Source organism: Acomys russatus, chromosome 32, assembly GCF_903995435.1.
Source record: "Acomys russatus chromosome 32, mAcoRus1.1, whole genome shotgun sequence".
NCBI lineage: Eukaryota > Metazoa > Chordata > Mammalia > Rodentia > Muridae > Acomys > Acomys russatus.
This window is the reverse complement of record NC_067168.1, coordinates 30,734,515-30,870,795: the sequence shown is the minus strand read 5'-3', so window position 1 is coordinate 30,870,795 and position 136,281 is coordinate 30,734,515. Positions and strand designations below refer to the sequence as shown.

At 42.6% G+C, this 136,281-nt stretch overlaps 1 protein-coding gene across 3 annotated transcripts; it reads left to right on the top strand.

The window, feature by feature from the left end:
* Positions 1-22,443: 22,443 nt before the first annotated feature.
* On the top strand, positions 22,444-130,656 carry Dnajc13 (DnaJ heat shock protein family (Hsp40) member C13). Of its 3 annotated transcripts, none has more exons than XM_051140507.1 (57): positions 22,444-22,648; positions 38,853-38,933; positions 49,489-49,564; positions 50,462-50,611; positions 51,044-51,085; positions 54,664-54,864; positions 57,261-57,467; positions 57,562-57,657; positions 58,183-58,274; positions 59,245-59,411; positions 59,522-59,601; positions 59,689-59,858; positions 60,349-60,448; positions 62,484-62,591; positions 63,740-63,895; positions 64,662-64,718; positions 66,945-67,066; positions 68,422-68,497; positions 68,707-68,802; positions 70,192-70,335; positions 75,045-75,059; positions 75,581-75,663; positions 77,554-77,707; positions 79,608-79,711; positions 79,795-79,954; positions 81,197-81,259; positions 82,070-82,171; positions 83,763-83,867; positions 84,877-85,079; positions 86,032-86,116; positions 87,351-87,505; positions 88,181-88,226; positions 90,721-90,875; positions 91,941-92,142; positions 93,363-93,478; positions 94,355-94,433; positions 95,340-95,475; positions 97,510-97,694; positions 98,119-98,193; positions 99,131-99,250; positions 99,940-100,119; positions 101,019-101,186; positions 103,324-103,437; positions 104,458-104,574; positions 105,134-105,311; positions 107,146-107,237; positions 108,941-109,040; positions 111,083-111,157; positions 111,512-111,624; positions 112,628-112,797; positions 112,917-112,959; positions 113,484-113,657; positions 115,889-116,068; positions 116,296-116,436; positions 117,896-118,039; positions 124,436-124,535; positions 128,871-128,996. In XM_051140507.1, exons 2-57 carry the CDS (start codon positions 38,866-38,868, stop codon positions 128,927-128,929), a joined length of 6,699 nt encoding a protein of 2,232 aa, XP_050996464.1. In that variant the 5' UTR covers positions 22,444-22,648; positions 38,853-38,865; the 3' UTR covers positions 128,930-128,996. The 3 variants fall into 3 exon arrangements, with proteins under 3 accessions (XP_050996464.1, XP_050996462.1, XP_050996463.1); XM_051140505.1 differs by lacking the exon at positions 128,871-128,996 and adding an exon at positions 129,800-130,656 and having other exon boundaries at positions 22,445-22,648; XM_051140506.1 differs by lacking the exons at positions 75,045-75,059; positions 128,871-128,996 and adding an exon at positions 129,800-130,656 and having other exon boundaries at positions 22,446-22,648.
* Positions 130,657-136,281: the final 5,625 nt, after the last annotated feature.

The following is a 136,281-nucleotide window of genomic DNA, read 5'->3' as shown; positions in this document are numbered from 1 at the left end:
TCATTGGTTTTTTTACCTCTGGCCAAACTGATGAAAAGCGTTCTGAAATGTTTTATTTGTAAGCCTGTATTACATGTAAGAGCCAGACCTCTCCCAACTTGCACTGAATTGACTACTTTCCCTCTTGTATTAATGAGGAAACCAGACCAGAGGCCAAGGGGATGCTTTTTAAAAGGTAAAATGAATAGAAGGATCCAGAGGGTCCTAGAAACCTCCAAGAAGAACATTATGATGGGCAGATCTGGGCCCAGAGGTTCTGCTCAAACTATGGCACCAGCCAAGGACAATACATGCAGTAAACTTCGAACCCCTACCCAGATCTAGCCAATGGACAGGACATTCTCCACAGTTGAGTGGAAAGTGGGGTCTGACTTTCACAGGAACTCTGGTGCCCCATATTTGACCATGTCCCCTGGATGGGGAGCCCTGGTAGCACTCAGGGGAAGGATAGCAGGCTACCAAGAAGATACTTGATACCCTATGAGCATATACAGGGGGAGGAAGTCCCCCTCAGTCACAGTCATAGGGAAGGGGAGTAAGGGGAAAATGGGAGGGAGGGAGGAATAGGAGGATACAAGGGATGGGATAATCATTGGGATGTAATATGAATAAATCAATAAAATTAAAAAAAATAAATAAAAGGTAAAATGATTCTGAGAACAAAGAGCAATGACTTCTCAAGAAAGTCCATCACGTACAAGTCACAATTTCCCACATAATTTACTCTATAGCTAAATGAGAAGAAATATGCTTACCATGATGATTTCTGGGCCCAAATATATGATAAATACATTTATGATGTAATAAATTGTTTAAAACAATTTTTTTCCCTGAAAAATCTAAAGCAGGTACCAACTTTGGTATCCCACATAAAATCAAAAGCCAAATGTTAATATGTGGCTTTTTGTTCTTATATCTTCCAAACAGTTTGTTATTGCTGTTTCTTTCTAGCTTACATCTCTTACGAAAGATGTACAGAATAAATCTACAAAGCGAAGGGAAAAATCGAATCTGTGTATCTCCTGCCCTCTGTGAATTTAAAATATACTTATTGTCAAGTATTTCTACAGTTGTTCTTAGTGAAGTGACGGGTGGAGAACTGATGCCTATGGACTTCTTTTCCTCCTTTAGAAATTTGTGTGTGTGTGTGTGTGTGTATGTGTGCGTGCACACACATGTATGTGTGTGTGCATGTGAGTGTATGTGGGTGTGTATGTGTGTACATGTATATGTGTGTGTGTGCATGTGAGTGTATGTGGGTGTGTATGTGTGTACATGTATATGTGTGTGTGTACGCATGTGAGTGTATGTGGGTGTGTATGTGTGTACATGTATATGTGTGTGTATGCATGTGAGTGTATGTTTGTATATATGGGTGTGTATGTACATATGTGTGTGTTCTTGTGGTGTTTGAGTGTGTGTGTGCATGTATGTATGTGTATACACATGCAGGTACACACTGCCACAGCACACATGTGGAGTCCAAAGACAACTTTCTGGCTCTGCTTCTCCCCTTGCACCATGATGAGGTGGGGTCTTTTAAAAACATGGGTCCAGTCATCAGAGTTGTGCTTCCTTTCACCCACGGAGCCAGCTCATTGGCTCCTGAGAAGCCGCCCTTTTCAACACTTGGGCCTCTGTGTTGTAATGCATTAGTTATCTTTGCAGCTATGATTTGAGTGTAGTGTATCTCACTTAGGCTTGGATCAAAACTTGCCTGCCAGTGTAACCATGCTCACAGGAGCTGGATCCTGTCAGAGATGACTAAAAAGTGTGATGCTGCCACCTTGTCAGAATCTAGAATCATCTTGGTGATGGGTCCCTGGACATGTCCATAGAGGAGTACCTTGGTTATGTTAACTGATGTAGAGAGACCCATCTTAGCTGTGGTTGGGACCATTCCTTGGGCGGGGCATCCCAGACTGTGTGAAATGGAGAAAATGAGCTGAGCATTAGCAGGCATCGACTCATCTCCCCCAGCTTCCTGCCTGTGGATGTGGTGTGACCAGTTTCCTCAAGCTCTTTCAAAGTCCTTTGACTACCCTGCCATGGTGGGCTTTACCCTTGAGCTCTGAGCCACAACAAACCCTTTGTTACTCATATGACTTTTCTCCGAGCAACAGGGGAAAAAAATAAGACAAAGGGAATCAGTGTTTTTCCCTTGTGAGTTCTGGTTTTTGCAGGACTGGATTGGATGCCAAGCAGTGGTGGCTCATGCCATTAATCCCAGAATTTGAGAGGCAGAAGCAAGTGGATCTCTGTGAGTTCAGGGCCAGCATGGTCTACAGAGAGACTAAGACAGCCAAGGCTACATAGAAAGATCTTGTCTCAAAAAAAGAAAAAAAGAAAAGAAAAAGAAGAAAGTCTCTCTATGTCCGTGTCTGTCTCCCCTCTCTCTTCTCTCTCCTGTTGTTCTACACCTACATGCTGCCCCATCAGAGGCCCCCACTAGAGCAGATGCTGGCGCCTTGCTCTTGAACTTTCAGAACTGTGAGCTAAATAAACTCTTCATACTTTGCTATGCCTCTGGTGTTTTGTTATAGCATCACATAAACAAATCTGGAAAACAGAAGAGAAAAAGGTAGTTGACCCAAATGCATGGACTGACATCTCAGCTTGACCTCTTATTAGCCATATCACCCTAGGATAGTTACTTAAATTTTCTATCCAAGTCTCCTTGTCTATAAATTGTAGACAGTAGTAATTTCTATTCGAAGTATCATGAGAAATAAATAAGCCAGTACTTACAAATGCCAGGGATAGTTCTGGGCCCTAGTAAGCAATAAATTATTTTTTAAAGATTTATTTATTATGTGTATCGTTTTCTGCCTGCATGCATTCTGTATGCCAGAAGAGGGCATCAGATTTCATCATAGATAGTTATGAGCCACCATGTGCTTTCTGGGAATTGAACTCAGGACCTCTAGAAGAGCAGCCAGTGCTCTTAACCTCTGAGCCACTTCTCCATCCCAAGCAATTTATTATTATTATTACCATTATTAGTATTATAGTAATAATATTTTACTAAATATTCAGCAGAGGATGTCAGAAATTTATCACTGTCTGCCAAAAATATTGTCACTCTGAATTTTATTGTTAAACAAACATGAGGTGTGAGTTTTCATTAGCTCTCTATACACTAAAGAGTGGACTTCAATCTTACCCCATATTTTAAAAGTGACAGCAGCCATTATTAAAGTGATGGAGTTTCCCTCGGAAGGGCAGCAGGGATGCCAGACATCTCATTAAAGCCGTTGTTTTGATTGAGAATCTGTTTCTGAGAGAACATAACAATGCCTAAAAGAAAGAGTAAGTGGATTTCAGCAGAGCAGGAAGTCAACACTATCAGAAACTTCAAATAAGGTTCATTAGAGTGACAGAGTCTACAGAAGACAGCTCCACTTTAATGAGAGGGCAGGTGCAAGGAGAATGAAAAGCCATCGTTGGCTGTATAAAGACTTGGTGTCTTGCTGACAAAAAAAGGGAACGATTTCTAACAGAACAGTGAATGCTGGTGGTCGTCATCTTGTTTTACTTCCTGTAGTCATTTGACACACATCAGCTTCTTTCTTGTAATTATTGAAGTGAATTGTCACCTCCGGGCACAAATCTCATTGAATTTGAGGCTCACGTAGACATGTCTCCCAAATCAAACAGGATGCTATGACCTGGTGGCCTTCAAGTGGGGCCTGGGTATCCAATAAGGTGGAAGGCAAGCGGGTTTTTCCTGATGGAAGACAGGCATTGTCCCTCCCACCAGCCAGCAGGAAGACCACCAATGGCCTTCCCTCCCAGTCATGCGAGCTCATTAGTTCTTGTCCCTAGACAGACTCTCTTCCTAGCTTTTTAGGTGCAGGTCAAGGAGGTAAAATCCTTTCTCCTTCCCACTTGGATGACATGACACTTTTACTAAGTAAAGAGAATGTCAGGTTTACAGCATTTGGGGTCAGAATACTGACATTGTGGCATCTAGGGGTTCTACTGAGAAACTGACCCCCTTTCTCCTTTGTAAGATTATTATTTTTTTGCTTCCATTTGTGACAGAATACAAATAATAAGACATAGGCTGGAAAGCTGGCTCAAAGCTCATGGAAAACAGATCCATGTGGAGAAAAAAAAAAGTTAACTTCAGAATTATGGAAAATTACATATGAAAATTAGCATATGATAAAGGCAGCTCCCTTCAGCATGGCATGATACTGGGCTCCAAGGCTGCTACCCTTCTGTTAGGAGTAAAGAGTAAATTTATTTCCATCTAAATTTAAATTGAGACTAAGTCTTCGGCTTTCCCGATGGAATGGCCTGCCACAACATGTCACAGAGGAGGCAGCAGTTTTCCAAGGCAGCTGGCTTGGAGCACAGGAGGGATGAGGACCTTGTTTGTCACTAGTCAGTAGAGCTGGACTTTAGCTGTAGATTTCAAGTTCCCAGATGTGGTTTGAATGTAAAATGCATGCACGTGGGCATGGATGTGTGCCAGCATAGACGTGTGCCAACACACACACACACACACACACACATACACACACACATGCACACAGGCACACACACACACACACACATCTGCCTGTCTGCCCCCACCTGCCCATAATCTCATGTGTTTCAATATATGCCCAGCTGGTGGTGCTGAGGGAGAGCCTAGCATACTGTGAGTGGTGCCGCCTCTGGGCAGGTGGTCCAGGGATGTTTAAAACGCTATCTGACCTTGGCCCCGAGGAGCAAAGTCAGTAAGCAGCATCCTTCCATGCACTCTGCTCTAATCCTCTTACCTGCCTGAGTTCCTGCTTTGACTTCTCTTAGTGATGAACTGTTTGTGACCTATAAGAAAAAAAAAAAAAAAAAAAAGCCCTTTTTTCTCTCAAGTTGCTTTTGGTCATAGCATTTATCACAGCAACAGAAACCTAAGTAACACAGTCATAAAGATTTGAGGACATCAGGATCCTATCTGCCAACACCACCATCATGGGCTGTACCCTCCACTTGTTCGCCCAAACAACCCCGTCTATCCTTAAGCATTTCATCACAGTCCAGAAGGTAATATATACACTGCTAACACCTCTACTCATGACATCAATATCATAAGTGTATGTGGCAGTTCAGTAAGGTGACACCGGAAGAGGGCCCAATGCCCTGCTAGGTGAGATATACGTAGTATGATTCACCTTCCTGTATACTCCTGAGAACAAAGGAAAAAACGCACATAAGTAACCCCATCGCATTCTCATTTTCAAGATAAGGTCATAAAGAATAGACTAAGGGGCATGTTGAATTACGTCACTATTCCGAGATGGGTGGCCCTTCTAAAACTGGTTCCTCATTCTCAACACTGGATTTAGCTGGCTATGGGCAATAAAGCTGCACTGAAGGGGAAATAAAAACCCAACGACTCTCTAAATGCATATAGACAGCGGGAAATCTGTTTTCCTATTCACGTGGGCAACAGAAAAAAAAAATGTCTTAAATACAATGGGCAGAATAGGAGGGCTTGAGTAATGTCAGAGAAAGGTCACAGCTGCCAAAAGATAGAATGATCCAGGTGGAGTTTCACTGTCCAGCTTGGTCATCTTGATAAGCTCGGGAATTCAGCAGGGAAAGAACAAGTCACGTGAATTTTAGTGACCGTAGGTGAAATTTAGTTACAGGTTCAAGTTAGATAGATAAATAGGTTGGTGGAACACGGGGTGTGATGGCTACTCATTAGGTATCCATTAATTAAGTGGCTCATTGTTGAGTTCCTTTGTTAATTACCATTTTTTAAGAACTGCAATGGCAGCTTTTCAGTTTCCTCAGGACCAACTCAGGCCCCAGTTGTACGTGGTACAGAGGAACGCCAGTGCACAGCTCCAAGTCACAGGTTAGCTTTCAACAGAGGCTATACTTTCTGGCTGTGCCTCCTAGTTTTATGTTTATTTGTTTGTTTGTTTGTTTGTTTTTGTTTTCTTAAGATGGCTCTCTTTTGGGTGGAGACAGGGAGAGAACTGAGCAAAAGTCTATGATTCTGACTGTGAGGAAAGGCAGCGTGGCCCCACCCTCTCCACATCACTCAAGGCATTTAGAAAGGACATTGTCGTTAAGAAAATGACCTCAATTTTATTCTGATTTTGTTTTCAGGAAATTGGCTTTTCTTGCTTATTTGTGTGTCTTTGAATTGTAACAGACTCGTGAATGTACCAACGTAATAAGGCAGGTCTGTCAGCCATGAAAAGCCACCTTTCTGGTCCCCCTGTCTGTGGCTTCCAACAGCCACTCCCCTGTTTTCCATCTTTCCTTTTTATTTCCAAGAACGCCATCTAAATGGAATCATATAGAATGTAACCAATTATGGAGTTCATACCTGGAGAAGGCCATTTCGCCCGCTCTCAGCATTCCTTAGTTGCCTGGAGTTCTTTGTCTAGGGATGAGGCCATATAATATTAGGCTTGTTGAAAAAAGCCATATTCTTCTTCCCCCCCCCCCCCCCCCCCGAGACAGGCTTTCTTTGTGTAGCCTTGGCTGTCCTGGGCTCACTTTGTAGACCAGGCTGGCCTTGAACTCACAGTGATCCGCCTGTCTCTGCCTCCTGAGTGCTGGGATTAAAGGCGTGTGCCACCACCGCCCGCCCTGATTCTTATTTACCTAATATTATATATATGACACCTACAAGTGTATGTATGTTCACACATGTGTTTCAGTGAAGTCGTGTAACTTGGGTTGACAATGCTCTCCCTGTTGATAAATGTAGAGGCCACGCAACAGATCTTGTATGAAGAGATTTATTGAATGGAGGCAGAGAGAGACAGAGACAGAGAGACAGTGGGAGAACAACCAGGAGTACCCAGGAGAGAGAGGGGGGAGAGATAGATGGAGGAAAGAGGTGCCCCAGACACAGGGAGAGGGAGAGAAACGTAGACAGAGAGAAGGAAAGAGGGAGAGGGAAGGAGGGAGGGAAAGGAAGAGAGAGAGAGAGCTGCACAGTGATGGGTCAGTCCTTTATATCTGGTAAGCAGCTGAAGCATGTTTGGCTCACACCTGTCAGCAGCAGGTGATGATATCAGAGACTGCTAAGCAACCTAGAGGCTGGCTTGGGGGCTGCCTATATGCTAACACCCACCTTCCTCAAGAGCCATAGACTAACAAAACACTCAATGTCAGGCCTGACAAACTCTCTTTCAAGTTGGTCAGGAGAGTCCCAGAGACTCCTAAAACAACAAAGGATATTGCTGTTGCCCTGGATTGCCTCCCAAAGGTTGAAGGTAAGTCCTATTGCCAAATAGGCAATACACTTTGGACAGGTCTTGGAGGATCCAAGCTGGATCTAGCATGAACTGGAAGGTGCTATGCCAACTTGTAAGGGAGGGAAGCAGCCAATGGTCCTACCTGCTCTGAACCACACCAGTGGCCAGCATGGCATGATCTCCCTAAGAGTGTAACAGTGCCATAGCCAGCATCATGGGACAAGAATGAAGATGGGCGTGGTTAAAAGACCTGCCACACTGAAGAGAAAGAGGCTAATGAAAAGCCAAGGACAGCCTATATCAGATTTTTGAAAACCTTCTAATGAGCTGGATTGAAGGCCAGCTGCAGAACCGTGAGAGTCCAGTCCATGAGGTAAACAGTTTGCCGGGAAGAGCTTTTGAAACTGACCACCATGTTGAATTTTACTTCTTAGCTCTGGAGTTTAAATGATTCAAGAAACGCTGGTCACACACACACACACACACACACACACACACACACACACACACGCACGCACACACACACAGGAGAGAGACAGTGTGTGTGCAAGTACTGTGTGAAGGCAGTGGGGGGGAATTTATGAAAACCCCAGATCCAGCCAGGTGTGGTGGCAGATGCCTTTAATCCCAGCACTTCGGAGGCAGAGGCAGGTGGATCGCTGTGAGTTCGAGGCCAGCCTGGTCTACAAAGTGAGTCTAGGACAGCCAAGGCTACACAGAGAAACCCTGTCTTGAAAAACAAAAACAAACAAACAAAAAAACAAAAATGAAGAAGAAGGAGGAGGAGAAGAAGAAAAGAAGAAGAAGAAGAAGAAGAAGAAGAAGAAGAAGAAGAAGAAGAAGAAGAAGAAGAAGAAGAAGAAGAAGAAGAAGACCACAGATCCCCTGCTTGTGGGGGAAAGTTACTTTCTAAAGAAAACCGTCAAAATAGATGAAACCTCCCCAGTCTAGAAATAAAGTGCCTGAAAGCCCTGCCACGTTAGTAACAGACTTCAAGGCCTTTGTGACTGAAGTCGGGCTTGTGAGGCAATGGTGCAGGCTACACGCTGAGACCTTTGATCTGGTACAGTGAGGACAGCCAGCCTTCATGCATATCAATAAGCCACCGTGGCCAGAAACAGCAACGAGGCCCAGATCCTCCTCCTCCTCCAAGATGCTCTCTCAAAATGCTGTGCAAACAAAATAGAAGAAGGGCTTCTTGGAGAACAACACTCCCGTCCAGATTTTGTTTGCTATGGAATAACGTTCCCACACATCCTTTTGTTGGTGATCTTAGTCCCACATCCAAATGGCGCTTCTTTCTCCAAACACAGCTCCTTTGATTCAAGCAAAGGATCAAGAAATCAAAGCAGCTTTTAAGGCCTCCTACCCCCCCCCCCCAGGAGGTTTCTGCTGGGGCTGTTGCTACATCTGAGGATGACATGATAAATTCTAGCAGAGTTAGAACATCTCTGACCACATCAAGAACCTCGCATGGCCTTGGCATGATGTCATGCAGGACATTTGCCTTTTAGTTAATTTGGCTATTTATCTGGTTGATTTAAAAAAAAAAAAAAAGTTCTTGTTTTAGTTGATTCTTTGTATTATTCTCTGTTTCTAATTTATTGATTTCAGTCAGCCCTGAGTTTGATTATTTCATGCCATCTATTCCTCTTTGGTATGTTTTCTTCCTTTTTGCTCTAGAGCTATTAGGCATGATTTAAATTGCTAGCCCTGAGTATGGATGTCATCTGGAAAAGAACATTCAAGAACACTCAAGAAGTTTGTCTTTCCAGAGGTATGCCATAGATGAGGTGGCTGCAATTAAAAAGTAAGCTGTGTCGGCGACGACAAACTGTGCTCCAGACACATAGTGCGCTGTGGGGGACCAGTGTGTTCTTCTTCACACTGCTGCGATAAGACAGAAGAAAGGAAGGATTGACTTCCGGGGGTCTGAGAGGAAACATTCACCTGAGTTTATCCGAGTACAGCCTGGGCTACTCCCCCTAGGATGGAGTTACGTGATGATGCACTCCTCAGAGGGAAATTCAGCCATCAAGCTATGTATTACTGCGTCTGAGGGATTGCTGCTGGGTCAGACACTTGTTTGTGGGGTTCAGACACTAGTTTGTGGGTATGGTCTGCCACCTAGTGTTTGTAAGCAATCCTTTGCATGATTCAAAATGCAAATAGGTTTTGTTTTCTTTTTCCTTTAATACAGTTTTGGTTTTTTGTTGTTGTTGTTGTTGTTGTTGTTGTTAATTAGCCACATCCCTCCATCCACACCACAAACGCACAGTCCAACACCATGTGCTGGCAATTCTATGCTGCTGTGCCTCCTGTGGCCCCCACAGTATACCACAGAAACTTGCTTAACCTCTACCCTATATAAAGGGTCAATTCTTTCACAACCCACCCAAGCCCACCACTGTGGACTTTACATCTCATGTTGAACAAAACTGGAGTAGGCTACTACACAGTAATCAACTGACTACTGTTCTGTGTGGCATAGTATTTTAACCATCTGAGCAAAAACAGAAAGGATACTCTTTTTTTTTTTTCTTTAATGTGTGTTTTCTCCCAATTTTTACTAATATTTTTTAGTTAGATTTCTATTGCTGTGATGGAAACCCAATTTAGAAGAAAAGATTTATTTCAGCTTACAGCTTACAGGAATGGTGAGATGGCGCAGCCGTTTTTAAAGACTAGGCTCACAAGCAAACAACAACAACAAAACAACAGAACCATCATTTTACATCTTCCAGCCCACCACGAAGGGAAGGAAGTCAGCGCAGGAACCTGGAGGCAGGAACTGAAGCAGAGGCCACACTGTTCGCAGGCTTGCTCCTCAGACTTGCTCAGGACGCCCAGGGACAGCAGGACAGCGATGGACTACAGCCTTATCCCTTTCCCATGAATCACCAATCAAGGAAAAGACCCAGGGGCTTGCCCACAAGGCCATCTGATGAAGGCATTTACTCCAGAAACAGTCTTTCTTCTCAGAGGACAGCAGCTGTGTGAAGTTGACCAAAACCAAACTAAACCAAACCAAAACTTAAGTAGGATACCATGGCTTAAACTTATAGGGTTTTTCTGTTTGTTGTTTGTTTGTGTGAAGATGTATCTATTTATTATGTATACAATATTCTTTCTGCATGTGTGCCTGCAGGCCAGAGGAAGGCACCAGATAGGAAAGAAATTAAATTTGGTTCATATACAAAGTGGAGTAATACTCAACCTTCATAAATAAAGAAACAAACTATGTCCTCTAACACTGAAGATGGGGTGATGAAGATGGAAGATACAGAGCTATGGGTGCTGTTTGACGCTATTTGTACAAAAGTCATATAGACTCATATGTATGTAAGGACACTTACATTTATCCATTACAGCATTTTTCATAGTGTCAGTTTACAGTGTGTGTGTGTGTGTGTGTGTGTGTGTGTGTGTGTGTGTGTGTGTGTGTGTCTGAGTGTCTGTGTGTGGAGGCCAGAGGTTGGCATTAAGCCTCTTCCTCTATTGCTCTACCTCCAGCTCTGAGACAAGGTCTCTTGCTGGATCTGGATCTCTCTGGCTAGACTAGCTGGTCAGCATGCCTACAGGATACTCCATCTCTGCCCACACTGGCCAGCTCCGGGGTTACAGGCAGACACTGAATGCCTGGATTTTTATGTGGGTGCTGAGTATTGAACTCAGTGAGGATCTTGCACAGCAAGCCTGTTACCAACAGAGCCATCTTCCTAGCCCAAATTCTATCAGACTTTAAAAAAAAAAAGATTTCTTAATTTAAACTATGCTTCTGTGGTTATGTGAGGGTATGTGCACATGAGTGTCGGTGCATGAAGAGGCCGGAGGCATCGGGTCCCCCTGGAACTGGAGCTACGGGCAGTTGCAAGTTGTTAAGAAATTGAACCCAAGTCCTTTGCAAGAGCGACACTTACTCTTCACCACTGAACCTCCTCTCCAGCCCCAGGATCAGATTTTTAAACAGGTAGGTTCCCCACCCTCAAGGATCTGAGTTTAATTTTACTGCTTCTCCAATGAAACAAATTATAATTATAAAAATAACACTAGTAATAATCATAGCGTTTACTAAGCTCAAGCTATGTCTATTTAAAGATGTATTTTTGTGGGGCTGAAGAGATGGCTCAGAGGTTAAGAGCACTGGCTGCTCTTCCAGAGGACCCAAGTTCAGTTCCCAGCACCCACATGGCCGCTCACAACTGTCCGTAGCTCCAATTCCAGGGAATCTGTGTAACTTCACAGGCAAATGGTAATGCACATACAATAAAAATAAATTATCGATAAAAAAAATAGAGAAAAGATTTACTTTTGTGTTTTATTTATTTGCACGTATATCTGTATGAATGTCATGTTCGTGCAGGTGCCTGAAGATGCCAGAAGAGGGCACCATAGTTCATGGAGCTGGGGTCACAGGTTGGTTGTGAGCCTCTCAACATGGGCCTGGGAGCTGAACTCAGGTCCTCTGGAAGATCAGTGCACACCGAGCTACACGACCAGCCAGGCCCCAGGTCAAGCTATGTTTAAGGTATTTTCCCATGCACTTCTGATGTGTATAGAAATCCCCATTATAACTCCATCAGGTGTGTATTCTTTTATATTCATTTTCAGTTGATGAAATTAAGCGAAGAGAGATTGGGGAGAGGTGACATTCTTCCTCTTAAGTGAAGTGTGGACTACGTTCTTTGCTCACCAAAGGTGTCTGGAGCCAAGACCATAATCATCAAAGTTCTCAGCCCACATCCTACCAAGGTGAACTCTTTGGTCGTTCTGACTGAACACAGCACTTAAAATGCCTGCCTTTTCCTGTCTCAAAGCTCTAATATGTACTGAGAGGCAGGCACCTCAAAAAGCTCAATTCAAGCAACCTTGTAATTTACCTACAAAAAAGAAAAAGAAAAAAAAAATCCCTTTTCTCTTTGAATCTCAAGAATTCGGAGCAAAGCTACTTTCCTTTCCAAGTCATTTTAAAGAAATTCCTGCTAGAAGGAGAACGTGAGCGGGGATGTCTAACGGTGGCATGGAGGTGACGCGATGACAAGAACTGAAGAAAGAGAAAAGGGGTGTAAAAAAAAATGGACTTCCCATCCATCAGTTATAAAGCACAGTGCTGAGCCAGGAGGTAGTGGCACACGCCTTTAATCCCAGCACTCAGGAGGCAGAGACAGGCAGATCTCTGTGAGTTTGAGGCCAGCCTGGTCTACAGAGTGAGTTTCAAGGCAGCCAAGATGACACAGAGAAATCCTGCCTCGACAAGCTAAACCAAACCCAAACCCAACAACAACATGGTACCAGAGACACTGCGCCCTTTACATGATCAAAACAATTTACTTCAAGATGGTGCACTGACAACCCCCTGTTCTCTAAAGCAAGCCCTCCTGCCTAGAGCATCAGGCGCAAAGGCGCAGACAGATGTCAGCCCTTTGGTTTTGGACTCCAGCTCTCTCCTGAAGAAATCTAGCCATGTGGAAAATGTAGCGCTGGTAATCTAGCCTGGCACAAGCCACAAAACAGAAGGCTATGTCGTGAAAGAGCAGTGAGACTGACTTCTTGGAAGGCCTTTCCCCAGAAAAATCAGCTCTGATGTGTGAACTGGACAGCCACTGTCAGCAACATGAAGGCTACAAAGCAGCTGACTGTTTCCTTTTGTAAATAAGATGATTCATAAAGACACTAGTAATACTGAACAGATGGTGAGACGAAGGTGGGAAGAAAAGAGGAGAATAGGGTGGGAGCTGCCTACTTACATATCTACCCACTTTGTCTGTCTTACCCACTCCATCCATCCATCCATCCATCCATCTACCCACCCACCCACCCATCCAACATCTATTTGGATTTTTTGTTTTGTTGTTTTTCAAGACAGGGTTTCTCTGTATAGCCTTGGCTGTCCTGGACTCACTTTGTAGACCAGGCTGGCCTCGAACTCACAAAGATCCACTTGCCTCTGCCTCCCCAAGTGCTGGGACTACAGGCCTGTGCCCCCTCACCCAGCCTATTTGGGTTTTTATTTTATCTTTTTTTTCTATCACAGACATTGAAGCTTCTTATTCTAGCTGCTTAAGACTCCTTGATGACTGAAGTACATGGAAAAAAATAGAAAGCACACACCTACCATTAAAATCAGAGACTGAAATGTCAGCAAAAGTTTTTTTTTTTCAAAGCCTTTCTACCAGGAAAGCCATTGTGGCCTTATTGTTTGCTGGCCTAACAAAAATGAAACCAAGACTTTCACTGAGGAGCCTCTTGCTCTTCTGCCAAATGCTGAATTGACAGCCCCATTTCTGCAAGCGCTTGCTTAATGGCCACAGACAGCCTCTGTTTGAGTGACGAAGTGGGTCACATGGGAGAAGAGGCATAACAGAAAGCAGGAACAAGCAGAACCTAAATGAATACTTCAAAGGCTTGCTGGGCTGGCATCAGATTAGGTATCTCCACCAGGAGCTGTTAGCTTTCTGCAAAGGTGTTTGGTAGTTATTTCATGGCATGGGGAAAAAAATTAATGCTTCGTAAAATCTCCATTTCTCTTCTTCGACAGAGAACATCAGCCATTCCTAGCAAGTCCTTCTGTGATCTCTACTTCTCTAGGGATTATGACTTTTCCTTTAGTTTTATTTTTTTTGTGTGTGGGTGCTTTGCTTACGTGTATGCGCACCATGTGCATGTCACATCCACAGAGACAAGAAATGGTACTCATTGAATTTGCTGGTATTGCAGTTATGAGCCACCATTTGGGTGCTGGGAACTGTACCTGGGTCTTCTGGAAGAACAGCCAGTGCTCTTAACACCCCAGTGAATGTTTTTTAAGCCAAGGCTGGCCTTGAACCCATGGTGATCTGCTTGCCTCAGCCTCTTGAGTGCAGGGATTAAGGGCTAAGGGAGGGAGCTACCATCCCATGTAATTCATTGATTTACACTGTGACAGCCTTGCCTGAGAAACACTGCAAAATCCAATAAGCAGCCTCTGATCCCAGAGCTTGGGAAGTTTTAGGGGGCCACACAGTTCATTTGGGCCCCTCAAGAGGCAGGGCTGAAGGTTATCCCTCCATCAGAGATGCCGGGGTTATGGAGGGAGTAGTTTCACTGTGATGGCCTGTGATGATTGTCACAGGACACTCTGTATCAGTCACTTTCCCATTAGTTGCTTTCCTGTTGCTGTGATAAAATGCCATGACCAAGGCAACCAATGGAAGGAAGGGATTATTTGGGCTTATGGTTTCTGCTGGATGAGAGTCCATCACCATCACCAGGAAGGGACATGCACGGTAGCAGACATGGGACAGCAAGCTAGAGCTCCCATCTTGAACTGCAACTAAGAAGAAAGTGCATTGGGAATATCTCTAGCCCTCGAACCCTCAAAGTCTGCCCTCAATGAAATGCCTCGTCCAATGAGGCCACACCTCCTTAACCTACCCAAATAGTGCCATCAACTGGGGACCATATATTCAAACATCTGAGCCTATGGGGGACATTCTCATTCAAACCACCACAGACACTCATCTACAGAGCTGGGATTCCTTTTTGGATAGTAAGGTCAACGCTCCCTCCCATCTTGTTTGCGGCAATGGATGTGCCATCTTCCAGAAAAATCTGCAATGAAGGATGCACACAAGTGCATATGACTGAGGGCAGGCAGCAGAGGTCACTGGTTGCTGCTCTCAGTGGAAGCTACAACAATCTGATGCTGTGACAACACAAGGGCATTGGAACCAGTGGATCCTGAAGAACAGCAATGGATGGACATCAAGAGTGCCCTTCAATTCTCCTGGTGATTGAATGACTGCTAGTTGGGTTCTTTTGAGGATAGGGACTGTCCTAGTGTGCTTTTTTGTTGTTGTTGATGATGATGATGTGGTAAACATCGTGACCAAGAGTAACTTGGGGAGGAAACAGTTTATTTCCTCTTAGACTGTTCACAGAGGGAAGGAAAGACAGGAACTCAAGGCAGGAACCTAGAGGCAGGAACTGAATCAGTGACTATGGAGAACTGCTGCTCACTGGCTTGTTCAGCTATCTTTCTTATGCAGCCCAAGCCTAGCTGATCAGCTGTGACACCATTCACAGTGGGCTCTATCCTCCTACATCAATTGCCAAGCAAGGACACGCCTTGCAAACATGCCCACAGGCCAGCTGAGATTCCCTCTTCCAAGCTATGTCAGGTTTGTGTCAAGCTCACAAAGACTAACCAGAACACGGGTGACATATAAAATGAGGCTGAAAGAAAAAAAAAATTGAAGCTCGAAAGGAAAGAGATTTAAACATTTTTGAAGACAAACCCAGCAACCTCTGCCCATGTTTTGTGTAAGCCACCACCTCTATTAATAGCAAATGCGGCCACATCACACAGCCATCTGCTCCCTTCTTAAAATACCAGGAGACTGGGCCTGGTGTTGAGCTAAGTTCCATCTTTTCCTCAACGCACTCAGCAGAAGGAGAGGAGAGGCGAGCTAAAGGTGGAACTAAGGGAAACAAAGGAAAGTGGAAAGCTCCCATGGCTTCATCTGTTAATCTGCCTGCCACCACACAGCCTCGGAATCCAGCTTCACAACAGCTGTTACGATGAAAAATGAACTTTCACACTAAGACACAGCTGTTTAGGAAAGGAGAGGAAAAGCACAGAAACCTTTTTTCTCGGCCTGCCAACTTGGACCACACACACACAGCTCTGTCTTGTTCGGTTTTAGGTTAGTTTGCAGTTTCGCTTCCCCCTTGTCGCTGGTTTCCATTTCACTGGAAACAGGGCACTTTTTTTTTTTTTTTTTTTTTTTTTTTATCCTAGCTGAGGCTCCAGATGGGTTGAAATGAAGAAGACTATAGGTGTGGGAAGGCCATGTGTGGTTTTCTGTACTTGAACATGCTTGCTATTAAAATTCTGTATTCACAGGTGCTTGATAGCTTTGAAGAGTTGATTTAACTAACAGTCATTTTCAAGAAAAAGATCAAATGTTGGGGGTGGAGGGATGGCTCAGTGGATAAGAGTGCAGGCTGCTCTTCTAGAGGACCACGTTCAAGTCCCAGCACCCACGTATTGGCTTACAATTCCAGTTCCAGGAGATCCGATGCCTTTATTGGCTCTCCATGGGAACCACAGAACACAGATATACATGCAGGCAAAATACCCATACCCATACCTATACCCATAAAATGAAATATGTTTTAAATGATTAAATGTTGTATTATGAAGCTGAGCATAGTGGTACACACCTTTAATCCCAGCACTCAGGAGGCAGAGGCAAATGGATCTCTGTGAGGTCAAGGCCAGCCTGGTCTATAAAGCAAGTCTTGGACAGCCACGGCTGTTACACAGAGAAACTCTGTCTCAAAAAAAAAAAAAAAAAAAAAAAAAACCTTTTTAAAAATGTTGTATTATGAACCTGGTATTGATAAAAATGAAATTCAAACTGCAAGCCTCGCTCATCATTCTGGGAAGACACACTATGCGCGAGTGAGAGAGGCAGTGTTGCTTTTACTTTAAACTCTCTCGTGCAAGCTTTTCTGAAGATGATTCCCAGTGGCTATGCCTGATCAGCGGAGGGCAAGTCATGGCTGTTACAGTGTATGTTTACCTGAGCACAGTGACACAGAACATGGGTGTTGACATCCCAGAGTCCTGCTGAGAGACATTGCTGTTCTCCAGTGACCTGATGTTGGGAAAGCTGCACACCATCCTGTAAGTGTTGGGTTCCTAATCTGAAAAATGAGGGAAATGGCAGTGTCTTGTGTGTGTGTGTGTGTGTGTGTGTGTGTGTGTGTGTGTGTGTGTGTGTTATAAAAATTAAATCAGTAAAACAGCGAGGTGGCTCAGCTGTTAAGAGGACTTGTTGCTCTTGCAGAGGATTGGGTTTGGTTTCCATGGACCCACATGGTGGCTCGCGACCATCTGTAACTCTAGTTCCAGGTGACTGGATACTCTCTGACCTCATCAGGCACTGTGAATGCACATGGTACACATATAGACATGCAGGCAAAACACCCACACACATAAAATAAAAGTAAGTGTAAAGAAATTAAACTAAACCAGTCAATGAAGAGATAGCTTAATCACCAGCATATATAGTGCATGCATGAGGACATGAATTAAATCCGCAGCACACGCAGAAAAACCTGGGCTTTATGGCATGCATTAGGAATGCCAGGTAGACTAGCTTAAAAACAGCAAACTCTGGTCTCAGTGAGAGATGCTGCCAGGTGGATGGATGGCTCTTGGGAACACCACCTGAGGGTGGCCTCTGGCCTACACACATATGGGCATACATGTAGATCCCACCAGTTACAAGGAGAGCAGGAGGCAATACATTTCTTAGCACAGTGCATAGTACCTGCTCAGTCAATGGCAGGCTGAGACAAAAACTGAACTACTTTGCCCTTGACCGCCTGAGGCAGTACAGAAAACGAACAAGGTAATCACTTATTCAGAAGGTGCTCAACAACGAGGAGGCACCATATTTCACTTGTCTCCTAGTGAAAGCACCAGAGAGCTGCAGTCCACTTTGGTGCTGGCTATACTAGCTATCATCAGTCCACCCTGGAGGGAAAGCCAAGGCAACTGGTCACAGTCAACCCACAGTCAGGAAGCAGACACTGGAAACCGAGTCGCTCAGCTCGCAGCCTCCTTTTTATATAATCCAGGCAATGCTCTCAGTCACAGTGCACGAGTCTCCCACATCTATTATCCTAATCAAGATAATCCCTCACTGGAAAGTCCCTTTTAAAAATAGCAGAGACCAGATAACTTTTCCTGTGTTTGGAGAGGAGCCTAATCTCTCACTGTTCATAGATAATCCATTACATTGTTCCAGAGCAAAGAATGTTACCAGGCTTTAAGGAGTACAGGTAAGTGTCCTTGATCTGCAATGCTTTTGACAGAAGTCTTTCAGATTGCACTTTTTTTTTTTTTTTTGAGACAGGGTTTCTCTGTGTAGCCTTGCTATCCTGGACTTACTTTGTAGACCAAGCTGGCCTTGAACCCAAAAGAGATTTGCCTGTCTCTGCCTCCCCAAGTGCTGGGATTACATGCGTGCACCACCATTCCCAGCTCAGAATCATACTCTTAAAAGGGGTTAGAATGTGTGTGTAGCAGGTGGCCATCCATTGAAAACTCTGAAATACGAAGGGCACCAAAATCTGAAACTTCTTAGGTGCTGACATAAATGTCAAATTTTTTGAGTGTTTTGTGTGGAAGAATGTTAACTCAGAACATGGCTGTTGTGGTAAGAGATTGAATCCAAAGATCTTGTAGGTCTATGTAATCTGGCTGGAATACAAACATGCCTTTAATCCAGGAGACAGAGGCAAACAGATCTGAGTTCAAGGCCAGCCTGGTATAGAGCAAGTATCAGGTAAAGAAAAGTTTAGATCCAGGTGTGGTGATAACATGTCTTTGGGCCCAAATAAAAGTAAAGTTAGTTTGTAGAAGGAAGTACCCATGTTTGAAAGTAATGTCTAATTGAGTGACAGAAAAGGTGATGAATCAGAGGAGATTTGATAGAATAGGATACACAGTTTTTCAGAGAGAAGAGACAGTTTTTTTTTACCAGGACAGTAATAGTGACATGGGTTGCAGAGGGAGAGAACTCAGGTAAAGATGGAACAGGCCAGAAAATGAGAAGCCAGAAGATTTAGAGCAGTTTGCTGGGTTAGTTTGAGGTCAAGCAGGGCAATTCTGGGCCCAGAGAGAAGCCAGATTAAATAAGTCAGCTGGGAGAGGAGTCTGAGCCAGAACAGCTGAGCTGAACCAGCCAGCCCAGAGCTCAGAAAGAACAAGTAAGGGTGAGCCCATTAAGCAGTCTCAGAGGCTGAAAACATTCTAGGCCTAGGTTAGACTGCATGGAGGCTAGAAGCTTCCAGGACTGGGCCTAGGTCAGCAGAAGGAGGCAGTAAGCCTCCCAGACAACAATTAAGCCAGGAGAAGAAAAGTTACTTCTACAATTTTGGACTTCAGATTTCCTGGTGAGAGATGTTTAACTATGCTAATGAATGGTATTTTGTTAAATGTGCTGTATTGGTTATCTTTCTGTTGCCGTCCTAGAACACCATAACCGAGGGAACACATGGAACAAAAAGCTTGTTTGGGCTTATGGTTCTAAAGGAATCAAGGGCCGCCAGGGTGGGAGAGCACGGCAACATGCAGCGAGCAGCAGCGCTTGCAAGGTGCTGAGAGCTTACACCCTTTACCACGCGCAAGTAGCAGAGAGCAAACCAGAAGTGTGACTTTTCACTCTCCAAGCCTGCTGCCAGTGACACACTTCCTGTAGCAAGACCACACACCTCCTTAAACCTCCCCAAACACTGCCACCAACTGGGGACCAAATGTTCAAATGCTAAGACTATGGGGATACTTCTTATTCCATCACGCATATAACCAACGAAAAATTATTCATGTGCTACTTTGCATTTTTCAAATTAATTTTATTTCATGTTCAGTAGCTACATAGGGGTGGTGGTTAATGTATTTAAGAAAAAAAAAACATGTATCTGGGTGTGGTGACGAACGCCTATAACCTGTAAAGCATTCAAGGAGCTAGAGAGATGGCTTAGCAGTTTAAAGCAGTTGCTGTTCTTGCAAAGGGGCTGGACTCAATTCCTAGCACTCACACTGTGGCTCAAAACCACTCATCACTCTAGCTCCCAGGCACACCTCTGGCCTCTGCACACATGAGACACGCAAGTGGTGCAGATGCACATACCTGGGCAAATCACTCATACATCTAATACCATCGTTAATAAACTAAACCCACGCAACTCCGAACACTGCGAGAGGAGGATTGAAAACTCAAGGCTGGCCTGGATACAAAGCAAGGCCATGCCACAAACGGCAAAACGAAACAAAGCCAAGCAGTAGACAAACAACATATGGCTCAAAAGCCTGCTGCATGGTATAGAGTTCCTAGTGATTATTTCGGGGCTGGGCATTGATATAATTAGGAAGGTCATTTCAGCAGTGCCAGGGAATTCAATAAACAGGCCTTGCCACGTGGATCTTTTAAGATCTTGAACCTCTCCTGTGTTGAATGTCAACTTAGAGCACAGATAAAATTACTGCTGTCTAGAGGTGGTGAGGTGTATATTGTAAATGCTTTGAAATATTATATCACACCATTTGGACTGAATATTTGATAGGTGTGCACTATGAAAAAGTGTTCGCAATCTTGGGCTTTGAATTAAAAAAAAAAAAAAAGATAAATACAGAGAGAGAAGTTTGAAGGTCTACCTTGAATTTGACACCCCATTTCAAAAAGTTTAGGGAGTGGCGAACAAAGTAACTTAAAGAAGTCTAGGGAAAGACAAGCCAAGTCCTCCTACTTGCCCTAATTCTTGTCACTCGTTCTAGCATCTTAAGAAGAGTGACAAATTTATGTAAGGCTAATTAAGGGAAACTAGGAAGGTGAGCAAAGGCTGGGTGCATCTGTGAAAGATAGGTGAAAACACAGGTAAGGACAGGACAAGATGATACGGGCAGGTGTCCTGGCAGATATGGGAAGGCTGTGACACAGGCAAAAGAACAGCAAAGACAAACAAACAATCCCCTGAAACTATCTCTGCAAGAGAAAGCTTGTTGGAAGAACACAAAGTTTCTCAACTTCAAGCTGTCTTCAGAGACAGGGAATTTTCCATTCCAGGAGAGGGAGGCAGTTCATGTTACCTAAGCTCCTTTCAACTCTGAGAATCCGTTTAGTTGGTTCCAATTATTAAACAGAGAGGCACTGTCAAGGGTTTAGTAGTAGTTTGATGGCCTTCGTGTTACACTCTCTGTGGCCAAATCTTGGCTCAACCTTTTGGGTGAAGCTTACCTTGAATTAGTCAGCTGGTCACTCTGGGTCAGCTTCCTCTATCAAACAGAAATAGTACACCTCACATCTACTTCTGGCACTAGTCTAAGGCTCTGTAACATATAAAAAGCCAAGAAGCACACTTTTATTTCCATGAGATAAGCCAAGAGGGCCCCTTAACTCACCCTTCTTGTTTCTCTTTTCTTGTCCCTTCTCACTCTACTACAAATAGAAGTCTGCTCTTTCCAAACAGCCACTTCTGGTTGCTCATGCACCCTTTATTTTACTGGCCCAGTATGGGAAAGCCTACCTAATGAAAAATGCAATAGTCTCCGGTAACAGAATGGGTCAATCGGTCAAGACGCAAAGTCTATAAAAATCATTTTACATGTTTTTCATCCCATAACCGCCATCTATAAAACGAGCCAACTACAGATGGGGGTCCCTGAGAATTACAATTCCAAGGTTGCTACTACACAAAAGGAATATTGAGCTTGCCAGAAACCTTTAAACCTAGAACTGGGTGTCCACATAAGTCGTCTTCGTTTTAAAAGTTTTTTTCTTCCTCATAGAACCACTGACACTTTCTTAAATATATCCGAGACAATTGCGATCCGAATCCTCGTTTCGCTCTGATACAGTCTTGCTCTTGGGTCTCCCTCTTCATATAGTTTTAGTGAGCTGCTATCCTGAGAGCCTAAGTTCTTGAGTCAACATACTTGAGTTCAAACACTAAGTCTACTAGCTAGGAACACTACACCTTAATTTATGGGAAGATGGAGGCTAGTCCCTACATCAGACAGCTGAGGGTTAGGGAGCAGAGGACAACGATGGCAGCAGTGTTAACATGTCCAGCACTCTACCAGCGAAGGTCTTTGACCTCTGAGGCTTGGGTCTCCATCATCTCACAGATCACTCAAAAATTTAAACCCTTCCCCCTCCCCCGGCTCAGGTGTGGATCTGGGTGTGTCAATAGTAAGTAAAACCTTTAGGCTCCCAATACTGCTAAACCGAAGATGTGCACTGAGGTTTCCAATGGCTTCGTGGATGCGCCAGGACCCTGAAGTCTATAGGACTGAGCTGCAGGTACGCTCCGGTGGAGAATTACAGCAGCCAGTGCCTGCAAGTTACAGAATGAGGGGCGTGGCCCCACGCACGCGCACCCGGTCCAGGGGGGGCGTGGCCTCCCGGGACACGCCACGGAGTCGTGCCGCCTCGCCCCCCTGCTTGGCCTAGGGACCTCTTGGCCCAGCCTTTTCGCTCTGTGCACGCGTACTTCCGGAGAAGCCGCACGCGGGCGGCACGCACGCAGCATTTCCCGGAAGGGAGGGGAGGAGCAATGCGCGCCCGAGGGCGGGGCGCAAGGCGGAAGCGCCGGGGGTCAGCTGACTGGGTCTCGTGACAGCCGGGGCGGCGGTCACGCAGGCGCGTTGGTGTGCAGCGCTCGCAGCCTGGGCGAAGATGGCGGCGTCCAGAGCGAGCCTCTGAGAGGCGGAGGGAGGAGCGGAGGGGTGGGGGCCGCGGCGCAGGAACCCGCGGCGACTGGCCCAGGCGGGGAAAGGGAAAGCGAGAGGGGACGGGGGCCGGCGGCGCCTCATCCCGCTCAAGACGTGGAGCCGGCGGCGGGCGGAGCTCGGGCTGGAGCGCCTCCAGCCTCCTGCGAAGGTAAAGCCGTCTCCGGTTCTAGGTTTCTGCGATGCCGCTTTCCACCCGCGGGGACCCGGGGGGCTCCGGACAGGGAGCACTGGGCGAGCGCCGTTAAGCTGCTGCGGCCCGAAGCTGCTAAAGCAAGCGGCTGGGTGGTTCGCCTGCCCGGGGTTCCTGCTCTCGGACCCTCCCCTCCCCCGGCTCTGAGTGACATTTGCCCTGGGCACTGCCCTGGCAGCCCCACCCCTCTCCCTGCCCCGCAGTCTTCTCCTTTTCCCATTGCTGTCCTGTATACCCCACTTCTCTTTGGTAACTCTCCCTGACTTGACTCCACTCCTCCTTCCCCTGTGGGCTCCGCCCTCGGGATTCCCTCCTGGGATGCCGGCGCCTCCGGTTTCCTTGGGTCAGGGATCCTCTTTCCTTCCTCTGGGGTCCCGCGAAGACTCACTTGACTCCCCCCCGCCCCCCCGCGCGCCCCCTTTTCCTCTCAGCTCTATTTCGATTTGATGGGAAAAGGAGGAGCAGCTGCTCTTCTTCAGGCCTTTTATCAAACACCAAGTTTTCCCCCAAGGCTTTTCCTTCATGCACGTAGCCTGGCCCGGTCACTGTTGCCGGTGCTGGGCTGTGATTTCACCCTCTGAACGCGGCCTTTGGTGTACGTGAAGCAGGACTTGGACGCTCAGTGAAGTGGCTGTTGAGGGTACGCCTGCGTGCCATTTCTTGTAGGATGCTAAATTAACCACTCTTATCTCGAAACCGTTCTCCTCCTAATCATTTGGCGAAGGGATAATGTAAATAAAAATCGTCCCCTAACAGATGAGCTCACAAAGGAATGATGTCTCGCTTCCCCGATCTGCTTTTCCCTTTTATTCTAAGGTGTTTAGTTTTGTTTCTAGTGCTTCATTGTTTAACTTAACTTAAACGGCATATAACTCTTTTAATGTTCATATACAATGTGAAACAATGTTTAAGCCACTGTATCGAAAATGATGGCTCGGGCTATTACATTCAGAGACTGCAAGCCCTAGTTGAGAAAGCACTGTTTTTACATTTGTTTTAAAAAAGGAAGTACAACAAATTAAAGATGGAAAAGAGGAGTCAGAGTTAAGAAATAAGGATGTAAAGACCTTAAAACTAGAGTCCTGAACCAGTACCAGCATTTGTATTCCCCTGAGAAGCTATTATAGGTAGCAAGCCTGGTTGCAGACAACTCAAGTTTTCAAGATAAAAATGTACTAAAACATGAATGTCTTCAGTAAAAAAAAGTTATGCACTGTTGAAAAGCATGAATTATTTCCAAGAATTTGGTTACCCACGTAGACATAATAATCTGTTCTTGTTAAACTTAGAAGGAAGGTTAATAGTAGCATCTGGTTCCCAATAGCTACTGAATTGGAGTTGAAAAAGAAAGGGGGGGCGGACGTTATACCCAAGTTGGCCTCGTTCCTCTAAGCAGTTGTAATTACACATGTGAATTTGAGGTTTCGGTTGTGAATTTTTCTCTTGCTTCTCTGAGGTACTTAAAGCTAGGGAAGTATTAACAAGGTCTGAAGCTGAATGGCAGCCTAGTTTTATGTATTGCCAAGGCTTTGGTCAAATGTCTAATGTCTGGCGGTGGTTAGGTGCAGCTTTAGTTTGTTATGTTTTGTCTTTGTTTTCACCTATAAACATGATTTTCTTGCACTTAAATACTGTTTGTATTTATTTTGTGTTTGTGTGCCCATAGCATGTGTGGAGAGCAGGGGTCACTTGCAGGCATGTGTCTGTTCTTCATGAAGATTGAACTCAGGTAGTTAGTGGTTGTCTCCTTTGTCATGTGGGGCAGGAGGATTGAGTTCAGGTGGTTAGGCTTGTTGGGAGGCTTTTTAACCTTTTCCACAGTCCTTTTATATAAAATAATTGTTAACATACTCTTTGCTGCCCTGAAATTGTGTATACCACTTAGCTTTGATTCTAAGACAGAAAGCTTTGCTTGTGTTTTTACAGCAGGGGAAAAAAAACTAGACAAGTTGATCACTTCAAAGACCACTTTCGAGAACTGAGGACACAGAAAACCACTAGCTCAGACTTGAAGGAGGAGTTGGCGGGGGAGGAGTGAAAACTAGAGGAGGACTTTTCAGCATTGGTTAAGAGTTCAGCTAGAACAGTTGAAAAATGGATGAAAGCGAGTGTGCCAACTTAGAAGCTGTTTATACACAAATTCCACCGGGTGTGCTCCTAGGAAAGATGGGAAAAGGCCTTGCTGAGAGTCTTTTCCTCAGACTCGGGTGAGGGGAGTAGCAGCAGAACTTTTAAGAAGGCCAGGAAATTGCTCTAATTCTTTTGCTCCTCGGCTAACAAGATGTGGGGGCCACATTACCCACACTACTGATAATAAATATATTGAGCTTAGGGGAATATGGAGAAGGCAAGAATATCTAGGGGATGGGGTCCTGAACTCCACAGTGGAGTTGAGGCACAGTCATAAGACTCAAGAGGACATACTCCTGACCTGTGACATAACATATGATTCAGGCTGATATTTAATCTCCTGCACCGCACTAAGTTACCACGATCACAGAATACTGCAAGGAAAAACACAAGGTTACACAAAAGCACAATGCAAAGTCAGACAGACATTTCTCTAAATCACCTCCCACCACAGAGACACATTCTGCAAAAGAATGAAGCCAGTGGTGTCCGAAGGTTAACTGTTGCAAGGGCATGAACCAGCTCAACTCCTAAATAGGTTAATGTAGAGTCTGCACTCAGCCTGACAAAGAAAAGGGATACTCATTTCAGCCACAAAACCATTCACCTTTGTTTCCACTACTGCATATATGTCCAGCTTTCGTGAAACAAAAAGCAGATGAAAAACTAAAAGAAAAAAAGAATTCCTAAGAGAGCAGTTATAGCTACACGCAGATTGATGCAGGTCGATGAGGAATTTCAAGTGACCGTTAATTTCTGAAACAGAAAAATTGTCAAATGCTGGGTGAGATGAGAAATTTCAAAAACGTAGGAGCTGAAGGACTGGAGCGGAAGGACTGGAGCGGAAGTGCTGGAATTGAAAGCACAGCAGAGACGCAGCACGCCTCCCAGGCTCACCCGACTTGTCCCCACTGCGGAGAAAAGAGCAAACCTGTACGCATGTCCGTGCAGATTACCCATTCGCATCCGAAACATTGATGGGAACACATCCAAGATTTGGAAATAGGAGATGGAGAGACAGTTCGGTGGATAATAGAATTTGTTCTATTCTATCTTTGAGTTTCTTTGAGGATCTTTGAGTTTGAGGACAGGCTGGTCTATAGTGTGAGTTCCAGGACAGCTGGGGCTACACAGAGAAACCCTTTCTTAAAAGAAGAAGAAGAGGGGAGAAGGATTATTTGGAAATAACAGGGTTTTTTTTTCCACATTAATATGTGAAATGAGTCTCTACAGAGAGAAAAGTTTTTAAGTTGTTCTGTCAGATTTTGTAAGGGAAAACAGCAGTGTATTTCACTTATAGCATGTGAAATTAGAAGATTAGGCAGTAATACAAAGGAGGGGGAGATTCTGAAAATAGTAAACTATATATTATTTCAAGGCTGAGCGGTCAAAGCTCTTAGAGTTAATGCATATTTCAAGTATACACAGACACATACAATTGTATCTACACACACATATATTGTCTATAAGATATATACACAGAGATGTATAGTCTGCAAGAACTCCTCTCTAAAAGATAGCTTAAAAATAAAAGGATGGAGAAAAATATACCATGAAACCAAAAGATAACTGAATTAACTACAGTAATGAACAGCACTGACTTTATGGTATATTAATTATTACAGGCAAATTCTTCACAAAAATAGACCTATTTGTAAAAATTAAAACTAAAAAATTTCTGGAAATCATCTGTTAGAACTTTAGTTTTTAGATAGAAAACCAAAAATATTCATAAAAGAAAAATTATACATACATATGGCTAACAAGTGATACAACACGTTGCACATTAAGAAAATAAGCAGACATCTCTAGTGGTCTGTACAGCCAGAAAGCATTTATGCTAAAATATAATGCCGTGTGCTTTCCCAAAATCACTTTGCTATATAATACTGAATAAGAGCAGGACATTTGTGAAAAAGAGGTTAGGGCCAAAGAACTGGCGGGCTTTACAGGAACACTTCTAAAGCAGTGGGAACTTGGAAGCGGCACTGTTGGGCACACAGCAGTGCTCGAGCATTTTATTTTGTTAGTTGCTTGTGGATGGGGTCATGTTGTATGGAGTTGCTGTGATGCTCTGGAAGGAAATGGAAATGAGATGGGATGTAAAGTTGTATGGTGTGCTGTGCCCATGAACTGTAGTTTGTTGATTTGTGTGTGTGATGGTTTGAGAATTCCGAAGTAGCTCTGTTCAGCTGACTAGTTCTCTACGTCCACCATAGGTTTCCCAGTGGTTTCTGAAATAGCACATGAGCAGATGTGAAATTGGAATCAAACTTCTCCAAGTGTTCGAAATATGCTAGGCAGACACTCTACTTCTGAATCGTGCCAGCCATGTTAGGATAAGTTAATAAATTTGTAGCAGAACTGACTATATGCATTTCAGTATGCAAATAAGCATGGCCATACCACAGTAAGCAATGAAATTGTCAGAGATACGCCACGCACCTTTGCATAGAATCAGTTTGTGACAGAAACATGGATGGGTACAAATTTCTCATCTTGGTGACTCAAATATCACAAGTGGAATCACTGTTAGCATTGTTTTCCGAACTGAACAAGGTAAATATAATATCTCAATTTATAGTAGCTACAGTGCTGGGAAATTGATATACCTTAAGCCCTGTAGAATATATATTGTGTTTACATTTAAATTGAATTCATTTGTGGGGCTAGTTTATTATAAATAGGTTTTCCCCTATGCAAATGAGCACTTGGACATTGAGGACAGGTTTTCAATCTGTGTGTGTCTATGACTGTAGGTGCACTTGACTGGAAGCGCCCCTAGAGAGTATTAGAGACCCTGGATTTGGAGTTTAAGACAGTTGTGAGTGCCGTAATATGGGTGCAAGGGGTTTCAACCTGTGGGTCTCAACCCCTTTGAGAGTCAAACCCCTTTCACAGGGATCACCTAAGACCATCCAGAAAGCACAGATACTATGTCACGATTCATAACAGTAACAAAATTAGAGTTACAAGTAGTAACGAAATAAGTTTATAGTGGGGGGAATTGCTGTCCTAGATGATCATTCTCTTAACCACTAAGCTATTTCTCTTGCCCCTAGTTCAGTTTTTCCCCCTTTTTGGTTTTTTGAGACAAGGTTTCTCTGTTTAACAGATCCCTGCCTGTCTGGACTCATTTGTAGCCGAGGCTGGCCTCAAACTCACATAGATTCGCCTGCCCCTGCCTCCTGAGTGCTGTGATTAAAGGCATGTACCACCAACCCCAGCTTAGTTCAAATTTTTAACCAATATTTTCAACACATTTTTCCTCTGGAGCAATGTACTCCAGTCCATAATCCCTCTCATTATAGAAACTGATTCATAGTCATGGGAACTCTCCAGAGTCACTGATTCAGGGAATGTCCTTTTAGCAACCAGCTGAAACCAGGGTGTGTTTATGGTCATCTTAACTGATTTAAGACAGAATTACCTGTGAAAGTGCATTCAATGTGACATACTTCCTCACAGTTACTTCCATGTGCTCTTAACTTTATTCAGCAGCCCACATACCGTATGTGTCATGTATGTGTTATGAAGAAACGATTCATAAGACAGGGTCAGGAGCAACGGCCTTTGCCTTTGGTAGACCCGACCACCTGAGTAGGTGATATATTTAACCCACGTCCTGGGGGAGGACTGATTTGCACTTGATTAACAGGTAGGAAACAAAACACCTACAGCAGTTGGCAGTGAGCCTCTCATGCTCTCTGCCTTTAACTGTAGTTACCAGACCCTAAAGAACTGCTCAGGTTTGCATGGAACAGGCTTTCTTAATACCAGCTCTAATACTAACTGAAAGGTAGACTTTTACAGGCATTTCTGACTTGTGTTCCTTTGGTATTTTTGCTGTAGAATTAATTCCTCTCCCTCAAACTTGTAGTCAGGATTCAGAATGTGTTTTGAATATTTATCAAATCTTAGAGCAGATAAGTCACATTTCCCTCAGACCTTTAAGTCGCTGACTTTATTATTCCTCTTTAAAGACAATTTAGAGGTGTTGTGTAGTTATAAATTCCATGGCAGAAGTAGAAATGATAAAAGCATTTCAGAAAGAATGAACTTGAAAATTGTGTTTCTGTTGCTTATTAGGGTAAGAGAGAAATTTTTGCCACTTAAACTGCCTGCCACTTAAACTGCTTTAATAGTGTTTATTAGGTATGGGGTGCTAACTGTAAAATGTAACTCAAACTGTGTTTGCTGCAGGGTTAGGAAATTTAGCCTCTCTTGGTAAAGGGAACATAGCCAGGGGTTCGTTGCCCACTAGGGCCGCCTTAGCATAGTAGAGCTAAACTTTGAAGTACCTGCTATCCGAGCTAAAGAAGAGCTTGCCCATCTAAAGGGTGGTGGTCATGCAAAAGCAAGATTCTACCTTGAGATACAATGAAATAGAAATGATGAAAGTCTGAAAAATATATAGGAACTAGAATACATAAATGATTAGTAGCACAGATTTGAAAAGAATTGAACACACATTTGAAAAGATGAATATTCTTTCAGATGAAATACATTTTTCAGTTTTGGAAAGGGCAAAGTCACAATGCATCTTCCATGAAAAAATTAATTTTTAAAATAATAGATAAATCTATCTAGAAATGAAAAGTGTTCTCTTAGATAGAATCAACATGCATGATTAAAATAGAAGAGATAGATGCCCCTGTTGGAATCAACATATGCATGATTAAAATAGATCTCTCTCCGCTCATCATTTAATTTATATTGCTGAATAGGAAAGACAATAAAATTAACTACTGTGGTGAGATTCGGAGGTAGCTCAGCACAGCATGAGATCCCAAGTTCAAAACCCAGAGCCCATTTTAAAAAGCCAGGCATGCTAGCACCTATCATTTCAGCGCTGGCGAGGTGGAGACTAGTGGGCCCCTGCGATTACTCACAAACCAGCTTAGAGTACCCTGTGAGTTCCAGGCCACTGAGAAACCTTGTCTCATTTTTTAAAAGGCCAGTTCCTGACTAAGACAATAGTGATTGACCTTGGTCTCCACACATGCACTTGTGCACCTACACACACAATTAACTGCTCTGCCCAGTATCTCCCCCATTGAGATCAAACTTAGAGTGTGTCTTCAGATTTAGGGGTTGTATCTTAATCTGCCCTTTATCTCATGAAAAAATTCTAGTCACTTTGACTTATTAAGAAAGAGTGGGGCAGACCTACAGTTAATAGTATTGGTGTGGCAAATACTACTGTAGCATGCTGTAGCTTCTGGACAGTTGTTGGGGTAGGAGATTGTCAGTCAGACATTGCTTGCTTCCCTATTTTGTGACAACATTTTTCTCTAGGGATTCAAGCTCTTCAAGTTAAGGGGTGTTAGGTAGGGTATGCTGAAATCACTGTCATCTGTTTCTTGCTATTTTAAGGTTATTGTAGATGTACACGTTACACATACTGATTTGTTCTTTCTGAAGAAAGTACTTTAACTTGTACTTAGTCATACATTAAAATAAAAAAGAATTTTTTTAATGACCTAGGTGTAGGACTTTATGACCCAGCTATGGCGGTGGCTGAGGCTGGAAGATGGCATGATGCAGAGAGTTTGAAGGCAGCCTAGGTAACTTAATGAGACCCTGACTAAAAACAAAACAAACACCAACAGAAGAACTAAAGCCAGGGTTAAAGTTCAGGAGGCAGGTTTCCTCAGATACAGCACATTTTATCTAAAACAATTTAGATGTAGCTTTTTAATCTGGGTAAAAAATTAAAAAATTAATGTTCTGTAGTCACTTTTTAACCCTTTGTTTGAAACAGTTCTAAGATCATAATATGATTTATATAGATTTCAAATCCACTTGTGAAATTTAGATTTTTAAGAAGGCAGTGTCTGGGAGTCTCCCTTTAGTTAATTGCTCCCTGGGTGTTAGTAGAACCCTGCCATGCTCAGAGATAAACTCAAGTTTCACCTTCACAAACACACGTTAGTGCTGTGACTGTCTGCCATGTTAGATAGATGTGTGTCCCGGGCAATGGTGAACAGTGACTCCAGTGTAGGGAAACTTCCTCAATAAGTAAGGCAGACTCGCAGCTTTTCCTGAGCACACTGGAGACCTGTCATGGACGGCCAAACTGGACAAGCTGCATGTCAGACACTGTCATGCCTTTCTCCAGCATGTTGCAGGTAATAGCATACTGTCACTGTTGTATCACAGTTCTCTCTTTCCAGCCATCAGTCCATCTTAGTTCTCAGAACAAACCCATGTGCCTTTTTTTTTTCCCGAGTCAGGGTTTCTCTGTGTAGCCTTGGGTGTCCTAGACTCACTTTGTAGACCAGGCTGGCCTCAAACTTACAGCTATCTGCCTGCCTCTGCCTCCCGAGTGCTGGGATTAAAGCCGTGCGCCACCACTGCCTGGCACAAACCCGTGCTTTTAACTCATTACCTGAGAGTAAATTCTATACTTAGATTTCATAGATTCAAAATGAGAAAATTAATCTCTTCCCTGATCATTCCAAATTGTCTTGTTTATATAAGAATTATGTTCGATGGTTGTGCAAAATACATATTTTCAAGAGGTAAAAAACCTTTTTACTCCAACTCCTTCTTTCATTAATTATATTTTTAATGCACTCACTTATCCTTAGCTACTTAGTCCTTTGAGTTTATTTAACACAAGTCATGCACATGTGTTTAATTTTGCTGTGCATGCAGCCTTTTCCACTTACAGTCTGATTGCAGTCTGCTTCAGGCTATGCCTGCGTTGATCACTTCATCCTGCCTTTGTTCAGTGTCAGCTTGATGTAGGGTCTGCTCAGTGGACCCAGATATTCCCATATTTCTCTCTCTCTCTCTCTCTCTCTCTCTCTCTCTCTCTCTCTCTCTCTCTCTCTCTCGCTCTCTCTCTCGCTCTCCCTCGCTCTCCCTCGCTCTCCCCCGCTCTCCCCCGCTCTCCCCCGCTCTCCCCCCATGTGTTTGTGAAAGTCATGTATCTTCTCAAGACCATTATAATTTTATTCATAAATGATTGTAAATGGGTGCCAGCATTACTGCCAGTAATAAATTAAAGTGTAGGGCTGTGTTATTGGAAAGCACAAAGCATAGAATTCATTGAAAAGAGTGATTCCAGCCAAAACATGCGCATTGAACTTAGGGCATGAACTGTCCCAGAGGACAGCCCAACCCTTTTGATTTTGTTTTGTTTTGAGGCAGAGTCCTGCTATTTGATTCTTTCTTTCTTTCTTTCTTTCTTTCTTTCTTTCTTTTTTTTTTTTTTACTTAATTCAAACTCATTCTCCTGCCTCAGCTTCCCAAGTTCCAGAATTATAAACACACACTACCATGCCTGCCAAGCCTAAATTTGACCTTTTAACCTTTATTACATTTCTATGAAAAGAATAACCTGAGGTGTTATAAAAAGATTCTAATAGTGATATAATACCAGGGTATAGAGTGGATAACATTGGTGCTGACCTGTCGGGTCAGTGGAGTGCTGGCTGGCAGAGCCAGCGCAGTTTAGTTACAGGGGGCGTGCAATTAAGCTTTTCAACCTTACTGAAAAACAAGGGTAAGCCTTGGGATTTGAGATGGGGCATTCTTGCAGGAAGGAATTTAGCTGATAGTTTTAACAAGAGGCCGTAGGAGAAGGCTGCCAAGACAGGATCCCATTCTACTGTTTAATCATCTTTTTAGCTGGGCAGTTATTTATAGCATGTGCCTATAAATGACTCTTACTGGCATTACCTGCTTGATGCTTCAGCCTCTGTTCTGCAGTTTTCTTCATGAATAATAAAGAATAATGGCTGCTTAAGTGTTTTTACCATTAACAATTAGATTTAAACTTTTCAGAGCTTATTAAAAATAGAGAAGATATAATGCCTGGACATTAAAATTGTTCAAGAAATTTCTTTTTTCCCTCAGAAGTTCACAAATGGTTAAGCAAAACATACGAATGCTGATTAAATCCACAGAACATCATACTTTTGAAATCAGAAATTCTAGGTGATAGACACAGTTCCCTCGTCCACTGGGGATAGGTTCCTAGACACCTAGTGAGCCGTAAAGCGGTTCCGGCTGCTGTTTTCCTATACAGACACACACATGCACACAATACTTTTTTTTTTTTTTTTTATCACACCTAATCACTTATCAGTGTGACTGTGGCTTTTGAATTTGATATGGCAGCAAAACTCATGATGTTTCCTTCAGGGGCTTTGGGTGGAAGGTTTCAGCAGAGGCACTAGTATCCTTGGCGTATACTTTCCCTTTCCTTAATGAGAACATTACCCTCTCGCTGGAGGGAGGGAGCTGGTGCTTTTCCGAATGTCCACAACATTGTTAGCATCTCTGCTCCTGGGTGCCGGGTCCACTGTGAAGTAAAACGGGTTACCTAATAGCACACTGCCACACCGTAATAGGCCATCTGGGAAGCAGAGGCTGCCAGGACTCCTGTCCTCACTTAGCATGCCCAGCATGGATTAGCAGGACAGAGGGAGTTAGGAGATCTCATCACATGACCGAGATAGTGTGCAATTTAAAACTTGTGAATTGTTTGTTTCAGGGTTATTCTACCTAGTATTTTCAGACCATAGTTAACTAAGGTAACTGAGCCAGCAGGACAGGTTGAGTTGCTCTACATTGAATTGTAGAAGGGTTGGGATTAATAAAAGATAGAGGGAGAACCATGCAGTATCATCCCCCAGTGTCTTGATGCACACAGGTGCCAGTAGATACTTGGAAATATAGGAGAAAATAGAGTGCAGAAAAGAGTCGTCTCGTGCATCTGGAGTGGTGTATTTAAAGCACAATAGCTGCAGATAACTCATCTGACCACCGTGTCCCAAGCATCCCCAGACCTGCTGCCATGTGATTTCTGTGGTTGGCTTGAAGTCTTCCAGCTCTGCCCCTGGATAGTGTACCGTCAACACATCTCTGTACTTCTCTTCTCTTTCTTCAGGCCTGGCCTGGAACTAAATAGGGAGCCCAAGCTAGTGTCAAACTTATGCCGGTCATCCGGCCACAGCTTCCGCAGTGTTGGTAGTATCTGCATGCCACCATACCTGGCTGTGTTTGCTGCTTTTCGTGAATTGATATTACCATATTTTAATTTAATTTTATTTATTTAATTTGTTTGGAAACAGGATTTCTCTTTAGTCCTGGCTGTCCTGTACTCACTTTGTAAACCTGGCTGGCCTCGAACTCAAAGAGTCCGCCTGCCTCTGCCTCCCAAGTGCTGGGATTAAAGGCATGCACCACCATGCCTGACGATACTACTTTATTTTGTGAGTTTTCTGTTTAGAAGTATGCTCAGGGTCTGAAAGAGTTAATGCAGTTTTGAAGACACCTATTATTCATTGGATAAAATGTCTTTTTTAAAAATAGAAAATTTCCTGATAGCATAAATAAACTTGAAAATTTAGAAAGCTTAATGTCATCCTGCTGGGAAGTGGGTCCCAGCCTCAGACTAAGGGAGGTTAGTCTGGGTATTTTTTAAAGGCTCAAAGTTAGCTAAAGTACTCTTTCTGAACTCTCCTTGAAGAGTTCCTGAAGTCATGCTCTGATAGGTTGCTGTCACATGTTTGTTTGGAACCTTTGCAAAAAGTTCAAAGGGCAGCTGTAGGTGGAAGTGCTCCCTAGGCTTTACTCATAGGTAATGGAGTATTGCAGCTTTAGAGTTTTGACCTGCATGTACTGGGGTCGTTTGTTTCTCTGACTCTGTAGTTTCGAAAGTTATTTCAAACAGGGGTTTGATTCTTTTCAGGAAAATATAATAATTAAAAAAGTTTTCAATTATCCCAGGAATATGCTGCCAAGTGATACTTAATTACATGGTGGAAATGGATTTCCTGATGTTGAGGGGATCTAGGAAAGCTTGGATTAAGTATATGGAGTGAAGACGTAGGAGGGGCTGGATCAGAGCCTGATCCAGCCATTTAATTAGCTGTATGACCCTAGGATGTAATTGAATTTCCCCAACACTCAGTTTTCTTGTCAACAAAATGGGAGCCCTCAGGGCGACAGGCTTTGATCAATGTGTGTTAGATGCCTAGGCCAGTCACTAACAACTGAGTACGTGGTGGGAGTCGCTGTGCAGTCAGTTTTAGGACATGCCGTAGCACGATCTCCAGCTTTCAGATACCATTCAATGGCTAATATGATTTCCATTTTAAGGCTGTACAGCTACTGATACCAGCAGTGAATTATGTCATTTGTAAGGTGACTTGACTTTGTGGGTCCCTGTCTCCTGCCCCCCTTATCACTCAGACATACTTACCTGAGTGTAGCATGACCAAAGGGCAAGCCTTGCCTGTTAAGTAGCCGTTCTCTTCCATAAAGAGCACCTTTGCTATATTGGCTTTGAAGACAGGTCAGCAGCACAAGCACTTGCTACTTTTAATATACTGCCCAGAAAATGATGGGATACTGTGAAACTAGCTATCATATTTTTAACTTTTTAAAATAATTTATTTCAATGGTTTTCTCATTTTATTTATGTGTGTTGTACCTACGGAGGTCAGAAGAGGGCATTGGAAGCCTTGGGCCTAGAGTTACAGATATTGTGAGCTACCTTGGGTGCTAGGAATTGAACTATGTCCTCTGCAAGAACAGTGAGTGTTCTAAACCTCTGAGCCATCCATCTTTCTGGTCCAACAATAGGAATCTTGATGTGCAGAATTCTAGTACTTGCCTGTTGGTCTTTTCTGAAAGTATGCTAATCTGCATCAGGAATATAGCTTTACTTTAACAGACACTCCTGGTAGCTTTTGTTTTCTATTTTTCTTCCTTCCTTGCTTCTTTTCTTTTTTAATAGCATATATTAGACCCCTGTCTGTTCTTGTCTCAGAATCCTCTCGGCGTGTCCTCATCCTTCCTGAAATTTATACTTTTGCAAACAGTATGGACTAACTTGAGTCCAAGTGGTTCCTCCATGTCCTTGACACTCATAAATTCATTCTTTTGATGTTTTCTGTAGGAATTCATTAATAGCCATTGTCATTAATTGCAAAATTATTTTTGCCTTTGTTCCCTTATGGATTTATTAGGGAATCATGTCTTTTTAAAAATGACTCATGCTCTAAGTTCTATGTGGTTGATATTTTAAAATCGTTATTTCTTAATATTTAGTTTTGAGATGGAGCTGGGTATGTGCCACTGGCTTACCAGGGAACTATGCAGCCAGGCTGGTCTTGTTATCTTCCAACTTCAGCCACCCCAGTGCTGGGTTCCCAGTGTGTGCCTGCCATCAGGCCTTTAGAATATTTCTCCCATTTTTACTTTATGGTATTAGCTACTTTCTCCTCAAAAGCATTTTTCTTCCTTTTCAGTTTGCCCAAGATAGGGCTTTGGTACAGACTCAGTCATTCTGTTTCCAGCAGAGTGGACCAGAATCCAAACACCATTCTTCAGTGTCAGCTACTCACCTTTCCGCCCATCTTTCTTTTTATCATTCCAGTGTTTGTTTGCAGTATATATGAGGGAAACTACCATATGTGTAGTTTAGGGTGGTTTTTGTTTTTGAGTCTTTAGAGATAATATCTCAGTTTCTCTTCAGCAGTAACTGCCTCAGCTGATTCAGAAGGAGTGTTAGTGGGTTCAATAAATCTTGGCTGATTCTTTGAGCTATATCAAATGCAGACTACAATAATAAACAGTGCCTCACCCACTCACCCAGGTCACACCAACTCAAGCAAAGGCTCACCAGTTCAAACAGAGGGTCTCACCAACTCAACTCATCCAAGGCTCCTAGCAGCTGTCCAGACCTCATTTGCTGGCTCTGCACCAGTAAGAAAATGCCAGTTGACTGTAAGATAAATTTCTTCTTTCTGATAATAAAGGATTCAAAAATTAGTTTTGTGTTGCTGAATCAATGGTGCTTTTCCAGAAGATAAGACAAAATCTTGTTAGACTGCCCCTGCATCAGGCTTTAAGTGCTCATCAGAGATGCCCGTGGGATTGCCACATTACAGTCACTTAGGCAGATGCTTGTCCAGTGCAACTGTTTTGTGTCAGTCTCTTTGGTAGACTCCAGAGATATGTTAGTGAACTAATAGGATTAGAAAAATAAAAAACTGGCCTTTAGACTAAGAAGAGAACTAGGGAAAAGCTAGGAGGTGCAAGAAACTAGGAGGTGTAAGCCATAGACTGGCACGTTCTGTGCAGAGTGTGTTAGGTGGTGGTGTAAAAACAAAGAGGAAGAATGAAGACTCTCTTTGCTCCTCCAGTACTTACCACATAAATGAAAACATTCCCACAACAGCTCACAAACACATGTCAGAGCAGTGTTGTGAATAATAGCTAAAAAGTAGAAACAACACAAATGTCACTCAGTGGATGCGTGAACAAAACACATATGCATACGGTGAACATTATTTGGCAAAGTTCCTTACATAGGCAGAGACACAGAAGCAGCATCTGTTTCTCACGGCCAGGTTCTGGAGGTGAGGAGATCCAGGGTCTGACTGTCAGTGGGAATCTGTTTGGGTTTTTGCTTGTTTTTAAGACAAGTTCTCACTTTGTCGCCTTGGAACTCACTTCAGATTAGGCTGACCTCAAATTCAGAGGTCTTGAGTGTTGGGATGAAAGGCAGGCACCATCACACCCAGTACCAACTGGTTTCTTGTTGGGGTGATGAAAAGGTTTTTGAGGTGGTGATGGCTGTAGAAGGTTTATGAATAACAGAATCATATACTTAAGGTGGTGAATTTATGATTTATGAATTAATTTCCAAAAAGCCTGGCCATATGTAATGATGTAAAGCAAGTCTACGCAAGGTATAATTCCTACTTTTCCATTTGAATCTTTTACATTTTGGTAAGTATCCTACAGTAATTTTTAGCGTGCATTTCCAGTAAGGCCAGAGAGAAGGCTGCATCACAGCTGAGAAATCAGGCCCCACATACTTCCTTAGCTCTTGTATAGATAAATTATGTTGTGCCTTCAAAACATCACCAGACTTTGATGAGGAGTCACCTGGGTTTAAGTGTCATTCCCCCCACCTGTGAAATAAGTTGTTTCTGGGTTTTGTGCGCTCTTAGGTTACAATCAGAAAATACAGCACAATTTCGCCCTCAGCGCATGTACCGAGTCATCACAAATTCAGCAGCCCTTTGTTTTCTGCTCTGTGCAACCCGAGGAGTCCACTAATCAGACTGAGGATTCCACTAATCAGACTGCTCTCAGCTTCATTTTCTTCATTGCCTTGATACAGTCTGGTAATAGTGGATTACAGCTATGCTTTGGGTAGTGCTGTCCTCACATAGTCAGGAAATGGAACACCATGCAGCCTTAAGTATTTTCTCAGTGAATACTTAGTTCTACTGGGAAAGCGGTTATTATGTGGAGGTGCATGACAGTTTTGCAGTGGGTTGTTTGTTTTGAGACGGTCTCACTTTGAGGCTCTGGCTAGCTCGGAACTCACAGAGATCTGCCTGCTGTTACTTCCTGCATGCTGAGATCAAAGGTGTGTACCACCGTACCCAGCCTAGTTTTGTTTTGTTTTGCAAAAGATAGTTTTTCTAGATATGAGAGGCAGAGAGGCTACAGTGCATGTCTTTGGATTCTACGGTGAAAGATTCCTTATGAACATTTCCACTTTCTTCCGATGGACATGTATTGCTTTTCTAATTAGAGTCTTATTTGTAAATTCTTACTTAGGAAGTCCTGCTCCCTGAAGCTCCAGGGTCAGCAGTGTGGCCAGCCCTTAGCTGTGCAACAGAACCCTTGTGTAATTGATTAGACTCTCGGTCATTTATATTAGATGTTCACCATGTGCCAAGGTACTGTATGACAGGGTTGGATATAAAGATACATTATTTTCATCTGAAAACCTTTTCTAGATTCCATGTATTTGGATGTTGATCGAGGATAACTCTTGTCTTTGAGCAACCCAGTCCACTGGTTTCACGGAAAAAGAGTGGCTGAGAAGGCAGACATGATGCAGTGCTTAACACAGTATTGAGCAGTCCTGTCCTTAAACCTTGTAGCATTGCAGAGCTAAGGACTGTGAGATACTGTCCCTTGCTATGAGGAAGTCAGGAAAATTTAAGACTGTAACTGTGCTAAGGGAATCCATACCTTTGTTTTCCAGGTTTCAGCACAAAATGAACATAATTAGAGAAAATAAAGACCTGGCATGTTTCTACACAACCAAGCACTCATGGAGGGGAAAGTAAGTACTCTTTGCTTTTACTTTTCTGAACGTCCATAAAGTATCATTTAAGTCCAGTATTGGTATCTTTTAATAGTGAGGCACAACCAACAGTGTTCTTGGGCATGTCACAGTGCAAATGCATTGCTGTCCCTTTTTTCTTTTGATTTTTCGATATCTTTCTTTTTTAAAAAAATGAAAAGTAACAAGAGAAAGTAAAGCAGTTGTGGGCTTTGGTTGCTGGGACCTACCTTGTGCTACAGTGTTGGCAACCTCATTGCCATGGTCAAGCGTATGAGTCAACCATTGGCCTCTAGTGAGATTTAGAGCTTTTTTAAAGATGCATTTATTTATTTATTTGAATGAAATTTTTGATTAGCTTTTTTTTTTCCTTGACTGGAATTAAGGCATTTCATGTTTATATTTGTTTCAGTCAGACCAAGATGTCCTTGCATTACCTCCCTGTAGGATGGTGGTAAATTCTTCCCCACAGATTATTGTAGAGATTAAATGAGGTGATGCTGAATGAATGGAAGCTTTGCAGTTATGCTTTAAGTACATTGATAGTCAGTGGATGGAACTTCTTGACTGTCAGGAAAGCAGTTGGTATCTGCTCATTTTGAGAAGCATTGACTAATGAGCCTGAGTGTCTCACTTTGACAAGCAGGCAATGGCGGTGTTCTAAGGTGACCTGTGATAGAACACACGTGCGCATGGCGTTTGTTCTTCTTCTTCACTTTTCATGCTTTTGGTGGATGGTGTGGTGGCTCTGGGGTGGCCCACTGTTGGCACGCGAGTGTTTCTGGCTCACCTTGGCAAATTCACCAGTTTGAAGGATCAGGTTACTTGGACTTGTTCTGTTAGTGGCTTGCTTTATGAGCTTGCATGTTAGTGAGCATAATTTTACCCTTGTAGAATACTGTGTGTCCTCTCGTAGTTTCCTTGAGCAAAGCCCCAGCAAATTGATGTGCACAAGGCCGTGTGATTCTCTGGTACTTTGAATTCCACTTTAGATGGTCAGGTGTTTTAAGTAGTGGATTGCTCTGACCATCATGATGTAGCTCCTGTCCCTACTTTGCTTTCTGCATACTGGCTCACTGATGCTTGCTGCTTTGTGAGTTTGTCAGTAACGTGATCCTCTGGAACTTTCAGAAGACGATGGCTACTGCTTAAGAGAAGAATCCTTTCACTTCTTTTCTTGTAATAGTTTGAGTAAACTCATTTCTGTATTCTTTGCCCAGTTTCCTTCCCTTCATTGATACCTAGAAATACTTTGTTTTCCTAACAGCTATAGCATATTCTTATATACCATAAAACTCAACCATGCAAAGTATGCAAGTCATTGATTTTTTTTTTCAGTATACATAGAATTCTGATGTGTCACCGCTATTACTGGGACACACTTAAAAAAAAGTGCTTTGTTTAGAAACCACCGTCATCTTGCCAACATCTGCCAGGCACCTACTGTGTGTCTTTGGGTCTGCATGTTTGGAAAGTCTCATAAAAATGAAACAATGCAAAATATGCTCTTTTGTGGCTGTCTTCTTCCAATTAATATTTCAAGGTTCATCTCTGTGTTAATGGCGTGTATCAGTATTTCCTTGTGTTATCCACTCATAGTTGATTTCATGAAGTACTACATTTTGACTGTTTGTTCTTAAGTTAATGGGTATTTGTATTGTCTCCACTTTCTTTCTGTATGAATATTCTGTGAGAGGCTGGATGAGTCAATATTTTTGCTTCTCCTGGGTATTTCTGAGGAGTGGAATTGGTGAGGCTAATGATAACCCCATGTTTGACCTCTGAGAAACAGTGAAAGGTTTGAGTAATGTTTAGTATGCTTTCATGTGCTTGTTGGCCACTTGTAATCTGTGATGGAATGTCTGTTCAAATCATTCACCTGTTTTAATTAGGTTGTCTCTCTAATTGCTGAGCTGTAGAAATTCTTTACTTAAACACAGTTAAGCCATTGGCACAATACTGCTCCAGTTCTGAGGGATGCCTCCCAGCCGTCTTGATGCTGTACAGTACAGTTGTTAGTTTTGGTGAAATCCAGCGTCTCTCCTTTTGTGCTGCTCGCTGTGTTTCTGGTCATTTGTAAGAAGCTATTGCTTAAGCTAAGGTTGCAATGGTTTTCTCATATGTTTCCTTCTATGATTTGTATAACTTAAAATTTGAATTAATTTTATGTGGTGTACAGGGAAGATCCACATTCATTTCTCATTGCATGTGATCTACTTGTACCTTTATGACTGGTAGAAAGGACCTTTCTTCTTCCATTGAGTTGTTTGACACCCTTGCCAAAAGTCATTTGACCCTAAATGTGGATGCTCAGTTTGCTTCCATTGAATTGGATGCCCACTTGTGCTAACGTCAGAAGCATGTTGGCTTGATTTACTGTAGCTGTTCCCTTTGAGGTTCATACCTAATGAGGCTGCAATGCAACTTCAGTATTGTGTTGAATAGTCTGCATCTTGTACTGCTGTATTAATTTTTCAGCGAATTGTAATCTTACTCAGAAGTGGCTGGGGTTTTAGTGGTGTTGGGGTGAGTCTCTCTCAGTTGGAGGCATGCATTAACTCTGCTGATCCATAAACCTTCCACTGACTTGGATGTTTTATTTTCAATCCCTTTTCCTCAGGTGGTGGTTTCAGTTGGCCTTGTGCATTGTGCAGCACTGAAATCCATTATGCTTGTTTTCTGACCAGTTTGAACCTGGGTTTAAAGTATTCTCAACATTCTTACTATCAAAAATAAAAACATCAGTATTCAAAATTTTGCTTTTAGTTGCTAGTCGAACTTTCTAGAAATGTGTTTATACAACAGATTCTATGTGTAATTTTTCTTTTTCTTCTTTCTTTTTTTTCCCCTTTTTTTCTTTTTTTGAGAATTGGGGTTTGTTTTAAGAGATTCTAGGCCAATCCATGTTGCTGTCCCAACTCTACCATCTAGGGAAATTACCGAACATGGTGACCAAGTGGATGCATTCTCTCTTTTCGCATGCTTCACTTAAAGATAACCTCCAGATCATGCCTCAGAGGTTTTCATGTGACCCATTTCTGTACCTTTGTGGTGTTCCCAGCATGCCTCATTTTCAACTGATATCTACTTTGATTAATATAGATTTGTTGTTGTGATTATAGACCCCTGGGCTGGCAAAGGAGTTTTTCTTCTGTACTTGTTTTTTCCACTTGGGAAGTCCATACATAATTTAATTACACGTTTCTTCCAAGAGCAAGAAAAGGAGGTTACAGGGAGTAAAAGCACTTTTCTTCCATGAAAACAAGATTTCCTCTTTGGTTTAAGCAAGCCACTGCAGGCCGGAAGGAAGGTACAGATGTTCCGCTAAAGTGGAAGTGCAGAGTCACTGTGGAAAACTTCAAAGTAATAGGTTGTTTTCTCTAGATAAAGTTTACAAGCACAGACTACCTACGGATCACTCCAGGTTTTGTTAGTAGCGCAGATGCTTTAAATTTGAGTAGGATTTTAGTATACAACTAGGATTCTGGGCACAGTATGTTAGGAAAATTGGTCTGTGAAATTCAATGATAGAAGCTCCCGTTAGAGACAGTCTTGATGATTAGAGGCAAGAGAGGGAGAGAGGGGTTGAGGGTAGTGAAACTGGTAACTTTTTATGCTTATGTTGAGGAAAAGAATTGGACCAGGGAAGAGACGTCTTTTTCTTTGCTTCTTGGTGTCTATACACCTTGCAGTTCTAATGAGCAGAGGGCTCTGAGGGGCATGTTTCCCTTGTCTCCTAGCTTGGGTGCCACCAGGCTTGACCTTAGACCAGCCCCTCCTGAGCTCTCCACATGCTCTGTCTGTGTAACTCTCGGTAGCTGCAGCCAGACAGTTTGGAATTTGGAAGTATAAACTGGATCACTTCTTTATAACAATCTTATATTGTACTAAAATTTGCTCCATCTGATCTGAGAAAGACTATCGCCATTGATTATGCCTCAGAACCTAAAGCCTTTAAAATGCTACATTTCATCAGATGCACTTATAAGCCATGAAGGCATCTTGCTGAGTGGTTGGGATAGGACTGTAGAGTTTGTCTTACCTGTTGTTTCTCTTCTCTGGGGAGTATCGCTTCTCACGAGAATGAGCCCTCTTAGGTAGAGTGTGTTTTTCCCCCCCCAAAACTGAGTATCCTGATGGTATAACCAAATGAGTGACCGATTTGCCCACTCCTTTTAATTCTGTGTTTTAAGTATGAATGTACTGAAGCAGGCATGATCAGTAAAGGAATATTTAAAACATTGAATTATAATGTTTATTTTCCTGGAATTTAACCCTACCACCAGTTAATATTCATTCCTCTAGAAGAAAAACAGCAGTAGGAATAGCTAGCAGTGATTGCTTGCTTATGTGGCAGGCACATAGGTTCAAAGCGCCTCAAATGCACTATTTCTTCTAATTCTTATGTGATAGGTATATATATATATATATATGGTACCCACATCTTTCAAATGGAGAAACTGTCACGTAGAGAGTTATCAGAGGGTTCATAACTGATAGTATCCCAGGAAGTATTTGAATGCAGGCAGTGTGACTGCAGAGTGGTGGGCACAACTGTTATGCCGTGGTGTCCTGTAACAACAGAGCTCTGTAGGAAACAGGAAATCGTGTGTGCTGTTGGCAGGAGCTTGCCATGTCTAGGATCCTAGCTCAGATATATGGAAGAACAGTGAAGCCTTCGTTGGGAACTAAGTGTGAGTGTTGATAGCTTGGAGAAACTGTCCGCCATATCTTTCTACTCCCTGGATATTTACCGCCTGAAGAGTTCTCCCCTGCAGCTCCTTCCAAGAATATATAAACCCATCTCCTTGATTCAACTGTGTCCTGTAAGTCCTGCCTCTTGTCATCTGTGTGATAGACATTGCCTCCAGTGACCCCACCTCCCTTTTGAACTTTGTGTAATAAACACACTGAGCTTTCAGGGTACCAAGGCTTCTCCATCAGAGAGTCCAACCCCACCTGACTCCCAGCTTTCTGTGTGTCTGTGTCTTTTCTTTATCCCTTCATCACCCCCAGTCAGGTCCAAGTCCCTGGAGGCCGTGCAAGGACTGTGCAGTGCTCGCTACCAGTTTTCTGACTCTGGGCACCTCTCTAGCTCAGTTCCCCTTAATTTTATTATTTGGTGGACTGACAGTTCAAGCAACTGGAGTCTGTTTTTTACTGATGAAAAAGATCCTAGGTTTTGTGAAGATACTAAAGGTTTTGAGAAATTAGCAGCCCAGGCTGATCCTAAATTGGCTGGAGTGCTCAAGGTATAGCAGGAGGAGCTTGTATTGAAAGTCTCAGTGGGAGGAGAATTGGGCAGCTGTGATCTGTATGAAGCTGAAAGGTAGAACTTGGAGCAGAGGGTGAAAACTGGAGGGAATATATATTTGCTTTCTATAGAGCTGAGAACAGGTACTTTGAGGGAAGATGAGTTAAGTTCACTGCACAGTGGTAGGCAGTTTTCACTGCTACCTTTCCATAGCAGAATGAAAGGCTTTGCTTTATATTTTGGGCCCTACACTCACTGACATAAACTTCTTTATTCTAACTTTAACTCCATTTGGCTTTTTGAGGTCAATGAAAGAATTATTTCAAGCTTTACAAACAGTATACAGTGCTGGAGTGATGGCTCAGTGGGATAGAGCACGCACTGCTTGTCCCGAGGACCCAACTTGGATTCCCAGCATCCAAGTCAATAACTATTCATAAAGATTAGAAGATTTAAGGATATTATAGCATTTTTATTTACCGAAATTAAAACTATACAAAAATATTTTATGTAAGTGTATAAAGCTTTGCCTATTAAAAATCTGGGTGTAAGCTGCCATGTGGCACACACCTTTAATCTCAGCACTCGAGAGGTAGAGGCTGGCGGATCGGTGTGAGTTTGAGGCCAGCCTGGTCTACAAAGTGAATCCAGGACAGCCAAGGCTATACAGAGAAACCTTGTCTCAAAAAAAAAAAAAAAAAAAAAAAAAAAATCTGTGTGTGTTTTTAAAAAAACAAACTTTTATTTTTTGGCCATTAGTTTCCTGATAGTAAATAGCATAACTAATGGATAGTAGAAATTGTTTTAAAATAAGTTATCATGTTATATTAGTCTGTAAATTATGAAACTAAATGTCTGTTCCCTTTAGGCATATAGTAGTTATATGTGCCTTTATTTTTAGTTCCCAAATAAAAAGGAAACAGGTGTCATAGGTCAAGTCAGTAATGCTTATTAATTTTTCACTTGAGGAAAAAGGTACATATTTTTATATTCTTTTATATTATGTTTATGGCATCATTTGTCTTGAATTTCTCATGGATTCTGCTTTGCTTATTCTTTCTTTTGTAATTTAATTTCATATGATTATGTTTTTTCTAAACATAATTTGTTAGGTAAGTTTAAATTACACACACAATAAAGTTGCATTTTTTTGTTAAGTTCTCAGCAGCTTCCTGTGTCTCCTGCCCACTGAGCAGGCAGGGTGCTGATAGACAGACTGCTGCCATCACATCAGAGAGTGCTTTTAGACCACACTGATCTCAGTGACAGAGTGCTATGTGAGAACAGTGTCAACAAGGGAACAGCAGGCAAAGGGCTTAAAAACCACTGTCAATGCCTTGTATGGACACAGGGTGAAAGTATTTAACTAAGTATTAGCAAACCCTATCAACAGTTTATTAAAAGGAATTCTTTTTTTTTTAACAGTAAATGGGATACATCGTAAACGTGCATGGATAAGTTAGCGGTGCACCATGTCCTGAAACAAACTAACACACATGCCACATGATCTCCTCAGTAGATGCAAAACGGGCCCCTGACAACTCAAACATTCCTTCATAAGGAAAATGTTAACCAAATTAGGTACAGAAACAAAAAATTGTAATTTATAACAGCTACGATAAAATAAATAGGGATAATTTTAACCAAAGGAATCAAAGATCTCTGCAAATTAAACAGATGGAAGAAGTTGGAGAAATGAAAAGACAGCTGTGTACAGGGAACGGTACTACTCACTCCAAATGACCTACAGATTTAATGTGGTCTCTGTCAAAACGTCAGTGACCCAAACAAAACTAGAGCATTGCTAAAGCCGTCCAGAAGGAAAAGAAAGCTAGAGGCCTTATTACCTGACTTCAGATTCTACAAAGCTGGAGTATGAAGTGGCGTGATGCTGGCACAAAAGCAGAACAGTGGAACAGCACAGAGCCTAGGTGTAACCCTCGCATCTGTAGTGGTGGTAAGCGTGTACATTAAGTAGCGATGGCCTTTACGGTGCACGTTGCTGCCACAATTGGATGTACACAAAGAGAAAAATGAGACTACAGTCTCGTCTCCCACCAGTTAGAAAAGCTAAATCCAAGTGAATTAAAAAACTCAATGCAGGACCTAAAACAAAACTTTGAGAAGAAAGTACAGAAATACTTTAAGGTATTGGAATGACCAAGATTTGGAGGGATGGGCAGAATGGAGTAACAAGACCTCTAAAACACAGGGGAAAAAAGCCAAGCCAACACATGGCATCAACTGAAAACCTGCCACAAAACAAGTGGAAGTGGAGAGACAAACTACAGAATGAGGGAATATACCTGCCAGCTACACATCTGAACAGGGGCTAGTAATCAGAATAGGTAAGGAACTCCAGGGACTAAACATCCCAAAAGGAGGGACAAAGGCCCTAAGTAGGCTTTTTAAATACTGACATACAAATGGCCACACACGTACAAAAAAAAAATGTTTAGCATCACTATTGGGGAAATATGAAAATTGAAATCACAAGGTATCCTTTGACCTTAGTAAGAATGGCTGTCACCAGGAAAACTAAAGACAAGTGCTAGTGAGGACAGATGGAAAATGGCCCCTCAACAGTTGCTCAGATTGTAAATTAGTGTAGTTAAGAGAGGTCATTAAAAAAACATCAAAGCAGAACTGTTGTAGGATGCAGGTAGCCTACTGCAGGTCTATCCACAAAGGAGACAACTTGGTGAAAACAAATATCTTCACTCTCATGCTTATTTTTACAACTATTTACAGAAGCTCAGAAACAAGACAGTGGCTGACAGATGTGTAAAGTGTGGTGCATACACACAGTGGAAAATCACTCATCCCTTAAAAAGAATGAAATTGTCACTTGTGACATGAATGGAAGTGAAGATCAGAATGATCCAGGCATAGAAAGGCGCGGAGTTCACATAGGCAGACTCTTAAAAAGTTTACCTCCTAGAAGTTGTAAATAGATTGTTACCACAGGGGGTTTTTGTTTTTCACCAGGGTGTCTCTTTGTAGCCTTAGCTGTCCTGGGCTCCCTTAGTAGACCAGGCTGGCCTTGAACTTGCAGCAGTCCACCTGCCCTGCCTCCCGAGTGCTGGGATTAAAGGCAAGTGCCACCACACCTGCCATTACCACAGGTTTATGAGGAAAAGTAGGTTGGTCTGTAGCACACAAAAGGCTCTGGGCTTGCTCTCCTGGCTCCAGAGTTGTAGTGCATGGTGTCATGTCTTAGGATAACAGTAATGTATTTCAAAACCACCGGATGTTCAGTGTTTTCAGCCTAGAGCTATGACGAATGTTTGAGGAGGTGGATATGTGTACTGTGGTTTGAGCTTTATACAGTATGCATGTATTGAAGCATCACTTTCCATGCAGTATAGGCATAAGTCTAGCGTCAGTTAAAAAATAATGCAGATGTTAGCAGGGGCTTGGTGGGGTAGCAAAGATGAGAAAAAGAATATGTGGAAGTAAACATTATCTTAACTGATCCTCAAAAACAAACAAAAAAAAACCCCAAAAAACAGCACACAGTGGTTAACTCTTGGAATTTTTTTTTTTAGACCTATAATTGCTGTTCTTTTCACTCACAAAAGGAAATCAATTCTGTAGTCTTATTTTTTCATGTATGCCCCCACGTACATGTCCAAGGTTGATATTAAAAGCAGCCTCCAATGTTCTTTCACCTTACTCAGGCAGGGTCTGGTCTCCCAGTCAAGCACAGACCCAGCGGTTAGGACTTGTCTCCCTAGACAACTTGCTCTGCAGATCCTTCGCCTTCAAGTGAGGCTGGGCTTACAGGCATGTTGCCATCCCTACCCAGCACTTACCACGGTCAGAACTCCTCAGTGCTCACCAGGCAAGCACTTGGCCATGCCTATTCCACAGTGATTTCCAGGCTTGGGAGAAGGGAGTTTGATATAGACGTGCCATTTAGGGCTGAACATTCCACAATCTCCTATTCTCAGCATCATAACCAGTCGTGGGCCTGTGTTCATCACCATGTTCTTCAAATAGAAGCTTTTCTGGGGAGAGTTGAAAGAACCACTAATCTGTGGGTATAACATTTAGACATTAATAATCAGTTTAATATTGTGCCCATTTACTAGAATAGTAAAATGTACTTGTCCCCTAGAGCCTATGACTTGTCTAGTCACAGGTTCTTGGCCCAACAGTGGTGCTAGGTATGGGTTTCATGTTATCTTCAGTCCAGTCACAAAGTAGTTGGTAACTTCTGTGACAATTGTGCCAATCTTGGACCAGTTGGCATTTCTTGCCGGGTTAGTCATCACTGTAGCTCACACAGTTGACAGCTGGGTAAGACTGATGATTACTTTTCTCATCTGGTAGTGTGTGTGGTGCCTCTAAACACTATGAAAGCTAGCCAGTAGCAGTGAAGCTTCCGGGTCAGTACCAGCTCAATATTTTCGAGTTCTACTGCTCAAGTTTATGTTGTCTTCAGCAGCAGAGTATCACTGTCAGGTTGGAGGGTAGCCACTGAGTATTGTTCTTAACTTTGGGTTTATCTGTGTAGACTTATAGAGAATTTTTTTTATTAATTCTGTGTTTATAGCAGTGAATTTTTTGTTCCTAGTTTTTTCCTTACATTTCCCTATTCTAGATAATATTTCGCTCATTTTAATGTTTTAAATCTAAAGAGCTTTCTTTATTTTTAAATGTGTTTCTAATTAAATTTCAACTTTATCAGTATGAGCTCCTCTTCATCAGGGTTACTGGTAATTCAAGTAGGTTTTCTTGTTTGGGTATGTTACTTTCAGTAAAGTGAGAAGTGAAAATTGCTTCCTTGTAATGATGCAGGTTTCCTACGTGTTGCAGCACAGAGCGCAGCAGGTAGTTGCTTAAGTGGGAGTTAACGTCCCTTATGTGCTGTGCTGAGCAGATGCCGGACTCATACTTCCTTTCCTTCCCATTGAGCATTTGAAGAAAGGGTACTTTGAAAGAATTAGCCATTTGTAGTGTCTTGTTAACAAAAAAATATACTATTTAGAATTCTCTCAGCATCCTTGGCTGGTACCTTACCAACTTAATCCATGAGAGCATCACATTTGTGCAGAGGTCATATTTTCTATGTAGGAATATTAATAGTTCCCACTAAAATGAGTGTTTTTAATTCTGATAAAATTTAGGACAACAAATAGGAAAATATAAAAGTAAATTATATTTAATCACCATTGAGCCATTGGTCAGCCAGCATATTTCCATTTATTGAAATGCTCATTTTGTGTTACTATATGTATTTTCCTTAAAAAAAAAAAGTTTATTTAAAACTAAATGTAAGCATGTCTTTTGTTGTAGGTATAAGCGAGTCTTTTCAGTTGGAACCCATGCAGTTACTACATATAATCCCAATACCTTAGAAGTAACAAATCAGGTAACGGTGTTAGGTACTGTTGGGTTTATGTGAACCTTGAAAAGTCAACGTTACAGCCCATTTTACCTGCTGAAATCACCATTTCAAGAGAGAAATGTCAGTCTGAAGATGAATATGTGTGCATGATGCCTTGTGTGCAGGACTAGCAGTGGGGGGGGGGAGGGAGAGAGAGTGTGTGTGTGTGTGTGTGTGTGTGTGTTGTGCTCGCTTTCTAGGCTTTCAGGGCAATGACTTATATATTACTACTGTTACTAGCCACCTTCTCTATAAAATCAATCCCTTTCTAAAGTTACTATTAATTAAGCATATTAGTTCTATCACAAATGTAATTGTTCACAGTCTTGCAAAAAAACCTACAATTACTTGTTTGTAAAGACAAGACTAATTGAACATGGATAAGTAAACATGCTTAAAGCTGAGTGTGGTGGCACACACCTCTAATATTAGCACTCTGGGAAGCAGAAGCAGGAGGATCTCTGTGAGTTCGAGGCCAGCCTGGTCTACAGAGTGCGTCCAGGACAGCCAGGGCTATACAGAGAAACCCTGTCTTGAAAAACAAAACAACAAAAAAGATAACCCAGCTTCTTTTAATTCTAAATTAAGCATGTTTTCTAGGTTGTCTTTCTTAATGAGCACAATCATGATTATTCCCTAATACTCTTCGCTCACTTAAATTGCTTCATATTAATATTAAAGATGTTTTGTTATTATCTCTGGTAATTAAAAACCTTTAAGAGAACTTGAGTTGTGGAATTGCTAAAGGCGCTGCTCCTTAACTCTAAGCCTGCAGTGTCTGTAAATTGTTCCTGTACGCAGAGGATATAGAAGGAAAGAGAAGAACAAATGTTACACCTGCTTATCTCAGAGCAAAAGTTAAGGTTCCTTCCTGTTTGCCAGTGGCCTTATGGAGACATCTGCAGCATCAGCCCTGTTGGGAAAGGACAAGGAACAGAGTTCAACCTCACATTTCGTAAAGGCAGCGGGAAGAAGTCAGAGACGTTGAAGTTTTCTACAGAGCACAGAACAGAGCTGCTTACGGAAGCTTTGGTGAGCAGACCGTGCCACAAGTTAGGTCTCTCCTCTCTGAAAGTGAAGAGGCCACATTACATCCAGATTCTGAGTTCTGACCCTGTGCCCTCTCCCGCTCTCCGTTAGTCTTTAACTTGACACTGAAACATTTTCTTTCCTATTTAAGGGGGGAGGCGGGGTAGAGGAAGAGACTGGGAAATCCTTTACATTTAACAGTATATTAGTTTTTTGAAATGTATGTGCAGGATGAAGCATTATATGTTTAATCTGTTTTGCTCATCAGTAAAGTGCCACAATCTTTATTAAATATGGTTAACCTATAAATTTCATCCCAGTTTACTATCATTATTACTGATTGTGGCTTTTTACCATATTTGGGTGGAAAAGGCTGGCTTATGAGCCTTCCTTGCCAGTCTATTCTCACAAACTGTGGTGTGTTTTCTCTTTCAGAGATTCAGAACTGACTTTGCAGAGGGAAAAATCACAGGAAGGGTAAGATTTGACATTTATCAGTGTGTGTTCTTACATGATCAGATGCTACCTTCACTGTAGAAATCATACATTGCCTATGTTCCTGTTACAGTAAAGCCAAAAGGAAGTACAACCTTAATGCCTCTTAACAAAGAAAGAGACGAATGTACTTTAACAGGAAACTCAAATATCGAGAAACAGATTTCAGACTTATTTCTTGTTAGATAACAAACAAATCATCTGCCAAAATAACCAGCACATTAAAAGTAGTGTAGAGGCTGGAGAGCTCAGTCAGCAGTTGAGAGTGCCTGGGTTTGGTTCCTAGCACCTGCAGTGTACCTCACAGCCATCCAAAGCTCCGGTTCCACATTCCAAGGGATCCAGTAACCCATTTGTGACCTCCACTGGCACTAGGCCACACACAGTGCACAGGCTTTCATGCAGGCGTGATGCTCGTACACACAAATAAATAAAGAAATCTACAAGCAGTGCAGCCATTAATAATTCTCACCACACTTGCAGCAGTTTGCTTTATTGAAGGTTTAAGGTTTGGGAGGTTCAGCGCTATCTTTTTACGTGTCCCACATTGGGTCTGGCTTGTATGAAAGGCCAGCATGACACCAGCAGCTTTGGGAAGAGCCATGTTGCTTAGTGGAGTCCTGACTTTCCCAGCCAGGCCTTTCCAATAAACCAGAGACTTCCGGGAAGAAGAGATTGGGGGATTTTTCTCACGATATACTAAATTTTTTAACCATGAATGGGTTTTGCGTTTATTTGCACTTTTTCTCCCCTGGAGAAACCTCCTCTGGAGGTTAAACCTAAGGCCTTCTCCAGCACTGAGTTGTATCTGCAGTACTTGGGTTTTAAAGTTTGAGACAGGGTCTATTTAAGCTGCTCACAGATGGCCTTAAACTCCCTCAGTAGCCCAGGCAGACAGTCTCCTGCCTCAGCCTTCCAGGTCATGGGGATCACAGACCTGCACTATGTCCTGGCTGTTTTCTACTTTGTTTTGTTTTTTGTTTTTTGTTTTTGAGGCAAGGTTGTTTCGCTGTGTTTCTACTTTTATAGTGAAGAAAATAAAGCCTTAAGTTCTAGCATGGTGGAAGCCATTGTCTCTCCCTGAAGTCCTGAAGTGGGCTCTGATGCGCTGACAGAAGTCGCCCTCTCCTGTTAAACTCTTGTTCTTTCTATGGGCATTTTTCTGTTGGGTTTAAGCTCTCAGAGGCTTCTTCATTTCAGTGCTAGCCCTTGGCTGGTTGCCCAGGATCCATTTCAAATAGTTGCATGTCAGCTGACAAGCTGCTTGTTTGTTGTCACAGAGGAGCTTCTGCCAGTGTGCTTTTGAAATTATCTCAGGTGAATCTTCTGTGTCTCTGTTTGGATGACAACTACTTCCAAAACTCAGCAGTTTTGTCTGTAAGCTCCCTGTTGTAGCAGTTAACTCCAGTCCTTAATGTTTGTCAGCCTTGAGGTGGAAACATTGCTAGAAGATATGACATCTGCACCTCTGCAAAATGAGCTAGGGCCTCCACTTCAAATGCTGGGCTGAGCAGCTCCATCACATAAGTTGAATTTGGTTGTGAGTCCTGCTATCACCTTTGAAATATTCTAAATTACGGTCTTTCAGAGATTCTTAGGCGTGGCCTCAACAATAGTCCTTAGAGCTAATGATATATTTCCATCAGCCGCTGCTGTCAGGTGATAGAAATGGAACTGTCCTGTAGAGTGAGTTTGGCTGTGTTGGCAAGTCTAATTGAAAAGAGCCACTGTGCTGGGAAGATGGCTCAGTGGATAAAGTACTTGCTATGCAAGCCTGAGACCCTGGGTTCAGAACCCCACTACTACCACCACCACCACTACCAATAGCACCAATACCTGAAAAGCCAAGCCAGGTGCATGCTGTTATCCCAACACTGGGAGGTAAAGACAAGGGACTTCCTTGAGATTGCTGGCCAGCCAGTCTAGCCAGTCAGTAAGCTCCAGGTTCGTTTAGAGACCCTGTCACAAAAAGGTAGACAGAGATAAAGACACCCAATGTTGACCTCTGACCTCCACATGCATATACACAGGCATATGCACCCACACAGGAACACATCACGTATAGGAATGCATACACACAAGAAAAGAAAAACACTACCATGTTTGGTGTTCTCTCACTGCCCATCTTGCTGGAGAGGTATGGCATTGATCTGCCATTTTGTCAACCCTCATCAGGCCCCAACTGTCATCTTGAGTAATGCAGACACTTGTCTTTTCTGCAGAATTCTTTCTACAGAACTGTTCTGTGTGTGAAGCTATAGAACAGTGTGCTGAGGCCACAGGTGTGTGCTGGTCCTGTGAATGTCATTTTGAGATGTTAGATGTCAGTGGGAGTGTTCATGATTGCACCTGCAAGAGAATTCCTCTTGGGATCAGAAATAGTGTTCTTGAGCAACGTACCAGCCATGTATACTTTAAGAGGGATGCAGTGCAGTCCTCATCCAGATGGATAGAAGACCCTGACGGCGGAGTGCAGGGGAGGACACTCACTCCACAGTCCACAGACTTGCTACCCTTTTCTCTCCCTCCCAGTTCATGTAATTTACACATATTTTCTTCTGTGTCACATCATTTTGCTTAGTAACCTTCATTAAACTTTCTCTGAAGAATGAAACTAGAAGTAGGGGAGGGAGAACCACAGAAAAATGTTTTAGCATGTGTCTAAACACATTACATGCTGATTAAATAATAAAAACATAAAAATAAAAAAAAAACCTGGATGGTGAAAGGATGTTGATCATGCTGACCAACTGACACCAGGTACTCTGATTTGCAAAGGGTTCTCACCATCCCCAGGGCACTTTGCTTACTATTGTGATCAGAACCCAAAGATAACCATCCTGTACAATTAAGAAGTCATACCTCTGGTAAAAGTTTGGCTTCAGAATTTTTAGGGGTATAGATAAATTGTGTGTTAATGTACAAGGCCAACACAGTCTTTAATACTATGCCTCCCCTAGAAATTCAACTTAATCAGAAGTTGAAATCTTTGTCCTTAGAAAACTTACTCAGAATGCATTTCTCTTTCTGTTTGATGTCTCCTTCGGAGGTATGGCTGTGTATTATAGATGATTTTAGGGTCTCTTTTTGAGGGTGGGGCTTTATGCTATGTATGGTTTGTTGGTTGGTTTATTCTTTGTGTTCTTTTGTTTTTCTGCTTTGATTTTGAAACAGGATCTGGCTCTGATGATGCTGCCCTGGAACTCCTAGGCCTACGTGATCCCCCTGCCTCACCCTTTGAGTGACTGGGGCTGTAGACACAGGCTTTTTTTTTTTTTTTTTTTTGCCAGCTGGTTTCCCTCTGGCTTCCTCTTTTCATTTAGAGCTAAATAAGGGTAGTTTTAAATTCTTTCACAACACATTGTAAATCTAGGTCTTTGCTAATTAAGGAAGAATATAATGTCCTCAGTGTGAACATTCTTAATGAAATAAACACCTCTCTCCTTTCTCTCTCCCCCTGACAGTTTGTCTAGTAGCTCTTAAAACTACACAATCAGTATAACTTTATTTTATGACATGCTTAAATTTGAACCTGAAGGCAATGCTGTGCTTCTCTCTAGAGATATAACTGCTATAAGCATCACTGGAGTGATACAAGGAAACCTGTGATTTTGGAAGTAACTCCTGGAGGCTTTGACCAAATAAATCCTGTAACCAACAGAGTGCTGTGTTCCTATGACTATAGGAATATTGAAGGCTTCGTAGATCTTTCTGATTATCAAGGAGGATTTTGTATTCTTTATGGAGGATTTAGTAGATTGGTAAGTAGTGTTTGTAAAAAGACTTCTTCCAAGGAATATAACTAGAGTCTGAGGAGATAACTCAGTCAGTGAAGGACTTGAGAATATGAGGTAGATCTCCAGAGAACAGTTTAAAAATAATAGCAGGGCGTAGTGGCTCATCTGCCCAGCACTGGAGAGACAGAAGACTGGGGCCTGGAGCTCAGACAGTTCATAGTACTCGGTAAGTTCCCATCTGGGAACAAAAGAGGCGGACAGTGCTTGAGGAGGAGCACCTGAGGCTGTGCTCTGGCCTCCATGTGAATTGGACACACATGACTACATAAGTGTTTGAAGGAAGTACTGTTTTCCCCCTTCAGTGTAGCTTCTGGGAGGAGGTGTGGTGTTAGGAGTCTGGCAGGCTGCACTATACCTAAGGTTGAATCCCGTTTTCTCTCTCTAATATGAAGAGAATAGTATGCACATTGTGCAGAAGGCGTGTGCGTCCTTGCGCATATGTCTGGTGACTGGGGGAGGTAATTCATGGAAGAGGTTTCCCAGGTTCATGGTTTAGTAGCATTCCATAAATGATGCTGCCATTTTTAAACTGCATCATGTCATACCTGAAACTTTCTAAGCTTTCTTTGAAAAATATAATTTAGAAGTCTTAGCTATAGGGAGTTCTGTTCTCTGTTTATAATATGAAATATGAGTGTGCGTTGGCATTTCACGTCTGGGCCTGCAGCATGCTTTTGCCTTGTAATTTTGTGTTATAAGGAAACTGGGGGGCACCAGACACTGCTAAAGATACTCAAATCCTGTTTGTTAGTAATGGAAGCCATGCGGTATGGGTAGGGTCATCTTTGCAGAGTCTTGGTTATGTCGATAAAATTTAAGTTTACAACTTGACATGCAAGCACTGGTGTCTGTGACTGAAGAGGCCTAACTACATATTTCCTTGACAATCTTAGTTCCTGTAGTTATCTTAGTGTCCAGGAAACATGGTCACAAAATTTAGTGTTCTATGGATGAGACACCCTAGGTAGGAGAGCAGAGGCAGTGGCAGGCCACTTAGATGGATAAGAGGGTAGGTGGTAACAAAAGGAGAGCAAACAGAATAATGGACATGCCAGTGATCTGATGTATATGTGCAGTTTGCTGCCATCGCTTTCTGTGTTTGATGGATGCCACCCGCTTTCCCTCATCTAGGAACACACAGGGTGGATATTTGTGACAAAACATAAAAGGAAAAAGCTTGTTTCCCCTCATTAGAAAGTAACTTAAGGTCTCCTGCCCAAATGCTGCCTCCTCCCTGGACTGTAGGCATTTGCTATGACTGACCTCTTGGTGGGAAGTGTGCCTAATGTAGTCAGTCATTTGATAACCTAACTGCCACAGTTACTCACTGGCCTTACAGTGGAGCAATAAGGTAAACCGTTAGGACATTTCTTTTATTGCCAGCACTTTTTATTGCTTAATGGCAGGAAGGAGAGTTCGTGTTAATTGTCTCCTAAGTGCAGATAGCTCTCTATATCCATGGGCTCTCCATCCATGCATCTACCAACTGGGAATCACCAAACGCTGATAGAGTTTTTCAACACAATGTAGCATAACCTTTGTATGCAGTGGTGTTGTAAGGATTCTGAGATGGTTTAAAGTGTGCAGAGAAGCACACTGAAGGTAAAAGAGAGTTGTATACTTTTGTAAAAGCTGCTAGCCAAAACCAATCAGTTCACTACAAATGTACCGTAACAGATTCTCTTAGCTAATCTTGAAACCCTTTGTGTCTATGGTAATTGTTGGTAGGAATAAAGTCATGTTTACAAACATGATCTAACCATTGTTTCTCAGCAAAAGAACTGTTACTTTTCTGGCCAAAACAAAACCATAGACATTTCTACTCTACCCCTTGCAATGTATCTAATGTAATTCTGGTCTTCAGGCACCCACTACAAATCTTTTTCTTTAGCTGTGTAACACAGCCTTAACAGTTGGCTTGTAGCAACAGTGCCCAATGATGATAAACATTCAAATATTCTTTAACATAATTTTTCAAGTAAACCACTATCTAAAATAGTTCAACATGGAGCTGCCTTAATTGAAATGAAATGCTACCCTACAGTGCCCAACTACCCTCATAGGCTTAGGGCTCTTCCTTGGAAGAGGGAATGTTGTTTGGTACAAGTGATAATGACCAGACCCTGAGAAGTATGGGATAGTGTCTGTTTGACTGAGTTGGCTTAAGGCTCTGTATTGTAGATTATGTGCTTTTTAATTTAGTTTTGTCTTTTAACTACAATAAACGGCTTATTTACCCAATACGTTCTGTTGCCTTTTTTCTTAAAAGTGTTACCTTAATCTCGCTCATGTGTGTTGAGTAAGTACAGTCCTGTTTTAGTTGTTTGAATCCTGACTTAGAAATTTCAAAATCTGTGCAGCATTTATTTGCATCAGAGCAAAGAGAAGAGATCATCAAAAGTGCAATAGAACATGCTGGCAACTACATCGGTATCTCACTGCGGATCAGGAAAGAACCTTTAGAGTTTGAGCAGTATTTGAACCTTCGCTTTGGGAAATACAGCACTGATGAGTCTATCACATCTTTGGCAGAGTTTGTGGTCCAAAAAATATCTCCTAGACATTCGGTAAGAGCTGAGTGTTGAATATAAAAAACTTTTCTGGTGTTTTGACAGCTTTCTTTAATAAATTTTAAGTTTATTTCCACTTTACTGTTTGAAGGAACCTGTGAAAAGAGTTCTAGCAGTCACAGAGACATGCTTAGTAGAACGAGACCCAGCAACCTATAACATTGCAACGTTGAAGCCCTTGGGAGAAGTGAGTAAGCCTTGTTGGCTTCAATGAGCCAGCTTCCTACTGATAATCTTGATTATGTTTCTGTTTTAATATTTACTCATTTCTAAGGAAGAGAAACAGATCAGCATGGTGGCTCCCACTTGTGAGCTTAGCACTTGGGGTTGGTGCAGGGGATCTGGAGTTCAAGGCCAGCTTCAGCTACATACCAACTTCAAGGCTAGCCTGATCTACATGAGGCTACACAAGTATTGGGAAGCAGGAATAATCTGTATTTAATTATCAACCTTTGATTGATTAGTTTTAGGACAATGGAAATCATAACCATTACCTTCCTAATATGCAGAGAATGAAACTTCTATTTCCATAGTTGAATATGAAATTTGAATGAAAATTTTAAACAATTCTTAAATTCTGATATTATGAGCAGGTTTATTTATTTATTTTGAAATATTGACTTTATACGAAAAATGATGCCTAGTTTTTATAATAAAATACTAAACATTTAGGGGTTTGGGTAAAATGTTTGATTGAATTTGTTTTTCTTAGGTATTTGCATTGGTTTGTGACTCAGAAAATCCACAACTTTTTACCATAGAGTTTATAAAAGGGCAGGTTCGGAAATACTCTTCAACAGAAAGGTAGGGATTATGTGCCCGTCTGCCCCCCACATCTTCTCTCCCCCCCCCCTTTTAAATTTGTAATTTTGAGATCATAGTATGTGCAGGGCAAAGGAATTGGTCAATCGGGGATAAAAACAAAGACTGTAATCTAGAACTTTGGAATGTTTAATTTGGTAGAAGGCATTGCTGCATATTTTCAGTAACCTCAGTTAACCTGGTCTGTGTTCGCATGCATATCCAGAAGCTAACCTAGTCCAAATGAGGTTCGTCTCACTGGTGATTCTAGGTACTGGCAAGTTAACCATCTTAGCAGAAACATGGTACCATTTCAGAACTGGCAAAACCTAGAAGCACAGCATGTATCATGCATGAGCTTGAGTCAGTGCCCAGGATGTCCTGTATCCACACGGAGGGTGGCTCTTCAGCAGTGCAGACCCTGAACACTAGTACTTGCAGCAACGTGGGTGACCTTAAAAGCAGATGATGAGCAATATAAACAAGACATGTGAGACTACACATCGTATGGTTCTGCATTTTTTAAATTTTTAAAAAAAAATCAAAAGTAGATGTATCACTTCATTGATTTAGTATTTGCAGATAGATACAAAGGAACTTTTGTGGTGGGCAGGATTTATAAAAATTGGATTATGATAACTGTCCAACTGTTTTAACTTATACAGAATTGTGAAAGATTTTAATGGAGTGAGTTTTGTTACTTGTATGTTAGGCCCAAGGAAAGCTCTTAAAGATAAACTTCAGAAGCACAGAAGTCACAGTGCTATCTACCTCTACAGGTCATAGAGCAGCAGGAGGGTGAAGGACTGCTCTATGAGCCTGCCAGGCTGTTCTGGGCCTCCGCTGTGCATGCCGCCCACTGAACCTCAGGACATCCCCTAGCACGTTACCTGCAGAAAGGCCTGTGCCGCATCCACACCCAAAGTCCCCTTACGTATCAAACCTAAAGCTTTTTACTTTTGACTTTCCTTAGAGATTCCTTGTTAGCAAGTTTGCTGGATGGAGTAAGAGCCTCTGGTAACAGAGATGTTTGTGTTAAAATGACACCAACCCACAAAGGTCAGCGATGGGGGTTACTCAGCATGCCTATAGATGAAGAAGTTGAGAGCCTTCACCTCAGATTCCTAGCTGCACCTCCTAGTAAGTACTTGAGTTAATGTAATTTTATTTTCACCCGCCAGCATGACAGTAGTTTAAAAATGGACTGCAAAGCTTTAAATCTCCCCATGTACCTTTTTATCTCTTTGTAGATGGCAACTTTGCAGATGCTGTGTTCAGGTTCAATGCTAACATCTCCTACAGCGGAGTCCTGCATGCAGTAACACAGGATGTAAGATGAGCCGTGTTGTGCTGGGTTTGTTGTCACTGGCTTTTGCTATAGGAACTCTTCTCCAACATTTACTCTTTGTTTACCTAGGGTCTCTTCTCAGAAAACAAGGAAAAGCTAATCAATAATGCCATAACGGCATTGCTGTCTCAAGAAGGAGATGTCGTCGCTTCAAATGCAGAGCTTGAGAGCCAGTTCCAGGCTGTGAGGAGGCTTGTAGCCTCCAAAGCTGGTTTCCTGGCTTTCACTCAGCTTCCAAAGTAAGTTAGCCAGAGAGTGGGAGAGCACTTGCTGCTTCATGTCCAGGGCCCTGTGCTAGATTGCCATGACAAAAAAAAAAAAAAAAAAAATTCAAAACCAAAACCAATGCGTACTGTTTTTTGAACTTCACATAGAAAATTTGAACAACTTAAAATAAGTAGTTTATTTATGTCTGGCTAAGTGTCTTACATGTGATGGTTTGGTAGTTTCTGCTGTGGAGCAGTGAGAAAGGAGGGGAGATGGAGCTGATGGATTGGCTCCATATTCACTAATAATATCACTGGCTTCTGTGCTAATAGATTTCAGTAATTATGTGCCTTTTAATAACACTAAAAATTCCTGGTAAAATAAATAGAGTTAGGAAAGCGCATTCTAGAGGTGGGATTTAGAACATGTAACTGATGCCGTGCACTGCGGAAACTTAAGATGACTTGTCATTGTAACAATAATGTTCTGATAGTCTCTTCTGGACTTGGTGCTTGTTTTAAGGTTTCGGGAGCGCTTGGGCGTGAAGGTAGTGAAAGCCCTCAAGAGAAGCAACAACGGGGTCATCCATGCTGCTGTTGATATGCTCTGTGCCCTCATGTGTGTGAGTACTGCTACATCCATATTTTCATTATCAGAGGAGTCCATGGTTACACATTTCCTAAATTGCTCTCATGGCCATTTGTTTATTCAGTTAACACTTTTTAGCACATTCCATCTACTAACTGGTGTTTTGTGTGTTAGAAATAAGACTGTAGCAGTCTAGTTAGGTAGACTCACGGGTGCAACGTGAAGCGGAGCCTGTGCACCGCTGAGGAGCAGCAGTGACTTAATCTCTGGTGGTGAGGAGGGTTCTCGGTGTTTCTTGATGCTGCCTGTGACCTGCATTTCTTTCTTTCTTTCTTTTTTTTTTCCAGTGAGGTAACAATTTTAATTTGTACAGAGACAAAACAAAGGTCACAAATGACACTTTTCAAATACATTGGAAACACCAGATAGTCAGATCACAGAAAAATGGGGAAATCTTAGCTCTAGGCCTTAGTGTTATCTAGTAGCCTCCCCTGGGATTAAAGGCATGACTCACCAGTGCCCAGCCCTGGCCCCATATTTGACCATGTCCCTTGGATGGGGACGCCTGGTGGCACTCAGAGGAAGGATAATAGGTCACCAAGAAGAGACTCGATACCCTATGAGCATATACAGGGGGAGGAGTCACAGACATAGGGGAGGGGAGGGAAGCGGGAGGGAGGGAGGAATGGGAGGATACAAGGGATGGGCTAACAACTGAGATGTAATAGGAATAAATTAATAATAAAAAAAGAAAGAAAAAAAAAGAAATGTAGACATAGTGTAGCTCCCACCAACCAAAGGGCTAAGACAGAAATGTGACCTGCATTTCAAACTGGAATAGAGATCTTTCAGTTCTGGGCAGGCTTTGCCTAGCATAGAAGGTGGCATGTCCAAAGGCATGCATGAGAGGCAGCTAACTCTAACGTCATGGTTGGAGGTGTATGTGGGATGGCGAGGGTGGGTAATTAGGACTTGAAGCTAGAGGCATATGCAGAAATGGTCATTAAGAAGCCGCCTCTGTCAGAACAAAGAACTGTGGTTGTACATTTTAAGCCAGCAACTAAAAGAGTTTTCAACAAGGAAGCAACCGCGTGAACAGGTTTGACTTTCAGAAAACCCACACTTGGGGAACATGGAGGAGAGCTGGTTGGCCTAACCGTGTGTAGAGTGAGATGTTGAGCTAGGGTAATGACAGTGGCTGAAGAAGCAACACATCAAAGCTGAGTGATAAAGACGTAGCTCAGTGACATGTTTACTGTGTAGAGAGGTGCAGCTGCTCAGTACTTGCAAGTTTCTGGGTATCTCAGGGTTTTTCATATTCTGTGGATTTTTCTGTGTGTCTCAAGGCTTTGTAGGCAATCTTAGTGATAAAGGGCAGACATACATAATCACTTGTGTAACATCTCATATTTATTCCCCCAAATGAATTAAACTTTATTCCAAATAAATACTGTTAAAGAATTAAACTAGAACATAGAACTAGAACGTAAGTAGTGTGAAACAAGCTGAGTTCTCGATGGTGTTAGGTATTGGCTGTGTACACACGCTCAGTCCCCACAGTCCTGTTTACAGCTGAGGAAGGTGAGGCTCCAAGGACAAGCTCCCCGCCTTACCTGCCTCAGCCTCTGATTAGGTTAGGATCTGAGCTCTGCTCTGACCACCAAGCAGGCATCAGCACTGAAAGAACAGTCACCTTGGAGGGAAAGTACTTGCTGCTTTGACAGTTTTAGCACTTGCTTTTCAATTCTAAGTTTTATCATTTCAAATCTAAATTATACAATTCTTGGGATGGGTTGTTGTCCTTTTGGTGAGAAGGCCTGTGACTGTGAGGAAGAACGGTGCTTGTGCAGTGCGTGTATAGTAAGAATGGGTTTGGTTACTGGCCAGGGAGATTATCAAGTCTGAGCAGACACGAGAAGCTGTCAGCTCTGCTTCTCCTCACTCCCGGCTGTGGGATCTAAAGGCTAGGGTTTCTAATTGCTTCCACATGGAGCGAACATCTCTGTAGCTGCTGTTTCTGTGACGCCAACCCAGGACATTGCTTATGAACTTCACTCTTTAATCAACAGCCCATGCATGATGACTATGACTTAAGACAAGAGCAGCTAAACAAAGCTTCTCTTCTCTCTTCAAAGAAGTTTCTGGAAAACTTATTGGAGAAATTTAATTCCCATGTGGTAAGTTGTAAGTAAACTTTTCTTCATGGGAGATGCCATACAGAGATTTCCTAGAAGTGCAATGTGGATTTATTTTTGTCACAAAGCCCATCCTTTAAATGGTCAAATGGCCACAGTTCATCTTTGTCACTGTAACAAAACACTCATGTATTTTATTAGCTAATATAGCAACTGGAGATTTAGCTACTTGATATTAGCTAACCTAGCAAATGGAAAAGGGCACCAGCAATGCCTTCAGACTTTTATAATGATATTTCAGATTGTTTTTCTTCCTTAAAACAAACAAACAAAACAAGACAAAAGATGTCATGAAATAAATTATTCTAAGAATAAGTCTCACTGTAACCAACTACCAGTGTCCCAGGCACTAAACATCATAAAGTCTGTGAACACAAATTGCCCCCATTTTACAAATATTGTTAGATTGCTTTTCTTTTTTCCCCATTTTTATTTAATGTGTGTGGGTTTTGCCTGCCTGTATGTCTGTGCCACATGGGTGCACGTCCGTGAAGGCCAGAAGAGCTCATCAGATCCCCTGGGACTGGAATTATACACACTTGTGAGCTTAGCCATCATGTGGGTGCCTGGATTGAACTCAAGTTGCCTGGGAGCACAACAAATGTTGTTAACTGCTGAGCCAGGTCTCCAGCCCAGTGATTGATTGATTAATTGATTGATTGCTTCATTGCTTTCTTTCTTTTTCACTCATTTGCACATTAACTTTAGTTAGAATGCACATTTGAGAAATTTAGCTTATTCTCTTGAGGTTAGCCTGAATTTTGTTTGTTTGTTTTTTATTTTCCAAAACAGGGTTTTTCTGTGTATCCCTGGCTGTTCTGGACTCACTTTGTAGACCAGGCTGGCCTCGTACTCCTCCCCAAGTGCTAGGATTACAGGCATGCTCGTGCACTAGCATGCCTGACAGTTTGCCTGAATTTTAGTCATATTCTTTTGAAGATGATAAACAATGGGTTTAATATATTAGCTAATAAATAAATACTCAAGCACCATGAAAATTTGAATCTCTGTTGAGAATTGAGTCACTGTTTATGTCTGACACCCAGAATTAAGAGAAAGGAACGTGTGGTTGCTGTGTTGGAGCAGAAGCCCCTGTGTCTATTTCTAAGCAGTGTGCTGCTTTCTTTCAGGATCATGGGACTGGTGCCCTAGTAATTAGTTCACTCTTGGACTTCCTTACCTTTGCCCTCTGTGCTCCATACAGTGAGACAACCGAAGGGCAGCAGTTTGATATGCTCTTAGAGATGGTAGCCTCCAATGGAAGAACCCTTTTTAAACTTTTTCAGGTGAGCTTGAATGTCCCTTGTCTAATGACTATACTGTGTGAATGGCTACATTAAGAATGACTGCTTTCCCAACCCTTTTGCAGTGCAGGATCACTAATTTAGGGCGTTGCCTGTATATACCAGGCAAGCACTCGGCTGTGTGCTCCACCCACAGCTGGGTCAGAGTGTTTTACATTGTGTGGATGTGTGTGCTTGCATTCGCTTCCATTGTGACATTATGGCCTTGGAAATCACTTGTCAAGAGGTTTTTAACTTGCACGTTTCTTCGTGTTTCATGTAGTGCTCTCCTCATGCTCTTGACCATTGTTGTATATTCTTGGCCAGCCTAGATGTAGCGAAAAGCTTACTTCTTTCTTTGGTGGGCTTAGAGTTCCTTTTCTTTACAAATGTCCAAGTAATCGAGGTGAATTTTTGCCAGATTGTTTATAAGTACTGGAAAGCATTTGTTATTTCATATGACGCTGTAGTATCTATTGTGTTTATACATGTGTATACATAGTCTATGTAAATATCTGTGATTTTAGTGTTATTAGTGCTTGATGTAAGCCATTTACATTCAGGCAATTATACTCTATTTTGTTATTCATGCAAGTGCTGCCTGTTTCCTGAGATGTATCTTTTCTTAATTAGTTTTCCTAGTTATTTGCTGTCCCTAACTTTATGGCTTACAACCGTAACACATTGTGTTTGTTCCTCAGGCATAACAGCTAACGGTGTCAGATGAAATTCTCTTTTATTCACTGATGCTTTCCCCTTCTTTTTAAAGCATCCTTCCATGGCAATTGTAAAGGGAGCTGGATTGGTTATGAAGGCAATCATAGAGGTGAGAGAATAGTTTTGAAATCTTAAAGTCCCTGGACTGTTGATTGATTCTTTTAATTGAAGTTGACAACATTGCCCTTTGGTCTTTGATGAGAAGCTTTTTATTCTCAGGATAAGAAAAGTAGTTTTATAATTTATTCAGTTTGAAGGCAGAGCTCATACTAAGAATGAACTTAACACTGCTGTCTTCAGATACTGGGCTCACGCCTTGCTTATTTGTTGTGACATCAAGTCAGCTTTCTTTCCTGATGCTTTCGTTGATGTTGGCGAGTTCATTGAGCTTGACATACTGAGGCTGTGCAGGGATCTGCTGTGGGAGAGTTGATGAGGAAAGGACATCACTGGGTGGCAACAAAAACCCCTTCAGCTGGGAGCGTAAGGACTCATTGCAGCCATGAGATGCTGCCTCTGCAGGCTCAGTGCTTTAGCCTTCTGTTCTTTAAAAGATAAAGTTGTGGGCTGAAGAGATGCTTGTGTGGTTAAGAGCACTATTTGCTCTTACAGAGGAGTCTGGTTCAGTTCCCAGCACAGCAGTGTTTTGTTTCATTTTAGTTCCTGGGGACCTATTACCCTCTGCTGGCCTCTGTGGGCAGTGCATGCATGTGGTGCAAAGATAATGTACAGACAAAATACCCATTCACATAATATTCAATCTTTAAAAATTTTTTTTGAAAGGTAAAATCATAGTTACTAAATAGAAACTGCATTCTATGATGTTTATAGTGACTTCAGTCTAAATGGCTTTTGAATTCCTGTATTTTTCTGTCATACTAACAATTTGGATAAAATATAAGAGATTCTGTTGATCACAACACTTGACTAGTAATAAATGCACAAAAACAACTTGATAAAAAGCAAATAATTAGTTTGCTCCTAAGTATTTTATAGGTAGAATAAGTAAAGAAAGAAGGAAGGAAGGAGTAGATGTTGAACTGGCTGGAACATCAGAGTCGGCTCTTGTTGTGTTGTGGTGTTAGGGTGTATATACGTGATGGAGTCTAATGTCTCTTTAGCTAATAGGTTCTTGCTTAGTTTTCAGTTTTAGAAATGGAACCACATTCTTCACTCCTGCAGAGCTTCCGGCAAGCAGACACAGTTAGGACCCTGATTATCATTCCTATAATAGAACCATTCATCCTTCATAAACAAGGCGCTGACTTTGAGGTTTCACATACAAATTCACAGTAAATATATAGTCAGCGATTGGAGCTCATGTCTCTGAAAGATATAATTTATGTACACTCTTAGCAAGTAGGTCAAACATTGAAACTTGAAGAAATGTTGTGATATATAGGGGGAAAACACAAGTAACAAATAAAAACAACCTATTGTTATCACTGAGAAATGCATTAGCATCTTGGTGAATTTTACCTCCTTGCATACTAACCAAAATGATGCATGTAGTCTCGCACTCTGAAGACAGGAGCAAGTGGATCTCTGAGGTCAAGGTCAGTCTATTTGACACAGCAAGTTCTAAGTCACCCAGGGCTATATATGGAGACCCTTTCTTTACAACAACAAAATGATGTGCACGCACACAGTGCTGTGTGGGTTCCAGGCATTCACTCGTCTCGTGTGTTAGATAATTGTCCTTTTTCACTCACATGAACATCACATTGCTTTTTGGAGCCATGAGTCTTTGATTATCTTAATTATCTAGTAGTCCTGGTGTGCTGCTGTTGCCAAAATGAGTCTCTGTACGGCAGTAGAAGTGGAATAAAGTCACCCTACATCACACTGTCCTTAACCATGTTATTGACCTGTAAAAGACTGTGCGGTAACAGCAAAAGCAAGCTTGACTTGCATGTGCCTTTGTTATTTGTTATTTTTTATTTGTTATTGCTATTCTCCCTAAGCCACCCTTCCTTGTTATAAGCTGATAAATACTCTAGAATAGTCATCCTACTTTTAATCTTAAATTCAGCAAAGTATAATTCATAAGGTAAATTTAGCTGGAAATCAAACCTCATTTCAAAGACAGTATCTTTAAAATTAGCTGCAGCCCCTGCTATTTCTTTGGGGTATCTGGAAGGCCCCCTTCTCTTCCTCCCTCCCTCCCTCCCTCCCTTCCTTCCTTCCTTCCTTCCTTCCTTTCTTCCTTTCTTTCTTTAAAAATAAATTGTGTACTGCCTGAATCTTTGTGTAAAACTGCAAGGTTGGTTTTATAAAGTTCAAAGCATTTGTTCTAGATTGCTGTTTTAGGGACCATCTTGCCCTTTTCCCAAAGGAAGGTGACAGAGAGATTGCTACTAAGATGCAGGAGCTTGCCCTAAGTGAGGGCGCCTTACCTCGACACTTACACACTGCGATGTTTACAATCAGTTCAGATCAGCGCATGCTTACGAATAGGTAAGTTGCTTGATTCCCCATAAATTAACTTTCTGTTTAGATTAGATTTGAATGTTGTGTAAAACAAGAGCATTGGGTTTACAAGTTCCATTTTCTTTTGATCCACAGTTTCATGAAAGTTTATGCTGGAAAGATCATTGTCCTTGTTCATAGATAATTTGGGGTAGGGTTAGGCTAGGAAGAGCTGGGCCCTTCTTTCATTATCATATCAGAGTCTTGATTCACAGTTGTGGGATGAGAGTGTAGAAAAGACTGTCTGCAAGTGTGTAAGTCCTCACGACAGGTCCAGGCCATTTATTTCCTGTGACTGTTTGTATCACACAGCCTCACATGGGAAGCACTCAGTGTTGATTTTTAAGTAAATTTGGTCAGTTAAGCACTCTACTTTTTAAAGAAAGAAAAGAGAAAGAGGAAAAAAAATCTTAAATGTATTGCCACCAAACTAGGCTTATTCAAAATCTCTGATCAACCATCTTTCTTCTAATAGTTACTTAAGAGAAAGAAACATAAATTGCTTTGTTTACTGGACTTCCACCATTTTAACTTTATTCTGATATATGAGCCACTCAATTATCCAGAGCATACCTGATTCTGAAATTACAGTTTTGACTTTATAAAGAGCAGCATAATTACTCATGCATGTCTTGTCACTACTTGTTTTACAAATTAACTGTATTGGATCAAACTAATTGGTTTGTGAGCATGCACATATTTTAATTTTTGCTTTCTTTAAGTCAGTAAGAACCTGCGTCATGCTCATGCCATTAAAAACTCAAGACAGTCATATGGCTTACCTGGAAAAGTCACTGGCCACTAAGCCTACCAAGCTGAGTCCAGTCTCCTGGACCCATATAATGAAAAGTGAAAACCAACTCTACAGATTATCCTGACCGCTGTGACCCATGCACACACAAACACACACAAAATAAATCAGTGTGAAAAAAAAGAGTCATGCTTTAAAACAAATTAGTATGGCTAGCAGGGAAGCACTTTAATTTGGAGGAAACTCCAAAATATTAATAGTTAAAATAGTATCTGAGATTCTTCTTCAATTGCATGTCTATCTGTGAGAGGGGGCCAGAGCCCCTGGACCTGGAGTTACAGACAGGTGTGAGCTGCCATGTGTGTGCTGGGAATTGAACCCAGGTTCTCTGGAAGAGCAACTGGTGCTCTTAATTGCTGATCCATCTCTCCAACTCAAATTCTTCTTCATTGTATATTAATTTTTGATAGTTTTTAACATCTGAATTGTTTATCTGTAGCCATATTTATAATTATGAAACTTGTTCTGTAAAATCCCTTTCTGTTCTAGCTGAGCTAAAGCAGAAACCTTTCTCAACATCTGCTTTTTTCAGACAGCTAAGCAGACATCTAGTGGGACTATGGACAGCTGACAACACAACGGCCACAAGCTTGTTGAAACGCATTTTGGTGAGTTCACTGGAAAAATGAAAAGCTTCTATGCTTGTCAGACTGACAGACGCTAATGATGTTATCTACAGCCTAACTGAGAAAGCATGCACTCTAGGACATCCACACAGAGTTGCCCCAGTGGCCAAACCGTATTAGTAACAAGTATGGGCTTTGAAGGCTGAATTTTCTTTTATTTTGAAGAATGAACTTCTTATTTCTTTTGTTAGCCACCAGGCTTGTTGGCATACCTGGACAGCTCAGATACAGTTCCAGAGAAGGATGCTGACCGCATGCATGTCAGAGACAATGTGAAAATCGCAATGGCAAGTACACACTGCAGCCTCCAGAGCGCCCTTGAGTGTGGGCGTTACATCTCATAAATACAGCTGTTGCAAGTTGTGCAGCTAATTAAATTAATGTACTCACAGACTTATGTACATGTCACCACGATCTAATTGCATTAACGATGGTATGTTTTTCCCTAAGCCAACATAAGATAGTACATTCAGGAAATGCTTTCTTTAGAAATTTCAAGTGTATAAGGTATTTTATAAAGAATATGGAATTGAGCACTACTGGTAAAAGGGATAAATATGGAAAAAAGGTACTTATAACTTTTCCTCTTTCAATGTCACTGTTAATTATTAATGTCTTGAGCTGGGTGTGGTGGCACACACCTTTAATCCCAGCACTTGGGAGGCAGAGGCAGGTAGATCTCTGTGAGTCTGAGGTCATCCTGGTCTACAGAGTGAGTTCCAAGACTACAGAGTGGGTGGGACCCTGACTCAGATAGATAGATAGATAGATAGATAGATAGATAGATAGATAGATAGATAGATAGCTTGCTTAGTGTGTTATCCCTGAGTAAATCACAGTAGCATTTCTCATGCTGCTGTGTAGTGTTTCTCTCGTCTTCTTCTTCAGTCCCTGCTCCTGAGTTTGTGTTTACCCCGTTTGTATCTTTTCAAAACAAGTCGTAGTGCAATGTACGTGGGGAGGCTAAGGTTTCTTTTATACAAAGAGAAGTTTTCACTTCTTGTTTCTTCATATTTGAAATAGTGTGATCCAGCTATACATAGTTTTAAGATAAATATTGTTAGGATCCAGAGGAAGCCTCACAAACCACTCAGGCACCAATCTCAGTCAGATATTGATGGCTTATTGAATGCACACCCAAGACTGATTGCAATGAGGGATCTAGTCCATGCTCTGGAGCTGAAACTATGACCCCGCCCCAGTGTTCTTCAGAGACAGCTTATAAAGGCAGAACCTGAAATTAACCCATAATGGCGGAGGGTGGGGGGGTTGGCACAACATGGGGACACAGATGGCAGTGAGCATGGTGGTCAGCTCTGACCCAAGTTATTTTTGCTATCTAGACAAATCTGTTTTAACTAACCTTGAAGTGAGACTAGCAGCTGGGGCTGGCTTATTGTTGGAGAATTTCTAAGAACAGCGAAGCCATGAAGTAAGCAAGGCCATAGAATATGCCAAGAGTAACAAACCCATTGAACATGAACATAGTTAATGGTCAGCCTGACCTTACAGAGAGCTTTCCCTGTGTCAGTAACAATCGAAATGAAAAGGCTAGTGAGCCTGGGACAAACAAATATGCCTTTAGTTTTACTAAAGGAGCAGGCCTATGCAGGAGCAAAGTGGGTCCTAACAAATATGAAAATAGGTATGTAATGAATTTCTATATTATATTACAGGATCAATATGGAAAATTTAATAAAGTTCCAGAGTGGCAAAGACTAGCTGGAAAAGCTGCCAAAGAAGTTGAGAAGTTCGCCAAAGAAAAAGTGGACCTTGTGTTAATGCACTGGAGGGATAGGATGGGCATTGCTCAAAAAGAGGTAGGTAGAGGTAGGGGTGTGTGTGTGTGTGTGTGTGTGTGTGTGTGTGTGTGTGTGTGTGTAAGAGAGGGGGAGGTAAGTAGGTGTGTAAATAAGGAAAAGGAGGCCATGAATTTGAAAGAGAGCAAAGGGTTGTGAAAGGAGAAATGATGTAATTATATTCTCAAAAAATAACTTTTAAAAAAGAGGTAAGCCGGGCAGTGTTGGCGCACACCTTTAATCCCAACATTTGAGGAGCAGAAGCAGGTGGGTCTCTGAGTTTGAGGCCAGCCTGGTCTACAGAGTGCCAGTACAGCCAGTGCTATACAGAGAATCACTGTCTTGAAAAACCAAAATGATGATGATGATGATGATGGCGGCAAGTGTGTCCTAGATCAGATTCATTGCAGTTCACAGATGTGTTATTCAGGTATTTCTGACAGAATACTCAAACCTTAAAAATTCATGTCACCCGATTCTGATTCGTTATTTTCCTCAGTTACTGATTTTGGGAACGAATGATTAAGGTTTAAGTGAGATAGCATCAAGCTACTCTTAAACTTTCTCCTATGTATTCATTCTAGTTTTCATGTTTTGCTTTGCACATATAAAAATACAGTGCACTTGTTCACCCATTTTATTGAGAACCATTTATACTGTTTAATTAAATGCATTTTAAACTTTGTGATAATATTCCTTGAGCCAAAGTCAGCTGTGAAGTTTTAGTGTCTCTAGCACACACTGCAGAGGTCCCTGCAGCCCGCATGCGTCCTGTCACAGGTGGCGCAGCTCCTCCAGAGCTGACCTACTCTGGTTTTCTAATGGCACCTAACATTGTTTTTATTTATGAAGGCTTTTTTTTAATTCAAAGAAAGTAGTTTAATTTTCAACTGCAAATGGATTTCCACACTGTCTGAATATAAGGGAACAAGCGTGATGTCTCGATCTAATATTTGGATCAGTCCGAGTTATTCAGGAGTTGAGCATCAAGGGTTAATGCTAGCTAATATATGTGATGACTGTGTTGTAGAGCGGACTTTCAGGCCAGACCACTCTAAGGCTGTGCTCTCTCACCCTGTCTGGGCGGAGCCCCACTACCTACCTACTCACATTGTAGCGGAGCCCACTACCTACCTACTCACATTGTAGCGGAGCCCACCACCTACCTACTCACATTGTAGCGGAGCCCACTACCTACCTACTCACATTGTAGCGGAGCCCCACTACCTACCTACTCACATTGTAGCGGAGCCCCACTACCTACCTACTCACATTGTAGCGGAGCCCCACTACCTACCTACTCACATTGTAGCGGAGCCCACCACCTACCTACTCACATTGTAGCGGAGCCCACTACCTACCTACTCACATTGTAGCGGAGCCCACTACCTACCTACTCACATTGTAGCGGAGCCCCACTACCTACCTACTCACATTGTAGCGGAGCCCACTACCTACCTACTCACATTGTAGCGGAGCCCACTACCTACCTACTCACATTGTAGCGGAGCCCACTACCTACCTACTCACGTTGTAGCGGAGCCCACTACCTACCTACTCACATTGTAGCGGAGCCCACCACCTACCTACTCACATTGTAGCGGAGCCCACTACCTACGTACTCACATTGTAGCGGAGCCCACTACCTACCTACTCACATTGTAGCGGAGCCCACCACCTACCTACTCACATTGTAGCGGAGCCCACTACCTACCTACTCACATTGTAGCGGAGCCCACTACCTACCTACTCACATTGTAGCGGAGCCCACCACCTACCTACTCACATTGTAGCGGAGCCCACTACCTACGTACTCACATTGTAGCGGAGCCCACTACCTACCTACTCACATTGTAGCGGAGCCCCACTACCTACCTACTCACATTGTAGCGGAGCCCACTACCTACCTACTCACATTGTAGCGGAGCCCACCACCTACCTACTCACATTGTAGCGGAGCCCACTACCTACCTACTCACATTGTAGCGGAGCCCCACTACCTACCTACTCACATTGTAGCGGAGCCCACTACCTACCTACTCACATTGTAGCGGAGCCCCACTACCTACCTACTCACATTGTAGCGGAGCCCACTACCTACCTACTCACATTGTAGCGGAGCCCCACTACCTACCTACTCACATTGTAGCGGAGCCCACTACCTACCTACTCACATTGTAGCGGAGCCCCACTACCTACCTACTCACATTGTAGCGGAGCCCACCACCTACCTACTCACATTGTAGCGGAGCCCACTACCTACCTACTCACATTGTAGCGGAGCCCACCACCTACCTACTCACATTGTAGCGGAGCCCACTACCTACGTACTCACATTGTAGCGGAGCCCCACTACCTACCTACTCACATTGTAGCGGAGCCCACCACCTACCTACTCACATTGTAGCGGAGCCCCACTACCTACCTACTCACATTGTAGCGGAGCCCACTACCTACCTACTCACATTGTAGCGGAGCCCCACTACCTACCTACTCACATTGTAGCGGAGCCCACTACCTACCTACTCACATTGTAGCGGAGCTCACCACCTACGTACTCACATTGTAGCGGAGCCCACTACCTACCTACTCACATTGTAGCGGAGCCCACCACCTACCTACTCACATTGTAGCGGAGCCCACTACCTACCTACTCACATTGTAGCGGAGCCCACCACCTACCTACTCACATTGTAGCGGAGCCCACCACCTACCTACTCACATTGTAGCGTTTCCAAAAATGTGCTGTCCTCCTTTTCTAAAATCTGGGCAGCGTCAGTTCCTGTCTCTGTCTTACGGAGTTGCTTTAATGTTTAATTTTTAAACTAGATATTTAAATCACTTTGTAGTACCTGTTCATGACAGTTCTGCTGCAGCATTTGAACAGTGGAAATACATATACAATTGATTTATTTTCCAGTTTTTGAAAATTAAAAGTTTCTGGCTTTAGCTAGTTAAGACCATTTCTAAAGTAGTAGTTATTCAATATTTAAAATGCAATTACCATATTATCATACAGCCAGCTATGTTTTTAATATCTGACTTAATGTGTAACTTTCCTACAACATAAGCTTGAACTTAAAGCTACTTAGTTAGAAAAGGGATATCTGTTACAACAGTAATTTAGAAGAGAAAAAAAATGCATTTATAATACCAATACTATCTTACTGGTGTGTTGGTATTGGTTGCACAAGCTAACTGATCTATTGGTATTGTTTGTGTGGGTTAGTTAAAACTTTGAGCACATGATCAAAATTATTTGAGTCAAGAAGGTAAAGTTATTATTACTTGGTCTTCATACTGTTTTTAGTGATAACTTATGAAGGAAAAAGTAGTTAAGCTTAGAGACTCACATGTATACAAACAGGCATCAGTGGTGGAGTGGTCTTGTGCCTTTGTTAGTCTGACTGGCTGATCCTGAAGAATCTCTGTCTCTTGATGGGGAGTTTATGGAACCAATTTCCAGTGCTGTTGACGCTCTGCATTGGGTTGGTAGTAGTAGCCTTTGGTTAATGGTGACTAATTCATATGTGTTCTTGTTGTTTTGGTACATGTGATTATTTTTCAGTTTAGGGATTTTTCTCTTTTACTTAGGACTTGTACCTTGTAATTCTTTCTGTACACACATTTTTATGAGGAAGTGATTGTTTTTTACTGGTATGGAATTTACATTTTTACCATTCTAAACTGCTATTTGTATGAAAGGGAGGAGATTTAATAAGTTACTGTATTGTTGTTTTAGTGTGCTTTTTGGTTCTTATGACTGGACCTCACTGGAACTTACTATGTAACTCTCCACCCTCCACCACAGCCTCCTGAGAGTCTGAATTTACAGGCAAGCACCACTATGACTACTGCAAATGCTTCTGCTTTCTAATGAGAAGTCTTAAATAAAGAATTGATTTGTTGGGGCTGAAGAGATGGCTCAGGGGTTTAGAGCATTGTCTGCTCTTCCCAGAGGTCCTGAGTTCAATTCCCAGCAACCACATGGTGGCTCACAACCATCTGTAATGTGATCTGATGCCCTTTTCTGGTGTGCAGGTGAACATGCTGATAGAGCACTCATATATACAAAAAATAAATAAATCTTAAGGAAAAAAAAAAAGAATTGATTTGTTGTAAATACCAAACTTTGTACTTTATTCAAGTCAATTTGTGTTAATTTTTATGATGGTATATCAAATTAAAATTTGTAGTAAACATTTCCATACATAGCCAGCAATTAACAGTCTTTTCAGATTTAATCATCTTACTTTTACTCATTCAGTATCGTGTAGTCTTATTCTCTTGCTTTATCTGAATTGCCACACTAAAGAAGTTCAAACTTCCAGGTTTTTAACTGGCACCACTCTGTACTTTATGCTTGCTACTTTGAGGATTATGGTTTTTATGTCTGAAATATGTATGGTCTCACTTAGAGCAGGTACCCCAAGGCCATGGCAGCCTCTAAGGATTGTGGGGGACCATCTCTGCCTTCCCATTGCAGGTCTAACATATGCACCTATCTCTGGAACAGGGTGCAGAGCTTTATGGGAATTCTGAGGTCAACAGCTGCGTAAAAGTGGTGCTATCGCCTTAGAGACAGGTGCCCCCACTTGAAAAGTGCAGATGAGTTGCAGCAGTGACATTCTTATGGAATTTATATAATAGATACAGCTTATCAGATTTAGATTCATAGTTTCCTTTTTACATTTTCATCTTAATTTTTTCCTTTTTACAATTAAATTCAGGACAAAAACCATATGGTGAGTTAAGCCCTTTACATATGTAAAGTGTGCTAAATTGGCTTGTGGCATTGTCTTGACATGCTTTAGTGTCTTTGTCTGACTTGGCATTGCCTGGATGTAATACTGGTTTCTTCCTCATTGGCCGCTTCAGTGTGGGCTCACATCTCTTGGCTGTGGGAGCAGTGTAATATCATTAATTTTTATGCTTGTTAATGTTTTTCATGAATTTTTTATTAATTGCATGTAAATGTTTGAAGCAAGTCAGTTTCTGACTTGTAAATTTTACTGGTGATGAGTGTAAACATTACAAGCGTTGGTGTTGAAACAGTAATTTTTGGTTATGTGGATGATACTTGAGCATATGTAAGAACAAATGCTAGCAAATGACTTGGTATAATTAATGCTATGGACTGTGTCGTTAAGCCAAGTTCTGTGAGTTGGATGAAACTGATTCTCCTCTTGTTGGGTGATGTGCTGCTGTCAGGTCTCAAGAGTCTGTTGAGTGCTATGGAATTGTACCTGTACGTTTTCTTTTCCAGAACATAAATCAAAAGCCAGTAGTTCTTCGAAAGAGAAGACAAAGAATAAAAATAGAAGCAAATTGGGATCTCTTCTACTACAGGTAAGCGTGAGAGCTCTCTGCCAGTGCAGAGTCAGGTAAGCGTGAGAGCTCTCTGCCAGTGCAGAGTCAGGTAAGCGTGAGAGCTCTCTGCCAGTGCAGAGTCAGGTAAGCGTGAGAGCTCTCTGCCAGTGCAGAGTCAGGTAAGCGTGAGAGCTCTCTTCCAGTGCAGGGTCAGGTAAGCGTGAGAGCTCTCTTCCAGTGCAGGGTCAGGTAAGCGTGAGAGCTCTCTTCCAGTGCAGGGTCAGGTAAGCGTGAGAGCTCTCTTCCAGTGCAGGGTCAGGTAAGCGTGAGAGCTCTCTGCCAGTGCAGAGTCAGGTAAGCGTGAGAGCTCTCTTCCAGTGCAGGGTCAGGTAAGCGTGAGAGCTCTCTTCCAGTGCAGGGTCAGGTAAGCGTGAGAGCTCTCTTCCAGTGCAGGGTCAGGTAAGCCTGAGAGCTCTCTTCCAGTGCAGGGTCAGGTAAGCGTGAGAGCTCTCTTCCAGTGCAGAGCCAGGTAAGCGTGAGAGCTCTCTGCCAGTGCAGAGTCAGCGCGATGCCGACGCTGCAGGTGCTGGGGTGCAGCGCTCTCTAGTGTTCGGTGCTGCCTGTGCTCTCACCGATCACGTTCCTGGAGATGGAACTGTCAAGAGTGCGTCCATTAGACAGGCTCTTATAAATAAAGGCTGAGTCAGCCATCCGAGGAGCTTACATTATCTTCACAATGTTAGTGAGGCTTAAAGATGATTTCACAAAACACTTTCTGTGGCTTAGAATCAGCTGCATACCTACCTTCAGCCATGTTAGAAATGCAGTTGTAAAAGATGGATGACAGGCCCTCACACCAGACCAGGGACTCATTGCAGTGAACATTTGCATGTAAGATGTTTGGATAAGGGGGTGAGGTACACTATAGTGTTCATGGTGAGATAAATTTGTGTTGTTTTTCTTTTGTGGAGGAGGTTACAAGGGCGGAGGGAAGATATGAAGGGATGGGGAGACAAACAGAACTGGGGTACATGATAGGAAATAAATAATCAATAAGAAGTTAAAAAAATAAAAAAGAGGTGGATGAGAAAAGCCCAAGAAGATTTGTGACAAATGAACATCCGAGCCAGTAACCTCACATACTCTGCAGCCGCCCACACGCTGACCCAGGGCTTTCCCTTGATGGACACAGAGAAGCGCATTTAGGTAGACAGTTCTATGGTTTGTGACAGTTCTTAGTAACTTAGAGTGTCAGTCGGGACGGTGACATGCTGATTGTGTGTTGACCAATTAGGAAGGTATTGGGTATGAAAACACCCTACACTCTCACATCACACACCACTTAAGGTATAGGATAGCCTTAAGACTATGCTTTGCACTTCTCGGGAATCCTTGCTTCTGCTGTTCCCTGAAAACATCAGTGAAACTCTGACGTGGCTTTGCTGCAGGGGTTGCTGACTGCTAATAACAGATGTAATGTCCATGCGCCCCCAGTTTAGATCTCGTCTCCATTTGTTGTCGTGGTTTTTCCAACAGTTCTGCAGAGGTTCATTGGGTCATCTGTGAGTGCCAGACAGCCAGAAGAATTGGATATCTGACAACGTTATTTTCTAACTTGGATTTTTGTTAGCTGCAAATAAATGAAACTGAACTACCCATTTTAAAATTCATACATATTTATCTAATGGTTTAAAGTTCATTTTTCACCTTTTATACTGAAAACTTCCAAGATAAAAGAATTTTATGGTGACTGCCCTGGTTCTACCAATGGCATTTCATTCTGCTTTTTTAATACAGATGTTTTTTTTCTTTTTCTTGGTAGAATTTAATAATCTGGTTTTCTTGCTTATTAGAAGAGGCAGTACTAGCTATTGGTAGATTTTGAGAAATGCTTGTTTCATACTATTTCCTTATTGCATGTGTGCCTAGGTTTAGTCAAGACCATGCTAGATCCAACCTTATTTGGAACTTTAAGACACGAGAAGAACTGAAAGACACCCTGGAGTCTGAGATGAGAACGTTTAACATTGACAGAGAGCTCGGCAGCGCCAGTGTCATCTCCTGGAACCACCATGAATTTGAGGTACAGCTTTGTTTTCATAGCATATTAATCTTAAAGAATAAAAGCATCTGCTATCTCTGAAGATTTTAAAATATCTCTAGCTGGGCCTGGTAGCACACACCTTTAATCCCAGCACTCGGGAGGCAGAGGCAAGCAGATCTCTCTGAGTTTGAGGTCAACCTGGTCTACAAAGTGAGTCCAGGACAGCCAGGGCTCTGTTACACCGAGAAACCCTGTCTCCAAAAATCAACCAACCAACCAATCAAATATCTCTATAACCATATCTTTATCTTTCCTCATGTAATATAACAGAAAATATTAGGAAATTCTAATCTTTACTTGAGACAAAAAATTTAAGGGGCTGGAGAGAGAGCTCAGAGGTTAAGAGCACTGGCTGCTCTTCCTGAGGTCCTGAGTTCATTTCTCAGCAACCACTTGGTGGCTCACAACCATCTATACTGAGATCTGGTGCCCTCTTCTGGCCTGCAGGCACACATGCGGGCAGAATACTTACTATATAAATAATAAATAAATCTTTAAAAAACCAAAAAACACTGGGTTCAAGGTCAAAGCCAGAAGGATTACATGCGTGCTCATATATACATTGGCTTCAATTATATACACTCATGCACCATTTAGCAATGGGGATACACTGAGAAGCATGTTGTTAGGCCCAGAGCACACTTATTACTAAATAAGATGGCTATAATGTCACTGGCCAATATTATCTTCCATGAAGAAGCAAAACGACATGACTACAAAGGTCACAGTTATATACTTAAATACTCTAGTATCACGTTACCTACCATGTACATTTCTCTTGTTTCTCTACTCTCCACATCAATTATTTTAACAAAGCAGCAAAATATAGCCGCAACCATAATCAAATCTTAATTTAAAAATCTACATTTAAATAAAGAGCAAAGCCAGGTGTGGTGGTGCACACCTTTAATCCCAGCACTCGGGAGGTAGAAGCAAGTGGATTGCTGTTAGTTTGAGGCCAACCTAATCTACAAAGCAAGTCCAGGACAACCAGGCCTACCTAGAGAAACCCTGTCTTGAAAAAAGAAAAGAAAAAACGAACAAATCTAAAGTTCCAGAAATAGGGGAAAACATGTAAAGATCAGATCTGAACACATAAGTCAAAATTAATAAAACTCATGCGTGATTCTCAGGTGTAATGTTCAGTAACTTATCAAAATGCATTTTAATTAATTAATTATAGTATGCTCCTGCAAGTACACCTGCATACCAGAAGAGAGCACCAGATCTTTAATGGCAGTTCCCAACTGTACCTCCAGTCTAAAGGGATTCATTGCCTTTTTCTGGCTTACACAGGCACTGCACATGTGTGCACAGACATACATGCTGGCAGAATACTCATACACATCAAATAAAAAATAAGGGGGGGATGGAGACAGTACAAACATTTCAGCACATTTCTGTACCTCCATTGTTGGGCAGGGCCAGGTGGAGACAGGCAGATCCCATAGCTGTCTGGACAGCCAGTCGGGACAAGAAGGCCAATTCTTTGAGATGGAGAGTGATAGAAGAGTGTACCCGATGTTGACCTCTAGCCTTTACACATCCAGGGATGTGCGTGCGCGTGCGCACGCACACACGCACGCACGCACACACACACACACACACACACACACACACACACAGTATATTACCTGATATTTTTAAAGAAATGATAAACTCATGGTGGCTCACACCCTGAATTCCAGCACTTGGGAACTTGGGAGACAGAGACAAGCGCATCTCTTGAGTTCAAGGCCAGCCAGGTCTACAGAGGGAGTTCCAGGACAGCTATAAGAGAAACCTTGTCTTGAAAAAACAAAAAGAAAAGAAATATTAAACTGTAAATAGGGAGGGAAATTATTCTAACCTAAAATGGTGTTTATATTTGTTAATAAAGGTTAGATATGAGTGTCTGGCAGAGGAAATCAAAATAGGAGACTATTACTTGAGATTGCTGTTGGAAGAGGATGAAAATGAAGAAAGTGGATCGATAAAAAAATCGTGAGTCTCTTTTCTTATCTCCTTAGCTTTGTTGTCACTGTTTGTTTCTGGGTTGTTTCTATTGAACCTCTGTTTACATCTAGGTATGAATTTTTCAATGAGCTCTACCATCGCTTCCTGCTCACTCCAAAAGTTAATATGAAGTGTTTGTGTTTACAAGCCCTTGCTATCGTTTACGGCAGATGCCATGAAGAAATAGGGCCCTTCACAGATACAAGATACATCATTGGGATGCTAGAAAGGGTAAGGACACTGAGGGAAGACTGCTGTCTGAGTGTCAGAACTAACTTGGTCACATTGTCTTAGTCACTTTCTGCATAAATTTTTCTTTAATGGCTATTAAAGTTATTTAAGTTTAAGTAGGAGGCGTAGGAAAATAACGAATTAAAATTTGTGCATTCCAGTTTTTTTTTTTTTTTTCTTCAGCTTTTGATTTGTTGATTTACTTGCCAAATTGGAGTATGTGAGCTTAACAGGTGTATAAAAGAAAACAACTTCTAGTGTTGTGTCTTTGGATTTTCATTTTGAAAAAAAATCACGAATGTTTCCGACATGTGAAGACAGTGAAGTTGCATAGAACACCAGTTATTTAAAAGAGGAAATAAGTTAGCATATATTTTATTTTACGCAGTTTACCATTTAAGACTTGATCATAGGGGCAGTAATATGCTTTACAGTGAACTTGACTGTGATCTATTGTTCCAGAGTATGTAGTTCATTCTTGCATTTGTGTTTATGTTTTTCTTACATTTTAACCATGTAAATATTAACACACTGTATGGAAGAGAAGCATGTTACCAGTCTTCAGAGTAGCCATCCATAGTTGTTACAGTTGTCGGCTCTGAGCCATTGCTTTGTGGAGAGACGTGAGCAGCACAGCCCAGATGAGAACCTTGCTGCTGGCTACTAGCCTAGCAACACCGTTGAGTCCTTTGTTCTCTCTTGTTTGTGTGTGTTGTGGGGGAGGGGTGGTGGCATGGCCGAAATCTTTCTAAGTGGCCCCAGCTGGCTGCACAATGTATAGCTCTGGCTGACTTTGAACTTGGTATCCTTTTGTTTCAGCCTTCTAAATGCAAAGATTAGAGCATGCACCACCATGCCTGCTATTCCAGAGAAATGGAGGACTTAGAACATACTGTGTTTTAAGAAATGCTTTTTCCCTTTTCACTAATGTTCATTTTAATGAAACACCCTTTGCCAAGTCTAAGAGTTTTACCTGCATGACTTTTCTTGTCTTCTAAAAGCTATTCTATTAGTCTTTATAATGACTTAAGAAGATCTTCTGTTCTAGGAAATTAGATAATTTCTACAAATTTGCCTACAATGTAAAACACTTAGGAATTGGAATAAATGACAGGCAGACACCTTTAATTGTCTCTTCAATATTTGAAAGATGACATTTCTTATGAGCTGTCAGCTGATTGTGTGAAGCTGTCTCATGGATGTTTTATCTATTTTTGACTAATTTGTCATTTATTTCATTAGTGCACTGATAAACTTGAACGAGATAGGCTGATCCTCTTCCTGAACAAGCTGATCCTTAATAAGGTACAGTATTCTGTGTAAATACACTGTCATTTCCAAGTCATGTGCCCAAGTGCTGCTAACCTGTCAGTCAAATCATCCAGAGATGGTTCTTTTCTTCTTTAGATGAGAAAACTGGGTGCTTTGAGTTACAGAAGGAAAACATTTTGCCAGTTTTTCTAAGGATTCTATCCTGGTATTCCAGGTGCTAAGTGAAGCCTCCTTTTTACTCTAAGTTTACAGAAGCAGACTGGAGGTGCTGGAGAGGTGGCTCAGAGGTAGAACACTTACTGAGTGTGTATGCAACACCACTTAAATTGGAGCATTAAAGTGGGTTTTAGTTTTTGGTTTTTGGTTGATTTTTGTTGTTGTTGTTTTTTGTTTTTGTTTTTTTGTGAGACGTAGTTTTTCTTTGTGGCCTTGGCTGTCCTGGACACTCTTTGTAGACCAGGCTGGCCTTGAACTCACAGCATCCACCTGTCTCTACTTCCCCCAAGTGCCGGGATTACAGGTGTGCGTTTTAATGTAATATTTCATTTTTGGTTATTGAGTAACATGTTTATTGATGGGCAGGATAATTGTAGGGCTAGAGTTTATCATGCCACTTTGTTTTTATTGTGGGAGGAGAGTACTTACTCAGACCATATATAAATGGAAATTCTTACATGATCTCTTTCTAGTATAATTTTGTCCTTTTAATCTTACAAATACCAAGTTAGTGTAGTTGCACTTCTAAAGAAGTTCTTCATGTGTTTGTCCTAGAGAGTATGCCAGGCTGTAGCACCTATTAAAGAGAAAGACTTTAGATTATGCAAAAATGTTTTCCTCTTTCAGAAAAACGTTAAGGATCTCATGGACTCAAATGGCATTAGGATTCTTGTGGACTTGCTTACTCTTGCACATCTCCACGTGAGCCGTGCGACAGTCCCCCTACAAGTACGTTTGCTTTCTAGTGTCTACACACTTTGTGTTCTTTGGATACAATTTTAGAATTACAAGAGTCTTGAAATCTGCATTTGTCTTTTATGGTAAAGTAACAGTATCTCTATAAAGTGGCTTGGTTTTGATACAATGTGACCTTTCAGTTGATTTCATTAGATATGTAATTGGAACATTCAGCACTGACAAACACTAAGAATAGTTTTGCTCTAGGGCACTGGGGTCATTATTCAAACCATATAGCAAAACAGTGCCACCAGGCCTTCTCTGCTACTTGATTTAAAAAGAGATATGTATTTTAGCTTATTTGATGCTTTAAGATATAATGTAGAAACTTTCCTGGCTCAAGATATTTTGTTGTACTTACAACAACAAAAAAAGTCTTTTAAATATTCCAAAATGGGGCATTTTCTGGGTTTAAATAAGAATAATAAAAATCACAATACTTATAGAACAGTATTATAGTATACCAGGTGCTGTTCTGGATACGCTTACACTCTAAACCCCTCAGTGGCCCTGTGTGGTAGTTATCATCAGTTCCCATGTTGCAGCACAGAACCTAAGGAGCAAAGAGCCTAATACATTGCCTCCATCACCCATGAGTTCGGAACCAGTTAGATGCAAGAAGCTTGCTTTTGTTTTATTTACAGCTTGACTCTAACTGAAAGCTGATCATTGCAGGGATATTTAGAAACCATGGTACAGCCAAACATACGTAAAAACTATCTTCCCAAAGCATTGATTAAGAAAACTGTTAACTTTCTGTGGTGCTAAAAGAGAAAATCTATAACAAATCTAATTTTTGATTCTGGAAGTTGGCAGTATTCTGAGCCAAAAGTGTTTCATGGTGCTCTGCCCCCATATAGGCAGCTTACATTTATAGTCAAAGGAAAGGCAGGAGAAAGTGAAGGGAATTGATTGCTGCCCACTGCTGCTGCCTTGGGCATGTTTGAGCAGATGGATGCCTGTGGCTGGCTAAAGCTGCGACAGGCTGAGACTCAGCTGCCTGTTACAGGAATACATTAGGATGTTTACCTTTGTTAGGCTACGACTCACTGCGTACAGAGTGGTCTCGGGCAGAACCTAAGTGTATGCAGCAGCAGCAGCAGCAGCAGCAGCAGGAGCAACAGCAGCAACTTTCAGTTTAACCGTGTGGGGAAGGTTCAGAAAGTGTCAGACCTGCTGATATCGCTCCCTTTTGACTCTGATCTTCACTGAAGCCCAGCTCCCCTCCCCCAAAACTTGAATATGTTGAACATCATAGTTTCAGGTTAATAATATTTGTTTCTTTTATAGTTATTTGCAGTATTCTTTGCTAATGTAATTTCAGTGCCCTGAGAATTTACTAATGACCATAAGAAATACAGATATCCTTAAATTTAGACAGATGAGTGAATTTAGGAAATTGTTTATGTATGTATTAACAACAAAACTTTCTTTGGCTGTGCCTTGGGCTTTTAATCCTATTTCTGAAGGTATTTAAAAGAAAAAAAACTTCAGACCAAATTTTAGTACTGAATAAGTTGTTTTATGGCATCTGCCCCTTAGATTTCTGCCTTGGAAATAACTGAACTCTCTTTCAACATAGAGCAATGTGATCGAAGCTTCTCCAGACATGAAGAGAGAGAGTGAGAAGGAATGGTATTTTGGCAATGCAGACAAAGAAAGGAGTGGACCATATGGATTCCACGAGGTGTGTGCTGTGTACAGACTTCTTGCCATCTCTGCATTGTTGTTGTTTCTTGTGAGAGACAACACAGCTGTGCAACATCATATTTGGCAGGTCTTTGCCTTCTTATGGCCTCTTATTCAGCACTCAATACAGATGTGCAGTATCTTTTTAGATACTGTATTTATTTATGTATATGTGCGTGTCTATAAATGTGTGCCACATGTGTGCAGGTCCCCAAGGTGGCCTGAGTGGGCATCAGATGCCCTCAAGCTGGAGGAATATGTGGTTTAAATCTCCTAACATGGCTGCTGGGAACCGCATCCCCTGGCAGTGCAGGAAGTGCTCTTATCTTCAGAGCTGTCTCTCCAGCCCCAAGAAGTGCAGTGTCTTAAACTTAACTACTATGTCAAGCATCAGTAATTGTACAACTCCATTTCCTTCTGAAGAATTAGGTGACTTGAGGGTCTAGAGATGTGCATATGTTTACATAATTACATGCCAAATCATATAAAGCTGTTGTTACTGGAGTGGGACTCAGGAGGTAGCATTGAGTTTTCAATGAACTTTCATGCAGTAACTATTACCATCCTAGTTATACGTCATATAATGCTTTACATGGTATCATCAAATTTTTATATGTACCAAAGGTCATTGAATAGTACCTGTTCGTTCTGGAGGTAGGAGCATTCCTCTTCACCACAGCGTGTGACTCTGTCCTCAGTTGACTAAAAACAGTTTCATGAGGGCCTAGCCTTCTCTCACATATTTTGGTTAGTGTCCACCCTGCTTCTCATCTGTGCACTTCACAGTGTTCTTCAGGCTCTTCTGTGGGCCAAACAAATGGCTGTTCTTATATTACTAGTCAAAATTGGGCTCCTGAGCAGCTGTTGGCAAGAGCTTGTGTAATCATAGGGTGTTTTCCATGCTGACACGTCACTGTCTCATAGTGATTGTTGTTTCTTGTGTATCATACTGATATAGAAAACATTAGCAAACATTTCATTTAATTTTGTGTTTGTAATCAATTAAGATGCAAGAATTATGGGCCAAAGGAATGTTGAATGCAAAAACCAGATGTTGGGCTCAAGGCATGGATGGATGGCGACCGCTCCAAGCAATACCTCAACTTAAGTGGTGCCTGTTAGCCAGTGGGCAGGCTGTTCTGAATGAAACTGACCTTGCTACCTTAATACTGAACATGTTGATCACAATGTGTGGATATTTTCCAAGCAGGTACAATGTCTTCAGTGTTTTTGTGACTAACAGGGACTCTCAGGTTTCCTCCCCCATTGTGTGGATATGGTCTCTGTCATGTCACAAACTACTGTGGCAGTTTCACAAGGGTGTCCTGTATGTGGCTCGGGATACTGCTTCTTTGACTTTTAAACTTTTTGAAACAGTTATAAAGAAATAATTTACAAGTTACATCGATGTAGTAACTGAAAACATTTTCTGGAGGCTGTCAAGTAATCTTACACAGTTGATATTTCTCAGCTGGATTCTAGCAGTATAACATTACATGGGTTAGATAAGAATGTTGGGAAATAGCTATCGATAGCCCATGTCAGTGGTGAGTGCCGGCTCCTGATCTTCCAGGCTAGCCAGGCCTGCCCGCAGCTCACTCTATGGGACCGTTACAGGAAGATTTGTTTTCTATAACAATCACACTTGTAACCTTTACCTAGTGTATATCTGTCTTCATAAAATATTTGCACTCATACCTTAACACTCTGTGTTCATCTTACACTTCTCTTTAAAAATCAGGTTAGACTCAAGATCATACAGTTAGCATTTTAAATAGAAGTGCATTAATTAAGGCTGTATTTGAATCATTAAACTAAGGTTTACGTTTATTTTACAAAGTTTGATAGGGCATTTTGGGGGGACTGTCCACAGTCAGTGTGTTAGACAACACAAAGTTTAATCAATTAAATAATAAATAAGAGTCTTTGGCTCTTCTAGGGTACTGTTTTTCAAGGAAATCTTATGGAAGGAAATGAAGTCATATTAAACAGCCAGTAGATTTAAACCAAATACCTAATCATGTTCCCAGCTGTATGAGAGCTTAGTCTTCATTTACAAAAGAGGAAGGTAACTTGCTTCATGCCTAGTAGACTGCCATATGCTCTGAATGTACAAATTCCAATAGCTGTGTTAAATCTTGACTGTAGACAATATTTTCTAGGGATCAGGATAATGCCATCATTCGTCCTTTACCCAGAGTGAAAAGACTACTGTCAGACAGCACCTGCCTTCCCCATGTCATCCAGGTGGGTCGCTCGTGTGTTACCAAACTAGAGTGTAGGCGTATTTGTTATGTCTGTTTTATTGGGGTTCTTATATCTCTATCTCCCTTCCACCCTTATTCCTTCCAGTACCCTAATACCAGGTAGGAGAGGCAGAAGCATTTTTAGACTGCTTCCTGCTGCTTAGTGTTGTCAGGTTCTTTGGGGCAAGTCCAGTCAGGATCTCTCCAGCTTCTCAAACTGCAACAACAGCTTCCTCTTCCTCTTCTTCTTCCTCTTCCTCCTCCTCTTCCTCCTCCTCCTCTTCCTCCTCTTCCTCCTCCTCCTCCTCCTCCTCCCACGCCACCGCCACCACCACGATCCCAGCCCCTCTCCAAGCTCTCAAGAGTTCCCAGACTCAAACTATCTGCAGCTAGCACAAATCATACCCCTGCTAGTGCGGGACAGTCATAGTTAACAGTGCAGACAAACTGAAGCAGCCCATATCCCACACCTGGGATTAAAACAAAAACATATTCACATAACATAACTGTTTTTTGAAGAAACCAAAACTCTTAATACACTAGAACAATATTTTTTAAATTACTTGATTTTACTATAGTCTTTGTCTTTATTTCATTATAATCCATTCCATTTTCATAGAGCTGAACCCCAAGTTACATTTGTTTCTTTTTTTTTTTCTTAAAGATTTATTTACTTTTATGTATATGGATGTTTTACCTAAATAAATGTCTATATACCATGTGTGTTCCTGGTACCTTCGGAGGCCAGAAGAGGGTTTCGGGATTGGAGTTACACCTGGTTTTGAGCTGCATTGTAGGTGCTGGGGACCAAACCCAGGTCCCCTACAAGAGCAGTTGGTGCTCTCACCTGCCAAAACCATCTCTAGTTCTGTATTCTAAATTGAGCTGTTAATCCAAGTATACTGGGGAAGGATGTATATCCAGGAACCTGAATGTGTGATATCTTCACACTTGTGTATGGTGTATGTGTGTGCACACACTTGTGTATGCATGTGCATTAGAGAGTCTCTCAAACAAGCAGCGTTACCTGTAACAGCATAACAAAACTAGCTTCAGACACATTTCGGTCTTTATCTGATCCTATTTTGATGAGTTCTTAACAGTGCTTTACTATCTGCATTAAATATAGAATGAACCTTTTTTAAGTTGATTTTCAGTCTGGTACATCCCATGGATGTGAGAAATGATAACCTCAGCATAACTCACCAAACAAGACATTTTATTTGCTTTTTCAGCTACTGCTGACCTTTGACCCTATCCTTGTTGAGAAGGTCGCTATCTTATTACATCACATTATGCAAGATAATCCACAGTTACCTCGACTCTATCTCAGTGGCGTGTTCTTCTTTATCATGATGTATACAGGTTCCAACGTGCTTCCTGTTGCTCGGTAAGAACATGAAGAAACTGTCTTAAATTACCTCAGTTATATGTGGGCACACTTAATAGGAACTCTTACGGCATTGCTTTTTCATTATAATAGTTTTCTAATAATATGTCTAAAAATTTGGAAAGTAGAAGAAAAGGTGGGAAATTATTCAGAATTGTGCCAGTTTACTAGAAGTAGTATTGGATTTTATTTTATTATATGTATGCATATATTTAAATAAATGCATTTGTTATGCATGCAGTTTTATATTTTGCTGTCTAAAATGAATATTTTTTTATATTACTATGTAGCCTTAAGATGATCATATTTCAAGTCTTTATAGCACATTTTAAGTCTTTCCTGGCCCCCCCCCTTTTTTTTTTGCCCCCTGAGACAGGGTTTCTCTGTGTAACCTTGGCTGTTCCTAGACTCACTTTATAGACCAGGCTCACCTCGAGCTTAGAGATCTGCCTGCCTTTGCCTCCCTGAGTGGTGGGATTTCAGGTGTGCACCACTGTGCCTAGCTTCAGGTCTTCCCTTAATCAGAAATTAATTTGAGTACAGATTTATGAGTTTTCCTTTTAACTCTATTTTTAACCTTTTTAAAATTTACTAATGATCTAGTCTTTAGAAACGTAAGATCACTAAAACCTAGTAAGTTTCTCCATCTGAAAAACAATTTATTTTCCTTTCTAGGTTTTTGAAATACACACATACCAAACAGGCTTTCAAGTCTGAGGAGGTAAGCACGTTAACTAACGGACCCCTGAGCACAGGCACCGAGTGCGCTGATTCAGCACCCAGATAGTTTAGGTGTGTGTGGTTCCTACCATAAGTACTTGAGGACAGGTAGCATTTGGTAATTCATTCACATCCTTTGCAGTATCTGTGCACAAAAGGCTAATAAGCAGATATTTAAAATGAAAATGAAGTATGCTTACATTGAAGCCACAACTATGAGTATGAGTTAAATTAGTGGTTTTTATAAAGATTTTGTTGTATACTGAAATCTCTTAAGATTCATTAATGCTTGCGGCTTCCTTTTGTTCAGATCCCAAGGCAGAAGTGATGGGAGGCTTCCTTTTTGAAGCCAGGCTGTTTCATGTGCTAGCAGAGTGCTCTTGTGCTTGCATTCAGAAAACTGAGAGCCAAAAGAAGATGACTCTCTTTAAGAGGCCCATCAACCTGAAATTTTATTACCTATAATTATATTTTACAGAGAGACTTTATTGTCAAAAAGTTACTGGCATGTGTTTGCTTGGCTTATGTTAGCGCATTTAATTTTTAGATTTTACCCAGAACAAACCACTGTTTGAGACACTGGAGAGTGTTGCACCACTTTGACATTAGCAACTAGACAGTAATGAAGGCTCCATAGAGTAGCCACTGAAGCCCCAAGAGTGACAGAACTTGCCTGGTGCTGTTAAACTGAAACAGCATTTTATGGGCTTTTGTAAGCAAAAAATAGCAATACTTAATGTAGCAGTCATTTGGACATCCTTTCTCCTTTATTTCTGTGCATCAATATGTAGGTAATATCTTAACACCTGGGCGTGGGATTGTGTGTGCACCTGTGTATGCGCTCTCCTGTACACCTGTGTAGAGGCCAGAGGTCAACCTGACATGTTTGTCTAGCCACCTTGGTTTTTGAGACAGGGTCTCTCACTGAACCTGAAGACTGATGTCTGCCTGGGCTGGCTCATCAGTGAGCTTCAGCGTCCGCCTCTCCATGGGTCATCTCCCTCGTCCCCAGTGCCGGGTTACAGCTCATGCTGCCCTCCTGGCTTTGATGTGGGTTCTGGGGATCTCAAGTCAGGTCTTGATGCCTGTCCAGGAAGCACATTACCCTCGGAGATGTCTCCTCAGACCCTCAACACTTTTGTTTTAGAAATTATTTCCCTAAATATTTTTATTAATTACAGCAATATTCTTTGTGTAAGAATTACCAAGTAATAGAACTTTAGACAACAGAAGAAAGGATTTTCACCCAGCAATTTAACAATTAAAATTTATCACTATTGTTGCCAAAATGTGAACGTTCTTGCTTTTGAATTTGTTTCTGCACCAAGTGGTAAATGCTTGTTTGCAGCCCATCTCTACTCTATACTGGAGAAGGAAAGTGTGTTACTAGGTGGAAGGAAGAGAGGCTTTTATGCTCATTGGGACCAGGTTTCCATCCTAAGAGAAATGAATTTTAAAATATGGCATATTAAATTGTGAGGCAGATTTGGACTTCTCGATCCAGATAGTTATAATTACTTTAAGTGAAATTCCTCATCTTAAATTCTATGCACAATTTAGAGAGCATCTTCTTAAGACTGGATTTAAGGGACTGGAGAGACGGCTCAGAGATTAAGAGCACTGACTGCTCTTCCAGAGGTCCTGAGTTCAATTCCCAGCAACCACCTGGTGGCTCACAACCATCTATAATGTGATCTGATGCCCTCTTCTAGCCTGCAGGCAGAGCACTGTATACATAATAAATAAATAAATCGTAAAAAAAAAAAAAAAAAGAATGAAAGAAAGAAAAGAAAAGAAAGACTGGATTAAAGGGCTAGTGAGATGAGATGGCTTAGCAGGTAAGGTGCTTGGAGCTCTGAGTTGAGTCTCCAGGACGCACATGGTGAAAGGTAAGAGCCTACTTCTACAAGTTGTTCTCTGACCTCCACAGCATGCCCTGGCATGTGCGCATACACATACACACACAGACACACACACACACAAGAAATAATTTTTGAAAGGAGCTGGACTTACTAGATTTTGAATGCAGCAGGTCCAAGGTAGATGGTAAGTGTCTTTATGGCTCTTCCTTGTTGTCCGTCATTGTTCCTCATGGTCTAAGGTTGGCTGGTCATCCTCAGTACTGTGTGGTGGTGCACATAATCCCTGCGAAGGTTAAGGCTACTGTAAAACTGCTGGCCTTTGCTTCTAATTTCACTGTGTTTCTCCAGCTCCCTAGAGCATAGAAGTGATTTGTTCCAGTTGTACTGTCTGTCTGTCTGTCTATTTGTTTGTTTTGACACAAGGGCTCTCTCTGGCCCTGGCTGCCTGGCCTTGAACTCACAGAGATCCACCTTCCTCTACCCTGGGAGTGCTGGGATTAAAGGTGTGCCCCACCACGCTTTGGTCTTGCTGTCTTTTCTTGAAATACTCTTAATTATTCATTTATCACATATTTTAAAGGTAATTTCATTGTTTCTAACTACATTTTTCCTATTTTTTTGTTGCTTTTTAAGACTAAAGGACAAGATATTTTTCAGAGAAGTATACTTGGACATATCCTGCCTGAAGCAATGGTTTGCTACCTAGAAAACTATGAACCCGAGAAGTTTTCTGAGATTTTCCTCGGTGAATTTGACACTCCAGAAGCAATCTGGAGCAGCGAGATGAGGTGAGTGACTCCTGCTTGTGCTTATGCTTGGTGTTTGCTGCTCATCACCTGGCTTGCTTTCTATTGCAAAAAGAGTTCTTCCTAGCTCCATATGTTCTAATTCAGCTGATAGGTTTTGACAAGGCCTGAGCGTCTATTCTGATAGAAATTACTATTAACAGAGTTTTGGATAAGAGTGTGGCCTGTTAACCACTAATGGCAATACAAGTCAAGCCACAACTTTTGGATTCTTAAAAATAGGCCTGTACTCTACAGATTTTGCCTACATACATAGACTAGATCAAACTAGAGATGCCCACAAGAATTTTGGTGAGCATTTCCTAGCCAGCAGGTTTTGACAGTACAAGGAAAGGCCTAAGAAAGCACAGAAAAGGGCAAGACCCACAAACACATGGTAGTGTGTAGTGACCACCTCACCTGCCCATGGGAGGCTTGGCTGCTCATAAGTCCAAGGTGATGGCTGCCTCTGAAGCCCTCATCTCTCTTAGTGCCTGACATTTGATCTTTGAGTCACTCAGTTCTCAGGACAACTTTACATTCTCCATGCCACCTATTTATTATGATTGACTTTCTAGGCCAGGTTGACTTTTAGGGTTGTTTAATGCTGGCCACCTTTTTTAATGGTGATGTTCTGTGTGTCAGTTATTTTTATTGGAGAAATATCTAGGAATATAAATAAATTAAAAATTGCTTTTGTAATATTCTCCTTTTTAAATTGTTTGAGTTCCTCTGAAATATTTTTCTTACCAGATTGAGTTCTGCTTAGCTTAAGGCTAGATAAATAATGCTGTGTAGTAAGCATCTTTGGGGGCAATAGCAAGCCTTAGTCCCTAGCTGTTCCGCTGCCTGATACACATGCAGACACCATCTGACCTTGTAATGGCTGAGGTGTAGGAGGGACGACTACATATACACTGAATGATTAAGTACTCTTGAGTAACCTTTAATTCTGCTTTATAACAAAGTAGTTCTAAAGATTGTGTAACTTCTTGCATGATGACCTATGTTTCTCTTTAAGTAAAATAATCCTTCAGAGTGCCTGAATGGACACTTCTGTGATTGTAGGCGCCTCATGATAGAGAAGATTGCTGCCCATCTTGCTGACTTCACGCCTCGCTTGCAGAGTAACACGAGAGCACTTTATCAATACTGTCCCATCCCGGTTATCAATTATCCACAGCTAGAAAATGAACTATTTTGTAATATTTATTACCTCAAACAACTTTGTGATACACTCCGGTTTCCAGATTGGCCAATTAAAGACCCAGTAAGTTCAATTTGTTCCTTCTTAAACTGTAAAAACAATTTCTGAACACTTATTTTTTCCTCCTGTGATGAAGAGGATTGTGGCTTCTTTAGGTAGTCATGGTGCTGCATCTCTGCGGTCTCCACTGCTTGGGAGAGTCAGGCTGGAAGATTGCCTGAACCAAAGTTTGTGGCAAGCCTAAACAACAGTGAGACTGTCTCAAAGACAGATGGACAGACAGACCAAATCACTCACTCTCTCTTAAGCAACATGTACTGAGTAGTTCATTAATGCATTTGGATAGATTTTGAACTCTGGAAGGTATTTACGATTTTACAGGTTTTATCTTTTATGACCTAGACAAGTTTCACTCCCAGACTGGTACCCATCTCTATGGGAGAGAGACTGAACTCACAGGTATTCAGTATCTCAGGCCACTTGAGGTTGACTGATGCAGGGTCTGTGTACATTCAGAGTGTTGACAGATTTTCCCCCCCTCCTAACCTCTCCTGGATAGAAACATGAACTGCTGTCTGTAAAGGAGTGTTCACGGAGTGCATAAACACAACCCCCAGTACATACAAGAGCACGGACCTGCCCTGTGTGCTCTCTGCCAGTCCTAGGTGGCCTTGGGATTCCTCTAACCTGGGGCCCTTGGATCTGTGAAAGGGTGGAAAGTCTGGGTGCCCATGCTGTTGCTTTTCCTGCAGCAGAACTTGCCATCTAAAAGATGTCAGACGTTTGCTGTTGGTGCTACAAGTCACTGCCTCTGCACAGTGCTTCCTCAGCTTGTGTAAAGCTGTGAGCTCCTTCGGCACATAGCTTGAAATAAGTACTGGCCATTGTCTTCCTGTCCCTGCGAAGCTCAGTCAGTTCTTGGTGCCTTACATTTGTTTGAATGTCAGCATATAACTAATATGTAGGTGACCTTAAGAAAGGTTACACAATGTGCTTGCTTTCCTAGTACAGTGTCTCTTGTACTAATTTTGAGATTTTCTGTGTTTGACAGATGTTTATTTAAAAGTTAACAGTACAGATACATTGGTAAAGAATAAAAATATAACCTAAACAGAAGGAAGTTCTGTAACAAATAACCTGGCCTCCAACATTAAGATTTTTGTATTTCAATAAACTGTTAATTGGTTAGCCTAGAAATGTTGTACAGCACAAATATTGGTCAAACCTAAAGTTATATTCTTAATTACTTTACTGGACACAGCTTGTATTCTTCTGTCTTTAAGGTTAAGCTTCTGAAAGATTCTCTTGATGCTTGGAAGAAGGAAGTAGAAAAAAAGCCACCCATGATGTCCATAGACGATGCTTACGAAGTGCTAAATCTGCCTGCAGGCCAGGGGCTGTGAGTAATTTCAGTATTACGGTACTAGGTGCCTGCTTTAGCTTAAGACAGTAAGCCTAAAGATGAAATTCCATTTAAACAGCCATTTTAAAGTCTTTCGCCTACTTATTGATACACACGGCCTATGAGAGTAATCTGGAACTCTGGTCACCAACTCTGATGTATTACAGATTTACTAACCAAATCACCCTCTTCTGTCCTCGCTGGTATCTATCGCACTTTATTACTTGGACTGTTGTAGGCAGTGCACCTAGCCTTCACCTGGCATGCGGTGCTCATGCCCGTACTTGGTTCCTGCTTCTTCCCCCAGTGTATGCTGGGCTTGGGAAAGGTCTGGTGGAAGTATGCCCAGGACACTGCATGCAGATCAGGAACATTCCTGGGGAGTTTTACAGTGGCTACACGTGGTGGAGGAAAATGGCCTAACAGGCATTTTTTAAAGTACAGAGTAAATGTCTTTGTAATGTTCTCTTAATACTGACATAGTAACTTAAAATTACACAGTTTGCAGTGGCATTTTAGACATTTTGACATATCGTTGGATTTTAAAGCATACTTCTTAGCTTATCAAATCCCAAATACAATTCTGTAATTTTTAAAAATAGATACTATTAAAACTATATTGTAAACAATTAAATTTTATAAGTTAAACCTTGATTAGAGAACTTTTAGCTTTTTATTTCACTTATAAAGATAACATAAGACTATAATGTTACCTAAATCTTTCTTGACTTAATTGGATGTCTAATATATGATCAATTCCAAATATGGGATCAATAGTAATTTCCTGATGTGTACATGTGACCGACCGTATTGCAACATCATGTTAGAGGATTGTGTTCGTCCTTTTTCACAGATAGTTTTCCCTCTTTCCAGGCATGATGAAAGCAAGATTAGAAAAGCCTACTTCAGACTTGCTCAGAAGTACCATCCGGATAAGAACCCAGAAGGAAGGGTACGTGCTGCCTCTGGGGCGGGCTTCACTCGCCTCTGCTCCAGCGGCCTCATCTTACGTACTCAGTGTGAACAGGCTTCTAGCCACAGCCTGTGCTTTCTCTGTGGGTGGGTTTCTCAGTCTGCAGATTAAGTCAGATAGTAGAGTGTAACACAGTGCTTGGCACAGCCTCGGTATACAGTAGCACTGGAGGTCCAGACAGCTGCTCTGGAGAATCAGCTTACCACAGAGCCTGGAACATGAGAAGAGAGAACTGACTCTGCCTCTCACCTCCACGCATGAGGTGGTGGTGGCATCCCTGCCCCCTCCCACACAGACAAAAATGTAATAAAAATGTTTTTAAGGAATAAAACTAACAATACTTCTTATCAATAATTTTTCTGCACTGAGTCAGTCTGTGGTATATACGAGGAGTTCTAGGGTGTTTGTTTTTGTTTTGAGACAGCATCTGATATATCCCGGGCTAATCTCTAGCTTTCATATAGCCAAGAATGACCTTAAGCTTGTTACTCCTGCCCTCTGGGGTTGCAAGCACCTATCACTATGCCCAGCTCACTCGGTATTAGACTTCAAGTCCAGGCCTTCATGCATGCCAAGCAGGCACCTTACCAACTGAGCTACATCCCCAGGCTTTTTAGTATATGTGTGTTCATGTACACTTAATGGGACAGTTAGATTTTTATGTAAATATATTTCCTTACATAAATTGAAATTCTTGGATACTTATTTACAGGGGAAATGTAGTTTCCTCTTACAGTATACCAGCGAGGTAGCACTTAGAGTGAATTCCTTAATATGAAAGTAATTAAAGAAATTGGGAAATTATAATAGCCAAATGCCAATTATGTCTTGTTTTAAGTTTAATCAGAAAAATTCCAATAAAAAACCCAATTGTTTTACATACAGGACATGTTTGAAAAAGTAAATAAGGCATATGAATTTTTATGTACCAAGTCAACAAAAATAGTGGATGGGCCAGATCCAGAGAATATAATTTTAATTCTGAAAACTCAGAGCATCCTTTTCAACCGCCATAAAGAAGGTAAATCCTGTGACTTGACAGATTGTGGCTTATTTTCTAGCTAACTTCACTGACTCACTTGTTCTGCAGCATATTCTAGTAGGTTTGGAATTGTTACAAAGGACCCTCGGACTTGAGTTTTCGGTTCCGGAAAGCATTGTGTTGTAGAGGAAGACCTCTAGCAGTGCCGGCCATGGGCCTTCCCATCTGCCTGTTCTGTGGGGCTGCGTGCTTACGCCATCTAGCAGCACCACCCTAGCTGACATACAAGACAGTAAATAGAGTCAAAAATCGAAGGTCACTCAGTGACTTTCAGTTATAGGTGAAAGACTGCCTGCCCTGGCTCCAGCAACCTCAGAAGGCAGCAAACAGCAAGCAGGTTTGGGTCTTAAAAAACAGAAGAAACTTGAAAAGAATGTCCATTTCACACTGTCACTCTCAAGACTTTGTGTCCTTTGGAATAGTTAGAAAAACACTGGTCTTGGCGACGTAAGTGTCATTTCAGGGTTGTCTAAATGTTTTCAGGGCCACTGTAGTAGTCCTAGCAGTTAATATCTCAGAATATCTAAGGCGGTGTTGAAATATTTAATTCTTTGTTGGGTTTAATATAGCAGATAATCTATTGGCTTAAGACAGTGTAAGATGATGTGGAGGAAGGAAGGAAGGAAGGAAGAGTGCTCAGTGGGGACTGGAGGACGGCATGGGGATGGCTAGGGAACGTAAGACGAGAGAGAGTTTCAGCTGGCTTTTGGAAGGGACAGCTGAGAATTTAGCAATTGGATCATTGAGGTGAGCTTGATCACTACACCCTTGGATATGTCTTGAAGAGAGCATGTACTTAAAGCTTCTTAGTTATATGGCTTCCAGAACTGAGAGTGAGGTTACAAATCTGTGTCAAAACCCTTAAACCGTTTCTTTTGTAAACACAGATACTCATGCATGCATGTTTACTTTGTTCTTCGTAAGTAAGCTTAAAACAGTATAATTAAGACAGGTAATTATTGATTAACTTCAAAATAAAAAAACACTTTATTCTTATTTCAAGTGAAATTACAGAGATGTTTAAAAATATCATGGTTAGGAGGCTGGAGAAATAGCTCAGTGGTTAAGAGCACTGGCTGCATTTCCACAAGACCCAAGTTCAGTTCCTAGCACCCACATGATGGCACACAACCATCCGTAACTCCAGTTCCAAGGGATCCGTGAGACATGCACAAATGTCCATATAGAAATGTAGACAAGACACTCATGCACATAAGAAACAAAAATATATATCATGGCTGATTATTTGCATATCCTTGCCTTATTTAATAGCTTTTTTTTTAAAAAAAAAAAACACTGATTTTAAGATTCTCATTGTAGGGAGCTGGAGAGCTGGCTCAGAGGTCAAAGAGCACTGGCGGCTCTTTGGAATATCCTGAGTTCAATTCCCAGCAACCATTTGGGGGCTCACAGCCATCTATAATGAGATCTGGTGCCCTCTTCTGGCCTGCAGGTGTACATGCAGGCAGAACGCTATACATAATAATAAATCTTTAAAAAAAAAAAAAAAGATTCTCATCGTATACCTATAAGTGCCAGCATCTCTGGCAATGCTTATTAAAACAAAATTAGGCAAGTAGTTCATATATTTTCTATTTGGTATTTCTAGTAACAATTCATATTTCAGGATTTATAAATGTTTAAAACAAAGAGTAAAATAGGAAGAGCGGGGAGCCTGTTCTGAAAAGCTGATCACCGAGTGCTAACTTGCACTCCACACAGAATCTCGTTCTTACGCTGAATGCCAGGGTGATTGCTGGAGCACATGCTGTGTCTGGCAGCATGCAATCAGGTGAAACATTACAGAGGTCACATGGATAACAAAGCGGATACTCTGCAAAATCAATTATTTCCATGCCAAGCTCAGTTGATTCACCAGAAATATTGTAATTCACTACATGAGTTCACCAAAAAGGAAAGGTAAATTTGGAGATGTTTAATATGTAGACTGTCTGTTTTTTGAGGTGCCATACTGAGCCGTGGTGTGACCTTAACACTGTCCTGTTATTTCAGAGTTACAGCCTTATAAATATGCAGGATATCCCATGCTAATTAGGACTATAACAATGGAGACTTCAGATGACCTCCTCTTCTCAAAAGAGTCACCACTGTTGCCTGCTGCTGCAGAGCTGGCTTTCCACACAGTCAACTGCTCAGCCCTCAACGCTGAAGAGCTCAGGAGAGAGAACGGGTTAGAGGTAACAGGGACGACCCTCAGGCTGATCTTCACACTTGTCCAGGCACACAAGTGGCTCTTGACAATACAGAATCTCTCAGTACAAATCCATACGGTGCAGTTCTTCCTTTTCCTTTACTGCAGCAGATAGCATAGCATCATAGTTTCTGTACTCTAGTGCCAAAATCAAAGGCAGAATGGAGCTCATTGTATAGGGCTCAGAGATGGTAAAGATAATGTTCTTTATAAAGTAGTTCCTGGGAATGCTTTTAAAAAGCAGCAAACCTGAGGCCCTTTATTTACTTGCTTATGTAACAAATGTCAATCGAGTAAGTGTTTAGCTAGCAAACACGTGACATTAGAAGTTATATGTTATTATCCCTACTAGAAAAGGTTTACCCTTCAAGTCAAAGTGGAGAGTTAATGGCACACTGCTTTCTTGACAGGTGTTACAGGAGGCATTTAGTCGCTGCGTAGCTGTCTTGAATCGCTCCAGTAAGCCAAATGACATGTCAGTGCAGGTAAGGCTAAGCTATACGTTAGACACGGGGTTGGGGTGGGGAGTTCAGATTTCAACTGGGGTCTTCCCTAAAACACAGGCTACTGCCTTCCGCCCTCCCACTCTTACGAGCATGAGTTTCTCAGCATAGAATGAGGAATGAGGCTGCAGATGTGATTGTCAGGCAGGGTTACATCAAAGACACTAACTGTCCTCACTACAGTAACCTTTCTCTTTAAAAGAAAAAACGATGGAGCATTGTGCTGGCCCTTCAAGTTCCCGTCACCCAGTCGTCACTTTGTCATTCTCATTTCACTCCCCTCTGCACCTCTGGTTTCCTCCTTTGTCCTCCACCCAGTGTATTAACTGACTGGTGTTTGTCAAGGTTGAAGTAGTTTGATTCTTCGACAGAAAACCCATCATGAATTCACTAGCGTATAGAGCGTGGCCTTTGGTTGGCCTTTCATTTCCTTAGGCTACAAGTCAGCTGAGGACTGGCTTTGAGTTGCAGTTGCTCTGTTGAAGTGGCTTGTGCGAAAAGAATTTACACTATCCTCAGTGTTTAATACCGTAACTAAGAATCCCATGAGCTTCTTTAAAATGTAAGTTGGAGGTTCTTAGGGCATTGGGTCTTCACTCTCTGTTGCATCATCTTTTGTGTTTGATTGTTGTTGTTGTTTTCATAGCACTTTTAACATTTTTTTTTTTAAACAAACTATTTTTTTGTGCCGGTGGTGGCACAAAAACAGGCCGTAATGTGTTTGTCCGTGGTACGCTGACCTCTGCACCTATAAGAAACCTATGAGAAGATCTCAGTTAATTTAATCAAAATGTCCTGTTTAATATTGGAGCGTCACATACAACATTAAGCCTCGCTCTCACATCTGTCCTGATCCATCTTGTTGCGTCTTACATAAGGACTGCGCCCCTGACTGCTGTGTCTCTTGTCCTGTCTGCAGGTCTGTGGACACATAAGCAGATGCTACAGTGTGGCCGCACAGTTTGAAGAGTGCCGGGAGAAGATCACAGAGATGCCGGGCATCATCAAGGACCTCTGCCGGGTGCTGTACTTTGGCAAGGTATAGTGCACCTCTCCTCTCTGGGTGTAGTCACTATGGGGTTCTGTTCAGATAGCCATGCTTGATTGACAGCATGTGCTTACCCAAAATTATTTCTAAGTAAACTGCTGTATCTCTTGAGTATTTTTCTAAAAACGTTGCTGGAAATGATGGGTTTGTTCTTGTTCTGGCCCACAAAAAAATAAGACTGGAGTGAAGTCGCTAGAAGGAATGAGTCTGACTTAATTTCTAAAGAAAAAAAAAGAAGACAGAACTAAAATCTAATAGAAGGGCAGGACTTTGTAAAACCCATTGTGTGGTCACTGCTCACTGTGAAGGCTTCCGAGATCTGAGAACACGCTGTTTCCCAGAACTGCCGAGAGAAGCCATCTCTGAAGGTGCTCTGGCTGACTGGGAAGAGAGACGTCAGCTATGTTGAGTAAAACGGTGGAAGCATGGACCTTGGAGTGAGGTAGCTGGGACAGAGTTCCTCAGCTGCTTCCGCTCGGTGCCTTCAGAAGGTTTAGAAGGAGCAAGCCTGCTGTCAGTGTGCCATTGCATTCAGATGAAAGCTGAGAAAGCTGATTTTCAGAGTCTGCACACTATAAGACACTTTGTACAAAAAGATACCCAGCTGGGCATGCATCCCTAGCTGGTGTCCTTGGCAGTGTTCTTCACCTTGCAAGTCAGCTCTGTTTTTCTCCTTGCAGTGTATCCCACGAGTCGCTGCCCTTGCCGTGGACTGTGTTAGTTCTTTTGCTGTGGACTTCTGGCTACAGACACATCTATTTCAGGCTGGAATTTTGTGGCATCTGCTTGGTTATCTGTTTAACTATGACTATACATTGGAAGAGAGTGGCATTCAGAAAAATGAAGAGACAAACCAGCAGGTAACGTTAGCCTAAAGCCATGAAGACTTTTAGTACATCATTGGGAAGGCAAAGCTTGAGCCACTCAAAGATGCTGCTATATTCCAGGGTAGCTGTTAACTGTCCCTGAAGCTGGCAAACATCTGTTTGAGATGAGTTCCTTAAATATGCCCAGAGTGATCTCAGATGCGTAACCCAACCATCCTCCTCCCCCGCTCTCCAGGGCAGGGATTATAGCTATGCACTACCATGCCCAACCACTTTTGATTTTAACCACATATGCTTGAAAGATTTAAAGCAAGGAATCCTAAGGAATAGAGATCATTTGCTGTTTTCTTAGTTACTCAGAGTCAACTTCACGATTTCAGAATTATGTTTGTGCAGTTTATGTACTGGGGAAATATAATAATTCATCAGGCTGTTGGGACTAGCTCTCCCCAACACCTTTGAACTTGTCTGGTTTTTACAGTTTGTTTTCTATTTCATGGTTCATATTTGTCATCATTCATTGTTCATGTTCCCAGCATGTGCATCTAGCAGTCAGCTCTACCTTCTCATCTCCCCCTCTTTATCTCGCTCACAAGTGATTCTGTAAGCTAGTGCATTGAGTACAGATGAGCATGTGGGTGCTGGGGGGCGGGTTCCGTAAATCTCGAGTGCCTACGTTCTGTGGTGCTGATGCTGGTACACCTGTGCTGGCTGTTCCGATCTTAAAATGTTTCTATATAGTAATGACTATAGTATATATAGTATTAAAAATAATAAAAGCGAACCTGTAAAATACTACATTAGGATTTTCTTATTGTCACTACTTACATACAGGTTAGCATGCCACGTATGTAAGGAGACAACTTGTATTTTAATGTCCTGGTTTTTGTTTTGTTTATTTGGGTTTTTTTGTTTTTTTTTTTTTTAAATAGGAAGTAGCCAACAGTCTCGCAAAACTCAGTGTCCGTGCTCTGAGCCGCCTTGGTGGGTATTTGTCCGAAGACCAAGCAACCCCAGAAAATCCAACCGTAAGGAAGAGTTTAGCTGGCATGCTGACACCCTACATTGCTAGAAAGCTTGCTGTGGCCAGTGCTACTGAGGTATGGACCAGCGCTACCTGGGTTTGGGAAACAGTGCAAAACTCTTCAAGTGATAGAGGACAGGATAGTTGCGACGGCTCTAAGAAACCTGGGGATTGAATATTCATGCACGTGCTCGTCCTCTCAGCCAAGAAAACGAGTGTGCTGTGGGTTTATGGCAGAGACAACAGACCCTGAGCCAAAGCTCTGGACAGAGAATTAGCTTCATGTTTCTCAGCAGCAGAGCCCACCATAATTCTTACCAACCTTGAGTCACAGAAGGCTCAGCCACGAGACTGACTTTACAGTGATGTTTCCAGTCAGGGTCCAAGTTTGTTTAGATGTTTCTTTTTAAGTCATCATAGCTTATACTTGGTCAAGGTTGAAATGCTGAAAATAAATACATACAGCCACGTCCCCACACAGATGCATTTATACATCACTTTGTAATGAGACAAGCACTGCTAGCAACCTCACAACATGCATGTCCTCTTGGTGAGGACTAAAGAGTGAAACTGTAAAGCTGCACTAGGTAGGTGCTGTGTGCTGTTAGGTAAAAGAAGCTTTAAAAGACTTTAACATGGCACTTAGATTGGTCATACAGAAAAGTTAAGTAAGGAGACCTGTCTCAAAAGTCCAACTGCAAGGATTTCAGGTAAACAGGCCAGACCCCATGTGTGGTGTTAGAAAACTAGTGGATCTGCACCAGACCTTAGGCTGTGGTCATCCTGGTAGAATAGAAGAGAGGGCCAGTTTTCCTTTTTCTTTTCTTTTGTTTTTGTCTTCCTCACTGCTGTCGTCTATAACTTTTTGTGAGGAGAATGTCCTCAGGCTTCTACAGTTCCAAGTATGTTTAGAGTCTAAGCCCTCACTTGCTTTGTTGGTGCGTGCCTTGGCCTGGAATAGGGTTTCTTTTCCCCTAAGGATGAGCCAGCTGTGTTCCCCCCTGCATTATTCTGCTCTCTAGTTTGATGCTTTTTGGTGACTGCAAATATCCTCTCCAGAAGTACCAGCACGTTAATGGCTACTGTCTACAGCCTTCATTTTTTTTTTTTTAATTTATTTTTAATTTCAAAACCAAATCTTTCCATGATTTCTATCTATATTTATTGAGGTCTTTATTTTAAGCTGCCTGGTCTGTGTGAGGACGTTTCTAATCATTTATTTTTCCCCGAGTAGTCTATAATCTTTGAAAGTAAGGTTTGGATGGCTTTGTAAATGATGAAGCATACATGCTGTCTTAGTTACTTTCCTGTTGCTGTGAAGACACGCCATGACCCAAGCAACTTTTAATAGAAAGCATTTAATTGGGGCCTTGGTTACATTTCAGAGGGCTAGTCCATGGCCATCATGGCAGGGAACGTGACTTCAGGCAGGCGTGGCACTGGAGTAGCCACAAGAGCTTACATCCCTATCTGAAGGTGGCAGGCAGGGAGAAGGTGAGACTGAGCCTGAAACCTCAAAGCCTAGCCCCAGTGGCACACCTTCTCCACAAGGCCACACCTCCTCATCCTTCCCAAATAGTTCCACCAGCTGGGAACCAGTCACTCAAATATGTGAGCCTATGGGCCCATTCTCACTCAAACCACCACACATACTCACGCTGCTTTCCTCCTGACCTAGAGTTCTGGAAATGAGAACAGTTGTCATTTAGACATTTGAAGTGTGGAATATGTATGTACATTTACAGTTGAAGATGGCCAGTGGGAAGCATCTTCTGCCTGCAGAGCTTCTCACCTTGGCCTGGAGTCAGGATGTAGGCAGGCAATCCAAGCTGCCCCACCCCACTTTTTATTTTCGTTTCTTGGGAGTGTGCTTCATAAAGATGTAGATTTTGTTTTCAAGTATATGTATTGAGAAAAAAGTATAGTATGACTTTTTAGAAATACTGCTAACTAAATGCTTAAGGTACTGGATTTTCACAAGAGCAGAACTAAGACTGAGAACTGGGTTGCAGTCAGGCTCAGATTTCGGTTCCAGGTTCATATTTATTCATGTGAGACCTGTGACAAATAACGTCAGCTTTTGTAGCCTTGGTTTTTCTTAATTGCAACACAGAGAGCATCAGCAGGCTTGTTAGAGTTACAGAGGTCCTAACCGCAGACTGTTACACTCAAGGCCCCCTGAGTATCTCTCGACAGTAATGTTGTTTCCCTAGACCCTGAAGATGCTTAACAGCAACACAGAGAGCCCTTATTTGATGTGGAACAACTCTACAAGGGCAGAACTGCTTGAATTTCTTGAGTCACAACAAGAAAATATGATTAAAAAGGTATGTTAATGTTTTACATGTTCTTGGATGATTTATTCTGGTGGAATCAGTGTTGATGAAGCAATGTGCTATTTACCAATTAGACAGTAAATCAACAGCTTCTGGCCACCTCTCAGTTGGCCCACGTCACGGGTAGCTTGGTATTGTATGAAGTAGCACTTCAGAGTGTGAGGATGGCTCCACAGCTGGGAGCACATACTGCTCTGCAGAGAATCAGAGCTTTATTCCCAGCCCCCATAAGCCAGCTCATATTCCTGTAATTCCAGCATCCCGGGTATCTTCTGATGCATGTGCCTCCAGAGTCCCTTGGATTCACCTTTGCAAACCCACACAGACAGGCACACGCATGTAATTAAAAATAATAAAAGCAAACCTGTAAAATACTACATTAGGATTTTTTTATTATCACTACTTACATACAGTTAGCATCTTTTTAACTAGTGTCGTGCCCAAAAGCATTGCTCACTTGAGCTGCTTTTCCTCTCAGTCAAGGCTTCCATTATCAAAACTGACATTTCAAATCTCTTATCTACTACCACCTTCTAGTGGAGAAGATGCGATGTACTGGGAGAGTTGGACACTTTAATTCAGTTTATTACTTGTAACCCCTAGTTGAGAGTGCTCATTTCTCAGCCAGCTCTATCCTCCCACCCCAATTTGGCTGAGCCAAATGTCCAGTGGAGGACTGAGAAGAGCATGTCACACCTGCTTTATACGCCAGCTCTAGTTCTTGACTCATCCTGGTGATCTTCTGAGAAGTCAGAATGAGTCCTAATAGTCTAAGCAGAAGTAAAACCCTGTTCCGCTGCGCCTGCTGTAGCCATGCACTAGTGCGTGCGTCCCACCGCGTTTGCCCTCTCAGTGAGTGCATGTCTCGACGTGTTCAGTGCATCATTAAACAAAATGGGTAGATTTACAAACTGGACGTTAACTTCTTACATCTAACAGTCTGATTTTTCTTTTCTTTTCTTATTTTTTCTTTCTTTTTTTTTTTTTTTTTTTTTTTTTTTTTTTTTAAAGGGTGACTGTGACAAAACTTATGGAGCAGAATTTGTCTACAGTGACCATGCCAAAGAACTTATTGTGGGCGAGATTTTTGTTAGAGTCTATAATGAAGTCCCAACTTTCCAGCTAGAGGTGAGTGCTCGGCCTTTCATTTTATCTGAGCCTTTGATGGTACTTACTGAGGACTGCTGACTTCTCAGAGGTCACAGAGTGGAGTTAGCACTCTTTACCTGCTGAGCTCTTTATACATTGTCCTGGATAAGGACACTTAACTGCTGACGAGTCTCTTCAAAGATTAGTGCTTCTAACCCTTTCACAGGGTGGCATATCAGATACTCACACCACAGTTTGTAACAGCAGCAAAATTATACTTACTGAATAACAACAAAATAGTGTTATGGTCGGGGTCACCACAGCGTGAGGAACTGCATTAAAGAGCTACAACATTGATGAAGAATTGAGTTTGATAAAGCTCATAAAACAGCTATGTTTCACCAGGCGGGGTGGCGCATGCCTTTATTCCCAGCACTCGGGAGGATCGCTGTGAGTTCGAGGCCAGCCTGGTCTACAAAGTGAGTCCAGGACAGCCAAGATAACAGAAAAACCGTGTCTTAAAAAACACAAACAAACAAACAACAACAACAACAAAAAAAAAACAACTCACATTTATATGTTTATGTGCTTGCCTTAGGTTCCAAAAGAGTTTGCTGCAAGTCTCTTGGATTACATAGGCTCCCAGGCCCAGTACCTCCACACCTTCATGGCCATCACTCATGCTGCTAAAGTGGAGTCGGAGCAGCATGGGGACCGCTTACCGAGAGTGGAAATGGCTCTGGAGGCGCTGAGAAATGTCATCAAATACAACCCAGGTGTGTGATTGTACTTGATTTGTAGCACCTTTATAACCGGGCAGCCAGGGGTTCCAGAATATTCTCAGTTGTACTCTGGAGACTTGGCTACTCTGCCACATGTGGTGTACTAATAAGGGAGCAGACTTCATGCATCGCCTACCGTGAGCAGGCTGAGAGGGAGGTCCAGCTGCTGTGCTTAGGAGAGTTCACGTTTAAGAGAAGATGAGCTGAGACAGCAATATTTGTTAGTGTGAAATTTCACATTACTGGTATAAATTGACATATACATATACACGCTTGGATTTATTTATTAGATGATCTAAATTGTGCCTCTTTGGTCCTTAACAAAGTACGCTGTGCATATGGACACTCATTTTTTTTTAATTGCCTGAAGTTTTTGATGTGTAAAGACTAAAAATATAAAAAGTGAGAGTTCTTGTCTTGTATGTCTCTCAAAGGACATTTGATAACCATCCCAACAGGTTCTGGGTGGGCGCAGTGCATGTTAAAGCTGTAACCACAACACATCCTTCATGTTTAACCTATGCCAGCAGAGGGAGACCTCAGACAACATCACTGCAGCTTAAATTTCTTTTATTTACCCTCTTCAATGAATATTGAAGTGCTATTAAAATTTTTGGCTTTTCCGCATTTGCCAAAATTTTATTCAAGTAACCAGTAGCAATATTAGAAGATTATTCATTCACAGGGGACACTGAGAGATTACTAAAGACGTCAAGCCCAGAGAGAGCGTCATCCCGCATTGTTTGGGGCTGATGTCATTAAGTGTGACTGGTGTTTGAGGCACAGTGACCCTTCCTCACAGGAAGTGTGCTTTTCAATTAGTAAAGAGCGAAGGAAGGGCCTGCATAGGAACTTAGCTTTGACTGCCCCGCTGACCATCTCACTATGTGTTAAGACTGTGCTCACCATGCTGTCCTGTGTCCCACTGGTCAGCTGGGATGGATCTGACTTGTCAGGAAGTGGCTTGAGACTGCATAAAAACAGCTTATTGACTATTTTCAGACTTTGGGGGATAAAGGCATCTAGAACCTCAAAAAATTAGTTTAACTCCTGCACAGCAGCAGGCAATGTGTGCTGAGCAAACACTCTATCTTGTGATTTGTTTGGTTGACAAAAGAGCTAGCAGATGTGTGGAATTGGGACTGAAGTGAGTAAGAATGGAAACATTGTTCTGTCATGGGGAGTCCTCGGTGTGTGCATATCACATTGCTCGTAATACTGTCTTTATGTGGCAGAGTTCTATCCCAGTCTTCATTAAAGGCCAAATGATGGCAATTCTCCCCAAAATCAATTAGGTTGTCGGGGGTAGTCCTAAGGCCTAGACAACAGCCGTGTCCACACATTGAACATTGCACAGCATTATTATCTACTAGTAGTCACTGCATGACAGTGAGTAATTGAACAGTGACGCGCGCACGCGCGCGCACACACACACACACACACACAACCACACAGTGCTTTGAATCAGCTTACATTGTGTTGGGCTACATTTATATGTGTCCTGAGGCTCATGCATGCAACCTGTAGGCTCTTGATGGGGGCTGCTGATAGGGGTAATAAGTAAAATGATCTCCTTTTATTTAAAAATTTTAAGTTATATTTGGGCTGATTATTTGAAAATTTTCTTGTTTTTAGCCTGGGCTAGAGGGAGACTTGCATCGAACCTATGAGACCCTCATGTTCTGAACTTTGCTGCTTGATGCCCTGTGCAGCTTCCAGCTGCTCCTCAGTGTTCCCGGAACACAATTCTCAGCAGCTGACAGTGTGCTCCAAAGGCCTACAGTTGTAGTTCCTGTAAATAGAGTAACTGCTGCTTCTTATCCCCTAGGTTCTGAAAGTGAATGCATTGGGCACTTTAAGTTAATATTTTCTCTTCTCCGAGTCCATGGAGCTGGTCAGGTGCAGCAGCTGGCTTTAGAGGTAAGTGTTTTGTACTAAGGAATGCTGTACTTCCTACCACTTACTGTCAGTGGTTTTCTAAAGTGGATGAAAGTCTGTGTGTTATAGTCACTTTGTCTATTAGGGCAGATTCATGTAATTCTGAAGTTGAATTAATGTAACTGTGACTATAACCTCAAAGAGCAAATGCTGTCATTCAGAGCTCTTCTACCTGTGGTCGCTGGCATGCATCAGGGCCTGGTGTCTGGTAGAGGGCTATGTGGGGTGTGTTAGGGATGAGGCTTTACTGGAAAGTTTAGTAGCCACAGATCAACAAGAGGAGAAGGCAGTTTCCTGTCCTGGTCCCCCCGGAAGGGTGTCTTATGACCAGGTCCTCGTGAGGATTGACCTTAGCCTCTTTCCCTTAGCTGTTCCCTCTCCTTGTAGACCTAGCATAGACATAACTGTTTCAGCAAGCCTTGGGGACCCCTTAGAAAAGGGTTATAGAAGAGTGCCACAAACCCCTGCGTGGTAAGGATCCCAGAGAAGTTGGAGGCTCTTTCTCAAAAAGAATGAAACCGTTAGTCCCGTAGGATGTTGTTTTGGTTGCAGCCGTTGACAGAAGCAGGAAGCCCCTGATCTTGGTAATGTTGTCCAGGCAGCTCAGAGTAAGTTCTTAGAGGTCATCCTCAGATAGCCTTGTCATCTCAGCACATGGTGTATTACTGAAAACACCACTTTCAACCCTGCAGGAGCACGTACACAAGTAGCTTAAAAAAAAAAACAAACATCATGTGGTGTGTCCTAAGATTACCTTTCATCTCACCACATTTTTAATAGAATAGTCGTTAAGCTCGTCAGGAAGCATTAACAAGCATGTTCTTTGCATTGAAACCCATGCTTTATTGTTTACTTCCCTCAGGTATCTTGTAACTTCTTTGGTGTTTTGAGACAGGGTTTCTCTGTGTAGCCCTGGTTATCATGGAATTCACTCTGTAGACCAGGCTGGCTTCAGACTCAAAGATCCGCCTGCCTCTGCCTCCTGAGCTCTGGGATTAAAGGTGTGCACCGCCACTGCCCAGCCATCTTGTAGCTTTTTTTTTTCAAAGATTTATTTATTTATTATGTACATAGTATTTTGCTTGCATATATACCTCCACACCATAAGAAGACACCAGACCTCATTATAGATGCTTGTGAGCCATCATCTGGTTGCTGGGAATTGAGCCCAGGACTTTTGGAAGAGCAGACAGTGCTCTTAACCTCTGAGCCATTTCTCCCAGCCCCCATCTTGTAACCAGCTTTTTAAGGAAATATTATTAGATCTAAAATACAGTGTTGTGGACTGCTGAAGCTGGCCCGGGTGGCGTCAGCCTTCAGTCGTACACAGCAGTGGCTAGACATGGAGCAGCTTTTCCTTGAAACAAATGATGCACCAATTCTTTATAAAGGAAGTTAGAGCAGTCTGCTGTGTTAGCTGCTAAGGACACTTAGATCCTCCTAAAGCAAAAGAAAGCCACACAGTGAAAGCCAGTCCTCCCTAACTGCTCCCCATCTGTGACCACAGTCCTAAGGGGCATTCTATGTCAAACAGGTTTCTCAAATGATAGCACTAATAGCCAATCTTTTGAAATTCTAAAAATTAAGTGTTTTGTTTTCTAAACATTTTTGTTATTTTTGTTAAATTGTTTCTTCATTTAATTTAGGATTAAAAGTTATTTAATATCTTGCTGATTAATTTTCAGGTTGTGAACATAGTGACCTCCAACCAAGACTGTGTCAATAACATTGCAGAATCCATGGTTTTGTCCAACTTGTTGGCTCTTCTACATTCATTGCCATCGAGTAGGTATATGCACAGATAGGATTTGGAAACCACAACATGATAGATCTCTCATAGGGGGCAGCAGTTCACAACTGATACGGAACTGGAGACACAAATCATCCGTGTTGGATTTCAGAATGTTTGAAGTAGTAGTCATCATTTTAGATTTATCTTCCTAATTATTATGTTCTGTGTAAATGAACAAAATTGTGTTGTTTCCCATATAAAAGCAGAAATTTGAGGAGTGAGCGAGTCTAAGACCAAAAGAACATAACCTGTAAATGTCAGTTTGCTGAGCGTACTGTACTCTGTGTATGAATAACTGAAGATGTGCCATGTTCCATGATGCAGTGTAACTAAAAGAAACTAGAAAGTATGCTTAAGGTAGCCATGATACTTTGTACTTACTCCTGCATCCTTTATCTTTTACTCATTTGAGTACCACCAAGGTGATTGTAGAGTACAGCAGCCTGACTTCCTGAGTACAGCCTGTACTGATGCAGGTTCCTTGACAGCAGTAGTTTGTCCACCATAACAGTTAGCCGTTGTGCTGGTTCTAGCCTTAAGGTTGCTCTGTGGAAGGTTGAGGCTCCAGCCAGTTTCATTACAGCTGCAATCACAAAACAAATACCGTGATATGATACATTACTAGTCAGCTGGGTGCTGTGTGGGCCTTAAGTCTACCTCTCTTCAGTCTTGACAGTAGGACCTTCCTCGATTATCTTGTATTGTTGGTCCCGTCTTCATATTCAGTTAATTGACTAGAGATGCATTTTTCTTGAATAATGTTTTCTTTTGAATAAATAGCAAACTTGGGATAGCTCTTTAAAATGGCAGCACTCAAGAGGCAATGGCAAATGGATCTCAGTGAATTCTAAGCCAGCCAGGGTTACACTGTGAGATCCTGCCTAGAAAGAAAGAAAGAAAGAAAGAAAGAAAGAAAGAAAGAAAGAAAGAAAGAAAGAAAGAAAGAAAGAAAGAAACAGACAGACAATAAAATGGCAACCTTAAAAGGCCATTTACAGATTACTGTTGTCAGTAATCTTTTTCAGGCTTTCTAAGACTTAATGCAAAACTAAACTGGTTGGTAAAGTATAACATGAAAGATACCAGTTTCAAAATGTAAATTTCGGAGCTGAGAGATGCCTTGGCTTGTTTAGAGCACTGGCTGCTCTTGCGGAGGACCTGGGTTCAGTTCCCAGCACCCACATAGCAGCTCTCAGCTTAAAACTCCAGTTCCAGGGCATCCAGCATTCTCTTCTGACCTCTAGGTACCAGGCACAAATGCTATTCCATGCAAGAAAAATGTTAATATACATAAATAATCCTTAAAAAGATAAAAGGCAAATTTATTGCTGCTTCATTTATACAGTATAGCCTGCATTTTATTCTTACAAGTAAAGTAGTTGACAGTAGGTATTTTGACCTGCTCTCACTCTCACTGTCTGAGGAGCATTGTTATTAGCGTTTAGTCTCAGCCAGTGTTTGTCAGCCTCTCTCCTCATTGTCAGCTCTCCGTTCCTTTGGCTTCTTGCCTGTCATTCCCATTTGACGCTGAAAGAGCAAAGTCTACTGATTAGTTGAGTGTACTCACAGACCCTGCATCAGAGGCTGAGGAGATCAGGCTGTGTCTAGGATGCTGCTGTGTCCTAGGAGTGCAGCACGGGTTACAGTTTCTCTTCCTCCTTGTTCCCTAACACAGTAACAACTAAGCAGAAATCTTAGGTGTCCTCTGGATGTTAAGAAGGGGTGATTTGGGCCATGCAGAAAACAGTGAGGTGGGAAGACAGTATAGCATAGTGGTCATGAGGGTGGACTTCAGAGGGAAGCAGTCACGATGGAAAAATCAGCTATACCACTTAGTTGCTGTAAGACCTTGGGCTGGGTCAACTGGGCCTCAGTTTCATCATAGGCCAGCCATAGCAGTACTTGTTGTGCTGGTTAGCATGAAGGTGAAATGTGATGCACTGTAAGGTACCTGGCCGAAAGACTGACACACATCAGTGCCCTGTACGTACACTGAGGGGTTGATGCATCCCTTGACATGTCCTTTGCTCTGCAGGCCGTCAGCTCGTTCTGGAGACTCTCTATGCTTTGGCATCGAATACAAAGATAATCAAAGAAGCCATGGCAAAGGGTAATGTGCACATCTCTTTCTCATCTGTCCAGCCCAGTGTACTGAAGTTCACCTTGAACTGGGGCTGGGGACATAGAATTCATTGAAGTGTTAAAGAATTCTAAAAAATTTAAATAGCTAGCTAGGCATTGTGGTGGCCCTGTTTCCCAGCTACACGGGCTGAGGTAGGATTGTTATAGCCAAGGACTTTGGTTCAAACTGGGCAAAATAATGAGATCTTATTGAAAAACAGAGACACAGAGATCAAAAGTATAAGACGTAGTGAGCTGAAAGTATGTGGAAAGTAGATAGAAACTACTGAGGAGAAATGTCACTCTCTGCATATAAGCATTGCTTCTTTTCTTTCTTTCATAGGAGCTTTGATTTATTTATTGGATATGTTCTGCAATTCAACACATCCACAGGTTCGATCCCAGACAGCAGAACTTTTTGCCAAAATGACAGCAGATAAACTAATAGGTCCAAAGGTGAGCACAAAATATCAGTTACTGTGGTAATTATTTCATGACATTTGTATTATGTCTGTCTGGAATGGCAAGGGCAGGAAATGCTTTTCTTTGGAAGCTGAGGTTGCTCCTGTGTCAGGGAGCCTTGCTGAAACTCAGAAGACTCAAGAGAGCGTGAGCAGGATGATAGCTGCTTACCTCTCTCCAAGAGAAGAACTGGGCAGAGCTGCAGAGACAGCTCATGGGGTAAGAGTGCCTGCCGTGCAAGCAAAGAAACCTGCGTCCCCAACACCTGAGGAAAAGATGTGCATGGCCTTATGTGCCTAAAAATCCAGCATGAGGGAGCACTGAAGAGTATCGGCATACACTAGAGTCCTAGGGCACAGTCTGCTAAGCTTAAGTCCTCAGTCAGGCTGTGCGACAGATTAGGCGTCAGGTTAAATTCTCAGCGCTGCAAAGACTCTATCTTGAAATCACTGTTTACAAATGAAACAATGGGCCATTCATTCAGCTGCTGGACTAAGGGTTGTATTGCATATATATGAACCTGTTCAGAGCATTCTGGAAACTTCACATGATGCATTCTGGATTTTTTTCCCCTTGGGCACATATGTTGGTTGTTGACTGGTTGGTTGGTTTGCCAGTCTTCCTGTTTTGTAACAGTGTCTCACACTGTAGCTCAGGCTAGCTTGAGAGTCCCTTCATAGCCTAAGCTGTCTTGAACTCCTGTTAGTCGTCAATGCTGGAATGACAGGCATGAGGTACCACACCCAGCTGGAGTGTTTGCAGGTTCGTAACTGTAGGGAGCAGAGAAGTAACTGGATGACTAGGTATGGCAGGTCATCTTGTTAAGGTTAACCTTTGCATCCATCAGGGTTTGTCTTTTCTTGCTCTCCAGGTCTTTGGCTGTTTCTCTGTCTAACACCTAGCATGGATTGCACAGCTAGCCTGGCTTAGAAAACTGAACAAGTGAAATATTGAGATGTTTCCAATGGCTCTTAAAACTCTGAACTTCCTCTCCTAGGTCCGAATTACGTTAATGAAATTTCTGCCCAGTGTGTTCATGGATGCCATGAGAGACAATCCTGAGGCTGCTGTGCATATATTTGAGGGAACACATGAAAACCCTGAGCTGATCTGGAATGACAGCTCCAGAGATAAGGTGTCCACAACTGTGAGAGAGATGATGCTAGAGTAAGTAAAGATGGCGGCCCAGGGGTGAGCGTGGCCCTGCTCTGCCTGCCCCTCGCCAACGCTTGTTCTGAAGCATAATTTGACTAAAGTTTAGTGTTTCTACCTTTCTCCCCTCCAAGGCACTTTAAAAACCAGTGGGACAACCCTGATGTGAACTGGAAGGTAAGCTGCACTTTTATTTTATACTTGTTTTGTTGTTGTTCTTAGTTCCTGTTGAGTCAGTTTGTCAGCCTGTTACTCTGTTCTTTTTGGGTTTTCGAGACAGGGTTTCTCTGTGTAGCCTTGGCTGTCCTGGACTTGCTTAGTAGACCAGGCTGGCCTCAAACTCACAGCAGTCCGAGTGCCTCTGCCTCCCAAGTGCTGGGATTAAAAGCATGCGCCACGCGTCTGGCCAGTTACTCTGCTCTTAAAACACATGGGTATGCCCATGTGTTGGAGCCAGGCTCCAAACAGACATAGAAGTAGTAATACTTATATTTGAACTAAATTACTAAAGATATCCTTGTTAGGCTCCATTAAGAGGAAATCTCATAATTATTATAATTTTATTGTGTCTAAAATAGTTGTTACTAACAGCTATTTTTACACTAGTTTATTGTATGAAGATTTCATTAATGGCCTTATACTTCTTGCTTCACAGATAATTTAAGATGGCTTACTTGTGATTCTTTCTCTTCTCTTTAAAGTTGCCTGAAGATTTTGCTGTAGTATTTGGCGAAGCGGAGGGTGAGCTTGCTGTTGGCGGAGTTTTCTTGAGAATCTTTATTGCACAGCCAGCTTGGGTGCTCAGAAAACCCAGAGAATTTCTTATTGCACTATTAGAAAAATTAACTGAGCTCCTGGAGAAGAATAATCCACATGTAAGCTTCAATTATCAACAAAACACTTTAAAGAGTTTGTTAAATATTCCAGTACATTTCCCTCAAACCTTCATTCTCACTGACCTAGGGGACCTCTCAGACAGCAGCCTGAGGGCTAGGCAACTGCAGTGGGAGAGCATGTGCCTAGTGTATGCATGGGTCTCAGGCTGGTCTCCAGAACTGCATGAAAACAAAACTCAAAATAGCAGCTGCATCTGAGTTGAGATGCACATGTTGAGTGCATGTGTGTTCAACCCTTCAGGAAATGATTGCTTATGAAACAAAATTAGAGTTGCAGATATTTAGCCAATGCTATTTCTTTTTTTTTTTTTTTTCCAACTTTTTTTTTAATTGAAAAATGAAATCATTCATATTACATCTCAATTGCTATCCCATCTCATGTATCCTCCCATTCCTCCCTCCCTCCTGCTTTCACCCGTTCCCCTTCCCTAGGACTGTGACTGATGGGGACCTCCTCCCCCTGAATGTGATGCTAGGCTATCAAGTCTCTTCTTGGTAGTCTGCTATGCTATCCTTCCTCCGAGTGCCGTTGGGCCTCCCCGTCAAGGGGACATGGCCAAATATGGGGCTATTTTTTATAATAGTAGATGCTCTAAAAAGTTTCTACCCAGTTTCCAATGACTGCATGACTGAAGAGACATTAAATGCTGAGTTTTTCTCTGAAACTGAAAAGTTCTTCCCTGTACTCTTTATGTCTGGCAGACATAAATAACCCTTGCCACAGAAACTGCCAGAGGGCGCTAACAGTGCCTGGGTGAGTGGGCTATGCCTGTCCTCACCACCAGAGGCTGCTAGGAAAGCAGGAACAAGGACATGGCTTTGGGACTGGTTTCCAAGTCAGACATACTGATGGATTAATAACCTTAGCACCCAAATGTTTAAATTAAAAAGTACAGCACCAATTACTGCTAAATTAATCATACTAGCCATAGAGCAGGGTAAATTATGAGCCCAGGCTATTTTGTTAGATGGGTCTGGACCACCCTAGTCTACCAGTACTAGCTGTGTGTTTTCTTGACTCTGTCTCAGTTGCCGTGTGTAGAATTTGCCCATGAGGCTGAGGTTGCAATGAGCTAATGTGTTTTGAATACCTGGCTTAATGTCTGCCACACTTATGTGCTTGGAAGTTATGGATAACTATCAGCTTAACAGGGAAAAAAATTAAAAATAAAATTAGAAGTGGGGCTGAGGCTATGACTCAGCAGTTAAAAGCCCTTCTCTTGCAGAGGGCCTGGTGATCTCATTGCTCTTCTGACCTCTGTGAGAATTGTACACGTGTGGTACACACATACATAGGCAGGCAAAATACTCATGCATATAAAATAACCCAGCCTAAAAACAGGGTCAGTGAGCCACACATTTGCTAGTGTCCCTCTCCATAGCTGTGCTTCTCTGGGGCTGATAGGTTTTCTGTCACATGGTTTCTTGTTGCATAAAATCCTCAGTACCAGAAATGTAGCTTGGTTCTAAAACACTTAGTATTTGGGAGGCCCTGGGCTCAGTCCCCAGCCTCAGAATGACAGAGGACAGGGTGGGAATCCTCAAAAGCTGAATTAGGAAACACACATAAGAATGTCCTCGTGTGTCACCTCTCTTTTTAGGGCTTATTCTGTGTTCTTTTCAGAAGCAATTGGTGTGTGTGTGTGTGTGTGTGTGTGTGTGTGTGTGTGTGTGTGTGTATGAGGTGTATATCTTTACAAGTCATTGTCTACAATAGGAAGATGTACTATAATGGATCACAGTGATCTCCAAAGCCAGGTGGTAGTGTCTGTGAATATCCTGGGATCTGAAGCACTTCAGAACGGGGTTGGTGGGACGTACATGCAGAGCAGCGGCCACTCCTGCATCCTCCTAGAGCCTTGCTGCTGTCTCTCAGGAGCATGTTTGTAACTCTGTCTTATGCTCACACATAGCCATTTAGGAGTGACTTTTTTTTTTTTTTTTTTTTAAACTTCTGCCACAAAAATCACAGTACACTTGGCTGGTGAGGGCTGCTTAGAATGCAGTGGTGCATTCTTAGGTCCGTAGTTTTGTGCCTTTTATCAAAGAAAACGTTGGCTGATCTCTTAGGACGTGTGACTTGTATTTCAGGTGTCAGCACTTGGAAGTTTTGAATCCCTAGTTTTGAGCAACCAATGTATTAAGACTCTCTAAAAAGGTTTTTGGTGCTTTGTGTTTATTTGGTCTGGTGTCTCATTTGTTCTTCCCAGGGAGAGACTCTGGAGACACTGACGATGGCTACAGTCTGTCTCTTTAGCGCACAGCCTCAGTTGGCAGATCAAGTCCCACCACTGGGCCACCTTCCCAAAGTTATCCAGGCGATGAATCACAGAAACAATGCCATTCCTAAGAGTGCGATTCGGGTTATTCACGTCCTGTCTGACAATGAGGTATTGATGAGTCCACTCCAAAGTCTGTGTGTCCCCTCTGGATAGCCCTTTAGAGATAGACCTCATTGCACGGGTCCTTTTGATGTCAGTTTCAGTGAGATGGTTGGTAGAGTTGGGACTTAATTCCCTCTTAAACAGCAAAGTGGGTTTCAAACTGCATTTTGTGCCTTAGAACTTAAACTTGCTGGGTATAATACTCTACAAGTATCCTTGTCTCCCGCTCTTAGCTGTGTGTTCAAGCCATGGCATCTTTGGAGACCATTGGCCCACTGATGAATGGAATGAAAAAGCGAGCAGATACTGTTGGTCTGGCCTGTGAAGCAATTAATCGAATGTTCCAGAAGGAGCAGAGTGAGTTAGTAGCACAGGTAGGTGACTCTCTGTGAGCACTATTTCAAGAAAGCAGACATGACACCCAGATGTTCTCTGCGTGAGGCCTAAGGGTTTGTGAAAGCCTGCTTCCATTTTGTTCACACAGAAAGATTAAAGTGTCACAAACTTCTTTTTTTCTTTTCCTGCATTCGTTCTTAGCTTCTTTGTAAAAATCACTTTATTCTCTTTGAGTTCTGTTCGTTCATTCCTTGTTTCTTTAGAATCATGTTGAAATTCTTCATTGTTTTCAATGAGACCCCTCCCCTAGTAGAAATCAGACTTGGTGGGTATCAGTATACAGAGAAGTTGAAGGGAACAAGTGATGCAGACTCAGGCAGAGCTTTCGTGTTCTGGGTTCAAATGCCACAGAGCCTCCCCATGCAGCCACCATGCTCCTGAGAGCAGAGACTGTGCTTAGTTAGAGAGGCCAGGGCAGGAAATGGGGTGGTGCCAGTTTGTGGGTCACTTGCACTGTGGTGACTGCAGCTGATAGTGTGCCACATTCTGTGAAAACCGCTAAGAATGAAGTTAAATGTCCTTACCATAAAAGACAACTTGAAGCCGTAATTTTACTAATTAGCTTGACATACTGACTCCACATTGTACACCAACACATTGCTTTGTATCTCATAAAAATATAAAAGTAATAAAAAAAACTTCTCTGTCACCTTTCATCCTCAGCCTTTGATGGCAAACTCTGCCAGGTAACAAAGTGACATCTGCTGTCCTTAAACTGAAAGCCCTGCGTCTATACCCAGGCCTCCACCTCCCCTGACTTCTTCCCAGCCCGGGCCTCCACCCTCTCTCTGTAACAGGCAAAGGCACTGAGTGAGCATAGGTCTCAGGTGACGGGTGCAAGCCAGTCGGCTGTGGAGGCAGCCCATGCCGCAGGCCTGGCAGCTGACTGCACTCTGCCCACATTTCCCACCTAAGATGATGCTAATGTCAGTCAGGTTCATCTCAGCAGGTTGTCAGGAGGAAAGAATGAACATGCCTCAGTTACTTCCACCTCTCTGAGTTCCTGAAAACCATGTGGCTATTTAGCTCTTAACAGGCTGAGAAGTAAATGATGACTGCACGGAGACAGGAAAGAGTGAAGCCGCCCAGAGGCTGCTGCTGGCTCTTAGGAGTGACAGTGTAGCACCTCAAAGCTTGGGTCCTGTCCCTCCCAGCTCCAGGTTTCCTTGTCTGAAATAATAATTGTGCCTTCCTTCTGTATTTTGAAGATTACATACTTGAAGCATAGCATTTAAAGCAGTTGGTAGAACTGAATAAAAATTACTTTATATAAGAATGCTGCTTCCATTTGATACTAAAATAAAAATCCGCACCTGCATGGAATGCTGAGAACAGGTTGCCGTAGTGTCGATACGACCCTGTGGTGAAAGCACCTCTTCAGTAGTTGATGTACACTTTGTTCATTGTGCTCACACAAACGCTAACTGTCTGTTCCAGGCTCTGAAAGCAGAGTTGGTCCCGTACCTCTTAAAGCTGCTTGAAGGCATAGGCCTTGAAAACCTCGACAGTCCTGCTGCCACTAAGGCCCAGATTGTTAAAGCTCTCAAGGCAATGACTCGAAGTCTGCAGTATGGAGAACAGGTGAGTCCACAAGAGGCACCTCATGCTCCTGACTAAGAAGTATGTTCAAAGTGAGGGCCTTGGCTGTGGGAAATCTAGGAATCTGTGTGTGAGTCCACTAATGGTGTGGCCACTGTTAGTTTTGCATAACTGCTTCACAGCTGCAGGAAAAACACAAGCTTGTGCTTAATGGGCATGTGAGGGGATTCTTTTTCTGCATAGTGACAGTATGTTTTGTATTTCAAGAAGAAAACCATATAAAATCTTAGTATGGAAGAATTTGAAACACTTAGTATGGAATCAGGTGCCATTTAAAAGATCTAAACATCATTTTAAATCTCTTTATTAGTCCCTATAAAGTGTTAGTTTCTTTTCCCTTTACAGAATAGCTGTGTGCTAATATGTTTCAGCTACACATACCCGGATTTCAGGCCTCCTAAGAGTTTACTTTTCATCTTTTTGTTTGTTTGTTTTTCAAGACAGGGTCTCTCTGTGTAACCTTGGCTGTCCTGGCCTCGCTTTGTAGAACAGGCTGGCCTCGAACTCACAGCGATCCTCCTGCCTCTGCCTTCCTGAGTGCTGAGATTAAAGGCGTGCTCCACCACGCCCGGCCTTTACTTTTCATTTTTACTTTTATTTCATTTTAAGGTGTGTGACACATACACAAGTGCATGCTTGTACAAGTACAAACATGCCAGACCTCACTTGTGGAGGTCAGAGGACAATTTGCTGGAATCTGTTCTCTCCTTACACTGTGTATGTCCTGAAGATTGAATCCAGTTATCTGGTTAGCAGAGTTCACCTTACCCCACTGACCGTCTCTCCAGCTCCTCTGTTACTATTGCATCTGAAGACTTCATTTTCTAATGTGCTCTGTGCTGAAGTAAAGTCTGTAGTGTGTCAGGGGCTTTTCCTGTTGCTTTGATGAGCTACTTTGGCAAGTTTAGGGAGAAGGGCTTACTCTGCCTCACAGACCCAGGTGCCTCATCAGGGCAGCAGGAGCTTGAAGCAGCTATGCACATTGCATGCACAGTCAGGAACAGAAAGTGATAAGTACCTGCTGCTGCTCAGTAGCTTTTCCACTTAGTGCAGGATCCCACTAGGGAGTGTTACCTACAGTTGTCTAGGCACACCCCGTAGCCCATCCCCAGGTGATTCGGGGTTCCGTCAAGTTGACAGTTAGAACTGACCATCACAGCTCTGCCCCTTGTCAGCTTGCCATGCAAATACGTCATTTGTAAGCCATAGTCTTACACTGCTTGTCCTCAGCGACTTGTGACCATGTTATTACATGAAACACACAGTCCACTCTTTAAGGCCCCATGGTCAGCAGCAGTTTCCATACTTTTAAGAGCGCCTTACCTGTGTGTTTCTATAAATGTAAAACCAAGTTACATGCATATAATGACACAAAAGAGAGCAGTCAGCTTAGCACGGAATGACCAGACGAAGGTAAGATGAAGTTCCAGCATAGTGGCCACTAAAGCCTAGCTCTGTTGCAGCCTTGGAGCTTGTAATGTGATGCGCTGGGCTCCAAAGAGCTTGCTTAGTCCCGCCCCTCTGAGCCTGCGGCTTTCTTTCTCATGGATCCAGGGCTGTACTGCACCTTAGGCTCTGCTCTCACCGCCTCATGCAGTGGCTTCCCAGGGACTTTGTGGGGACCTTTTCTGGCCTTTCAAGCTCTTATAACCTTAAATCTTGTTTCTTTCATGTGTTCAAAACCAGTATTACATAGATAATGTTGCCAGTTTCCACCACCAGCTCAGGAGGGCCTCACCCCCAAGAAAGCCCAACTACATCAGCTTCTGTGTGTTGATTCTGAGGAAACACTTCCAGGCAATTGTTTTTGAGGAACAGCAAACCCCATCAGTGTAGACTTTCTTTCTTTAAATGAATCTGGAGCTGCACAAGCTAAACCCGTGAGTGGTGGGGTTTTGCCAAGGACATGTTTTCTGTTGTCCTAGTGCAGTGTGGGAAACTTCATTTCAGTGGTGCTTGTAAAACCCTGCATTTTAAGGTCGATGTCTGGCATTTCCAGATAGCCCCTGAGCTTGGTATAAAAACAGCGACTCCCTTTTTCAGAGAGGGTCCCCTCTTTGCCTACTCTGAGGGACCCTAGATTCCCTAAGGAGTATCACGTAGCCCTCAGAGAAGATTACAAGCCTGACTCCTTCCTGATAAGAAATGTGTTCTGTTCAGCAAGCACCTAAGGATTCCTGGAGATACCCACCCTATGCTAATAAGATGTCTTCGTGTCTTGGCTTTCAACCAGTGATCTTTAACTGTACCTGACGATTCTCCCCATCCATAGGATAATTAAGTCCTGCTTTTCCTTCTTATGATAGGGCTGTTTTGATACATGGAGATTAAGTATCCATGGCACTTGTAGGCCCAGTGAATCAGACACATTCACACTCAGACATCTCACCACTGCCCAAAGTTTATAAATCCCTGATTCAGCCCAGCGTGGTGCCGCACGCCTTTAATCCCAGCACTTGGGAGGCAGAGGCAGGCAGATCGATGTGAGTTCGAGGACCGCCTGGTCTACAGAGCTAGTCCAGGACAGCCAAGGCTACACAGAGAAACCCTGTCTTGAAAAAAATTAAAATTAAAATTAAATCCCTGATTCATGAATAAAGGTAGGCCAGCTTGCTCTCTGACTCCATTCCTCCACCATGACTGACCATCCGAGCCTCATCATTCATTCTGGGGGAGAATCGCCACTAGATGCCCCTGGGGCTTAGGCAGTGATGGCAGAACTGCCTTGTCAGCCAGGGAAGCCCACTCCGTCACAGTGAGCTCAGTGCTGCGCCTGCGTCTAACTGGACCTGCCTTCTGACCGGTTTCAGGTGTCCACCCGCATCCTCTTTGGTACTTAGCATGGCAGCATAACAAAGGGCTATAACACTTGGTACCATCACAGGCTTTTGGAACTCCTTAGTTTTCATTGCCGTCTGACACCAGCAATCTCATTTTAAAAGAGTTAACTGTAATACCCAGTGGAAAACTCATTTCCACCTCCCTAGGGAACCTCACTTATATATAGGCCTCACCCTGAGCACTCTAAGCTGCCTCTGAGCAAGAAACGGGACCTTTGATCTTGAGGTCTCCCAAAACAGAGCCTGGACTGGCCAACTGGACTAGGAAACCAGGCCACCACCAGCTACTGGACAATGAATGACGGGTGCCAACTTCTTTAGCATCCCATTATGTTTTCCTTTCAGTAGGCAAGGGTTTTCTAATCCAAACTTCCAAACGCTTCCAGATTTCTCCTGCAAGCCATTTCCGAAGGCCTGGGATCCCCTTGTTCAGAGCAGATCTTCCTGCCTCAATGAAGGCAATTTAGACAGCCCACCCATAGCCGTGCCCAGCTTGTTCTAGATCAGCAGCTCTCAACCTTGGAGTCAGCCACCAGAAAACATTTATTTCCAATGGTTTTAGGGGCTCCAACCATACATTTATTTTCATTGCTTTCTTTCTTTTTTTTTTTTTTTTTTTTTGTATGTGTAATTTTGCTACTAAGTGTTGTCTCAGTTCCTAAGGTCATCAGAAGTACTTTATTTTCCGGCGTATAAGATGATTTCTTAACCCCGAAAAATCCATGCCAAAGTCAGGGGTCGTCTTATACACTGGGTACTTACCTGCAGCTTGCTTCCCTTTGCTTCATATGTCTGGCGCATATAGTGGGCAGTGCTGCGTCCAATTTCCCGCTCTGTGTGAGGAGTATGAGGCAGAGAGGAGCAAGATGCACACATCTCCCTGTACCTTGGGAGGAGGAGAATGTGAGCATGGATTGGCTCTCTTGCAGAACCCACCCATTCAACTCAGAAGGCTGTGTGTCTTTGGGTTGAGTGTGGAGCTGAGTATGGAACAAACCTTAAAGAGGCAATGTAGGCTGGCACTGGCTGTCTGCCAACATTTAATAAGGTGCCGGCTGCCTTTGCCCTGCCTACAAATAGACACATGCCCAAGTGTGTGTTGGAAGATGGATAGTCTTATACGGCGAGTATATTCCACACTATATTTTAACTGGAAAAGTTGGGGGTCATCTTGTACAACCAGTCACCTTATGCTTCGGTCATATGCAGTAATGTTTTCTAGTGGTCACCACCACATATCACATGAAGTCAGCTGTAGTGAACAACTAGTTGGCCTTTCCCTCCTTAGCATCACTGTGATAGCACCACTTCGCCTAGCTCCCACGCACACGTGTTACCCCTGTCCGTGCTGTGATAATACCATTTCACCTAGCTCCCACGCACACGTGTTACCCCTGTCCGTGCTGTGATAATACCATTTCACCTAGCTCCCACGCACACGTGTTACCCCTGTCCGTGCTGTGATAATACCATTTCGCCTAGCTCCCACGCACACGTGTTACCCCTGTCCGTGCTGTGATAATACCACTTCGCCTAGCTCCCAAGCACACGTGTTACCCCTGTCCGTGCTGTGATAATACCACTTCGCCTAGCTCCCACGCACACGTGTTACCCCTGTCCGTGCTGTGATAATACCACTTCGCCTAGCTCCCACGCACACGTGTTACCCCTGTCCATGCTGTGATAATACCACTTCGCCTAGCTCCCAAGCACACGTGTTACCCCTGTCCGTGCTGTGATAATACCACTTCGCCTAGCTCCCAAGCACACGTGTTACCCCTGTCCGTGCTGTGATAATACCACTTCGCCTAGCTCCCAAGCACACGTGTTACCCCTGTCCGTGCTGTGATAATACCATTTCGCCTAGCTCCCACGCACACGTGTTACCCCTGTCCATGCTGTGATAATACCACTTCGCCTAGCTCCCACGCACACGTGTTACCCCTGTCCGTGCTGTGATAATACCATTTCGCCTAGCTCCCACGCACACGTGTTACCCCTGTCCGTGCTGTGATAATACCACTTCGCCTAGCTCCCACGCACACGTGTTACCCCTGTCCGTGCTGTGATAATACCACTTCGCCTAGCTCCCAAGCACACGTGTTACCCCTGTCCGTGCTGTGATAATACCATTTCGCCTAGCTCCCACGCACACGTGTTACCCCTGTCCGTGCTGTGATAATACCACTTCGCCTAGCTCCCACGCACACGTGTTACCCCTGTCCGTGCTGTGATAATACCATTTCGCCTAGCTCCCACGCACACGTGTTACCCCTGTCCGTGCTGTGATATACCACTTCGCCTAGCTCCCACGCACACGTGTTACCCCTGTCCGTGCTGTGATAATACCATTTCGCCTAGCTCCCACGCACACGTGTTACCCCTGTCCATGCTGTGATAATACCACTTCGCCTAGCTCCCACGCACACGTGTTACCCCTGTCCGTGCTGTGATAATACCATTTCGCCTAGCTCCCAAGCACACATGTTACCTCGTCCATGCTGTGGGATGTATTAAAATGTTTCATTTCTTTGTTTAAATTTCTCATTGTGTGTATAATTGCTACAGTTTGTTTGCCCATTCATCCAGGTGGAGGTCTGGGTCATGTCTGTGTACACATGCTCTTTTGTGCTTCAACTTATTTTACTAAACTTTCCCTTAGTGAAATTGGGCTTCTGTGTCTCAAGAAAAGAAACATCTTTAATACCACTGGCTTTCTTTCAGTGTTTGAACCATTTAAAATGACACTAAAGACAGGCCACATATCTTGCTTTGGTCATTAACTGATGTGCCTCTGGGCATTCTGAACAGCAAGCAGAGGCTCCCTGTGTATCACTTGACTTCCCCTTGGCCTGCATTGGTGTTTCTAGATTAGCCAAGTGTCCCCGACCCCACCTTCTACAGCCAGAACTCTTCCCTCTCCTGCTCAACTCACCATTCACTACTGCTTCCTGCCCTGATGACTGAGCTCTGCACATGATCGATTGTGAGCTTTCCATCTCACTCAGGGACTCTTAATTGTGTCCCCGGGTCTGCACCAACAAGGTGCTCAGTCATTACATAATCTAAACTCTGATGGCCTCTGCAGTAATATTTTCTACACACTTTCATCGTCTTTCTCAGTCTAGTACACACACACACACACACACACACGCACGCACGCACACACACACACACTTCTGTCATATGTATGTATTTCATAGACTGCCCATTTTATATTTGATACTCTTGATGTTTTGTCTGTTCACTTATTTTCTCATGTGCAGTCTTCATGATCTCCTCACAAGGCACAACCCATCCTTTGAAAGGAAGATTTAAAGTTGTAACTCCAGTTTTCAGCATCTTCTCCCCAACCCTTCTGGTGCAGTGAGATGTGCCCAGCACAGTGCCTGGGAATCGGTGTGTGCGATGGACACCAGTTCCTGGTCCTCTCCCAGTGCCTTCTGGCCTTGGAAGTTTGTTTTCCTGCTTGGTTCAGTCTTTGCATGACTAGTCCCTGACATAATCATGCTAAGTAGGGGTTGCTTTACTTCCCCAGGTGAATGAAATCCTTTCACGATCTTCAGTCTGGAGTGCCTTCAAAGACCAGAAACATGACTTGTTCATTTCTGACTCTCAAACAGCAGGATACCTCACTGGTAAGTCAGTCCCTAAGATACCTGGCAGAAGCCACAGGCCCTCTTTCTACCCTGAGCAAACTTAAAATAGCATTCCTACTTCACCTCGGCATCTGGTGTTGGGTGTTTATGACAGAAACATGCACTTCGCTTAGCTTTGATCCAGTGAGTTAGAAGCACTGTAGGTTAGATGTGCAGTGTGCCTGTGCTCAAGGGTTTAACTTGAATGCGTGAAAAGAATGTCTGTATCAGAAATCTGATAGCCTCATGCCTTTACTGTCTAAGCAGTGAGGCTTCAAATAATTGTGTATAGAATTTTTTTCTTAAAAGTTTGCAGTTCATTTTTTGCTAAGTATCTTTCCCATAAGGAAAATATGTCAGTGCTGGTACAAATAAGACTGCTGAGGGCTGATAATCAGGACATGTTCATTTGACACACAAGCTGCCTGGTAATTCAGAACCATCCTGCTCAGAATTGGCTTTGGTCTGAGAAGAAACAACATTGGGTTGCTGTACTAAAGGCCAAGAATACCGTCTCTTAGAAGAATTTTCAGTTAGTCTAGCCGTATGAATAGGAAGTAACTTGCCACCTGCCTGAAATGATAGCATGTAAGTAGATATCGGCCAGAACTGATAGAGATAATAAAGAAAAAAATGCTAACAGCTATTATTTCCCAGACAGTAAAGATTTGGGTCTCAGCTTTTCAAATCCAGAGCATTTGGAAAATGGCTCATCTCTTTCGATGTCCAACTTTGCCATGACACTACTGTTTCCCCTTCTTGTGACCACTTTGCTATGGGTCGCTCCTCATATTCTGTGGAGTGAGCATCTGGACTGTGCTGTGGGTCCCATGGGTTGTGTCCTGCTTGTTGTCTATGGAGAGGTAGCCAGAGTGTGGTGTTGGTCTGCACAAAGACCTTCTCTCATGTAAAACTGTATCTCTAAGGAGGAGTGTATTTGTGCTGACCAAAAGCCCCCTCAGAGTGTTTCTGACAGTCCACATTTTCATGACAGCACTTTTAGTGTGGATATGGAACAATTGGGGAATAGGGCCTAGCTTTCTCAGCCACGAGTGAAGTTGTTACAGGTATGGTGCTGAACAGCAGCTGCTCTTCACGTGGTGCGTCCTGTTCCCTGTGGCTGGCCTTCATCACCTTCTAGTAGAAGCTCCAGGTGTCCCTGCTGCTTTAGCCAGGGCTGTGATTAGAACTGAATTTTCTCCTTGGAGACCTGGACCTAACATCATACTGGGATTGGGGAGCAGAGTGCAGGAAGTAAAGCACCTAAGTCCCAGAATGAGCGAGCAGCAGTGATAGGCTTCAGGGGCTGGAATTGACAGATGTCTGGACAGGCACAGCCGAGTAGCAATGCTGTAACCCCACCCTCACCCCTAGAAAGTGCTGGAACTTGTGTGTAGTGCTGAAGCCTGCAAGCAGGTTCATACTGGACAGGCTTGGCTGTGGGCCATGCTTAAATCTGTTCCATTCCTGGCATCTCATCAGACTGGAACACTCTCTTTTGAGATGCTAGTTACTTAAGATTTCCCAGTAATTTCCTCCTTTGAAAGGACTACCTCTGCGTCAAGGGTTCTGCTTCTGAGACTCTGCAGTTGAGGGACGCTTCCTCATCACCAGGGCTACCAAGTGCTTTTTGGTGTATGTTGTGTTTAATCAGAATTTAGTTAAAACCCAACTTCATATGCTACAGACTGTACCCAGCTCTTCTCTGGTTCACTAGTAAGCTGGGGTGCTGAGGATATGTATGTGAGTGTGTTGGGTGCTGAGGGTGTGTATGTGAGTGTGTTGGGTGCCGAGGGTGTGTATGTGAGTGTGTTGGGGTGCTGAGGGTGTGTATGTGAGTGTGTTTGGGTGCTGAGGGTGTGTATGTGAGTGTGTTGGGGTGCTGAGGGTGTGTATGTGAGTGTGTTGGGTGCTGAGGGTGTGTATGTGAGTGTGTTGGGTGCTGAGGGTGTGTATGTGAGTGTGTTGGGTGCTGAGGGTGTGTATGTGAGTGTGTTGGGGTGCTGAGGGTGTGTATGTGAGTGTGTTGGGGTGCTGAGGGTGTGTATGTGAGTGTGTTTGGGGTGCTGAGGGTGTGTATGTGAGTGTGTTTGGGGTGCTGAGGGTGTGTATGTGAGTGTGTTGGGTGCTGAGGGTGTGTATGTGAGTGTGTTTGGGTGCTGAGGGTATGTATCTGAGTGTGTTGGGTGCCGAGGGTATGTATGTGAGTGTGTTGGGTGCTGAGGGTGTGTATGTGAGTGTGTTGGGTGCTGAGGGTGTGTATGTGAGTGTGTTTGGGTGCCGAGGGTATGTATCTGAGTGTGTTGGGTGCCGAGGGTATGTATGTGAGTGTGTTGGGTGCTGAGGGTGTGTATGTGAGTGTGTTGGGTGCTGAGGGTGTGTATGTGAGTGTGTTGGGTGCTGAGGGTGTGTATGTGAGTGTGTTTGGGTGCCGAGGGTATGTATCTGAGTGTGTTGGGTGCTGAGGGTGTGTATGTGAGTGTGTTTGGCAGTTATGTGGGTAATGTCTAAGAGACCAGGAAATGAAAGTTTTCTGAGGAGAGAGTATTGTGTTAAGCTACAAATAAAGGTAGATTTTCTTCTCCCTGGCTACTGAGCAAGTGCCAGTTGGTCATGTGCTAAAGATCAAGATGTAAAATCCTGAGGAGGATTATTTAGGGGTGATAATTACAGCGGACCACCTGTTCCACGGGTTCTCTCCTGGCATACTGTTTTTATTCTGTGATACCTATTTCTTTAAGAGTACTATGCTGGAGTTCCCTGTGAGGTGGATACCCTGTAGTGTGTCATCCAGAGCCTTGGTTACTTATCCACCTGGTAGATTGAAGAACTGCTAGATGCCAGCCGGCTCAGGGCCTTCTTACATTAAATTTCACGGTGGAAAATCAGCGGTGCAAGATTGTAGCAGTGGGAAGAGGCAGGTGTCAGTGCTGTTAGGAGCTGTAGCCGGATAAGAACTTTACATACAAGTATGTCCATTTTGTGGGCTCCCTCATTCAGTTCTGCCTTACCCTAAAGCCTACCTGCCTCTTGGACAGTGCTCCCCTGTGCCCTGAAACCTGTGCTCTTTCCCCCACTTATCCCTGGAGATACATCTCCAACTGCTATGTCTGGTTCTGAGATACAAGCTGCTCTTCTCAGTCCAAGGAAGCCTGACACGTCTTAGCAGAACCCAGGGGCACAAAGCAGAGCGCATCTCAGACTTCCTGGGACTTAGTTGACTTTGCCCCGGGGGACAAAGGATGGGAGTAGAATTAGGCTGCTTCTTTATAGGCTCATCATTTCACAACTTTGATTTTGGTCTAGAAGTTCTGGAATGTTCTTCAGTTCAGAATGCCCTTCATGTCTCTGCATTGTTTTACAAGATGGTTAACTTAATGAAGCAGTTGTATGCAACTGTGAAGTTTTTGCTTGTGTGCCTGTGGTGATCAACAACTATCACTTAGTGTTGGTTTCCCATCACCCTTGTGAGTTTGCCCAAGATTCCCCAGTGACTTCAGTGTCACCTGTTTTAATATGTAGCAGTCATGGTTTGGTACCATAACCTCCTACTTTGATAAGGATCAATTGCGCCCATGTCTTAGTTTCTCTTCCTAGCACCATGATAGAATACCCTGACAAAAGCAACTTAAAGGAGAAAGCTGTTCATGGCACAGCCCATCATGGTGGGTAAGTCAAAGGCTTCAGAAGCCTGAAGCAGCTGGTCACACCACATCCACAGTCAACAGGAAATGAATGTGCATATGCTAGTCCTCAGCTCCCTTTCTCCATTTTATATAATTCCAGATTCCCTGTGGAGGGAATGGTGTTGCCCACAGTGGACAGGCCTTCTGCCTCAATTAACATAATTGAGACAATCCCCACAGGCAGGTTCAGAGGCTCATCTGTGAGGTGATAATTCTAATCACCATAGCCCAGGGTGTGAATTGTTTGGGAACCACACCCCTTGGTAGTGCTTGTGTTTAGCTCATCTGGGCCTGCCTGCAGTAATGGTGCTTCTTCCTGAAGTTGAGAACAGTGTGGTGCTTTGGCTCTGAGCTGTACTGACCTAAAGAAGGAAAATATTTTTTGTAATTACATGGTTCCGAGTGCCCAGGCACTCTGGTTAGCTTCAGTCCCAGCTCATGCAGTCACCTTGGCCTTGTCAGCTCTTACAGCGTGTGACAGCCATTTCCCACCCACAGTCAAGGTGCTCAGAAGCTGAGAACTGAAGACGGAAGGGAGTTACGGCCTCTGTCCTGCATCAGTCCTGTTGCCTTAGCCTGTATCAGTTGCTCTGCTGTGTGCACTTCCTCATTACTCCCTTGCTGCTTACATTTCTTTTCTCCCTCCCAGGTGTCTCTCCTTCCCTTCTAACTGGCAGCAGCCCCCTTCACCTCAGGAGTGGGCTTTAGAACTGCTCTGCCAGGCACTTGCTAACTTCTGTGTAGCGCTCTGAAGCAGGTAGAGAAATCTTTTGCTCAATGCATGCTGCTCGCACTGCCTTTCCCGTCCTAACCCTCTGGTGTTCGCATCTGCCATGTCCTCTCTGGCTCAGCGAAGCACTGCCCCTGCCTGTGCAGGGCTGACCCAGTTTCTCTTGCAAGCGCTTGTTGTGTGGTGCTTCTGAGATGTAAGCCGATGTCTGTGGTGCTCAAAGTCAGCTGCAGAGGCCAAAGCCGTCTGTGTGCTCCTAGAACTGCTGACAAGCTTCTGAGTGCCACCTTCTCATGTGTAGAGACTTTCGGTCACAGAACACATGGAGGGTGCAATGAAAATGCTAATGCCTCTTGGAGACTTCTTTAGACCTCTGAGGTGGATATCCAGAGCCTTCCTCTCCGAAGACCTTAGTGAGCTGTGTTCACTGAGTGGTGCTTTTTAAATGGCCTTTCTTTGCACGCACCAAGTGAAAGCAGGGTAACTTGTTTGAGAAGCCGTGTCACTGAGATGGACTGGCCGGGTGGGGAGTGTCTTTTATCTGTCTGTTCCCATGGTTACCATGTAGCAGCTCTTTAAGTGCCCTGGATTTTGTTTCTTTTGTAAGATTAAATTTTCCAGGTGTGAAAAGAGGGAAATCTCCCTGTTTCTACACCAGTGTTGCTGCATGAATTTTGAAATTATTTTTAATTGTGTCATATAGTAAAAACAAGCCATGAACATAGGTGCTATGTTGCTGCTGACAGTTACACATAATTGTCAGAGCTTCCCAGTGTCTGTGCTGAGCACTGGACCCTGTCTCCACCTGACTGATGTGGAAAGTGCCTGCTTTCCTTTCTCTATTGCAGGACCTGGAGTTGCTGGCTACCTTACTGCAGGTACATCCTCATCAGCCATGTCTAACCTGCCACCTCCTGTAGACCCTGAGGCAGGAGACCTTGGCTTTCAAACTTGAAACACTCAGAGACAAGACATGCTGAAAGGCCAGTGCTGTGTCTACATTCCTCCAGCCACCACGTTGAAGCAGACTCCTGCTGCCTTTCTCCTGGTTTCATGACAGTGTTATTCCTTTTTCTATAAATATATTTTTATTTAGGAGAAGAGTCCATGATCTGATGTATCACGTTCTGAGAAAGCACTTGTGGGTCAGCCCCCATGGGTACACAAGAATTTCTTTTTCTTGATGTATGTAAGCACATTTTTTTCCTTTATATCTGTTTACAAGACTGTGAATCAAAAAGACAAAACTTTCTTCCTAGTTTTTATAATGTTTTTTTTTTTTAAATTACTGTGACTGTGGGATTAAGCTACAGTCTACAAACATTGGGCTAAATCTTATCCCTGAAAAGGGCACCTCCCTCTCCTGCACCAGATCTCCATGGCCGTCTTCCTCTCATCGGCAGACATTAGCTTTCTGTCCCTCCACGTGTGACCAGGTCCTCAATCATTAACTCTCTGAGAGCTCGGTGCACATTGGTGTGTATGACAGGTGACAGACTTCACCAAACTGAATGACAAGGAGCTCGTGCAAAAAAACTAAAACTAAAAATGGATGTTGAGATGTTATGTAAGAGATTAGTGTAATTGTGAAATGTTCTATACATTATCAAATATATAAAGCTTTCTATATTGAATGTACATTATACAGATCATTCATATGTGTACATAAAATTTTAAAAATAAAGGGAATCGACTGCTTTGTTAATGAGATATGTTTGTTCTGTAACTTGACCCTTTGAGAGAGTCTTCCGTGGTCACTTTTGAGGGAGATGGAGCAGGAGAAGATAGGTTCACTGCCCACACTCACGTGCCCTGCTGTGTCCACTTCTGTTTGTTCCAAGCAGAAACAGACAGCAGCATGGTTACTCTTTATACCAGGCTTAGGAATGGGTCGGGCTGCTCAGAATGCTGCAATGGTGTTTAGGTCTAAAGTTCCAGGAGAGAATTAAGGGGCCAGGGAATATCTCAAAGAACAGATCTTGTGCACGGGTTTTCCAAAAGACTACAGACCACAGAAAATGTAAACATGTGCAAACACTTGTCCACATCCTTTCCCTTTTGTTTTGGTTTGAGACAAGGTCACCCCATTGTGACACAGGCTGTCCACAAACTTGTAATCCTCCAGCCTCAGCCTTTTGAGAGCTGGGATAGGTGTGTGCTGGCTCCCTAAACACTTCTTTTAAAGATTTATTTATTTATTATGTATACAGTGCTCTCTGCCTGCATGTTAGCTTGCATGCCAGAAGAGGGCATCAGATCACATTATAGATGGTTGTGAGCCACCATGTGGTTGCTGGGAATTGAACTCAGGACCTTTGGAAGAGCAGACAGGGCTCTTAACCACTGAGCCATCTCTCCAGCCCAACACTTCTTTTAAAATGGAGAAATATCCAAGCTACAATTTGCCTTTCTGTTTTGGGTGAAGGATGTATGGAAAACCCAAATTGGAACCTGCTACATAATAAGCTAACTAAAACAAAAAACACACACATACAATTTTTTAAAAATAATTTGAGATACAATGGGTTGAATAATGCTCCCCCCAAAAGTCATTGGTTGTTAAGAGGTTATGTGTATAGGATTCCTCTGCATGAGTTGTTGGTCAGAGGGACCCCAGAGGATCCCACATAATCCAGGCTGCTGCTACTGCTCTCGTTACACACCGGAACTAGATGACTAGAGTTTATTGTGCGCACCACACTTCATTAGAGGCAGAGACACCATCTAGAACTGAGCTCTGGAACCTTCTTCCCTGGGATGTTCAGAGTGCCAGAAGGTGCTGTTTAGGCTGCTGGGGAGAAAAGACAACAGTCTCACCTAGTTGGGAGCCCTGTATGCTACAGTGCCCCCTGCCAGGTGAGATGTGCCCACCGGTACAGTAGTGGTATGACTGTTAAGGGGGAAACTATGACTTCCTAATTGGATTTGAGGACTTGTTTGATGAGGGAATATTTGTCTGATACTATAAACATGGTCAAAAGCTTATAGCTAGGAAGTCACAGGCCCTCGGGGAAATCTAATACTGTTACTAAATGCTCATGTACTCAAGCTGCTTTCTAAATATTTGTATTAATATCCATGGCCCAATTCTGTTGTCAGCCCTGAGCAGAGAAACTCATTTTGCAGTGGGCAGTGAGTAATGCATACATTCATAGCTTGTCAAAGAACTGAGAATATCTGACTGTTGAGTGCTCAGCCCTAAATGAGACAGCTGTGTTCGTCACCTCCACTGCTGCCGCCACCACCACCCTTAAAGCCCAGGGAAGATTGTGGAAGAAGGGTTGGAAATAATATAAGAGCTGGAGGATGGAGCGATACAATGACACTGTCTTCTGGATACAAAAAATTGTTGTACTCACTAACTCAGAGGCTCTGCATGCCTGGACAAGACTGGGCCCTTCAGCATTGCATCAGAGACAAAGAAAGCCTCTGTCATTTTCATCAGTGGCACAGCCCCTGGTAAGTTGCTCATGCTCAAGAAAGGAATTCACAACCCATGCCCACACAAGCAAGCCTAATTAAACTCGGTGGACCAAGAACTTGTAAAGGACATGAAAGTAAGAGGGAGTCTAGTTGGGAATAAGAAGGGGACCAGAAGGAATGGAGGGGGAATGGGAGAGGGCAGTAGAGGGTGAGTGTGGTCATAATATTAATGAAAGATGTTAATATTTAATATTGATTCATTATTTTCATAAATCGGTGGTTACTTCTTGACCAGCTTTATACCCAAATAACCATACAGAGAAACTAGGATCTATTTAGCCTAGATCACAATGCATAATAATTATTCCATTCTAAACGTCCAGGCTAGTATAGCATCCTCCCATTCAGATTTCCTACATGATACTTACCATTTACTCAGATCCTAGGGCCAGCTCATTCCTTCCGGTGTTTCCTGGTCCTCTCCATGTGCATCCCTCCTGTCCTTCCTGCTCTCTCTCCTCCCCTCACTGGACCAGGATGTCTCACCCTATTCTTTGTTACTGCTCAGCATTGGGTAGTTGGACCTTATTGGCAATACAGAGAACAAATCGTGGCATGGTTACACAAACTTGAGACAGGATATACTTAGAATAAACATCACAATGCAATGTCCAGATTGAAACCAGATAGTGGGGTGGAGAAATCAGCATTTGAATGAACAAGTATAAACTGTACATTGTCCACAAGAACATTAGGCCAGCACAATATATTGCATTTGTGTATGAAATTCTTGGAAGGAGTAACTAGGTCTTAATATACTATTTCTCACTAACACAAGCTACACACCTGGTCCTCCAAGTTGCCTTTGAAAGCAAGAACTGAGTTTCACAGTGCATAAAAACAAGTAGAAGGAAGACTCCTCTTACAAATTGCCAATGAAAATTTTTGTATTGGATTTTCCCTTAAAGATCATGAAGTAATGTAAGTAATGTTAGATTGAATGTCAGTTTCTAAGCAACATTTTGCCATAAAAAGTCACTAGAAGGTCAGCAACTAGCTCATGAGCTCACGTTTAGGAAGCTGAGATCTGTGGATGAGGATAAATCAACATCAGTGGCCCCCCACAAAGAGAACATAAACATTATAAATCCTTACACAATTTAAAGGCTGGTTTTTAAGTAATCTGTACCCATTGGTGTAGAGTTTTGTTGTTTGGTTTATTGAGAAAGGTCTTCACTATGTAGTCCTTGGATGGCTTGTAACACAATATGTAGACCAGGCTGGCCTGGAACTCAGTGATCCTCTTGCCTCTGCCTCCCAAGTACCACCACTCCCAGCACCACTGCTGTTAAAATATCAATAATAGCTGATCTTTATTAAATGTTTTTGTATGTGAAGCATTACGTGTCTGGGAGCAAGTCTTTGGCTTTGGCACTGATAAAAGTCCCATCCTCTGGGAATAGAGAATGAGATTTGGAGGAGCAAGGCAAGCTAGAAGAAAACTCAAAATTCTTGTGCCAGAGTGAGAGGTTAGCACTACCTTGATGTTGCACTGAGATCTGTGTTCAGCCCCAACCCAAGCAGCTGCAGTCCCCCGTGTGCATGCTGAGAGAACTTGGGTTTCAGTCTGAGAGTAGAAAACAGTTTTTAGCAGTAGGAAACAGGAAGGTAAATGCAGGATGCTTGCAGTGTTGGGTTGTCTGGTACGGTTGGTGGACAGTGACCCTGAGAGAGAGAACCCTGCCTGAGAGTCAGAAAAGGACCAATGGGACTGTGTACAGAGTGGCAGGCTGGTCATTGGTGTCCAGGTCTGACAGTGGTTCGGGAACGATCTGAGCCAGGTACTAGATACTCTATTGATTATCAAAAGTTCAAGGCAATTTACAAAACCCTGATGGGGCATATAGCTCAGTGGTAGAGTGCTGACTTAAGATGTCTGAGGCCCCAAGTCCAGTCTCCAACACTGCAAAAATTTAATTTTAAAATTAATATAGAGTGACATCTAACACTAAAGGCCATTTGAAAAACCACATGAGGCCAAGCAGTGGTGGCGCATGCCTTTAATCCCAACACTTGGGAGGCAGAGGCAGGTGGGTCACTGTGAGTTCAAGGCCAGCCTGGTCTACAAAGCAAGTCCTGGACAGCCAAGGCTACACAGAGAAACCCTGTCTTGAAAAACCAAAAAAAGAAAAGAAAGAAAAACCACACGGAAACCTACTACCATAGAAGCTTCATATATGTGAAACTTCCAGTGCCAAGAATGGATTACATCTTGCTGAGTGTTGGCCAAAGGAGCCCCATTTAAAAAAAAAAAAAAAAATCCCAAACATCGCAGCATCATAGGCTATTGGTTGCTCTTCACAACCTGATGGTAAGGCCGAACTGCTAAAGACAGCACTTACTTATGTCATCGAACGTGGGGAAGTTGAGCTGTAGCAAAGCAGAAGCTTTACCTCCACTGACTAATGTTCTTGGTACTAAAGGTGTTCTGCGCACTACTGGAGGAAAAAGATAACCATCAGCATTACCCAGCTACAAACCCTGGAACCTGCAACAGAGACCTACCTGCCTGTGAGATAGACTGGTGCAATACTGGCACAAGTGTTAGGAGAGTAACCAACCAATTTTGATGGGGTTCAGAGCCCATTTTATAAGATGGAACCATGTCTGACACTCCAAACATGGTCAGGAAGCTGACACTAGATAGGTCATGGACTCCAGGGGGAAAACCTAATACTGTTCTGCTAAATGAACATAGCAATAAAATGACTCCTAAGTCTACGTTACAATACCCATACTCAGCCCTCTTGAGAGAAGCTTCTTGCAGTAGATCGGAATTAACACAAAGATCCACAGCTGGCCAGTGTGCAGAGAGTGAGAGACTTCAGAGAACTCAGTCCTAAGTAGACGGCTTTATCAAACCCTTCCCATCAAGGCTCAGGGATCTGTGTGGAACAGAAGGCAGGAGATGGTAAGAGCTAGGGGTAATGGGTGACTCCAAGGAAATGGTGTCTTCTAGACACAGCAGGACTGGTGCACATATGAACTCACAGAGAATGTGGCAGAACATACTAGACTTGTAGATGCAAGTCACACAGGGTCCCCAGCACAGAGGGAAGTGGGCACAGGCTGCCACCCCTAGCTAAGAAGTTTTCTGTAACTGAAACCCACTTACAAGCATAATATCAGTTTTCTCCAATGGAGCATGCTCAGGATACCCACCATATTCTAAGGCAGGCTCTGTGCACAGGCATAGTTGGCCAAAAGAAGGTAAGCTCAGTGCACTTCTGTCTCACTTTTGTTGGGTTGATTGTTTTGGGCACATTTTGCCCTAATTAGTCATTTCCTTGTTTGTTTTTCATTTTGTTTTTGTGGTTCTGTTTGATTTTTAGGCTTTTCTGGTTTTGCCTTTTGATAGAGAAAGAGCCTAGAATTCTGTGGTTAGGGGGATGGGGAGGGTCTGGCAGGCACTGCGGGGAGAGGCAAAAAACGCCATCAAAGCAGTGTTGAAGATCAACAGCAGTAGTGTGATGAGTCTGGTGTGCTTTTGCGGGGCAGGTAGCCTCACGCACAAGCCACGCCAGGGGTGCACAGACCTTCAGAGGAGCAGGGCAAGAGCGCCAGGGTTGGTCAGAGACTTTGTTCCAAACATGAGGATTTTCACCAAACAGCTCAAATCAAGTTCCAGGATCCTTCACACCTAGGCCACTCATGTGTAGAAAGAGAAACTACACACTTGGGGACTAGCACTTAGAGGGGGAAAAAAAGAAACTTAACTTGGAACTAACTATTTGAAGTTTTGGCTGCAGTTTAATGGGCTTCATCCCTCAGCTAGGGTATCCACTGTGTATAGCACCTACCCATTAATTACACCATAGCTGTCTCTGAAATCACATGACTACTAAAG

Excerpts from the sequence above, each read along its gene's own strand:
- Dnajc13 (XM_051140505.1), top strand. The coding sequence starts at position 38,866 with ATGAACATAATTAGAGAAAATAAAGACCTGGCATGTTTCTACACAACC. Across the intron at positions 49,565-50,461 it reads CCTTAGAAGTAACAAATCAG|TGGCCTTATGGAGACATCTG; the intron begins GTAACGGTGTTA and ends CCTGTTTGCCAG. Across the intron at positions 81,260-82,069 it reads ACAAGCTGATCCTTAATAAG|AAAAACGTTAAGGATCTCAT; the intron begins GTACAGTATTCT and ends TTCCTCTTTCAG.